At 31.1% G+C, this 144,179-nt stretch overlaps 1 protein-coding gene and 1 long non-coding RNA gene across 11 annotated transcripts in view; both read right to left on the bottom strand.

Moving 5' to 3' along the window:
• Window positions 1–41,481: 41,481 nt before the first annotated feature.
• Window positions 41,482–125,918, bottom strand: LOC134683182 (transcription factor egl-13-like). 10 transcript variants are annotated; one of them, XM_063542307.1, is made up of 9 exons: window positions 125,788–125,918; window positions 61,906–62,437; window positions 58,436–58,472; window positions 48,103–48,587; window positions 47,515–47,713; window positions 46,996–47,166; window positions 46,329–46,434; window positions 45,686–45,834; window positions 41,482–45,164 (listed from the first exon to the last, which is right to left on the bottom strand). In XM_063542307.1, exons 2-9 carry the CDS (start codon window positions 62,431–62,433, stop codon window positions 44,902–44,904), a joined length of 1,938 nt encoding a protein of 645 aa, XP_063398377.1. In that variant the 5' UTR covers window positions 62,434–62,437; window positions 125,788–125,918; the 3' UTR covers window positions 41,482–44,901. The 10 variants fall into 10 exon arrangements, with proteins under 10 accessions (XP_063398377.1, XP_063398376.1, XP_063398378.1 ...); XM_063542306.1 differs by lacking the exon at window positions 125,788–125,918 and adding an exon at window positions 121,509–121,685; XM_063542308.1 differs by lacking the exon at window positions 125,788–125,918 and adding an exon at window positions 121,513–121,683.
• A 9,178-nt stretch (window positions 125,919–135,096) lies between these two features.
• LOC134684076 (uncharacterized) overlaps window positions 135,097–144,179 on the bottom strand; it is a 10,997-nt gene continuing 1,914 nt past the window's right edge. The window contains exons 2-3 of the long non-coding RNA XR_010101160.1: window positions 136,090–136,226; window positions 135,097–135,162 (exon numbers count right to left, since the gene is read on the bottom strand). This is a non-coding gene — a long non-coding RNA (uncharacterized LOC134684076). The remainder of the gene's footprint in view (window positions 135,163–136,089; window positions 136,227–144,179) is intronic.

The raw sequence follows: 144,179 nt of genomic DNA, 5'->3' as shown, positions 1-144,179 counted from the left end.
AGACCTTCAATTGTTCTCTGAACAATTGGTTTTTAATTTATTACAATTTTACTTAATACTTAATGACAAGCGTAAACGCGGGATTGAATGACATCTTATGATAAATATAAAAATAAAGATATGTGGTACACTTTCAAAGGAGACAAGGATCAACAGAAATAACAAATTATAGGTTGAAAAAGACCCAAACCGTGTTGTCAGTTTTGAAAAATGTAAAACAATTCAAAGGAGAAAAAAATAACGGCATATTTATACAATGCAATTTACAAGGAAAATATATGACAACCCAAGAACAAACGTCAACTTATTAACGTATACAGTCTCCTGATTTGGAACAGGTACATAAAATATGCGACAGGAAGTGAACATGTTTGTGGACACTCAACCGTAACACCCTTACTCTTTACAGTGGTGTTACCGTTCATCAAAAGAACAAATTTTAAAAATCAGTTGTAAATCGCTTTTATAATAAATCGGTACAAAAATAATAAACCAACTATCATATAAGTGACAGACACAACACACATGAAAAAGTACTCATAATTACTGACTATATACATGTAATTTTGAAAATAACTTTTCAACCAGTGATGGCGTTGGATAAAAACTGTCATTTTTTAAATGTGTGTCTGCAAAACAAATACCCTGGTAGATGGGTGTAGATACAGCACAAACAACATTTTCTAAAAGACCAAAAAAGTCGCATTTGACTAGGAAGTCGAACTATGGATGTTGTGAAACACTGCTGAATGCCATGTCGATTGCCAACCACACGGATGACCAGTTGTAACCAAATAAATCTTAATTATTAATTTCATACCAAACAGAACATAATACACTTGTGGGGAAAATGGTTCACCGCAAACATGAGGTGCAAAAATAATTACACCATGCCTGGATTTCGACAATTAATGCCTCTTCAGTTAAGTTAGGAATCGACATGGTACTTGATAGGCCATATAATCTACCTCAATTAAGGAAGTTATCTTTAATTAAATAAAAATATATAAACATAGATATATTTAGTCACAATGGTTTTACAAAGATATTGATAGAATAAAAAGAAAGTGTATTTACAGATATTCGATGTCAGTTTCTGATCAGAATACGATCAGTTGTTTGTGTGTTAATATCGTGTACCAGTCAACTTGTTCTTCGTCAAATCAATAAAAAAAAATATGTAATTCGAATGTTGATTTTGTAAGAGACCAGTCTCTGTAATATGAACTATAGTTCTTGCAGTTTTCCTAAAACTCCGGAAAATTCATTTTTTAAGTATTTTAAAAAGTACAACTACAAATGTTTCACTTATTGTTATCAATTGATAGGAGCTGAACTAGTATATAGTTAAAATTTAAACAAAGAGTGTTTAATGGTTTTTTTTTCATATATTGATCAATAATACCAGAACAACTTTTATTGAATAAATATGATTATAATAATATTATGATTGATTTTTTTTGCCGATTTATATGAAAAAAACTCAACAATAAATCAATTAAAAAACATGGAAAAATTTAATAGTCCTTATGGAATATTTCATTTTCGGAGGGAGTGGGATTTTTTTTAAATATTTATCACCGGATAGTAGTACGGCTAATGTAAACAACAGAAAGTTAATCTCAACTTTTTGTTTACAATTATTTCATGCAAAGACCAGAATTTTCATACAGACTTTGATGAGATAATTGTTATTAGTTAGATCTATTCAAGGCTTTGCATTTCCAAATTACCCTTGGGTGTGTAGGAATTAGAAATATGGATAAATAGGTTTTCTTCATTCTTCCGATCGACCTGAAAACCTTTCAAATTTGTGTTTTGGTCGTACGGGATGTGGAAGTAGTCAGCCACGTCTGGTTAGAATATGGACATAAAATCCAATGCCTCGGGCAGATATAGTTACACGCTCTTTGAACATTGCAACAACTCCTTAATTGGTCCCCAGGTGGCCTGTTTCATGGTAAAATGTCTGTCGCAACCCAATATACTGTCATTTTTAAATGAAAGTCCAATTTTTTTTATCTCGGACTGCCTCTTTTACATAACATATACATTTATACTTATTTTCTGTGGAAAGACCTATTGTATTTGTTCTGATTATTATTTTTTTTCCTCCACAACATCTTGAAATTTTTGTTTCGCAATATGTCGGTTAAATATTTCTTATATAGTATCGTACAGTTTATGCGGTTTTAAATTTCACCCTGCTAAGACGAACAATTTTGTTTGTAAGAGTTATCTCCCTATTCACTGTTCATCTGATGTGTGCATCTCCTTCGTAATAAAAATGATATCAACTTAATTTCTTTTACAAATTATTCGTTACATCCTAAGGAATTTTTAGCTAATTTGGATCGAAGCGATTCGATGAAATTTTATAAGTTATCCCCATAGTTCATATCAAAACCATTTATTTATATCATTAATCTAAAGACACAAGCTTTTGAAAATTTCTTTGATGTGGAAAGACCTTCAATTGTTCTCTGAACAATTGGTTTTTAATTGTGAATTTATGTCCGTCCAGAACGAACATGAAATATTTGGCACTGGACATTAAGCACTCACCAATCAACAGAACAATTGATGTCCATCAGATAAAAAATGCTTTATTATTACTCAGTCTAAACAAAATATCGTCAATACGTTTTCTTTACTTTATTGCCAACACTTATGATATGTTTCGTGTGAATCAAATACTCATTCTCATGATACTGTTAAGCCGTTAAGCCTGTATTAATCAATAGAACGAATTGCTTCAGATATCGGCCATTCATCTTCGTGGAAAAAATAGGTTTTGTATAACATTAAGTTAAAATCAAAATCATTTATTTTTCAACATATTGAAACATTTTCCAAACTCAATGTTGCCCCTGACTCTTCTTTTTTTAAAGTGACACTAACTGTTAAATTTTGTTCCCCGATTTTAATTCTCATTTTTGATTATAACAATGTAAAACATAAATCCAAGTCATTAAATGTATAAAATACACAATTTTAAGACAAGGGCTCGAGAATATGTAGAATCGTTTCGTGTGTAATTTAGTCGTGACGCCATCTCATAAACTACCTAGTTAACTTCCAAAGACCTCTGATTGTCATTAAAGCGATACAAACATAAATTATGATATTAATGGAAACTGAACTCGTGCGATTGTCTTTGTCTAGGTCTGTTTCTTTTCATATTAAAAATTAAAAATATTTGTTAATTATCGTATTTACCTTTTGTTTCACTTAAAATGTTGACATTCTTTTCCTTTAGATTTCTCAACACATATTTGACTACGGGGTTTAATTGAATATATGTTTTCAATGAGGTCGAATAATTCACTTACAAGTGAATAATTCATCATCAATGTTTTAGCTTATTTTGACAAAATTGACCCATACTGGCAACTAACAGTAAAGTATCATTTCAGTATTTCACTTTCATTAATGATTGAACACATATAAATCTCGTAGCAAGTTTCCTTATAATGAAATCAAATGACTTCCCTTCTGAAACAAATATATATGTTTTCAAAAAAAAATGAAATTAAAGGGGTTGCTTTTAAACAAAACAATTTTTTTTTAAAACGTATTAGAACAATGGATAGGTTTTTGCCTATAGATGCAGTTTTATTCAAGTCTCTGTTTTGTATATTTTGATAAGGTGTACATTTTGTTTGCTGATGTGTATGTTCATGTACTGGTAAATATGACCGATATACAAATAAATGGATTTAATGTGAAAACAGTATTCATTACTGTAACATAAAAACAAAATGTTCAGAGGTTTACAGTACACTTTACAGTACACAACGTTTGATGTGAAAACGAATTTTTTTTGGGATAGGTTATAGTTTTATTGTTCATATGTGTTCGTTGCATTTGGTAATTTGGGGAATACAAACAAAATTTGATTATTTATATTTAAAGTATTAAAAAATAAAAGTATAACAATATACCTAGAAACTCAACTGGTTTTCGTGATTGATTCTCGTCTTGTTCAATTATTTGTACAATTTCTTTTTGGTTAACCGAAGATGTCTTTTTATCAAGAACAACAAGAGCTGCATCAATGCTGGTCTTATCTTTCTCGTCATACTCGAACAAATCATCTACCACATGTCCACAAACAAAGTGATCTTTCATGCCATTAAGATAACAATAAACATTAACTTCTTCCTTATGTTTGTTTCGTTTGCTTCCAGATAAAAGCACCTTTCTATCATATACAACATGAGAACATGTTATAAATGTATCTTGTCCTCGATGTTGGACAAACCCCCCTAATGTTCCCCATATTGTCTTATTTTTTGGTCCAACTGGAGACCCAACAAACATTTTATGCAAAAATGTCACATTTCCTTGCCTCACTGTGGTATTATTACTACATACATCATTGGGAAAATGTTCTTCACCTATAGGAATAATACCCTTAGCCTGGCAACAAAGCTGAACGCAGCATGGTTGATCAAATGATATGTAAACTAATGTCAACTTTGTGTGCTTCAAAAAAAGCTCTTGGGCCTTTTCACCTGAAATGGTTGGCATGGTTTCAAAATTTAGATCAGTAAAGCTTTCACTGTTCTTATTTGTCTTCCCTGTGGTAGGATAGAACGCGCTTTGTTTGACAGGAATACCAAAATATTCTTCAGGAAGATCTTCTAAATATTCGTCAGCATCAACAACTATTACTAGTTCTCTTGAACAAATAGCTGTACTGTCTTTTTTATTGCATCTACAAAAGAATCCAGGCCAAATGTCTTTTACTCGACCGAAAAATTGCGAAATATTAGTCTGCTTGATTATTCGTCTTAAAACATACCAACCGAAAGCTTTTGATAATTTGTGCAACTGATTTTCCATTGCCTTTTTTTGTAGGTTAAGTACATGAGACAAATGTAAATGTCTAGCTATAATAAAACGATACCATAGTTCATGATCGTCACACATGCTTATATCAGTGTATTCTGTCCTGCTAAAATGCTTTTCCTGAAACATTTTTTCAAATACTGATTTGGATGACTTCGAACGCTTCGGGTTTTTGTCCAATATAGAATTACCTATAAATTAAATAAACAGAAAGCACATATTTCTATTAAATAATTTAAAAAATGTATAAAACGGTTTACTCCAGGTTTGCTCACTTTTAATTCTACCAATTATCTAATAGCAAAGAAAACAAAAAAGGCAAAAGGTTAATTGACCATACATTTGTATAGTCTGTTTTAACTTATGTATATAGTTTAACAGTGTTTTCGTACTATATTTACGTATTTTTTATTGTGATTTTAAAAAAAATCAAAATCAAAGAGGTTTTCTCTCAATAATTTGATTTCAATTCAATATTATCAAATACTACACAACTTCCTGCTCAACAATAACAAATAAAAAAATGTTTGCACATTTTCATTGATTTAATTATTGCAGAATATTGTATCATTTATAAAGATTTACAGGTAAAATGAAAGGTAAAAATTTACAGGTAAAATGAAAGGTAAAAATTATGACTATCAATCAGAAATTAACTATAATTGTCAAAACAACAATTCCTACTGTGTTTATATATGCATGTAATTAAAAGTGGGCAAACCAGGATAACACCGTATAAAATTAATAAAAGGTGATATATGTATATGCTTGGTATACATCATTATTAAAAGTAAAAGATACATGTATATTAACCGTTATCAACACAAGTTTTAAACGAAACAATTACCAAAGAAATGCCGATATAGATTAGACATTATGCACATGATTAGCTATGCAATATGACAAACCAGACACCCCCCCTTGGAAGCGGCCTTTTTAAAACAATCACAAGAACTGTCTCGTCTCTCATAAAGATTTGTCATCATTACGATTAAAACAGTAAATCAAGATCACGTTTTTTTCAAAACTGTTTTTTCCATATCCATGACTTTTCCATACGTAAAGTCCCTAAACAAATGGCAAAATCAAAACTCAAACACATCAAACGAATGGATAATAACTGTCATCTGTTACGTTAAAAGCTTAAAAGTAGATAGGAAGAAGAATAGGAATTCAATTATTATACTCGCCAAATATCGGTAAATTGGTTTGATCTCATGACACATCACTCGAAATTACCTGATATTCTTTCAAAAAAGGTTCCGATTCATTCGAAGAAAACATTATCACACACGGACACTATTCCTACCGTGGCGCTATAACACTGATGTCCGATGTTAAAGAAAGGAGAGAATTATATCTTTTAATTCTGAGAAATAACTATATATTTATATTTTCATTTAAGCTTCGTATAATTTATTTTATCATAATTATGATCAATACAAATTCATACAAACAAGTTTTTGGCAGGTTTTTCTATGCGTACTACGGTCAGGCCAAAGAACTTTGAATATCGCTTTAAACTCGCTGTTAAATGTCAGTAATCCTGGCATCGTCTATCATTATTATGTCTCTAAATTATAATAGATTCGGTGATCATTAACATTTCGTATATCCAAGTGAACATGAAATTAAAGATACTACCGACACAGTTAATCTGCTTCATATTTAGACCTTTTTCTCGAAATGACTACTGATGGTAGGTTGAATACCAAAATTTATGACAAACGCTATGATTTTAATTTTCCTATAATCAACTTTCTTTTTCTGTGTAGCAACATCCCAGCGGGAACAGCATATGAAGTATATCTGTGTTTGTATATTAATTGATAGGTTACTCAAGAGCTAGCTCAAAATACGTTGATTTTGTTGAACGAGGAATACTGCTCTCTCAAAAGTTGTTTAGACAGGGCTATGGATCAATAATAGATATCAAAAGTACCAGGATTATAATTTTATACGCCAGACCCGCGTTTCGTCCACATAAAGACTCATCAGTGACGCTCAGATCAAAAGAGTTAAAAAGCCAAACAAAAACAAAGTTGAAGAGCATTGAGGACCGAAAATTCCAAAAATAAAATTGGATCATCACTCAAGTCATTTGGCGGTCGCCATCATTAGCTGATTGGCCATTTTGACAAAATTGTGTCAGAAATCATATATAATATTCTTCCTCAGTCAAATAACCTTTCATCATTACCGAACTGAACAAAGAAATAACACGACGACGGGTGTCGTATACGGCGCAGTAAATGTAGCACCTGATTTCACTCCAAGTTTTTAGTGGAGTTCGTGTTGTTTCTTATTTATTGTTTATAACTGTTGATGTAAATGTCCTTTGGTTTTTTTAGTCTTTGTTTACTCCTTAGTTTTGATTGTTATTGTCTTCTGAGTGAAGACCGTATATTAATCTTTAAATAAAACACAACTTTATCAGATTTCAATATAAGTCAGATGAATTGAATTGTGTGCATGTAGGGCCGTGTAATCAAAATTCGAAAAAATTGTTTTTTTGATTTAAAAAAATTTACGAAATGATTAAAAATTGAAACCTCAACAACAGGGTAAACCATGTCCTTTTGATTTACGTTTTATGAAATGTGGGATTATGTAAACAATCCATACACCATATTCATTCGCCTCAAGAAATCAAAGATGCATCGCTATCAGTATGATACTACTAGCAACAATAGATAAGATGTATTTGACTTAATATTACCTTCCAGTTTTTTGGGGTTTAACATTGCGTCAGGTGACTTCGCTTCATCTTCAAGCATTATGAAATATAAAAAATAAGTTACCATCGTCAGAATTAAAGTAACACCTGATATATTCTAAATGATAAAATGAGACATAAAGTACAAAAAACCAAATTGTTTCATTTCTTTATCTGTTCTTTGCACTGAGCCAAACCGCTTGATTTAAAAAATGTGGGATTTACCCCCGCAACAGTCCACAGGAAGACACAATATTCTGACGCTGGACTGACAAATCTGTCCTTTCTCTTAAACTTCTAAATGTCGCGTGTTGATCGGAGAATCAACTACAAGGCCTTTAATTTGTCTCGGCTTGTGATAGAACCCATGATAGATTGATTTGATATCTAAATAGATTTGTTTGATATCAAAAAGTAAGTTGATCAAGGCTAATAATATCAAAACTTGACATATGTAAGAAGGATTTATGCAACTTTTGTATTAACTAAGTATGTAATACTAGTATATATCGTCTGAATAATATTTAAATTGAAATCAAAGAAACATAAACTAATAACTTCAAGAGAATTGTATATACCTTCAAACTTCCGTTTGGTTCGCCGCTTTTCTTGACTCAGGACTAAAATTGATAAACAGATGGAATTAAAGATTATGAAATGAATTAATATAACTAAAATTGGACAAGTGACTTTGACTAGCAAAAATGAAGCATTCCACACTTATTTTTCATTTGTGATTTATTAATGCTATTTCAGAGTATAGCACCATAACTATAATAATTTACAAATTAAGGCAGCATCGCTCCTAAAAATTTCAAATTAATTTGATTTGAAAGCTGACCACAACACAATGACAAAAAAATTTGAATCACATGTCCATCAGATACATAATGAATTTTAACGTTTAAAATTGTAGGATTTTCTTATTAAAAAAATAGATAACCATGGCCGTATTTAGCACAACTTTTTGGAATTTCGGGTCCTAAATGCTCTTCAACTTTGTACTTGTTTGGTTTTATAACTTTTTTTATCTGAGCGTCACTGATGAGTCTTATGTAGACGAAATGGCGTCTGGCGTATTAAATTATAATCCTGGTACCCTGGATAACTATTAGTACAGAAAACAGTCTAGGGTTTATCCTGGTTTTAATTTTATCCAATCTCCCGCTTATATGGCAATGGTAATGGTAAAATTACAGCAAAATCGACATTACTACGTTACAGGAACACATTACAAATAAACGCCGGTACACCAAGGAAAGAGAAATACATATATAAATAATATAAAAGTACATTACAACATGTAAACCCAAGAACTACAACAGTCATTGTTTTACGACAGTACACAAATACACAACTGTATAATCATAAACGTGTCACACGAATGTATCATCACCTTCCAAAGAGACGTCACATGTAAATTTTAAAAAAAAGAATATAAAGTTTCAAGCTTCCCTTACATCATATTCAAATGAAAGGGTATATAATAATGATGTAATATTAATTCAACAAGACCGATAGTTTCAGTTTTAGACAGTTGCATGGTATTTGAAACATTCTCAATAGTGTATCCTTTAAAGTTTAACCTTGAAAGATCATAAATTGTTTATTTTTATGATTTTACATCAACCTGTATTTTTAAATATAGTTTCTAGTATATTTTTACAACCGTTTTTATGTCCTAGCCCGGGATATGATTAACGTTCGAAAACTGCTTACCTAAGATAAAATTAATAATATCATAGAGAAAGGTCATATTTATATCAAATATCCATATGTTGAGTCTGTACTTGATTGATACTTTTTTTCCAAAAATGAACAGAAGCTTATTTATAATATTAAAGCTTCGTGAAGATTTGTCGATGTTTATCCTTTATATTATAAATCTATTTCAAAATAAGTGCTTCCACCTGACTTGATATTTAAGTATATGTGCATGATAATAAAAGCTAATTTTGTAAGGCCAATGATATTAAAACTTAATATCTGTGAGAACTATTTATGTATTTTTTGTCTTTTGTGAATCTTGTCCACCTTAATACTATTTTCATTAAAAGGATCCCAACAATAAAAAAAAAGTAACGAATATTCTCTATCGTTATTACCTTTTATCTTCCTTTTAATTCCTCGCCTTTCTTGAACAATTCCTAAAAATGAGAAACAAATGGTTTTAAATAATGTATAAATTGTCTAAAGCAAGTTATCTGCTGGTCTAGAATAGCGATATAGAATTGATGAAAAGAGAATAATGAAGCTTTCTACACTAAAACAATTTAATTTTTTGATGATTTGTCGAGGCATAGCAACGTAAGATTGCAAAAAAATTCAGCATAGTTCTTTGAATACTTCTAACATCAATTAAAGTGATCATCGACATAAATGAGGATATTAAATTAATTTGAAAGCTATTTTTGCCATAACACAGTAATCAGACGAAATGTGCGTCTGGCGTACATACAAAATGTAATCCAGGTATCTATGATGAGCTAATTAACACCCACTGGATCGATGCAACTGTTGCTGAAGTTTTAATTCCCCGACGGTATCACAAGCCTTGAAGTCAGCACTTCTGTGTTGACATGAATTATCATTGATATGGTTATATTTATATAATAATAGTTTACAAAATTTTTGAAATACCAAGCATTTTCTTTTTGGCAATAACTGAAACTGTCTAACGATTTTTTGTGCATATTTCAACATATCTGTATGTTTGTAGCAATCTGGTTTCATATTTTGACCATATTTCACAAATGTAAACACAAAGCATTGAGAAAGGTATTTTAATTATATATTTAACATCCACATGTTGAGTCTGTCATCACCATCATGAACTTGTTTTAATTTATTTTTCCATACCAAAAAAATCGGATTGAAGCATCGTTTCGTTTTAGGTGAGAGCTTCCTTTGAATTTTCGTCCTTATCTAAACTTTGTGTTACAAATATATTTCCAAATATTTTCCTTATTTATATCTGCTTCCTTCTGCTATATATTTCGGTGAATATAGATAAAACAAAATAAATGCTTTAGGTCAATCAATGTCACAAAAGACAATTTTTCGGATACAATAGATGTCTTCTCAGATGAAAAGTAAGGAACACTTTATGTTACTGTGTATGACTTTTGAGCTATGTGAAAATACTATTTGTTACGAATACTTTAGGTTTTGCATATATAATAGCCTCAAAATTGTTCGGGGCAAAAAAAGAGGTTATTCGTTATTGTGCTCCGTTTCCAAATGATGTGACGTCATTGCGTACTTCACGACAGTTTTAAACACTTTTGTGATAAAAAAATTCAACATTTTACCAGTTAATGTTTCATTAAATTGTTATAATCGATTTGTTTTGATTTCAATTCTGCAGAACTTAAATATGTGATAAATAGATTATAACATGTCTTTTCCATATTTGCCCTGGTATCATCCCTTGAGGCCGATATGGCAGTCTCGGGATGATACCAGGGCCGATATGGAAAATGGCATGTTATAATCAATACGTACACGATAGTCTCATAGATCATTTGAAACTTAAACAAAAATTGTATACTTACTAAATTTTATAAAATAAGTTAAATCCTGTTTATATAAGATTATTTAGACACAATCGATATAAATGCGATAACGCACATGCTTGCTGAACCAACATTATGCCAATTTCTTTCAATGAAACGCGGGTCATTTGATAAAATCGATAACGGTAAAGATTCCGGAAAAGTATTGTATAAAAAAAGGAAAGACATTTTTTAACAAAGATCTGTATGTGTATTCACAATATTTATTTTATATATTTGTGAAATCAATTATACTATAGATACTAATATTATGAATAAGTTATATCTTACCAAATAGTGCTTCCCTAAACTAGTAGGTACACTAACATGAGAGATACTAAGTTACAAGCTATAACTTAGTAAATTGTTACAAAAAACATGCAACAATGATATTATTACGTTAAAAAAGAAAAGACTCGCTGGCCAAAACTCTGAATACTTCCAAAAAATAGTGTGACATATACCGGATTTCTAGAAAAATGAAGAGAACATATTTCCATTCTTTATATATTTGACGAGTTGTTTGTTCTTGCTCTTAGTCGCACATCATTATACTACATGGAGATGAAAATGTTTATTAAAGATATGCTAGTTTGTTTTTGGAATTTGTCATGGGCGTGTACATTTTTGTCACATATACACCACAATCTTTACTAGCCTAGGAGAACGATTATTCTAATAGTTTCAATTAAAGAAAAATATTTTAGAAGCTGCTTATATCGCGTTAATATTTGTATGTGTGCTTTATGTTATTACCAAGTCAGGAATATAACAGTAGCTATACATTCGTTTGATGCGTTTGTGCTTTTGATTTTGACATTTGCTTCGGGACTTTCCGTTCAGAATTTTACTACGATTTATTTGTTATTTAACTTTTGAGAAAATTGACTTCGAGCTAAACTTTACTTAATATTACCTCCATTTCTGGCGTAAATAACTTCTTCTGATTGTGTAGAATCGTCTCGATAATCTGAATGAAAATATTGTTCAATATTTAAAAAAAAAATATATATATATAAAAACATATATCTAAATTACAAAGTCAAGTCATCAAAGAGAATACAAACTAGATGTAGACTTTGTTTGATAACAATATTTGCAAGTATGTTGATAAAAGAGGGACGAAAGATACCAAAGAGACAGTCAAACTCATAAAACTAAAATAAACTGACAACGCTTTGGCTAAAAATGAAAAAGACAAACAGACATACAATAGTACACATAACACAACATAGAAAACTAAAGAATAAACAACACGAACCCCAATGTCGTTTTATTCCACGGTATATTGACTTGATATCTGAGTATATGTTCATGATAGTAACAGTTACTTATGTAACGCCAATAATATGAAAACTTAACATCTATAAGAACTATATGGGTATTTTTTGTCTTTTTTTAATCTTGACCACCGCAATACTATTTTCATTAAAAACAACTCAACAACAACAAAACTAACAAAAAGGTAACGAATATTCTCTGTCGTTATTTACCTTCAATCTTCCTTTTGGTTCCTCGCCTTACATGACTAATTTCTAAAAATGAGAAACAGTTAGTAAATAATATCGAAATCGTCTGAAGCAAGTTATCTGTTGGTCTAGAATATCGATAGACAATTGGTGAAAGGAGCAATAAAGTAGCATTATACACTAATATTTTTCTTTTTTTTCTATTTCGAGGCAAAGCATCATAAATTTAAGAATGCAATAAAAGCAGCATAGTTCTCAGCATACTTTCAACATCAATAAAAGTGGTCATCCTCTTTAATGAAAATTTTAATTAATTTGAAAGGTATACCGTAATCAGACTTGAACGTCTGTCGTACATACAAAATTTATTCCTGGTCTCAACGATGAGTTTATTTACAACCACTGGGTTGATGCCACCGCTGGTTGAGCTTTGATTCCCCGAGGGGTATCACCAGCCCAGAAGTCGGCAGGAATATGACAGTTGTTATACATTCGTATGATGTGTAAGTGCTTTTGATTTGGCCATTTACCATGAGACTTTCCGTTTAGAATTTTCATATGAGTTTTTTTTTTATTATTTTACTTTTGAAAAAATTGACTCAGAACTAAACTTTACTTAATATTACCTTCTTTTCTGGAGTAAAACACCTCTTCCAATGATGTAGAATCGTCTCGATAAACTGAATGGAAATTTTGTTTTATATTAAGCAAAATGTAAAAACATATATCAAAAATATAAAAACAAGTCTTCAAAGAAAATACAAACTAGACCCTGTTTAATAACTATATCTGTATTTTGATAAATCTCGTTTTATTCCGCAACAAAGAAACGAACTTAATGAAACGATAGTTTTAATCGAAATACAATCCAAAAACAATTCATGTCATTCAATCTACTTTTTTATTAACATTTTGATGAGAATGATTTTTTTCAAAAATGTCGTTTTATCTAGATTAAAGAAAACATTACATTACTATTAATTAATCGAAATTCATCTAAAAAGGAATGTATGTTCTGCCCGTGCCTAGTCTTTACATTGTGTTTATTAAATGTTTGTTACGAAAAAGTCGTTTTTTTTTTTTTTAAATACATCATTTAGTACAAAGAATGCATGATTAAAACTGGTACGTGATCTTTAGAAATTTGTTTTATTACTAAAATAGATTTAATATTACCTTTATTTTTTCTGGAGTAAATAAATTCTTCAAATAGTGTAGAAACTGTATGAAAATACTGTTTGATATTAGAATAATTGAATGATGACAAAACAGACTGAAAACTTGATATTATTAGTTTTATCCATGCTCCCTTACAATAAATTGTTCAGTGTAATTGTACATAGGTCATTTTTCAAAATCCGTTAAATTTCTTGTCCGGATGACCTGTTAGGAGAACAAGGTTGTATTTATACTTTTATGTTGTTATCCTGATGGTGCAACGTCAGTTCCACAACTTTCAAAAGAAAAATGTGGGGTATGTACAAAGATTGCCTTGAGAGCTATTCTCAACGCATCAAGATTATCCCATACAACATGTAACCATTTCCACAAAAAACAATATCAATAGACATCCTTTACCTACACATATCTTACATATAGTCTGTTTAAAGAACAAAAATGCAGTGTAGAGTGATTTGAAAAGGGCATAAAATAGTAACTGGCTATGATATCAGATTATTTTAATCTTCTAAAAAGTTCCGGATATTTGTCAACTAAATAACGTAAACGTTTTTGCTTGCTATAATTTAACCTCTGACGCCTCTTTTGGACAGAGAATGAGCCAAACATTGTAGCACTAACTCTAACAAAAACCCTTGCGCGATCTCAAGTGCTCCGGAAGGGTAAGTAGATCCTGCTCCACATGTGGCACCCGTTTTGTTCCTTATGATATTACAGGTCCGGTAAATAGTCTAATTCGGTAGACTAACTGTAAATGATATTAGCATTTTTTTCTATTTTAATTATTAAAGATTGTCCTTTATTTTTGTCCAATGGGGGTTATTTTCAAATGACGATGGAACTTGACATCGATATAAAAAGATGTAGTATGATGGCCAATGAGACAACTCTTTATCAAGGTCATAATGTATTAAAGTAAACTATTATAGGTTACATCAATTGCTATCTAAAATATAAACGGATCTTGAACACGATCTATATCATCCTTAACATCATTAAAATAGAAATACTAGACGAAAAACGTAATCTTGTCAAATCGAGAGCATCTTCAAAGATCTAACCCTATCATAGAAATATATCAGAAATCCATCAAATATTTCAGTTGGTTGCACAAAAACCATCAAAAATAAAAACTGCTGAAAAACTTAAAAACAGAATGATAGGGGCATCTATGTTTGTGTCTATAGCCTTTAACATTAACGCCAGTCGTTTGACTTTCACGTGGATTACAAAAAAAAAATAACCTTTCAATAGTAGGCTTATACACAAATGGTGTAATTGTTAAAATAACAAAATGTCATCATCGATGCTCTTGCATAGAACTTCATCATAGATTTGCAGTCATCGGTCATCAAACCAGTACATGCTCTTGGTATACCCGGTTAATTTCGTCCGTACAGATCGTATCAATTCGGGCTTCCATTGAGAAGATTTATTGTGGAATTTACAATTTAGTGTATCATATCCAAAGAACGTTAATAGAAATTGAATGAATGTTATCTACTTCTCTTGAACTGAATTTTAATGTTCGTTGAGTTATGCGCTTACTTTTCTGCCTAGGCTAGAGGTATAGGGGAGGGTTGAGCTCTCACAAACATATTTAGCCCCGCCGCAGTTTTGCGCTTGTCCCAAGTCAGGAGCCTCTGGCATTTGTTAGTCTTGTATTATTTTAACTTTTACTTTCTTGTGTAAAATTTGGAGTTTAGTATGGCGTTCATTATCACTGAACTAGTATATATTTATTTAGAGGCCAACTGAAGGACGCCTCCGGGTGCGGGAATTTTTCGTTGCATTGAAGACCTGTTGGTGACCTTCTGCTGTTGTCTGCTCTATGGTCGGGTTGTTGTCTCTTTGTCACATTCCCCATTTCCATTCTCAATTTTATCAAATTAATTTTCTCATTTATTTCAAAAACACTTTTTATGTTAACATGTTTTATGTATCAGAAAAAAATTGATAGAAAAACAATCATTCTTTTATAAAAATAATCCCTTCTACAGAAACTTTCTTTAGAATTAAAATTGAGAATAAAAATGGGGTATGTGGCAGTGAGGTAACAACGAAACCAAAGCAGAAAACAGCCAATGGCCTACAATGTTGTTTAAATATCATCTTACAATATGAATATATATATATAAGATATATTCTTCAGTTGGAATCCCGGTTAAACATCAGTCACTTTTTAATAGTATCTTCTTCATCAAATGTCTGTCCCCTTAGACAACGTATAAACAAATAATACATAAGGGAAAATAACGGAAGAATAATACTAAACGCATTTAATTACATACCTTTTTGTCTTACAGATTCTGCTAAGATTTTGTATTTTTTCTGTAGATTTCGGTCAATTATTAAATGCATTGCATACATATCACAGGATATCTTTAATTTGTAGAACCAATCTGAAATTGAAATTTCAATTCGTTTAAAAAAAATATAAACTAAAATATATATGTTTATGTTAAAGTCCTATCTTGTATTTTAAGATTATGAACATCGATTTTACATACATGTATTGTTTATAATATTCTATTATTTGATCTGATAAATGAAACAGTTTTCATATTAAAGAACCGGTCTAACTTTAGGAGTTTTATGCAAATTCGTACGTTTTGTTTGTTACTTTGATTTGTCTTTTCAATCGTTTCAAGAGATATGATTTTGTACAACTGTTGCCTAAGCTCATATAATTTGTTTATTGATACTTTCGTTTTGTCTTTTCTAGAAGACGTTGTGATATTTGCTGTTTAAATATTGCAGTTTCGTTATCCCACAAGTTCTCTTTAAATAAATTTAGGAGTATGTCCAGTGAGACCCCTTTTTGGCCCCAAAATAAAGCAGTTTTACAAAATTGTTAGAATGCAAACTTTCAGTTATTTATTAGAAAGTACAATGCTTCTGCTACATAAATAAGGACTGTTTTGACAATACAATGCACACATATCGAGTATTGGCATCATTTAGTCTTGCTAAATTACTGAAATCTTTACAATTTTAGCATTTCAGTTAAATTTTAGAAGGTTTCCGTCTCAAATGAAAGTGGTCGCATTGTGTTCATTCTTAATATTTAAATGTAAGTTGTATTTGATGATAATACATAAAATATATAAAGGTTGAGGATGAACACGGATGCGGCCACTTTCATTTTTGACAAAAACCATCTGAAAGTGACATTATTTGGCATATTTGATAGATTTTTCATATTTAAGCTTTAATCGGAGCGTTTTTAATGAGTAAATCAGTTAAAATCTGTCACATAAACTAATTGAAATAACTGAAATAGACACTTCAGTGTTTAAAAAGTGACCAAAATCTTTCGTCAAACGAATCTTAAGTTTAAGGCTAAAATCTGCCCTTACCGGACCTACTCCTTTGCTGTGTATCTTTTTTCGGTCATCCAAATATAAAAAAGAAGATGTGGTATAATAGCCAATGAGACAACTCTCCACAAGAGACCAAATGACACAGAAATTAACAACTATAGGTCACCGTACGGTCTTCAACAATGCCTATACCGCATATTCAGCTATGAAAGGCCCCGAAATGACAATGTAAAACAATTCAAACGAGAAAACTAACGGCGTAACTTATGTAGAAAAAAATGAACGAAAAACAAATATGTAACACATAAACAAACGACAACCACTGAATTACAGGCTCCTGGCTTGGAACAGGTACACACATAAATAATGTAGCGGGGTTAAACATGTTAGCGGGATCCAAACCATCCCCTCACTTGGAACAGTGGTGTTACAGTACAACATAAGAACGAACTATAAAAATCAGTTGGAAAAAGTTTTTATCCGTTTATCTAGTGTACCTATAATTCACCTACTTGCAACAAAGATTTTTCATCCTCAAACATGCCTTGCAAAAGGTTAACAATAAAGACAATGTTTAATACAATCCGAGTTTGCATTTATGTTAATCATTGCTGATCGTGCATGTATGTTAACTTACTTGTTTTAATATCTACAGTAATGCAATGTCAACTGTTATCATGATTACCATGAACTTTATGGCGTGTGTCTGCTTTTCGTTTTATCGGCTTGTGACACTTAATTTATTAAGTTAACTTCTATTGCCTATATTGTTATTTATGTTGGTCTCCTATTTTATAAAATTGTCATATAAATATTTGTATACCTTTTTCCTCTGTATTTTCCTGTTTTCTTGAAAGTAAAAATGGAACTGAATTTGATCGACATTTCTTGCTGAAATATTTACAAAATTTTACAGTTTTATAATTCTACATTTTAATTACTTTTTTATAAACTTGTGATTGTGTTTGATATCAATATGATTCTGACACCAGACTTAGACTTCTTTTAAACGAAATGTACTGTTCGTGTTGATGTGTGTTTTTGTTATTTCCTTATTGGCTAAAGGTAAAATGGAGGGTTCAGATCTTACAAAACATATTTAACTCTACTGCATTCTGTCGTCTGACCCAAGTCAGTACCCTCTGGCCTCTTGGTGGTCTTGTATATTATTTTTTAAATTGGTTCAAAGTTAAGTGTGACGTCCATTTTCATTAAACCAGTACACATTTGTGTCAAGGTTCAGCTGAAGCCCGCGTTTGAATGCTAGATTTTTTCGATTTGTTGGAGATCCATTAATGGTCTTGTTCTGTTTTCTGCTCTTTGGTCGTGTTATTGTCTCTTTGACACATCCCAATTTCCATTCTTAATTATAAATAAGACATGTCAGGTAAAATTTCGGTGAATTTTATTTAGTTTGGATCATTTTGAAATGTTTCCCATGATGTTGAACTGAATTTCAAAATGGCCACCGAAACGAGAACGTCATCCGCTATTGCTAGCTATTGCAATGCAAGTCAGTCTAGATCTTCGTTGATTTGTTACATTAAGTAAAAGTACAAGAGTTTACAAGTTGCAATGTCAACTTCTTATACCCCTCATAACCTTTTAGTAAGATTTTACATTTTGTTGAGTTTTTTAACAGGGATCTCCGTTAATTATAGATTAGATTGACAATACTTAAAAGATTGTGTCCCAGCTATAACAATTGGTTAAATGACCTTCAACAGTATCGTCTATAAAAATATATATACCGATTCAAAGATTGATATCGTTTTGTGTTGGAAGTAGCAACAGAAGTTATGGATTCAATTGGCATCTCGTCACTGGTTTGTAACTGAAACTAAAGAAATACATTTTTGACGTCCTTTTTTAAAATAAAATTTCCCTGATAATTCACTGATATTTAAAACAAAATACATGGTCAAAGTAATAACAGGCAATGATAGAGATGATCATAAATGAAATGTACGGAAATATTGCATTTTGATGTACTTTGCAAACTATTCAATGAAAATAAAACCGGAAGATTGTTCAAAACTGCATGTATCCCTTTACAATCATCTTTCTACTTGAGAAGATCAAAATATATTCAAATTCAAACATTTATTAGGAACGTCTTTCAATCGATAAATCTAGTTTTTCATCTTCCAGCAAACTATAATTGTGAGCACCATGCATCTAAACACGTCCAAATTCAACAACCAGTATTAAACAGCTGAACAAACAACACAAAAGAAGTTCGTCCAATTTAAGATTAAAAAGGTATGGTGTATATGCGTATTTACAATTCGATGGATAAAATGCAATTTTGTTAAAGTCAAGAAATAGGAACTTATTAAAATTCTAAAGCAAAAAAAATTTCGTATAACTATTGCCTCAATTTGATGTTGAAAGTTCGATAACGCAGAGAGCATATTTTTGAAAATCAAATTCACAGTAACAAATTGAAGTAAATGGACCCAAGCGTTTCCTGTTTTAACCTGTTAGGAAATTAAAGATTAAGAAATATGATATATCAAATCAGATGGAAAGTAATATCACCTTAACAATGTAAACATTAGAGTAAGTTTGATTGAGCAAAGCAATTTTGGCTTTGTTTATAACATTTAAAAAAAATCGATATATAACTGACAAAGTCTAATAACTGTGGAATGGCAAGTCATAACATATCATTAGAATACCTATCATTACCAATCTCAAATGCCTCTATAAAGAAGAAGCGGCAGATATCAAACGGATATTCAAACAGTTGACATGATTAAAACGAAAAATGACAAACAGACAAACACAAAAAACAAACACATAAAAAAAAAACACCAGTAAGGATGTGACGTAGTCAATAACAAAGAGATACGAAATATTTCTATGTACTGATATATTGGTCAGTTGTTTTATAAATGAGTTTGAAGTAACAAGTTGTTTGCACGAACATCAATTTGGAATTATAATATTGAACCTTAAACATGTTATACATGTACTATTATGTGAAGATCTATAAACTTTAAACTCGTGAACATTAAATATACTTAGTTATAGACAGTAGTGACATTACTGAGAAACATTGTAATGAAGCTGATTCCATATTTTAACAGGTAAAATATGGTCTATACAGATCCGAAAAATTACTATATATTACTCGATTTATTTCACTTGACTGGGCGGAGTTTAACCGATTAGCTCACAATAAACCAGTCCATCTATATGTAGGTGTTTTAGGATAAACTCATCAATGAAGTGTCCAGTCATTGTTTTGTAAATTCCTTTGATGACAATGATAGGTGATTTGAAATCAGTTGTAATTATAACGGTATTCATCCTTAACACACACATCTTCAAATAGACTGTCCTTATTCAAAATAAAACGGAAGCTCCGCCCGATCAGTTGAATTAACATTGGTAATACAAAACACAGAATAAACACCTAAAACACAATAAAAATATGATGACAAAGTTTTCATTTATATGAATTTCTCTAATTCTTCGACAATTTATCCTTTTCTGCGCCCATTGTAAAAAAATATCAACGTATGGTTCGTTTGATCTCAGTTCTTTTTAAGTTAAAATCCGATTATGACGTCGAATTGTCTTGCTTTCCTCTGAATTTACTATTGTGATGGCATGAAAAAAATGCGACAATGCTTGATGACGTCACATGAACAGAACACATCTTTTTGCAGATCATTCGAAAATCATAGAAAATTATAACAGAAAGAGATTCCATCAAAACATTTCGTTTAATACGAGATTTATCAACTCTCGAAAGATAAATTTCGCGTTTTAACTTTGAAAATTTAGGTGTCTCGAGTGGATATATATCGTATCACACTCAATGCAGTGGTAGAATATGTATTTACCTATCAATGTATCTACTGAGTACCGTCAAAGCTTAAAATCAATAGCACCATCTTATTTTCAGAAATATACTTTCGGTGAGTGCCTTCGTTTCTGAAAGAGAAAACAAATTAATGAAATGTTAATGCGTACAACCTGCTATAGTATATTGTGACCAAAGTTTTGAAATACAATATTAAAATATTTAAAATCATGAAAATCAAAGAGATCTGAAAAACATTTAAATCCTTGTATGTTCAGTGGACCGTGAAATTGGGATAAAAATTATAATTGGAATTGAAATTAAACACATCATATCATAGGGAACACGTGTACTAAATTTTACGAAATCACTATTCCGGAATTGATGGGTTAAATAAAGGCAACAATAGTATACCGCTGTCCAAAACTCATAAATCCATGGACAAAAAACAAAATCGGGGTAACAAACCAAAACCGAGCGAAACGCTTTAAATATAAGAGGAGAACAACGACACAACACCGAAACGCAACACACACAGAAACAGACCAATCATCAGACAAAACACCACGAGATTAACAAATGTAACATGAAAACAAAATACATGAATTTGGGATAGACAAGTACCGTGCCACATCATATCTCAATATCTCAAAAATAAGAGAAAACACAAACGACTCAACGTTAAAATGCAACACAAAGAGAAACGAACAATATTATAACAATGACCATCTTCCTGACTTGGTACAGGACACTTTTAAGGGGAATAAAAGTGGTGGGTGTTAAGTGTAGAATTTTATAGAACTTTTTGGGAACATCTTAAAGAGTTTGCAGTCAAAACTTTTAATCTTTCTTTAGATAAAGAGGAGTTAACAAATTCACAAAAATTAGGCGTCATTTCCCTTTAACATAAAAAAAAATGATCCTCTCAGTTTAGACAATTATTGACCAACAACATTATTGAATGTTGACACAAAATTAGTTGCTTATTCACTTGCTCAAAAGATAATCAAAATATTACCACAAATTATTCATGGAGACCAAACTGGGTATGTTAAAAACAGATATTTAGGTTATTAGACAAATTCAAGATGTATAGATCATATAGAGGGTGCCTGACTATTTTTAGATTTCTCAAAAACATTCGATTCATGAGAATGGGACTTTATGTTCTTTGCTTTCCAAAAGTTTAGATTTAAAAATTCTATGATGAGATGGATAAAACTTTTATATGATGACATTAAAAGTTCAGTTTTAAACAAGGGGTGGATCTCTAAACCCATGAGTATATATCGTTGTATACGTCAAGGCTACCCGTGCAGTGCGATAATTTTTGTTATTGCTGTTGAGATCCTTGCTTGTAAAATTAGGCAAGACCATAACCTTAAAGGATTTGAAATCAAGATAGATGAAAAAACCCACACTTTAAAAATAAGTAAATTAGCAGATGACACCACTCTTTTTCTCTAATCAAAACAAGACATTTCAAAAGCTCTTAACATAATTGAAAAGTTCAGGATTAAAACTTAACAGATCTAAAACAGAGGGTATTTGGCTAGGGAAGCAAAAACATTGTAAAGAAAAATACGAAAATATTAACTTTACAGAAAAAAAAAATTTAAAGTCTAGGGATGTATTTTGGGCATAATACAAAAGAGTGTCAAAAACTAAATTTTGATAAACAGCTAGAAAAAATAAATCAAACTGGAAAAAAAGAAACTTAACCATTATAGGAGGAATAATTATTGAAGTTACCAGGATTATAATTAAGTACGTCAGACGCGCGTTTCGTTTACATAAGACTCATCAGTGACGCTCAAATCAAAATATTTATAAAGCCAAACAAGTTTTTCAAAATATTCAAAGTTTTGTAAACAGGAAATTTATAAAAATGACCACATTATTGATATTCATGTCAACACCGAAGTGTTGACTACTGGACTGGTGATACCCTCCGGGACGAAACGTCCACCAGCTGTGGCATCGACCCAGTGGTATAAATAGTTATCAAAGGTACCAGGATTATAATTCAGTACGTCAGACGCGTGTTTCGTCTACATAAGACTCATCAGTGACGATCAAATCAAAATATTTATAAAGCCAAATAAGTACAAAGTTGAAGAGCATTGATGATCCAAAATTCCAAAAAGTTGTGCCAAATACGGCTAAGGTTATCTATGCCTGGGATAAGAAAATCCTTAGTTTTTAAAAATATTCAAAGTTTTGTAAACAGGAAATTTATACAAATTACCACATTATTGATATTCATGTCAACACCGAAGTGTTGACTACTTGGCTGGTGATACCCTCCTGGACGAAACGTCCACCAGCTGTGGCATCGACCCAGTGGTATAAATAGTTATCAAAGGTACCAGGATTATAATTTAGTACGTCAGACGCGAGTTTCGTCTACATAAGACTCATCAGTGACGCTCAAATCAAAATATTTATAAAGCCAAACAAGTACAAAGTTGAAGAGCATTGAGGATCTAAAATTCCAAAAAGTTGTGCCAAATACGGCTAAGGTAATCTATGCCTTGGATAAGAAAATCCTTAGTTTTTTCAAAAAAATCAAAGGTTTGTAAACAGGAAATTTATAAAAATGACCACATTATTGATATTCATGTCAAAATAACAGTTATTAAATCTTTAATTAATCCTATAATCACTTATTTGACTATAGTTTCAACTTTTGGCAAAGAATACTTGGACACATTTAAAAAAATCATATATGAATTTTTCTGGAACAATAAGACAGAAAAAGTTAAGCGCACTGTATTAAGCTATAACCAACTAGACGGTGGATTAAAAATGGTAAATATAGATAAATTATAGAATCTATAAAGATAGGTTGGATAAAAAGATTACCTGCTGATAAATTACTTAATTGGATGGTTATACCAAAATTGTATCTAAATAAATTTGATAGCAATCTACTTATCTTAAGAATGAACACTAAAAGTATATATTCTATACCAGGTACTAAAGAGCTACCATAATTTTATCTTGATATGATTAATGTATGGTTGAAAAATGAAAATAATAAAACCAAAAATCCAAATAATTACAGACTTATCCGCCAAGACGTTATTTGGGGAAATCAATTAATTAAATTTCAAAAGAAAACACTTCTTTTTCAAAATTAGATAGACAATAATATCATTCATATAAATGATATCATTGATAAAAATGGAGTCTTTTCAGAAAAAATTATAAGTTTAAAGTTAAACATGTTAAAGTTTAACTGGATATCTGAATTCTCAAGATTAAGAAAAGCAATTCCAAAAGAATGTTTAAAAATTCTAAATGAAGAATGTTCAATAAAAACTAGTATTTTAACAAATAACTCACTATATATAAGTGAAAAAAATAATTGCCAACATAAACTAGAAAAATTAGACTCGAAGAAAATTTATTCAATTTTGAATATAATATGATAAAGAAGTTCCAATTGGATATCATAAGTGGAATAGAATTTTAAAATGTGAAAACATACTAATTGAAGCTCAATATCTGCAAAAAATTATTCACAATTACTTAAAAGATAATAAACTGAAAATGTGCAGAAGGAAATTATTACACTTTATTCTCCAAACAAAGTCTTATTAAAACAATGGAAAAAAAGCCATAACTCTACTTCTAATTTTTGTAACGTTAAAGAAGACTATAAACATTTTTTTGTAAAATGCCACTTTTTAGATGAGTTTTGGGGGGAAATATACAAGATACTTGAACTAGTTAAGATTGGTATACACATCCCCCTGAAAAAAATTTAATCTGGGAATATAAAATAAATGATGAACATCATTATGAAACAAGTGAAACTGCGAGCTACTGCTCACTGATGATACCCCCTCCGCAAGTGGATAATATTAATAGTGTAAAAATATGCAAGTGTTCGGTAAACAGGAAGTTGTCGAGTGATGAATCTGAAAACGCATCACACGGTATAGCTGACTTATATAAATCCTGAAACCAAATTTTAGAAATCCATGTATTGAAGTTCTTGAGAAAAATGTGACGAAAATTTTCACCTTGGCTATCATGTGTAAAATCATACAAGTGTTCGGTAAACGAGAAGTTGTCGAGAGATCAATCTGAAAATGCATCACACGGTATAGCTGACTAAGATAAACCCTGAAATCAAATTTCAGAAATCCTCGTATTGTAGTTCCTGAGAAAAATGTGACGAAAATTTTCAACTTGGCTATCATGTGTAAAATCATACAAGTGTTCGGTAAACAGGAAGTTGTCGAGTGATCAATCTGAAAATGCATCACACGGTATGGCTGACATATATAAATGTTGATACCAAATTACAGAAAGGGTGGATGTGTAGTTCCTGAGAAAAATGTGACGAAAGTTTCATGGGACGGACTGACTGACTGACGGACGGACGGACTGACAGACGGACAGAGGTAAAACAGTATACCCCCCTTTTTTTTTTAAAGCGGGGGAATAATAAACTTTTTACTTACAGTTATTGTATTCGCTAACCACAAAATACATTATTTGTCAGAATATAGAACACAAAATATCTACAAATATAATGCTTTTAGGTCAGAATTTAAAATAGGATTATTATTACAAAAAAATATGTTGATATTGAAGGTAAAGGCCTAGGGATACTAGGAAAATATATATTCTTTTATTTGACAGCATTATTGTCAATATTGCAATATTATGTGTATTTTACAGAAATTGTACTTAAATTGTTCGATAGATGATTTTTTCAATGAGTTTTGAAAGTGAAAGTACAAATGTACTTTTCCTCCAAATTTACAGTGTACCTTGACCAAATGTTTTAACCTGAAGCGGGACAGACGAACAGACGGAAGGACGAACGAGCGGACGAACGGACCCACATATCAGAAAACATAATGTCTCTCTAACAAAAATACAATACTGGACTCCTATCAAGAACATTATACTTTGTTGTAAGTCCATTGCAACCTCAAGGTTTATACTTTTAAAACGTACGTGTAGGTCCGTACATGAAGTCTGACTGAGGCCCATCAAACTAAGTTGTGTTATATTTTCAAATGGATCTCATTTTTAGAAAAAATTTTGAATGGCTGCTCATGTCGGATTTGATATTAAATGTAGAATAACATATAATGTAGAATAATAACAGAAATTCTAAAGAATCGGTCGCTAACTCCCATATATCTTTATATCATTATAGAATAATTCAGCCCATTATCGTTTACATTGAAGTTAAATCATACTAGACTTAATAAACACAGCGAACAGAAAATACATATATCGATGTATATTAGTTTTCGTTAAACTTACCTCATAGTGTGTTTTACCCTAAAAGGTAAAGGTAAAGGTGTATGGATCGTCCATTGTTGTACACAAATTTCCTTCTCCGGATATCAATTCAAAGTCCAATACATCGAATATTAGATATTTTTATAACTTAACACTTTAATAAGTCACTTAAAATCAACTTGATAACACGGACATACATGTGACTAAAGGAAAGCGATTACAAATCTCCTCATAGTTCAACAATTTGTCTTTTGTAAACAAACAATTATCTAAAATATTTAAAGTTATTTAAATCGACAATAACACCGATCATGAAGAAAAGATTTTTTTGTGCACATATCAATTACAATATGTCATAACAACACAGAAGGTAGGTTGTTCAGACTTTAAAGTTAAATCATGGGTTTTGCTTACAGAGGAGAATTTCAATAATGAAATAAAATAGCAATAAAATAATTCTTAGATGATAGAGGTTCTAAAACCGCAGTCCCACTAGGCCACAATCGCACTACGATCTGTGAAAAAAATATTTGCCGATCGTTGTGCGATCGTTCAGGTCGCAGTAATTTCGTAGTACACACCTCCAGTTGAAAAGAAACCAATACCAGCTAAGAGAGCAAATGCACCAAGAAAAAGAACGAACTGGAGACTGTAGTTAAGCAATTGATGTCACAGATTGAACTTTTAGAGAAACGACAAAAACCAACACCAGCTAAGAGAGCAAATGCACCAAGAAAAAGAATAAGAACGACATGGAGACTGTAGTTAAGCAATTGATGTCACAGATTGGACTTTTAGAGAAACGAAAGAGCAATTGAGCAATTACAGTAAGCATAACAGGACAGATCTGATACACCAAACACCAGATGAAACTATAGCATATAGACCATTGGATATGAATAAGAGAAGAAAGAAACTTCAGAAAACATGTTGGAGATGGGTACAACTGGACCATATTGCCATTGGATGTAAAGTAAGACTGGATAACTCTAGGAAATTTGATCGAGTCATGAATTTTCAACTAGTCAAGAATGATTATCAACCAGCACCAACTACATACAACAAAGAAGATAGATTATGCGGACCAACAAATGAAGTTTAAAGCAGCATAAATGGAATAGACACAAAGGCCTTGCTGGGTACAGTATCATCGGTTTCAACAATCAGTAAGTCATTTTACAACAGTCACATGAGATCTACACCGATTGAATCACTTACCCGTATATTGAAGATAGAATGTGCAGACGGACTATCAATGCCTTATCTTGGTTACATCAAAGCAGACCTTCAACTACATCGAATATTTTCTATGAGATCATCATATCCAGGCATATTTCTAGAAATACCGGACAGCGAATACAACACAACCGTCCTATTATTGATAGGAACAAACATCATGTCAGTTGTAATGCAGGAGGTAGAACAGAACACTGGACCAAGGTATTTGCAAGAAGCTAACATACACACTTCATGGTATTTGGCATTCCGAAGCATGAATCTTAGAAACAAGGAATTGGAAATATGCCATAACCGATCAGCAGTTGTGAAATCCGCCTAAATACAACTGATTACGATACCAGCTAATATCGGCAGTAATGACAAGTGCGACTTCAATGTAAAATATGTGTTGCCTCCTAAGGAATCCAGAATATCTTCAATGCGGGGAAGTGCATATGAGTCTTTTATGGTCTTTAGGTTAAGCTGACGGTAGCCAACACACATTCTAAGCTTCCCGTCCTTCTTACTTACTAATACCACATTCGATGACCAGGGTGAATGGGATCTTCTCGTCACTCCTGCTGGTAAAAGTTGTTGCAAATGGTTACGTACTTCTTCTAGTATAGCATAGACGCTGCTTGAAGGGAACATCGTCTATCAAGTCGATACGTTGACGTACTGCCGAAGTGTGTCCAATATCGTAATCTCCTTTAGAAAAAATATCTTGGAAACTGTGTATGAGCTCTTTTCCTTTTTTATAGTCATCATCACTTAAATCATCCATCGGTAATTTAATGTCCTTCATGATATCTTTAAATTCTTTTTCCTCCGGTGTAACAATATCTTCAATGTCAACTGGTTCAATTTCGCAAATGAGAGCTCGTGGTTGTAGTGTAACGGTTCTTGTTGTGACATTTGATATGTGTATGGGTATACTAGCAGCATAAATGGAATAGACACAAAGGCCTTGCTGGGTACAGTATCATCGGTTTCAACAATCAGTAAGTCATTTTACAACAGTCACATGAGATCTACACCGATTGAATCACTTACCCGTATATTGAAGATAGAATGTGCAGACGGACTATCAATGCCTTATCTTGGTTACATCAAAGCAGACCTTCAACTACATCGAATATTTTCTATGAGATCATCATATCCAGGCATATTTCTAGAAATACCGGACAGCGAATACAACACAACCGTCCTATTATTGATAGGAACAAACATCATGTCAGTTGTAATGCAGGAGGTAGAACAGAACACTGGACCAAGGTATTTGCAAGAAGCTAACATACACACTTCATGGTATTTGGCATTCCGAAGCATGAATCTTAGAAACAAGGAATTGGAAATATGCCATAACCGATCAGCAGTTGTGAAATCCGCCTAAATACAACTGATTACGATACCAGCTAATATCGGCAGTAATGACAAGTGCGACTTCAATGTAAAATATGTGTTGCCTCCTAAGGAATCCAGAATATCTTCAATGCGGGGAAGTGCATATGATTCTTTTATGGTCTTTAGGTTAAGCTGACGGTAGCCAACACACATTCTAAGCTTCCCGTCCTTCTTACTTACTAATACCACATTCGATGACCAGGGTGAATGGGATCTTCTCGTCACTCCTGCTGGTAAAAGTTGTTGCAAATGGTTACGTACTTCTTCTAGTATAGCATAGACGCTGCTTGAAGGGAACATCGTCTATCAAGTCGATACGTTGACGTACTGCCGAAGTGTGTCCAATATCGTAATCTCCTTTAGAAAAAATATCTTGGAAACTGTGTATGAGCTCTTTTCCTTTTTTATAGTCATCATCACTTAAATCATCCATCGGTAATTTAATGTCCTTCATGATATCTTTAAATTCTTTTTCCTCCGGTGTAACAATATCTTCAATGTCAACTGGTTCAATTTCGCAAATGAGAGCTCGTGGTTGTAGTGTAACGGTTCTTGTTGTGACATTTGCTATGTGTATGGGTATACTAGCGCGTATGTACCCGTTCCAGCGCTCGGTAAATACCCTATTACTTATTCGTTACTTATTCGCTTAAAATACGTTTGTTATAGATTGCACCTTGTAGAAAAGGATACTTAATAAAATAGTATTCATGGTCTCTGGTGGTAATAATGTGTTCTTAGAGATTAAATAACCCTATTACCGCGTAGGTTATCGTTCCAGCGCTTGGTAAATACCCTGTTACCTATTCGTTATTTATTAGCTTATCATACGTTTGGTATACGTTGCACCTTTTAAAAAAGGATTTTCAATTGTGTCTTTGGTGGTAACAATGTGTTCCCAGAGTTGAAATAACCCTGTTACTTATGCGTTCCTTATTCGCTTTTAATATGCAGGGTTTACGTTGCACCTTGAAATAAAATGATTTTGAATTGTGTTGATGTCTCTGGTGGTAAAAAGGTTTTCTTATAGGTGAAATACCCCTGTTAGCGCGTATTTACCCGTTCCAGCGATCGGTCAATACCCTGTTACATGTTCGTTATTTATTCGATGTAAACGTTGCAACTTGATTTACATCGATTTTCACTTGTTTTCATGTCTCTGGTGGTAACAATGTGTTTTAAGAGGTGAAATACCCTATCAGCGCGTACATGTATGTACCCGTTCCAGCGCTCGGTTAATACCCTGTTACTTATTCGTTTCTTATTCGCTTTTAATGCGCGTGGTATACGTTTCACCTTGAAATAAATCGATTTTCAATTGTGTACATGTCTCTGGTGGTAACAAAATAATATGTTCTTCGAGATGAAATAACCATATGAGCGCGTATGTACTCGTTCCAGCGCTTAGTTAAGACCCGGTTACTTATCCGTTACTTATTCGCTTTTAATAAGCGAGGTATACGTTGCACCTCGAAATAAATCGTTTTTCAATTGTGTTCATGTCTCTAATGGTAACATGTGTTCTAAAAAATGAAATAACCCTGTTAGCGCGTATGTACCTGTACCAGCGCTCGGTAGATACCCTGTTACCTATCCGTTACTTACTCGCTTATAATACGTTTCATTATACGTTTCACCTTTTAGAAAAGGATTTTCAATTGTGCTCATTATCTGGTGGTAATCATGTGTTCTTTTAGTTGAAATGACCCTATAAGCGCGTATGTAACCGTTCCAGTTCTTGGATAATACCCTGTTACTTATTCGTTACTTATTCGCTTTTTATACGCGGGGTATATGTTGCACCTTGAAATAAATAATTTTTCAATTGTGTTCATGTCTCTAGCCGTAACAATGTGTTCTCAGAGATGAAATATCCCTGTTAGCGCGTATGTACCCGTCCCAGCGCTCGGTACGTAAATACCCTGTTACTTATTCGATTCTTATTCGCTTTTAATACGCGTGGTTTACGTTTTACTTTGATATACATCGATTTTCAATTGTGTACATGTCTCTTGTGGAAACAATGTGTTCTATGAGATGAAATAACCCTATTAGCGCGAATGTTCCAGTTCCAGCGCTCGGTAAATACCCTGTTACCTTAATATTCTTTACTTATTCGCTTATAATACGTTTGTTATACGTTGCACCTTTTAGAAAAAAGGATTTTTAATTGTATTCATGTCTTTGGTGGTAATAATGTGTCCTTAGAGATGAAATAACCCTGTTACTTATTCGTTCCTTATTCGCTCTTAATATGCAGGGTTTACGTTCCACCTTGATATACATCGATTTTTAATTGTTTTCATGTCTCCTGTGGTTACTATGTGTTCTAAGAGGTGAAATACCCTATTAGCGCGTATGTACCCGTTCCAGCGCTCGGTTAATATCCTGTTACTTATTCGCTGTTAATACGTGTTGTATACGTTGCACCTTGATATACATCGATTTTTAATTGTGTTCATGTCTCCTGTGGTTACTATGTGTTCTAAAAGACGAAATAACCATGTTAGCGCGTATGTACCCGTTCCAGCGCTCGGTAAATACCCTGTTACCTATTCGTTACTAATTCGCTTATAATACGTTTGTTATACGTTGCACCTTTTACAAAGGGATTTTCAATTGTGCTCATGTCTCTGGTGGTAATAATGTGTTCTTAGAGTTGAAATAACCCTTTAACACGATGGGTATGGTTGTCCTGCGAGAGAACGTTCTGTGTTGGTGATTTGGTCCTGTCAGGTGCTGGTGGGTCCTGATTCTGTGCTAGTGGGTTTGTTTACATTGTATCAGAACGGCAATAAAACGACTGTTATGTTGCTTAATTTTTCTCTGATGCGTCATTAGAACCATACAAAGTATATTACAACAATATTATATTGCAAAAGTCATGCAAGTTCGTTAAACGGAATTGTCCTGACGCTGTGCTGGTGATCAGAAAAACGGTCCTGGTTCTGTGCTCCTGTGTCCTGGTTCTGTGCCTTTATATTTTAGTTAAAAGCGGCATATATTAAAGATCATTGATGCTGTACTGTAATTGACTAATTAACTGTTGTCTGCTTTCTTAAAATTGACATTATTGTGAATCTGTTTACTGTTATTATGAGAGAAAAAATACCCCTATTTTTTATTTATTTTTTCTAAATTAACTGTAATCTTATTTATTGGCCTTTTAATGGTACCCTTCTTGTCCCCTTTTAAGATAAGAAAATATGTTTACGATTTTCGGGATTACGATCATTTTGCAAGATCACCAAAATACGTTGTAATTTATACAATACTTTTATAATGTAGATAAGTTAGAGTGAGGTTACAGTGAAAGTTTTAAGCTTGGAATAGTTTCTCGTATCAGGTATTTCTTTTCGAAATTTCAATAGAACACTAAAAATGAATCACTATTTTATGAAAGGGCAGACTAGAATATATCAGGAAATAAAGACGAGATAACCTTTGTACAGATATTTTTGTTATGTTTATAAAAAAGAAGATGTGGTATGATTGCCAATGAGACAACTATAGGTAACCGTACGACCTTCAACAATGAGTAAAGCCCATACAGCATAGTCAGCTATAAAAGGCCCCGATAAGACAATGCAAAACAATTCAAACGAGAAAACTAACGGCCTTATTTATGTAAAAAAAAATGAACGAAAAACAAATATGTAACACATAAACAAACGACAACCACTGAATTACAGGCTCCTGACTTGGGACAGGCACATACATAAATAATGTGGCGGGGTTAAACATGTTAGCGGGATCCCAACTCTAACCCTAACCCGGGACAGTGGTATAACAGTACAACATAAGAACGAACTATAAAAATCAGTTGAAAAAGGCTTGACTCATGAGATAGACTAAAAATAGAAGTGGACGTGGCCGGGTACTTATACATCCCGACACAAAAAGACACAATGAACAGATCTGAGAGTACTCGCAGTTATCTGACAGCTAGTTCAAAGCCACTAACAACTAATAAAATAAAATCATGCCTCTAAGACTAAACACTTAATTCGTACACATCCAACATACAATGGATTCAGTGTAAAGATTATTTTTTTAAGTGTTTAGCATGGGATCAACACAAGGGAACATTATCCTTAAAAATCTTTTAAAAAGTATTTGAAACTACCGTTTGCTTTGTTAATTGTGCATTCAATTTCAAAATACAAAAATACCAGTTGCAGTCTTTTGTTTATCTATTAATATATGTATACGGATAAAGTTATGAAAGGCAGCAGCTAGGGTCACCAGGGTGAGGATTCCATGTCATCTGAAATAAATGCTAAGCATAGATCTAGAAAGCGACAGATAATCATGACATTAAAGAAACTCTCTTCTTTTCGACTTTTTTCGAACAAATTGACACATACAATGAATTATATAGTATTGTGGAATTTTTAACTTGTGTTCAATTCATTGGTTACATAACAATCCTGTCAAGTATGAGCTGGGAAAAATATTTCAGAAAAGAAGATGAAATGTGAAAGTTTCCGTGCGTCAGGTGCAACAGCATACGAACAGCTAACATGCCTCGTCAGGGTGCATGGAAGCTAAAAAGTCCACGAAAATTTGATTTAAAACCTTTATTCGTTTGAACAAAGTTATTGAGATTTTGTTGAGGATTTAACCATCTACGACAACCAGAATTTTTTTTTTTTAGAATTTACAGCTCTTCTATAAATATATGCAAACCAAACCATTGATCAAATTGCTTGCTATGATTGTTTGGGTGTTTGTAAATGACAGGCAAGTAGTCTGTTTACTATATACTAGAATTTGTTTGGACAATAAATATTAACTTCAATTCCTGTCAGTTTGTGTTTGTCCAATCAAATCCAAGTATGTATTGAAACTCCGCCTACCTATTGTTTGAAAACATCCAAGCAAAGATACCAATCAAGTCAATCAAAGTTTTTTTGCATATAGTCAAAGAGGCATTTAAGTCTTTCGCCAAAAAATACTATCAATTTCTTTTTGTCCTATGTAAACTTCCGTACTATTTCCTTCCATTCAAGATCATTAAACTGTAAAATATTTCTTGGTATCTTCTTAATTCCTTTATAATTCTTATGTAAACATAATTATGACAATAACTGTTATCCAAAATCACCAGCGCGGTATCAGGACCCCCAGCACAATGACAGGACCCCCCAGCACAGTATCAGGACATGAATAAATTGAGAAAATGCTAAATTTTAATAAATTGCATTGTTTTTTCATAAAATAGTTTTGTCGTGTGGATTGCGGACTCTATGAGCATTTTTGTTTTATATTTTCAGTTCTAGATTTTCTGAAAATAAGCATTTTGTGTTACGCTTACTGAAACAGTTTAGAGGGTCAACTTTTTAATGGTTTACATATGAACCCATAAGAAACAAAATTGAAAAATCTCAACTGTTTTCTTCCATTTTTTATGAATGAAAACGTCAAAAATCATCATTTTCGTCTTTGTTTACATTTTTTCATTGATCAACAGCACACGTCAGGACCGAATCACCAGCACAGACCGTTCTCTCGCAGGACAACCATACCCACCGTGTATAAGCGCGTATGTAACCGTTCCAGTGCTTGGTAAATACCCTGTTTTCAATACGCGTGGTATACGTTTCACCTTGATATACATCGATTTTCAATTGTGTACATGTCTCTGGTGGTAACAATGTGTTCTAAGAGATGAAATAACCCTATTAGCGGGTATGTTCCCGTTCCAGCGCTCGGTAAATACCTTGTTACTTATTCGTTATTTATTCGCTTATAATACGTTTGTTATACGTTGCAACTTTTAGAAAAGGATTTTTTAATTGTATTCATGTCTCTGATGGTAATAATGAGTTCTTAGAGATGAAATAACCCTATTACCGCGTATGTTCCCGTTCGAACGCTCGGATAATACCCTGTTATTTTTTCGTTCCTTATTAGCTTTTAATACGCGGGGTTTACGTTGCACCTTGAAATAAAATGATTTTGAATAGTGTTGATGTCTCGGGTGCATGGTAACAGGTGTAATTCCACCTTATGTAATAATGCTGTATTTTGATTGGATGAGAGACATGGTATTTTTTACCAATTTCTATGTTTTGAGATTTTCTTTTCTCTACCGGGGTATTTGTCATTAGGGAATTCCATGTGCCGGGGTATTTGCTAGCAAATACCATGGCAGATGGGGAATACCCTAGCAAATACCATGGCAGATGGGGAATACCATGTCAAAAAATAACTCAATGAATTATTTATATTCTAATATGACAAATTCATGGTCATTTGAAATAAACAGTTTAAGATGAAATATTAAGGATAAAAAGCATCATTAATGAATGACGTAAAAATTCCGCGAAGCTGTTCTTTTAATGACGTCATAAATAAAATTCAACGGAAATGAATTATCAACTGGTCACATGAAACTAGAATCAACTTGTATTACGCCTCACTGAAACTGATGAATTAAGTGTAGTAGTCAGCCGAAAATCAGCAAATTATCACAAAAAGGTCAGCTAGTGACTGTACATAAAAACAAATGTATACGGTCAATGCAATTTGACTGCGCAAATAGCACAGCGGCAGTGTTTACAAAAATTATACATTCAAGTTGAACTTACATATGATACCTGATTATAATAAACCTACTGGGGTGGAACATTCGGTGGAATTAAACAATTATATCATGCTTACAAGGGGTATTTGCCAAAAATACCGGTTTCGAGGTAATCAAATTTCACTCGCCTATCGGCTCTGGAAATTTGAACCTCTCAACCGGTATTTTTGGCAAATGCCCCTTGTAAGCATGATATATTTGTATAAAATACCCTGTTAGTGCGTATTTACCCGTTCCTGCGCTTGGTCAATACCCTTTTACTTATTCGCTTATTATACGTTTGTTATACATTGCATCTTCTAGAAAAGGATTTTGAACTGTGTTCATGTCTCTGGTGGAAATTGTGTATTCTAAGAGATGAAATAACCCTATTAGCGCGTATGTACCCGTTCCAGCGCTCGGATAATAGCCTCTCACTTATTCGTTACTTATTCGCTTTAAATTCGCGTTGAGTATACGTTGCACCTTGATATACATCGATTTTCAATTGTTTTCATGTCTCTGGTGGTTACTATGTATTCTAAAAGATGAAATAACCCTGAAAGCGCGTATGTACCCCTCCAGCGCTCGGTAAATAACCTGTTACCTATTCGTTATACTTATTCGCTTATAATACGTTTGTTATACGTTGCACCTTTTACAAAAGGATTTTCAATTGTACTCATGTCTCTGGTGGTAATAATGTGTTCTTAGAGTTGAAATTATCCTATAAGCGCGCATGTAACCGTTCCAGTGCTCGGTAAATAACCTGTTACCTATTCGTTACTTATTCGCTTATAATACGTTTGTTATACGTTGCACCTTTTACAAAAGGATTTTCAATTGTACTCATGTCTCTGGTGGTAATAATGTGTTCTTAGAGTTGAAATTACCCTATAAGCGCGCATGTAACCGTTCCAGCGCTCGGTAAATAACCTGTTACTTATTCGTTCCTTATTCGCTTTTTATACGCGGGGTATACGTTGCACCTTAATATACATCGATCTTTACTTTGTCAAACTTTCTGCGACAAAAGTCGCAGGCTTGATAAAACTGCAAAAGGCAGATATCTATTCGAAATTTCAGAGAAATAATGTTAATCATTATTATTTTTTTCAAATTTCAAATACATAAACTATTTTTCTCTTAGAAATATCGTTCAATATTACTGTAATAGTTATTAAAGTTATTCTGATTCAGTTTATTCATAAACTTTACAAAAAATGGTAATATTTCTAAAAAAAAATATATTCGGATCGTGAAATATCGGGAACCGCATGATAACGAACCTTCCTTTATTATTATCGATTGTTTATGCCTGTAATCAGTCTATTGTGGACGGGCTTATATAGGCTATGCCTGTTGCCAAATACAATTCAATTTATTCGAATAAAATATTGTTTCAACAGATTGGATTAACATGACTTATTCCAATTAACTTTTGTTTGTGAATAGGGCTATAATGGTTCAATTGGTACCATTGGATTTGATTGTTTGATTATGCCACACTAAATCACACCGACTAGTTTCACTATAACAATATATTAAGGTGTCTGCTAGCTAGACATGTGCACCTCACAATCATTCCATACACCAGATATGGTAAACCTATTGCATACAGTATATGAAAAACAGACCTAAACACAAATAAAAACTGCGATTCGTCTCATCTGATGACCATTAGTTTTTATGCATTTTCATATCTATAAAACGAAAATCCTTGCTGATGTTTGTAAAATTTGATAAAAAGAAATTGTTTAAAACAAAAGTGTTATATTCCTGATTTGGCACAGGCATTTTTCTAAACAAATTGTGGATTAAATCTGGGTTTCTTTGGCTTGTGTACATGTCCACTTGTATCAGAATTGTTCAATATTTCATAATATTGTCAAATTGGGGAATCAACACTAAAATACTAAATTGTTTTTACGTATGAATATATGGAACCTAGCAGCATGCATCGCAGACATACACTCCAGCTTTTTTTAACGTTCAATAGATATTAGAAGATGTGGCATGAGTGCCAATGAGACAACTTTCCATCTTAGTCCAAATTCGTAAAAGTAAATCATTATAGGTCAAAGGTTGCATGGCCGTCAGCACGGAGTCTTGGCTCACACCGAACAAACATGCTAAACATCGATTCAAACAAATACGCAAGCCAAAAAAAATCCCAACGTGTATGTAGTTTATTATACAGCCAGTACAGTTAAGCATAACTAAGTAGCCCCTTGAGTGTCATGTGAATATAAATATGTTAGTTTGACGGCCATATTAAATCTTGTGCGCACCATGACCTATAGTTGTTAATTTCTGTGTCATTTTGGTCTATTGTGGGGAGTTGTCCCATTGGCAATCGTACCACATCTTCTTTTTTATACAAGCGCTAAAACGATGCCGATTTCACCCCTTCGAACCACGACCCATCTCCAAACATACGAATATAAAGCAGTTAAAAGGTAGAACGTATATAAATCAAATAAGGAACAAATAAGTATCGAACATAAAGTAACAGGATCGGTTGAGCAAAAACACATATAAATAGGTCATAAAAAGGTCATTTTACCTTAACAAATTTAAAACTATCACCAGAGCCGGATATGGCCCCAAAAAGGGAGGTTCCAACACCCGCCCCCCCCTCTGATCCGCCAATGATATCGCATATGTTCATATTGTCGTAATGACAATCCAATCCCCTGGCCTCCCCCAAATGTGATCGATTTAGACATATTACTGGGGTTTTACTAACATGAAAAACATGACGGTAGCCACATGTGGAACAGTATCTTATTACCCTTGCGGAGTACCTGAGTTCACCCCCAGTTTTTGATGGGGTTCGTGTTGCTGTGTCTTTAGTGCTCTATGTTGTGTTAATTGTATGTACTGTTGTTTCAATTGGTCTGTTGCTTTTTTTTAGCTACATGTATGTCATTGTCAGTTTGTTAGTTGACTTCAGTATGAGTTTGAATGTCCCTTTGGTATTTTACTCAGCAATCAATCTTGTCAAATTTTATTCAAATTAGTCCAGTAGTTTTATAGGAGATCTATATATATATATATGAAAAACTGAAAATAGAACTCAGACACCAAGATATAGCAAAAGATAAAAAATAGACAGCAAGCCAGGTGAGCTTAAAACTGGACTCCGCAATGTAAGTTGTGTGTCTGTCTTAAGGACCCTCGTCACTTATTGTCTTCTCTAAATCTGCATATTGTTTATTTTGTTATTCACAACTTTGTCTTTGGTGGTAGATCTTCGACATCTTCGTAAGTCTCTGTTTCTCCGTTTGTTTGCCATCAAAACTTGTTGAATTTGGGGTCATTTCGACACGGACATTCATAGACATTTATGCCAGTCGCTCCACTGCTGAAGGCAACATTGGTCTCTAGATGTCTTTCGCCTATTTGTATCATTGAGTTGTAGTCCCATTAATGTGAACCAACATTATTTTTTTTATCATTATAATTATACCACACGAAACTAAGTTGTGGAGGGTATAATGTTTTTGACCAATCCATCAGTCCTTCTGTCCGTCCGTCAGTCATGTTCTTGTCATCCCAACTCCTCTGAAAACACACACAAGAATTTCATGAAACTTTTTAAATAATTAGGACATACTATGTAGATGTGCTTATCGACAGGAATTTATGATTCATTTTTTTTCTCTAGGAGTTACACCACTTATTTTCGTCAATATACTACCCAGTCTACTGCAACAGTTTGTCATCGAAACTCATCTGAAACCATGATTTCATTGTAGATAATAAGGACATATTATGAAGATGTGCATATATCGACAGGAAATTATTATTCAAATTTTATTTTATTTTTCTTAAGAGTTATTTGATTTTTCCAGTGAAAATGTGGGGACATGGTAAAGACTGTTTATCACAACCATTTTAAGTCAATATGATATAATAAAGTAGTAATGAACATTAACTAAAAACAACTGAACTTTAACCACCGACCCATGAAAATGGGGTCAAGGTCAAATTAAAACTGCACGACTGACATATAGATCATAAAATATTTCAATACACCAAATATAGTTGACCTATTGCACATAGAATTAGAAAAAATGACAAAAACTCAATAACCTAACTACAAAAATGTATAACCATTGAACCATGAAAATGAGGTCATGGTCAGATAAAACCTGCCAGCTAGACATGTACACCTTACAATCATTCCATACACCAAATATAGTAGACCTATTGCATAAAGTATAAGAAAAACAGACCAAAACACAAAACTTGACTATAACCACTGAACCATGAAATTGAGGTCAAGGTCAGATGACACCTGCCAGTTGAACATGTACACCTTACAGTCCTTCCATACACCAAATATACTAGACCTATTGTTTATAGTATCTGAGATATGGACTTGACCACCAAAACTTAACCTTCTTCACTGATCCATGAAATGAGGTCGAGGTCAAGTGAAAACTGTCTGACGAGCATGAGGACCTTGCAAGGTATGCACATACCAAATATAGTTATCATATTACTTATAATAAGAGAGAATTTAACATTACAAAAAATATTAACTTTTTTTTCAAGTAGTCACTGAACCATGAAAATAAGGTCAAGGACATTAGACATGTGACTGACGGAAATTTGTAACATGAGGCATCTACATACAAAGTATGAAGCATCCAAGTCTTCTACCTTCTAAAAAATAAAGCTTTTTAAAAAGTTAGCTAATGCCGCCCCGGATCACTTTCCCTATGTTAAGCTTTCTGCAACTAGAGTAGCAGGCTCGACGAAAAAGGGCAAATTTTTCTTAATGGCCCAGTAATTTCAGAGAAGATTTTTGTAAAAGTTAACGACCACTGATGACGGACGACAGACGATGCCGAGTGATAAGAAAAGCTAAAAAATGTAAAATTGATTATTTGTGAATGAATTTTCTAGGTCCAAGGACCATAACTCTGTACCAAATCATCAGACCAGATCAAAATTTGAACTTGATCTGTAACTTGTCATGATGAAACTATACCAAATCTCAAATCCATTTCTTTAAGCATGATGAAAAAAGTGCTAAAAACTGATTATTAGAAGTCACTACTATAACACTGTTATAGTAGTCTCAGTTTGAGTGAATTTTCCAGGTCAAAGAACCATAACCCTGCACAAAATCTTGAGACTGGAACACAATTCAAACTTGATATGCAACTTGCTATTATAAAATAAAAACACCAAGTATCAAATCCATATCTTCAACCATGCAGAAAAAGTGTGGAAAACTGATTTGCTGGACTGATGGATGGACAGACGACTGCAATACTAAAGTCACCTTTGACTTCATCAGTAGGGGAACAATTACGATCATCAAACAGTGTTTTACTTCTATGTAATTAACACCTTTTGTAGCTAGTAATGATGAATAATTCAAGGAGTTTTGAAGTTGGCAGTCAGCACCTGAACCTATTTTTGTACTGATGCACAGGTATAGTTTTTTACGCATGACTGTTGGTGGTGAAAAATATTTAAAGTTTTTGGTAATTTTAAGGGATTTTAAAGTTGAATCAATGTTTGCACATACACAGGGTTTGGTATGTTGACCATGAATTTTAATTTTTGGAAAGTGTCATTGTACACTATACAACTTTGAGTGGTGGATAATGACCATGACAGGTTTTATAACTGAATTCCAAGGAAATTTAAGGTTTTAAAGTGTGACTGTTTGTGACAGAACGCATAATTATACATGTATGAACTTTATGATTGGGTTCATGTTGCTTATTCTTTAGTTTTCTACGTTGTTTCATGTGTACTAGTGTTTGTCTGTTGTCTTTTTCATTTTTAGCCATGGTGATGTCAGTTTATTTTTGATTTTATGAGTTTGACTGTCCCTCTGGTATCTTTCGTCCCTCTTTTAATGATATAAGTGGCAGATCCAGGGTGCTGATTTGAAAATTTCTCCCTTTTTTTGTTGCCTAAAATCATCTCAAACGTTGTTTACCTTTATCTACTAGGTCATATATATTCTTTTTTCTGATATAACACCCTTTTTCCAAAATCCTGGATCTGCATCTGACTATAAGCCTTGTACAATTGACTTGGCACGGACCATATTGAGAATATAATTATATGATAACACAGAAGTAAATTAAAAAAGTTTATTATTTAATTAATAATCTGATGTCACAAAAAAATTGAAATAACTGTTAACAATGTTTTGTTCAATAGCTATTTTGTAAACAAATAATTAGTATCAGCAATGGTTGTCAAGGTTATGTTAAAGAATTTGTTCAAAATGGCACCATAATGTCACATGACAAATAATCATCGAACTAATATAAGCAGTTATATAATTGTTTTACCTACAGAAGCCATCACATATTTTTGCCAATATTTTAAATCATGAGTTATCTCCCCTCAAATTCACCATTTCTGAATCTGATGTGTTCTGGGTAATATCTCAAATCATGAGTTATCTCCCCTAAAATTCAACATTTTTCTGTTTTGAGACCATAGCTTTGTCACCAAACAGAGTAATGTTTTTGTGATTGATAATGAAATACCAACAGATTTTAGATTCTAAAATGGAAAATAAACTATTTCCTTTAAATTCACTAGATTTATCGTTTTCAATTAATTTTAGGAATTGACTCAAATCTTTAAAAAATATATTCACAAAAATATTTGATGACCTAAGGTAATTGTCAGAAAGTTCTAGCTGATGAGCAAACATCCAGCTTGAATAGCCATAGAATTTGTAGTTCCAATATATAAATGCAAAAGGTCAAATTCAGAGCTGCTTCTAAATTTGCGTCCACTTGAAAGAACAGTTTGCATATGCATAACTTCAATAATAGCTTCAAGTAATGTAAGCATTCTATTTGAAATATATATGTTGCATGAACAAAAAATTTAAATGCATTTCATAAATAGCTGACTAGAAATATCTAAATATCAATCTAGTTTTCATTTTCTCTCCTCAGTTCAAATATTTAAGTACAAAATGCAACTTTAAGTTTAAATGCATGTTAAAAATACTACTAGCATCATACATGTTTGGACATTTTGTCATATATGTCCAATTAATATACTTTTTATTTGACAAAATAACAATTGCTGATATTTTACTGTTCTACACAAACAAATATGTTAACAAATAATAAATAACAAAAACAAAAGAAATGGATGTCATGGTTACTAAATGGTTGCTAAGATACTACATTGTATCTGAGTAGGAATTTGTGTTTGAAACATGGAATATATCAATCGTTATGAAAATGGAACTATTTTTCAACTGGTGGTATCTAAATTAAGATTTTTTCATGCAAGTCTCATAAGCACCTAAAATACAAAAAGTTAAAGAAAAGCAACGCAGAATTTCTAAAATGGTGAAAAAAATATTATATTTTTTTTCCCCCATCATGAATTTGTAGAAGACGATATCATCTAGCAGTTATTTGTTATGGCAGCTCTGAGCAAAAAAAGTTATAACATAAAATTAATATTTCTAACTTTAATATAATTATATATATATGTAACAAATTTAACAAAAAATAAATGCTAACAGCCTACATTTGTTCTGTACATAAGTTATCATGTTAGCTTCAGCAAATTCTTTGTATTTCTCTTTTACTGATTGTTATAAAGTTAAGGATTATACTAATTTGTATGGAGTTTAGGATTATCAACTTGTACCTAGTCGTAACTTTTAGGAAGAGCATCCGGAGAATATCAACTGGTACCAGTTCTAATGCATCTGATGGTTAATTGAACTAATAATATTTATCAATTACTTGGAAATGTAAAACAAAATTGATTACCCTAAATAACTAAAAGAATAAAAATATTAAAATCTTATCCACAATTAAATTAGAAAGATGTATAACAAGGGAAGACAACAAAATATTTCATCATTTCTTTTTTTTCAAGAAGAACATTTAAAATGTCTTATATAAACAACAGTGATAAACTTATCACAGATTTTGATAATTCGAAAATTATATGTATCTCAACAATTATGAGTTAATATCTTGTGCAAAAGTTTTAAACCTCATTTTTGAACTTATTTTTTTTAGATTTTTTTTTTTTTAAATTTTCAATTTTAATACATGTACCTATAAACCTTTAAAATAAAGCTGTTTCATTCTTATTGAGAAATACAAAGAAAATGCTAAAATAAACAATATGAAACTTGCATATTCACTAAAAATTGGTTTATTACAATGAGACAATGGTTTCTCCATTTAATCATCCAACATATATACACAATGGGACTTTTAGCAGGAGTCTGCCTGAGTTTAATACAAAATATATTTGCGTATTAACACAATAAAATTCATGCGTAATATTTTTCAAATATATATAAAAAATTGGACCCAATATAAGACTGGAAGGTTTCAACCAATCAAACGACAATGTCACTATGACTGCACCATACATTACATGAAAATTTGTCCCGTCAGTGGACATCGTCATGGCAACATAGCAAAAAATAACAACAGACACTCACCAAAACATATTCTTAAATTTTTCAATTTTTTAAATTAAGAATTTAACAAAGTTACAAAGTCTAAAGTTTCAATTCAAAGAACATTAAGATTTATTATATTTCTTTGTCATAATTTCTATTTTTTCAAACATTTTGGAAAATATTGTATAAAAAAACGTATTCAGTAAAAAAAAGAAAAAAAAAAGAGAAAAAAAATTAAATGTCAATTTAACAAAATTTCATAATTTATAAATTAATAATTCTGGTAAAGGACAAATGCCAAGTGAGTGTGCATATGGTCAACAGATTTGTAGTACTGTTAAAAAACATGGATGGATCATATTTATCGATTACATAAAAGCACTATCACAACTACATCACTAACATCTGAACAGACACACAAACATGTATACTTCTAGCACCAAAATAAAATAAACACCTAATTGAGTGTCTAAAAAAATCCACTCAGGCGAGTGTTTTACAAAAGTTAACAACTATGCAAAGTGTTCTAAATTCAGGTAAGTATTATAAACACTTACTTCAGAATTTCATTCTGCCGTTTATAACTGAATGAAAAAATAACTTCCAGTTCATTTTTATAAATAAATCACTTTAAAATCAAACTCCTAATGCAATTTCTATTCATAGTTATTATTCAAGATGGAAAATTAGTACTTTCTGTCACCAATGCAGTTATGCAAACAGCACTCTAATTTTTTACAATGCCCAAAATAATTTTAATATCTTAATATGAGATCATTTATGCAGAATAAAGTGAAATAAAAATTATTTCAACACATTTCTTTTCAAAACATATAAACATTTTAAGTTCTTATTATTTATAAATATAAACTGGATAATTTTAATCATTCAATATTTTTGTTCTCAAAGAACAACATATAAAATGCAAGTACTAACAACAGAACAATACACTATCCAATTTTTCCCATCTAACATTTTTTTTTAGTGTTCGGTCCTGTTACTCCGTCAAGCACTCTTTCGTACAATAAAATAAAGAAAAACAACAATATATGAGACCATGCTGCCATTTGTTCATACATAACATAACACGGTTACTATGACGTTGCAGCTTGTTGCAGACTACTGTTTCCATGGGAACTGTTTCTATTTATAGAATTTAATGAGGAGGATTCCCTACTAATGTCTGATGAAGCGTCAATATTGTCACTAAATTCACCATCACTACTATCCATAGGTTCGTTACCGTTCACCATGTTTTCGTCATTATGGTGGATACTATTGTGGAACGTGGATGGGGACCCATTCATTGTTGGGTTGCCATTGTCAAAAGGTGACCTTGATGCGTTTCCTCCTTCTCCTGTAGAAATAATAAAAGTTGATTACTTAAACATTTACAAGTAAATAATATTTCAATCAATACATTTTTTTTTTTTAATTCCCCATTTCATTAAATTATTTATCCCATCATATTAACTTAATAATATTAATTAAGCTTATAAAAAATATTAATAATAATATTTAAAGTTGTGAATTAAAGAAAAGAAGAAAGAATAGATCTGCTTTTCGAATTATTGATATGTAATGATAATATTCCAGCTTTATGGAAAGATGGTACATCAATTTTTATGAAATTATTTTCCAATCTATTTCTAAAAAGTATGAGTTATCTCCCATTGACAGAGAGAAGATAGAAGGTTTAAGTTACTTCTTAAAATACATTTTAATGCAAATGATCATAGAATAATTCACATGTATATTTTCCACACAATGATGAGAATTATTTTTTTATTATACTTGCATTTAAGATTGTGCAATCATTTTTTTCTTAAAAATATTTTATCAAAAATAAAATTCATCTTTCAAAAATTCTTTGCTTACCATTATTGAGTAATCCCTCCACATATGTGGTGCCAGAATCACCGTACCAAACACGTCTGATATCTTGACGTCGTGACCTCATTAACTGTTTGTATTCAGAAATACGTAATTTCTTCCCATCAACAATGCATGTTCGTTTGGGTCTAGGTCTGTAAAATTAAAAGAAAAGTTCTTTTTACATGAAATTCTAAAACACTGTTTTTTACCATAATGTAGTAATTATATTAACAAAAAACTCACATTTAGAAATCTTATGTTTGTATTTTGACATTGCAATAAAGATAAATTATTTTCTATATTAGTCTACTTAATTATTTCATTATGAAAAAACTCATTTGTGTATGTTGTCTATTTCATACAGACTTTTATTCCATGTAAAAATTATTTCAGTTACTTCCCCTTAACTGAAATTTAAAAAGTGCTTGTTTTTTTTTCAAATTCAAAGGGATAACGTGAAATTTTAGATGAAAGCATATGATTAAAAGCTTCCTTTAGTTGTGGTTTATATTTTGCACAATAGAAATGTTTAAGTGGCAGAGATTTTATTTTGAACAAAAAACGATTAATTAACTAATATTTATCATTCATCTTTTTATTGAGTGCTCCCTTATTTGGAGGAAATTACAAAGGAAGATGTTAATACCTGTATCTGTAATCAGGATGTGCCTCCATGTGTAATTTACTGAGTCGTGATTGTTCTTCATAGTAAGGTTGTTTATCTGCATTTGTCATAGCCTTCCATTTCGCTCCTAAATTATCAAAAATTAAAAAAATAAATAAAACATTTGCTCATTGAATGCCATTTAACTTAAAATTTACTGCACTATTAAACTAAAGTAATTGTTAATTGAAGGTAAAAATAACAATAACCGACCATCTGTTCCTTTTTAAAACATGGATTTCGCAATAATTCAAATTTCTTTTAACTGAAGAAATTTACATTTCCTTTATTTGTTTACATAATAACATATTCTTATCAGCTGTTTTGATGTTTGTTAATGACATCAAAGACGATATTTTCATTGATGTACGAACAATATTAATGAAAATTTCTGACGAACATATCCGAGATAACTTGTCAAAAATACTTCTTATAATCAATTACAACTAAAAGTACAAATTGTCTTTGAAATCAACGTAATATTTAATAGCATACAATAGTTTTCATTTTCAAAGCTAAGACGAAGAATATTTTTCGGACAGAAGATCCAGAAAAAAAGAAGAAAAAAAAAAAATTGAAGTGAGCGTTTTTGTAGTTTAACATAAAATGGCTGTTAAAATTAAAATTTATTAGAATGTAATATTCATACCTAAAATTTTACTAATGTTGGAATTATGCATATCTGGGCAGGCCTTGAGAATTTTCCTCCTTTCTTCTCTTGCCCATACCATGAAAGCATTCATTGGACGTTTAATGTGGGGCTTTGCAGGCTCTGGTTTATCTTTTGGTGAGCGAATGATTTTGGCTCCAAACATTTTACCTGAAATAAAAATTAAAAGCATGTTAAAACAATTGTCTTTATAGAGAAAAAATAATAGCATTGTTTATGATATCGTCTTTGAAAATAAGAGATATAACTAAACACATTTCGATTGATTAGGTATGTAGTTTATTTTTGTTCTTATAAGGAAAATGTAATTTCCAGTCGCTAATAACATTTTTATTGAACATTTATTGGGTGAAATTTATTACATGAATGGATATCAAATTACTTTACTGATGATCTTTTTTCAGAAATTCAATTGAAACTTTTTAACATAAGGACATTGCTCACACTTGGAAAACACCATTTAATACTTGAATGGTCAATCTGCTTATAAACACATACTTTGTAAATGTTGGACATAGCTACTGCTGTTTTGACTGTCTTCGTCTTGAGGATCCGACCTCTCCTTGACCCCTGGTAACTGTTGCATTTGTGGAAGATGTGCCCCAGCGAACATAGGCAATCCTGCAAACCCTGGAAAAACAGGCGTACTAGCGGACTGGGCGAGATGTTTAGCTAGTGCATCCTGAACCAGTGATTCCTAGAAAATTGAAAAAATATAGAGTTATTTCCCTTTATATACTTTTTCAAATTTATTTGATGTCACAAGGACATGACTGATATTGAACTGAAAAAGAGGAAAATTTTCACTTCCTCTGACGAATGATCATATTTTGTGTGCTGTCCATTGTAACCATATAAAAAATTTTGCATCAATTGTTTCTTATTTTTTGTGGAAAACTGAAAGGAGAATTTTTCAGCTAGAAAAAGTTTCATAACATCATGATGGACCAAAAAAAATAAATAAATATTAAAAGTTTCTATGAAATCAATTTGACAAAAATATATTTTCAGCATTTTCACCCCAAATAATCATGTTTTGAATACTGAAACCAAACATAATCAGTCAGAAAAATAACAATAATATACCTTGTCTAGATGTTTTCCGTTGAAGATAGGTGGACGTGCAGTGAAGTTGGTAAACACACTAGATGTCATAGGGTTCATCATGAAGGGGTGGTACTGAGGGAATCCAAATGGGTTTCCAACTCCCATGAAAGGAGGTGGAGTTTCGGGAGGAGGCGAGGAAGGTGTGGGTTGTCTCCTATGATGGTTGTTATGAGCAGGAGGAGGAGTCATGACATCGGACTTTCCACGGCTGTATGTTTCATAATCGTCCTTGACCTCTGTTTTGGGCTTTGAGAGATTGAGTGGTATTTCTTGTCTGGCTGGATCTGTCCACAAAGGTGAAGGACACGTCTGAGGACTTGGTTGTCTCATGCTTGGTGAGGTCTGTGGTGATACCTTATATGGTGGTGATGCAGTCAGAGGTGAAACGGAACGTCTCTTCGTATCTATGGTTACAGGGGATGAACTTTTGGAAGACACATGGGAGGAGGTCACTGAAGATGGAACTAAAATATAAAAGAATTAAAATTATTTGTTGTTGACAAAACAAATGCAAAATAGCAAAATGTACTTAGTTTTTTCGAAAGAATATGTCAATAGTTTTGAAAGAATAATGTAAATGTATATTTAAATGAAAGAACATGTTAAAAGTTTATTTCATTTTCTGTATTTAACTTTTTTTAAAGTTAGAGAGATACATATCATAAACAATTGCCTTAAATAGCTGATTGTTGTCACAAACAAACCATTTTTTTCTTTCATTAATCATAGCTTTACTAGAAATGTTATATAAACACATCCAGATCTATAACAATCCAATTATAAAAAAAAGTTCAGGATTATGCTTGGTCATTTATTGGAGTAAAATATTCTTTTTATTATTATAATGGAGCAATTCATTTTACACTCAATAACCACCCTCTTTTTTTATATATTCTCTACCATTCAACTTTTCTCAGATAACAATCTATCTAAATACACTGAAACAATAAATTTCATATTCCATCACTGTAGCAAAGAACAGTGGCAGAACAAAATCCCATCAAAACCATTTATTCATCTAAATCTCAGAATGAAATCTTCCAAATGGCAGTAGAAAGAGCGATGACAGGCAATTCAAAATGAACAGCATTAAAATTCTCAATAAAACCACAAGCAATTGATGTCTGACATGCAGACGATTATCTCCCCTTATCTCTACATGATCTGTGTGGTCTAAGTCTTATTTATGTTTAATTGATGCTTGTTTTAAGTTCAGTTTAGATGCTTTTATTAGTTCTGACAATGACCAATTCTTTGATAATTAGAAATTGCTACTGTTTTTCTTTCTGATAATTAAAGTTATAAACAAAGCTATGAACATTAAATGGATACGCCTGTCAGGGCAAATTTCTTGAATGGTGGCAAGAAATATTCCAATGTGTACACATCTGGTCCTTTCAAATAAATTTTGACACATATTAAATTTGAATTATTTTTTAAAATTTTGAAAGGTTCATTATATTCAATTGATTAATTGGTACCTTATAAATCTGAAACTGAAATTTTTCATAAAAATCTGATTTTCAACATATTGCTGTCTGTGTTCACATGATAAACTTGTGAAGACCCTCCCGCCCAGCCAGCGCACATAAATGTCTTAATACAAACAGGTCACCTTGTCAGGATCCTGGTTTTACTAGACAGGTTTTATTAAAATGAAGACAACCCATCCTTCAAATTGTCAGGTCGGAAATCGTGAAAACTGTAATCTGAAGTCATTTTTCCTAATTTATGTTCCTACTATCACTTGCCTTAGATAAATAAACCTATTTACGAGACAACCCCAAACTTAAGGAAACAAAGAAAAAAACTAATCTTCAAAACTTTTTGTCCCTTAAATCAACAGAAAAATAAAAGCTAGCGTGAACATAATTCATTTTTATCTTTTTGCAATGAATGAGTTATATGAAGGCTAAATTTATAAGGCTGTCCTGATAAGATATAAGTGGCTGAAATTTCTTGTTTATTCTACATAATAAACTATGATAGATACAGGGACTGATTCTTTTCTTCCTGGCATTAAATGAATAATATCAAAGCCGAGATTGAATAGCTATACGAATTATTATCGGTTATCCACGAAAACAACAGGCGCATTTTATCAACGCTTGGCACATCATTATTCAGCGGCTAAAACACAATTTCTAGGGGTTACCGAAAGACAGAGATTCCAAATGAATCTTCTTGACCTTGTATCAATGTTTCAAATTTTTCTTTGTCTCTCTCGTTTCTCATTGTCAGTTTAGAGACTAGTATTTGTAGTATAATCGTTAAATGAGTGATCGAAATGATTTAATCATTTACTATTGTGATATACCCCTTGATCAACAAAGTTGTCTTTTGTCCTCGTTTGTCACGTCAAATTCACTTCATTAAGTGAGTTAATTAAAGATAGTAAGTCATGAATCAACGTCATATTCAATTAATTGGACTCGATCGGTATCTAATTTTTTTCCGCTTCGATTGTTAATAACATTTTTTTCTTTCACTAATTAAATTTAATCCAATAAGGAGAAGATAACTCTATTATGACACCTTACTCAAATATTTGTCAACAAATGCAACAAAGATTGTAATCTGAGGGACAATGACGAATTATGTGTCCGCAGAAGACGCATGTATACAGTCAACTTTGTTAGTTTATCAAATCAATTGAAAACATAAGATATGACTAGTCGTCATAATCAATTACAAATCTGCCAAAGATGGTTGATTGATCATTTTCTTGGGTAAAAAATCTTGTTCAGTTGTGTGAAAAACAACAAATATATTTACTGTTTGTCTATAAAAAATCAATGTCGCTACTTAAATATCAATCAGTGCATTTGTTTGGTGCTAAATTGATTAATTTTATTGGAATAATTGTTATATAGCGACGATTAACGTCAAAACGTCGTGAATAATACCACATCAATTTTTTGTCAAAACAGACAGCGATTGAACTTAAAGTGCAATAATAGAGTATTTATATGACAAAAGACATCGGATAATTCAATTCTGTAAAGAGTAATTATATCTTGCATTGTGAAATCATTTTTTTAATTAAATCCCATCCTCTAATATTTATTTGTCGAATCCTGTCGAAAAGTTTTCAATAGTCAAGCAAAAAATTTATTTGTCATCTAGAAATTAAATATACAAAAGAATTGTTGTCAATTACATTGCACGTCATAAAATCAACAAATGCAATTAATTTATTTTTTAGTATTTTTTTTCGATTTTGTTAAAAAATTAAGTATACTTTACATTTGAATCCAAAAGAAAACTTGAAAAAGGTTTCGAGAAAACTAAAAATTAAAATCTGCATCGCAAAGCTTTTTAGAAAATATAAGAATTATGAAAAAAAAATGATGCAAATTTTCATAAATAATTACATTAATAAGTTAAATATTTATGACCTATCTCTCTAACATCATACACAATTACAAAAACGTGCAATTTTTCTGTGTTTCTTTTGCTAACAAATTATTTGTGAGACATAAACAGACATGGAAGCTTATTTACACAAGAAAGAATGCACTTTATCAAATCTCTCAGTGGTGACAGAGATAGGCCACCTGTTATCCCAGGGGTCAGATTATTGTGGCCCCAGGGGGCTTCTGTTCACAAGGATGTTTATCTAGGAACAAACAATAAGATTGGATTTCCAACACTTAATCAATCACAGAAGCAGTTAGAACTGACCAGGGGTCAACCTGAACTACTGAATACTCACTAGCAGTAGAAACAATAATCGTAATTTGATACAGAAAAATTGAAAAAAAAATCAAAATCATTTTTAATTCTAAGTTACATTTTAAGGTTAAGATTTAACTCAAATTTGAAAGTTATCATAACTTTACATTATACATGTACATGTTTGATTGAATAGTTTTTTATTTCAGAAAAAAAATGAGAGAAAAAAATCAAGTTCAATACAGGTCAAAGGGCAATAACTCCACCAAAACATTTCAGAAGAAATCTGTAGAATATCAAAGCCAGTCAGATATGATTAATAGGACACCAAATTCTACTACAAATAATGAAGGCACATAAAAAGCCTATCATGTTTTCCCCCAAACCATGGTGTTTCTACTGTGAGAGGCCTTCAAACTATTAGAACTGACCATGATATAATGAGTCAAACATTAACCCACAATAAAAACCTTCATTTGACTTCCATTATGTCAGAAACAATTCTTGTTGTCAGTTCCAGGAACGATGTTTTATAAGATCTGACAGGGTTAAACTCACTGATAATGCTTCAATGCCATTTTCTGACAGTTGAAGAACTCGCTTCTACATAACTTTGGGATTCTTGATCGTTTTATGTTGCAAGGTTGCTTTGAAAATATGTTCATACCAATTTTATCAGAAATCAAAACCGGAAAAATTATAAGTGTAGTAAATGGAGGTTGACATCTGAAATTTAATTATTGTAACAGAAGAAATATGTTTTTTTTAACATGTGGTTTTTATTTATTATTCTCATTACATAAAAAAGTTCTTTTATTCTTTAGAATGTGGTATTTATGAGCTACTGTAGCAAAAAAAACAAAAAAAACTGGGATCATAAAAAAAAGAGATTTGTTAACCTTTTCTGAGAGAAAATTATTAATTACTTTCATATTCTTAATGAACAATCTTTTGTCAGTTTTTATCTTGAAGAATAGATTAAAATTGAATATTTTCTTGTCAGCAATTACTACCATCTGTGATGAATAGAGAGTTAATCACTATGAAAATTAAAAGTTGAACATCTAAATAGGAAAAATCTACTCGTATTATTCTAAAAATACATACAAAAAATCATATTTATAAGATCTAGAAAACTTTCAAAGAGCTTTTAATAATAATTTGTTTTATTTCATAAGTTCTTATCAGCAAATATCCAGTCAAAATCTGCCATAAAAGTTACAAAGGACACAAAAAGTCTTGATTTCTTAAAGAAGCAGGAGTGTTTTAAAGATTACTTCATCGTAGAAAAGGAGTCATTTCTTAATCTATATGAATATAATCATGAGCTGAAAGAAAAGCAGGCATCCCATGGGTGAAGCTGACCCGTGAAATTAGCGAAAAAACATTTGCCGATATTATAATGAGTACATATTAAATCAAATCTCCCTAATTAAATATCCAAAAGCTACGGGCTTTGTGTAAACCGAAGAACAAAAAGCCTTGATAAGACTAGAATGGGGGAGAATATGTCTCGAATGACGAGTGAAACAAATGTTTGCACCGCTGGCACTGGGTGCAATTGGGTACTTAATCAGTTCATTGGCTAATTTCGGCTATAATTATAGATAATCTTAGATCAGTTGTGTTTTACTCGTGTTTTGACAAACATAAACACGGGGAGAGAGATAAAATAATAATTACAGAAGCAAACAGTGTGAAAGACATCATTGTTTATCGACAAAGATAACACATCATTATATTTTTGTTCTCACATTTGCTACGATTATTAATTCTTCGCTGTATACATTCAATACTCTTGTGTTGTATCATAATAAAATGCATCAAAAAACGTTATTAAGTCAGATTACAGCAATTTCGTAACAAAACTGGTGTAAATCTTTCAAATTATTTTTTTAAGATTGCAAAAAGTCTCTTTGATATGTTAAACCTTCAGATGATAAATCAGTTTCTAAAAATGTTTTTTGTTTTTGTTTTTACAACTACAATCTTTAATTTTAAAATTTAAAAATTAAAAAAAAAAAAATCATCATGAGAAAAATATCAAATGCCTATTTGTATACTTTTAATAATTATAATATTGAATTAAATTAAATTAATGTGTAACTATAGATTTACCGTAATAAGTTAATGTCATTTTCTTTAAGCTGGTCTCTGAACACTATGATATCACTTGAAATAATAGTCTCTATAATATGAGTGTTTTACTGGTATTTAAATCAAGAGAATCATGATTAACCAATCAGAAATGGACATTTCACCAGACAATAGAAAACTTTTTTTATATGACTATAGCTATCATTTTCATAAATCTACAGGAAACGATTTGGGTGTCATTAGCACTGAGCACATAAATATAGTAATGGCTATTGTCCCACAAACTGGGTACACACAAACAACACGCTTGTTTACTGTTTCACAGGTTTAAACAATAGTTTGTTTACTAGGGTGGGATTGGGGTATCTTTGATGTGTGAAGTCAGCATGTCACAAAATATGGTCATAAAACCAGTTTTACCATTACAATGCAGGATCTGGCTAAGGTGTGAAATCCATTTGTATTTTGTGTGATGCGACTTATTTAATTTTGTAAGACAGGATATTGAACCTTGTTTACTTTCTATAGGAGTGTATATTAAGAACTTTAAATAAAATAAATAAAACAAATTTGACATCGAGAAAAATCAAATTTGAAGTTTGCATAAGAATATGAAAAGTTTTGAGATTAAACTATTCAAATAGTGTTGTGGAAATTTTAAGAGCATTGTAAATAAACTGATGTTTTAAAAATGATTTCCCCCAAATTTATGATAATACTGTATGCTAATATCTTTTGTTTTTCCCCCTTTTGTCCTGAAAATCAAACTTTCAACTTCAAACCATGATGTTAAAAAGTTACACCTAATTATAGGTAGACAGAGACAGCGGTCACTGTGCGAGGGGTCCACACGTTTTTACAGCATTACTTTTCATTTTTTTTGACAGGTGAAATTGTGGGAGTACTTGAACAATATAATCGACAATGGAGGCGGTTTTCCCTAATTGCTCAGGTCAAGTTTCTGGTTGTCCCGCCATTGTTTGGTCCACACCCATGTTGTCGCACTTTAACTTTTAAGTAAGGAAATCTCATTGTTATCAGTTAAATATCGTTACCGGGATCTGTTTATGTACTAAACGACCCCAGACGGGTAGCGGTACGTCAATGTGCAGGTTATTGTATTTACGTGTATATATTGTTACGACCCGTTTCGATGATAAATAATGATTAAAGAAACAAACAAAACCAAAGTTTTCTGTGGCGTAAAAGGAAATTTCTCATCCAATTGCATCAAGTGGATTTTTAATTTGAAAATATTTGTATGGACTTGTTATAACAATTTCACAAAGAAATGCAAGATTTATATCATCCTATCGCCTTAATTAGATTTTAAATTGAGGATATTTAAAATATTCAAATTCAAATTATCTAAAATAACTATACAATGGTTGACTCTAACCAAATATAGTTAAAAAAGATATGGTCGGGAGAGGCTTACAAAAGAAAATGAAGAAACTGCTTAGCATAATAATGAAATTATATTTGTATGCTTATAGCAAGATTGGAATTAAATAACAAAATATCTAACAACACAAAACTGATCTGATTAAAAATAACAAATATATTTCTACATTTATTGAGTGACTTAGAATTAGTTATTGTAATCAAGTTATTGGAGAAAAATTATTTACTGCATTTTTATTTAGTGCTAACGAGACAATCTTTTTAAAAACTTGCATTTGATATTGATCATAGGTATGTCTTGCAAAGGGGAAAGGCTATTTTCTAGCCTCCCAAATGATGTTATGTTCAACTGCCTGCCCCACAAATGGATTGATTATTGTTTGCCTAACATACAGTTGTCTCCCCTAAAATGTTTAAATTCATCTGAGTAGCCTATGAATTCAATCTTCGCTGATTGAATATTTAGTCAAGCTAGTGATAAATACTGACCAAATAAGATGGAAAAGTGTTTAATTGGACCAGACTTGCAAAATTACATGCAATATTTCTCGAATCAGTTGAAAATTTGCACCCCAACAACAAAATTCAGTTTGTGGCATGTTAAGGCAGCAAACTTGCAAGTATTTTTGATTTTTGGCCTTAAAAATGAATGATGATTTTCCTCTTAATCAACAACAATTAAAATAAAAAAGAAAGTATGAATTATTTTTCAACATTCTGAATAACATTTACCCTTTTAAAATTCTTTTGTCAGTCCATATTGAATAAAAAACAAAGAGTTCATTTTAAAAATTACCATATTTCAATTGCATATGAAAATAACCAACTTTACCTTATAAACTGCATGCATCTAAATTGTAACAATATAATAACAAAAAATATGATATTTCCTCATTTCTTGAAATTCTTTGGTATTGTTTCAAAGTAAACAATGGAAATTAAGGAAATTAATTTCGTAGAATTTTTTTTTTTATTTTGATTTGACAACAGGGAAGATACTATACATAGTCATAACATAAATATAACAGATATCTAACGGAAGATGAAATTAGCACTTTTGATGTATAAAATTACATCATTTTAATTGTCAATACTATATACTTGTATATCTCTTAGTTTTAAGAGTTGAACTGTAGAAGCCGGAAAGAATAAACTTCAAATTCAGGAACAAAATTGGCCATTAAAATCTTCCAAGAAAGTCCCCTTTTTAGCTCATTTTTTTTTTTTTTAAAATAAGAAGATATTTTCTCACTTATTGACTTCAAAGATTTAATAGACGCACTTTTTTTAAATATTTAAGTATTAATTTACAAAAAAGTCCCTTGTCAACCATTTGAGAGTGTGTGGGTGTATATATATAAAAAAAAAGTAACATACATGTACTTAAAAAATTAAAAGAATTTTTGAAATGATTTTACTGACTTCAATGGGCTTTTTTTTGCTATATTTTTCAAACTTCCATTTAAAAATGTTTTTTTTTTTTTTTATTAAAAAATAATCTGATAAACACAGCATTTTAGAGAGCAATGCACTTTGACAAAGCCTCCTTCCTTACATACACCCCACTAAGCTAAAAACCTCATCAATGAAATCAACAACCCTGTTTACCTAATCAATTTCGTGTAATTGTTTTTGAAAGAGTCTGGGTACCACTTTTCTCACACACTCACACAATGACAATATGAAAAAAATATTGAAATGTCTTTCCCAAGACTTTTCTGCTTTTGTAATCATTAACCTCTAAACAATGCATGGATTTCAAATAAACACTCATTTAGTCTCTTAGCATGTAATCATTCTTAATTGTAGTTTGATGCTGTTAAAAGTCCTGACGATAAAACCAGGGATTTAAGCTCTCAACAAGTTTACCAAGAAATTTGTAGTTCAAGTAGGACTTCATTTTGTTTTATGGCAAATTAGTCAAACTAGTTAATTTTATATCTCAGAATGGGGTATTACTGTTCAAAGCTTTGTGGTATTTTTTTTTTGGCGTTGAAATTTGCAGCGGGAGTAAATAATAACACTTCGTTATTCATTTATTGTTTATGATGATGTGGGAAAATTTGCTTCTACTGTAATCTAGAAAAAAAGTTGTTATATCTTAAAAAAACAAGTGGGGATCTTCATTAGGATAAATAGACTTAAGTCTTTAAGTGTTTTTCTCAAGCTGTGCAAAACAGTGCAAATAAATGAGATTTTTGAAGAACAAAAGCAGATATTTCTTTGCACCAGTGCTGCATATTTGTAGCTCTCCCTGTAGTTTCTTATATCATTAGCTCACTTTTCTGTTAATGTCTGTTTAAAAGAAGAAACAAAAGCGCCAAAACGATAACAAATATCAAAATTCTCAGCAGACGTGTGCTCCTCATCTTAGGAGAGATCAAGAATAGTACAAAAAAATCATCCCATAACACTTGAAAGCATTGTCGAGAAAGTTCCTCACATTTCTTTGATAGAAAATAATTCTTGTAACTGGTAGAAAATCGTCGATATCAAAAGCTCTGTAACGATCATTCCACCACATTATTTGCTTTGTTTTGAAGAGAATTACTTGACATGAAAGACCCAGTACTAAACAAATGGAGGAGAAACAACTAGCCACGTCCAATCTATTATAAGTATAATATCTGCTTTTACATGTATTGTTACATATATACAAAGACTCCCATCATCATTAAACTTAAATTCGAAGCCTTTTTAATTTAAAGAAGTTTTGACAAACACATTTGAATATACAAGACTAATACTTAACAAATTTAACTTTGATCTTTTAAATTTCCAAATTCATGAGAAAAAGTAAAACTTTACTGAACAGCTGTAACGTAACAGCAAAGAAAATTTCATTAAAGACACCATTTTAATGAAAGACGGTCAAATGTACTTTAAGTATATTGATGACTCACAATTAAGTCATATAACATGTATATTGTGTCACTTTCATTGTCAGCTATTTTTTATTTGATAATTCTATATTTTCCGATCCCTCTTTCTCATATTACCACTTATGATGAAACTTAATACGTCTCTGCCTCAACTACATGTAGCTACCCAGCCTAGCAATAAATCAAAGTATTTGAGTCCACATGTACTGTGGTTCTATATTTTAACCTTTAAATTATTTAAATATATTTCTTACCATTCCTATTATCTGAACCATTAACTGTATAAGGATCCTGAAAAGACAAAACAATTAATACATTAATAATTACAATTCAGTAATTAATAACATTTATATTATTAAGTTTTTAATTACTTGCAATTGTCTATTTCAATGAAAAGACAGTCCTTAGTTAAATATTCCTTCAAATAGTATTAAAAAATCACTTGCTAAACCAAATTTGTCAGTCAATTTCTTGGTATCACAGGTCTAGCTGCTCTATCCTTTGCCAGTTATGTCCAATAGCCACTAGACAGTTTTTATCTAGTTAATGGTAGTCAATAAACATGAACATTATGACCAGGATTGGTTAAGAACCTTTCTACATAGACAACTCTTGCTTTTTTGTGTTTTTTGGTTGCTGCCTCATTGATGTCCACCCAACTTCTCCTTATATTTATGCAGAGAATAATCTACTGAATAGGCAATATTTAAGTCCAAAATTACTTTTAAATTATCATCTAAGTATTAAACTGGAAATATAAGAATTTTTAACTTGAATGTTACTTTTTCAAGAAATAAAATTTATGCTTTGTTTTTCCGTCATGTGAGTCGCGCCATAGGGACGATAAATCAAACAGTTAAATATAAATTCTTAAAACCTTTTTACTTAAATGATACAAATAATTGCTACGTTTTTTTCAATTTATAGTACAGAGGATTTCTTCTTACATTTAATACCAAAATTCCAGTCTCAAATTTATGACAAATAAAAACAGCAACGATCCTTTAGTACCATTAAGAAGACAATAAAGTCCAAATGCTCTTTGTTAATAGTTCCATTTTGAAAGCATTTGTGACCACTTAAAGACAATATACAACTTAATATAAATAGCTTCTGGATAATGATTGGCAATTTTTGAAAGTGAGGTGAATTAGGAAGCCAATATCTGCTAATTCGAGCCATTATCCGTTTCAATAATTTACCCTTTGTACATAGATCCCAGGAAGTTAAAGAACTCAAAGAGCATTTTAAAGTTTACGAAAACAGGAAACACAGTCGTTCTAAAGTATTTTAAACTTTTTTACTCAAACAATTAAATTTATTGGGATGATTTTTTACGAGATAATCATCTGAAGCTTGTTGAACGTCAGCGACTATTGTATTTAACATTATACAGAGTCGTAATTTGCTCTGCATGCCTCCTCACATGAGATCCAAATAAATGTCAAATTTCTCTTTGTCAGGGGATATTTGTATTAATTTCAATCTTATTCAATTTTCATTAAACTAATGACTTGGTTAAATTGTAACCCTAAGTGCATCTCTTTATAGAATAAAAGTCTTAAAGATTATAAAGAACCTGATTATAATTGAGAATAAAATGATTTTATTAGTTTTTACTTAAATCAAAGAAAGAAAGAGAGAAAGAAAGAAAGAGGGACAGAGAGACTTTTGAAAAAAAAAGATAAATGAAAAATAAAGAGCATATTTTCAATTTGTGGGAAGAAAAATAGTCAAGACAGAAAGATCAAAAAAGAGAGATTGACCAGACTAACAGGAAATTCAAAAGGACAAAAAAATGAGAGAAAGGATAAAACAGATTGAAAGAATTAATGTGAAAGATTGAGAAGGAGGAAAAAAGGAAACTTGAAGAGGAAGAACCTTAAATGAATACTGCAAATGAAAAAGAAAAGAAACAAGTATCAAAAAAGAGAAATCCGGATTTGATAATATGAGAGAAACAATTGCCAGCAAGATTATAAATTTCTGAGGGCCCTCATGTGGTTTTTGATTATGTGATTACTTGGCCGTTTTTTTAATGATTATTTGATTATTAAGCCAAATATTTCATGATTATTTGATTACCTAGGACAGTATTTTTAGTTTATGATTATTTGATTACTAAAGATAAGCAAATATTTAATGATTATGTGATTATATTGGCAAAACAATGGTGATTATGTGATTATTAGGACCCCCATGAGGGGCCTCATTTCTCTCAATAAACACTCTTTAAGAGTTTAATGAACACACCTCTTCATACAAAAAAGTTTGATATATTAATAAATTTTTTTACAATTTGTTAACCAAAAAAACAGTAGCTTTGTTTACCCTCCTTTCAAATGAAATCAAATCAGTCAATTTGATTTAAAGATAATAATGAAGAAACCTTTCTTTTTAATCTGTTTGACAAATTATCTCTTACGTAAGAAGTATAATTTCTACCCACATTATCTTTTATATTTAAAAAAAGAAATACTTTGATTTTACATAAAGGTTTGCCCGTATGTCATGAGTATCTAAAGATGCGTACCAGTTACTTGCAATTCTCAATACTGGAACAGGTTAGTTAAAATGTCATGATTAAAAAAAAAAATGATGGAAACGTGCAGTACCCTACCCAGCAATTGGTTAGAGACGCCATAAACAATGAGTAATTGAAAAAAAGATATTAGTCGTCAGGATGCACTTTTACAAAATATATCATCTTTCCCCATGTAATTAACTGCCATTTTCTTTATGGGAAATTAAACAGTGTTACTTAGGTGTTAAACCGGTGCCTGCACCGATTTTCACTTCACCGTATCTCAACAATGGAAAACACAATTATCACAGCGGAAAAGTAAATAATTAAACATTTACGTCTTTCAAAGCCTCAATTCTCTGTCGAATTATCTGCTCTAGTATCTATCCAAACAACTGTCTTGTTAAACGATAACAACATAGCCTTGCAATTTTCTTTGTTTTTGTTTTATGCCTCCAGATTGTCTTAGAGAACGGCCTTAGACAATGTAAATCTCTATTGAAGTTTCATTCTTGCTGATTTTTCATAAACGAAGATGAAACAAACCATACATGTCAAAATAATAAACAATTTTTTTTTGGCGGAAAATAATGGCCTGTTGTTATTGCTGATCAAAGGAAAGACAAATTCTGGTGAATAGATGAAAATGGCTACAATTATTGTCTTCTGTCTTTTTATATTCTGATTATTATCAGTTTTATTAGAGGTATTGTTGATAGTAAAATATACTAATGCTTTCATGGTATGCTTGTGAACTTTTCTTCACACCAAACAATTTTACAAACCAGACAAAACTACAATATAGTATACTTTACTCATTTATGTTAATTTTGCCAGAACTTATCATATTTCATTTTCAAGGCACTACTGCCTTACAATGCATACATATTTTTTTTTTTTGCATAAATCTTTCTTTTTTATTTTGATAATAGGAAAAACTCAATTATGTGCATTATGCCAGAACTTATCAAATTCATATATCAATTTCAAGGCAACTACCTAACCTTGCATACATTTTTTTTGCATAAACTTTTTTTATTTAGTTCAATTATATGAAAAACTCATTTATTTGCATTTTGACAGAGCTCGTCATATTTTGGGCCTTATAACATGCATACATATTTTGCATATAAATTTAATTGTTTTTCATTTCAAAAATAGAAAAAATTAACACACAAAATTCTTTAATTTTTTGCTTACCTGTTTTTTCCTTGAAATGGTATCTTTTAGAGATTGGAGTTGTTCAATCATTTCACTAAGTCTTTTTTCCTTGTCATTTAGACTGTCACCTCCACTGAGCAACACTTTCAAGCTCTCTTCTACTTTTCGGTCATGCTGCTGATCGTTCATGTTATTGTTCTCTAGGTCACATTCCGCCATTTCTGTCCGTGATGTCAGACGTCGTAAGACACTGTCCATTGATTTACGATGCAATCCTGAAGAGGACTTTGTTGTTGTATTATTACCACCGTTGGCGAGTTGCGATGTTTCCGATTCTGAGTCAGAGTCACGTTTGACACTTTCTAAAATTCTTTGCTTTTTACTTGTTGGTCTACTCTCTGAACAAGAGTCTGATTCGCTATCTGTTTTTGTCACTATTTGAAATCTTGATTCAAGTTCGTCTTCACTGACACTACAGTCACTATTTAGACTTTCTGTGATGGCTTCATTCACAACAAGACTGTCCTGAGACAATTTGGTTGGTGTGTTCTTTCGCTTTGATGACATACTCCTGAAAAGAAAAGTAAATTTTAAAATATTGTAAAGAAATTGTAAATCTGAATAAAATCAAGTATTTTGTTAAACAGGCAAGTAATCTGCTTTTTGCTTTGAATCCCATCGAAGTGTTTCAATAAACGGCTGTAAGAAAACTTTTTTTTAAATAAGACTTCAACTCTACCTTAACAAATATAACAGCTTTTAAGCTTTGAATCCCCTCGAAGTGTTTCAATAAACCTTTGCTACAAAAACTTTCTTTAAAAAAAACCAACTCTACCTAAAAAAATATAACAGCTTTTAAGCTTAAAATCCCTTCGAAGCATTTCAATAAACTGTTACAAGAAAACATTCTCTTAAATAAAAACTACAACTCTACCTAAACAAGTATAAGCTAACATACTGATCACTATATAGTATCATTTTATAACCTAGTGAATATGGTACGCAGTTTATAAAGGAAACTTTATCAAACTTTTTTTTATTGTAATTTTTCAAAATTTGTCAACTTTGTTTTTCAACACTATTCTTGAAAAATAGTTTTTATCTGATACAAAAGCCTGAGAATCATGCCGAGTTTTGTCTGGGTAAATAGCATCGCTTGTTAGTAAGTAAAATGTGCAATTCTTGATAACTTGACCTCTTGATGCAACACCTTACTTATCATTCTATAATTTTTAAAGTGCAGCAGTTGTCATTTTTAGGTGCATATTTTTTTTTCTGGTGCAAGACCTGACACAAAACTAAATTCAAGGCTAAAAATATCAAGGGCATCAACACATAGATGAAGTTTATTTATGAAATATAATTTTAATCTTGAAAAATCTATACTATGAAATGTATTTTTGTACACTTTTGAAAAATAATAAACAGAACTTCAGTTAGCATAAATTAAAAGGGCCCAACTTTCAACATTGTAATTTCCTAAAATTTATATTTAGTAGAAGTTTAAATGGTATTTTATTTATTATAAATTTGAAAAATCAATGATATTCATGTTATTAAGTGAAAATAATTCTTATAATATTTGTCATTTTATCAATAAAATATCAATTAAAAAAATAATCAAAAAAAATAATAAAATTTGAAAAATTAAAAAATACTGATTTTTTTTCATACCTCCTTTTCCTTTAACAAACAATCCACTGTCAATTGACAAAAGCAAATCCAATTTGTATAAATAAAACTAAGTAGGAAGTGATACTAACAAAAGGAAGGTTAACAGTAATGCACCTTGTCCAATTCCCTAACATTTATATTGCTTCCTATTAACCTAAGACTGAAGGCCTCGAGGCGATATCACAGAACATAAGAATCAATAATCTGTCATAATAGTGTAGATAACCTATACTCTGACAAATAATAACAAAGTGCCGAAGGTTTTTGTCGAAAAATTTACTACAAATCTATGTTGATCGATATGTAATACATTTTGATGGATAGGTCTACCCCAAACTAGTAAAAATATTTATTTCTCAAACAACAGAAAAATAAACAAAATAGGTGAGAATTGTCATGTGCCAGACTAAGGCATTAATGAATTAGTTGAAATGTTTTGAAAAAATAATTGTAATTCTAAACAAATATTTTTTTTCTTCAAAATTATGTAATGTATTGTTGTTTTATTTGCAAAAAAACTAAAAACAAAGAAGTGAAACCATATGACTTTGAATATTTTTTAGTTATTGTTATTCATAGGTTGAACTTTGTGCTTCTTTTTTGACTACTGTGGATTCATTATTATTCATGGATACTAATTTTCGTGGGTACAGATGAACCATAAATTCAAATGTTCAACGAATATCATATTTTCAATAGGCTTTGTATACAGATATTGGCAAAACCACGAAATCAAATATCCACAAATGTTAAAGTTTTCAGAAATCCACGAAAATTGATACCCATGAAAATAAATGAATCCACAGTATACACAATTTGCTTTCAGAAAAAAAAGATGACAGGGTTCTATATATGTTTTTAAAAATAAGTGACAAATAATAGTTTCATTCAATTAGTAATTATAAGGATTTCTATTTAAATCATTTTTAAAAACTTACATTTTCTTACCATTTTCATAGAGAATGTAATGAGATCTTTTAGAAAAACAACTTTAATTTCATCTAACATTTCTTTATAAGAACAGATAGAATTAATTTATTTGTTACAAAAAGACAACACTATCTATGTATGACTATTGATAAAAAAACACTTGGACGTTTACAAAGTGTCTTCAACAATAGAAGGGTGTGAAACAATATGTTCAGGTCTTCAATGTTCGTCTTTGAAACTTTAATTTCATTTCTAATCCCACTCCATTTAACCTACTATTCAGGCCTCCCTATATTTCTAAATAAGATGCTGTTAGTTCAATACTAATGACCCACTACATAAGATGTCATTAACATATAAAACAAATTAAGTTAAAATTAAAAATTCTAATTTAACTTTAAATCTGTTTTAATTATCGTTTTTTCTTTAAAAAGCTGCCTTTTGTTTTTGCATTAAAGTTCATTTAATATGAGTTTCATGCCCCTATGAAACTTAAACAAATATATTTGAACAGTATCGAACAAAACCCTTTAATAAGTCTACTATCATAATTATGTCAGTTTTAATCCAAGTCTATTCATGTGCAATAAAAAAACTTATGACGCAATATTATTTTACCTTAAGTGATATTTTTATTGGAAAGGAAATAATTACGACAATAATCATGTGATTATAACTGTACAAGATACCTGTAATTTTATGACGGATTGTCAAATTACAACAACAAATCAAATCTGACAACAGAGCTTGTACACGCAATGATCATGTACAGCATTTTTGTCATGTTAAATCACAACATATATTTGTAAAAATTCCTTTTGAAAAAAATTGTCAATTTTAAAATTGAAAACAGAAAATTTGACTTTTAAAATTTCTATACCTTTTTTTTTGACTAGCAACATTTTCTTATATGACTTCTTATGAATCAAAAAAAAAATAAGAATGCACACCTTCGAACCCCTCCCCCCATTTTTTTTTTTCAGAGGTTGACCTGAACTATTAAAACATCAATTTTAAAACTAAAACATCTCAAAACAGACATCCTATGTGTCTAAGCAGTGGTGGATCATGGGGGGGGGGGGGTTCTGGGGGTTGAAACCCCCCTTTTTTTTGCCGATCAATGCATTTGAATGGGAGCATATAGTTGGAACCCCCCCTTTACTCTGGGTTGGGAACCACCCCTTTTTAAAATGGCTGGATCCGCCACTGCTAAGTGCCATTTGAGTATCATACTGTCATGCTAATTCATATAATATTTAATAGATATCACTTATGGTATGTATAAGAGAATTGCATTAGGTTCCCTTGTACTTAAAAAAAAAACCTACCCCGATGGAGATTTTGTAAATTCAGCATGTAGGAAAATGCTTTATGTTCATTGACAAGTACTTTGTTTAGAAAAGACAAAAGACTTTTTACCTCTCACTACTTGTTAATTAATCTAAAATTAAGTGAAGACATAAAACCACCTGTACTTTCTTCTTTCTTTCTTTATAAATAACTTTCTTTTTGTAAATGTAGAAACAAAAGACTAAGACCACCCTTAGTACAAAGGCTCAAAAAGACAAAGGTGAAACTTTTAGCATTTGATGTGACATATTATCTCTTGGGGGTGTCCAGGAAAACATATTAACCTCCCCTTAATGGACCCTAGGGTGCTAATATGGTACATCATTTAGTCAGATTAGCCTTTATTTGTTGTTGGCATACATCAAAATGTGGACTGGTCAATATAATTTTTCATTTAGATATCATGGATTATTTTGTTAATTGTTTATTTATCAATTCAATGGTATACTCATTTAATATATAAGAAAGTTTAAATTGAATTCTGCAATAAATTCTGCTGAATAGAAAGACAATATAAATGCAATACCAACAAACACCATTATATAAGTAAAACTATTTTAAAATACTATTGTTTGTTACTGTAAAATATATTGTCCATACTAATAGAGAGGTATTTTAAAGAGTATGTAATTCAAATATCTAATAATAAATGAAGCATCAGGAACACCTTGAATGCTCCATTCCTTACGGTCAATCCACATTTTTCCATCTACCACCAGCTTTTGTTGCTTTTGTTTTAGTCTCCCATGAAATCAAGCAAGTCAACTGGGACACACATTCTACATTAAACTTTGATAAAGAAACAAATCACATAAACAGGACAGTGGGGTAAATGATTGCCACCATTTTTGATTGAAAAGCCATGAATAAATATTTAAACAGATCTGTGAGACCACTAGGTACAAATGGCTATCACTGTTTAGAAACCAGATGGTTAGCCAATACTAATGACACAACCAGAGCATTACAAACATTCTTCAATTTCTATTCAAAATAAACAAATGTATATGACCACACAAGTGACAACTAATGATTTCTATGAGGTGGTGGTCAAAAGAGAACTTTCTCTTGAGAGAAACCTGGGCCTTTTGCATCAACAAATCCTTAGGTCTTGGAATAACTCAGAAATCATTATGGACATTTTAAATTTATTTATTGAAGAGAGATAAAGATGAATATTAAGTATTGTATACTTTGAATTCAGAAATTATTGCGTGTATTTATTATTGCGATTTTTCTACCTTAGCATTGCCACTGAACGTTAAGCAGCTTACTATCAATCAATCTACCTTTTTGCACTTAAGAATTTAAATGGAACTTAAGAAGTGTATTTATAAACATGCATGTGACATGATATATAATATATAACCAACAAATATCCTAAAGCCTGATGGATGTAAACTTCAAATATGTGACCACAGTATCAAATCCAGTGTATGACAAACGAAACAATGCAAGCTAAAACAATGGGATTTAAGATGGTTTTGACACAGGTGTTATGAAGAACAATGCCCAGAACACCCATGAAAATCTCCGTAAATATATCTAATCTTCATTTTTTAACAATGATTTGAAAGGTGCCCTATATCGCTTTACAGAGTAACAATTCAGCATTGATACAACGTCAGCGAATGACAACAAAACCGATACAGTACTTATAACAATGCATTCTTGTCTTATTCGTAACAAAATGCTATTGTTACATTTTTCCATATCTGATTTTTACGCTTGGATGAAGTCAATCAATGCACGAAACGAGGGAGAAAATTACCAATTATTCTTTCAAAGTGCGAAATGCACTGGTCCTCGCATCAGCCTAACCAAAACAATCATCGGTAATAACAATGGTTTAAGAAGAAAAATGTCCAATTAGAGAAAAACAACTGAATCATTGACGATTGAGGAAAATGAAACAGAAAGCCTTTTGACTAAGAGCTTGTGGACAAATCTTTTCACAAATAACAATAGAATGTAGTCAGATGCACTTGTTTGAGGATAACTTTGAACTAAGAACTTGCGGACAAATCTTTTCACAAATAACTATAGAATGCAGTTAGATGCACTTGTAAGAGTTAAACTTTGAACTACGAACATGTGGACAAATCTTTTCACAAATAACAATAGAATGCAGTTAGATGCACTTGTAAGAGTTATACTTTGAACTACGAACGTGTGGACAAATCTTTTCACAAATAACTAAAGAATGCAGTTAGATGCACTTGTAAGAGTTAAACTTTGAACTACGAACATGTGGACAAATCTTTTCACAAATAACTATAGAATGCAGTTAGATGCACCTGTTTAGGGCTAATTTTGAACTCAGAACTTGTGGACATATCTTTTCACAAATAACTAGATTGCAGTTCCCAAGATGCACTTGTTGGAAGTGAACTCTGAAATTCCTCCTGGTCATAACAAAAGATACCACTGTCTTTGATAACAAGTGTGGTATGCAGTACAGAGGATAGGTCAAACTAACTCTTTTGTTTTTCATTTCACCGTTTAATTAACTTCCATCCTACTTTTTGTGGCTGCATTCAGAGAGTAAATTATCTGATAGGAATCTAATCTTGAACCTGCTCAAGATTTTTCAGCATGACTGATAAATTACGTAAATGCATTCTTTTTAAGCAGGCTGGTCAATAGTGCACATAAATTAAAGTCTTAACAAGAAGAAATGAATGAGAAATGCATTCTTTTTTGCAATATTGAATTAATTTTTTTTAGTTATACGAAATTAAAAAAAAAAAATACACAAGTTAGAGAAGAGGAAAATTGAAAAAAAAAAGGAATGAAAAACAGTAAAGAATATGAGGTCCACTTTGAAAGTTTGGAATGATTTGTCTTTAATATGGAACTCATGGGTGCAATAAGTTTCAAACTAATGCAGTTAGTTCAGCCACTACAATGTCTTCATTAAATCTTGTACATCATCCTTTTTGTCACAAAAATTTAAAAATAGACATAACATTTTTACCTTGTTTTCACTTCTCAGAAGAAATAATAAATTACCCTCCCCCAATCTTATTATTGTAAAAACAAAATTTGTACACAACACAAAAGGCTAACACACAAGGTAGTATATAACATCAAAGGTCTAAAACGACAGGTACCCCCTACAGGTAAGGACCACAATGATGACCTCTCGTTAAACTGTCACCGTCTTACGTCGTACATTACACCCTCCAACAATCAGACAAATGGCTTACCAGTGAAATTTGTCAACTTATCAACAAACAATTAACACGGAGAATAAGTTAGAAGCCCACAAGTAAAACGCTTGCATATACTTCCTGTGTACCATGGTATGACAAACAGCGCCAAACAATTGCTTAATCGAGAATTTATTTACATAGTTCTTAAAGTGAAAACGGCTAAATGACCAAATTGTTTGATATTTTTGTCTTGGGTCTAAAAACCTGATATTAAACTGATAAGAAAAAGTTAAATTTACCTTTTAAAGTTTTCAAATTCAATTTAAATTTCACTAAAGAAAGTGTATTGTCTTTTGACAGTCTCACGAACCAGCACTCAAATTTCTATTAAAAAGTAAATTTTCATCATTTGATATGCATAAATTTAAGTTATCCTAACTGATAAAAAGTTGAGTAAATATTTACACTTATATACAAATATTTAAAACAAAAACTTAGTTTTTCTCTTTTCTCTCATAAGCAAATATAAAAAAATTTATAAGGGCCTCAGGGAAGATTAACTGTATAAGCTAACCCTGTAACCCTCTTTAAATAAAGTAGTGAAAATAAAATTATTATTATTATTAAACAAAACTTACCATTCTTGTACGAAGTGTTGAACAAATAAGTTGTCATTTTGTCAGCGTCAGGAAATAGATTTAAAAAATAACAAATCCTCCCAAAAATATTTTTCAAACTAATGTGATATATACATCTGCAATCCTTTGTGTCTGAACACAAAACCTTGTCAAACTGATTGTAACGAAAAGATGTAAAGTTAACCTAAGGAAGTTAGAAACACTGACCCGCCATTAATAAATTCACCTATTGTTTTGTAAAACAAAGGAAATACAGCATATATACCATTTTGTTATCAGTAGCTAGTTTAATCATATTCTGTCGAACATTTTGTCTTTACTTTGATGCGAACGAGATAACACGACAAATACTATTGTCATAAAAACTACGACCCACTTTGAAGGGACGGTAAATGGCTTTGTCTACACCTCCCGCCTCAAGCAAGGTGAAATAGCTCAATACGCAGATAAAAATTTAATCAGGGAAAAATCGTAATACCTGTATCTCACCTTTGTTTAACATAGTAAAATATTTTTATGATACATTTTATTTCACTTCTATTGTGTTTCTCTGTCCAAAGTATCTCTTGAAAAAGTTTAATTTATATTTTTACAATGGGTTTTTCTGAAAACAATAGAAATGCTTCATCATTTAAATAAGGCTCAAATTTATTTATGATATAGCATTGTTTAAAGTACATTTGAAGATAGGATAAAATGAAATATATATGCTTTGAAAGAATTTATACCAGCAAGGGGAATAACTCTACATGTTGAGCTTTCAGAGGGTTAAGACCTTTAAAAAAGCTATATTTTATAAAGAAAATTGAATATATGAGTGAAGTGATTGATTTCTAATCTTTATATTATATTTTCAGTTTAAGTGAAAGTTAACTGAAGTTAAGTGACAGATATATAATAGTTTAACCCAAAACAACCATTATGTCGAATAAACTTAAAATACAAAATTTCAAGCAAACAATAGGGTCTTTAATTCTTGCATCCTTCACTGAGACTCATAATTAACACAACTTTGCAAACAATGGTTTATTAACAAATTATAGTTTGCACTCACAAAAAAATACCACCCCATAAAATATAAATTTAAATCCACAATCTTAAAACACCTTCAATCAATATTTCATCTAAAAAAGACCTTATTATAAAAAGACATAATACCAAATAGACAATTATCAATTAATTCCATTGAACAACTTCTTCCGATAACTCTATAATTCTGTACCCAAAAGTCCTTTCCAACCGTATTATTATCCGGAAAATGCCAACATTAAAGATAAAAATTGACAAAAAACATCTTTTCTAATTTTCAATGATTTGTCTCTATGAAGCTTTTTGTTTGTAACTTATGATTAAAAGACACCTAATCTGGCTATTTACTTCATTATATTGTCCTAACAGTTCTCTCGTCAATTCTTGTTAAGCAGGCTTTGTTCTTCATCGTTACAATAGAACTATCACCTGCGAGACTTAATTGATTTTTGATCATAAATCGCTCACAAGTGTTTGTAGATATTGGCTACGGAGAATGGTAGTTAAGGATATCATCAGCGACAAATGGTGACAAGGAACAGTCTAAATTGGAGTTAATCATCGTAATCAGCTTTCGTTACTAATACAAATGAAATATTGACCTGACACGGAATCAGAGACAAAAGCTCAATTCATCTCAATTCCTCCATACAGTCAATATATACTTTTTTTCAATATTTCTATGGAATTGATGAGCGCTGCAAGTAGGGTGACATGGGGTTGCTTTCTTTCTCAATTTATCATATTCATTGTCAAATCAGTTGCTTTTAAAGTTTAAAAGGACAGACACTACAATAGTATCCAAAACCATTGCATTTGAATCCTATTGGGATGTGACCAAACAAATTAGACATATCCCTGGAATTGTGCTTACATGGGCAACATGATGGGTGCCTTGTGAAGCAGGATCTGCTTACCCTTTTGAGCACCTAAGATTATCCCTATTTTTTTTGTGGGTTTCTTGTTGTTTTTGTGGTTTTTTTTCGATGGGGTTGCTTTCTTTCTCAATTTATCATTTGTATTGTCAAATCAGTTGCTTTTAAAGGACAGAAACTGTACAGGCGAGCAAAACCATTGCATAAGAATGCTGTGTCAAGGAAACAGCTTAGTTAGAACAAATTGGAATGTGACCTATCAAATTATTACACTTCATCTGGTTTGTACTCTTATGAGCAACATGACAGGTGCCACATGAAGAGCAGGATCTGCCTATCCTTTTACTCCCATTTAGAACCAGTTTAAAGTTCCAATTAATTTAGATCTTTGTTGAATTAGCATCCATAATTTCTGACATCTAAGGTCAGTTTTCTAGAAATTAACTTGTTTAATTATAAACAATGCTTTAGGGACGACATCAAAAGATCAATGTAAGATAAAAAACTTAATTCAAATAGTTTGGGGGTGGGGGGTTGAACTGCTGCAAGATTTGGTTATCCGACATTGATTTTTACATATATCCATATGGGTCAATCAATTTTTCCCTTATTAAGTTAAGAGGTGGGTAGGGGGGTCAGTGAAAAAACTATGTGAATTAAGTTTTTTATCCTTCATTGAACTTTTGATGTCGTCCCTTATTCTTGTTGTCTTTCAACTTTAAATGGCCACTCAGGGCTTCTTGAATCATGAACATTTACTATTTTTACAGAATAACTTTGAAAATGCTAAAAAAAATGTTTATATTAAACAATAAATAGTCAATATTGAACTCTACTTTACTTCTTTGAGATCAGTCAGCATCCCACTTAATTATTTATTGGAGAAAACATATCTGGTTCCGACTGTCAAAATTGTACTTACTCCATCAATGAAATGGACTCTTCAGTTCCAAAACAGTGCCATCGTTTAACATTAGAATTAAACACACATGGTAAACACCTGTCAAAACTTGGTTTACCAACTAGAATTTCTCTAATTTCAAAAATTTGAAGTTTAAGATGGCATAAAGTTCTTTGTTAGTGTGGGTAATTTGTAGTTATAGAATCCCCCAAACGTCAGACGCCTTGTAAATAACAATTTATATACAGCTGCGAGCATTCAAGTTTTTCTTGATAAAATTTGAATTATTGTTCTCAATCTGAATAAAAAATAGATCTTTCGGAAATCTTTGTCAGAAAAAAAATGTATTGTATTACATATGCCAAAAATTTATAACTTACTACGTGGTTCTGCTCAATTTCAGATTTGATAATTTTGACATTTTTTTCCTGAAAGTTGGGAGAAAGTGGACTAACAAGTTGTTTCTTTTTTATTGTTTTTTTCATGGTTTATTTAAAGCATACAATACCATGGACTTTAACAAATGATTTTCTTAATTACAGCATCCTTTCAAGCTTTCAAATCACTACACGTCAATTAGATGATATCTTATCTTTTTGATGAAGATTACCCTTAAGTGCCCCATTATCTTGAAGAAAATGCCTATTTTTTTTCTTGTCTCATACAATAATGCTTTACTTTTTAAAAAATCAACATGGAGTCTGACAAAGTTGGGAAATTACTTATCAATAGAACGAAAAGAATGAAAATGTGAAAATTGATGCAACAGGCTCCTAATCTGCCGAACAGAAGATAAATTTTTAAATCTATTTCCCAAACCATCATATTTTTTTTTCATCCACTTTAAAGATGATTTCTTACATGTTTCTTTCTGCTGTTGAACGTCTGCATGAGATACTTATCAATTAAAATTTTCATTTTGCAGAATTTCAACACTTCATGTTTTTGTTCTTGCTATCTTTGAAAATAATTGAAGAATGACTTTTATATCAATGAACTGAAAAACATCTTTGTTTCTGCAGTACTTTTAATGATTCATACATTCCCCATTTGTTTTGATCACAAAGTTTTAAACTTTTTTGGGTGAATGTTAACACAGATGAAAAAATAATCCTGTTTTCTTTTTGATTTCATCTGCTGTTATTTCTTGTAATACATATGTTCATTGTTGTATCAAGGATAGTACAGAGTTACCATAATTACTTCCTTTAACTATGGCATCTTTTTGCTGATTTGACAAAATACAGCTATTTTGCAAAAAAATCAAAAAGTGTTATGATTTGACATTATATATATTCAGTCTGATAAATTGCTGTTTGGTAGAACACTTGTTTCAAATGCTTAAAGTTATGTCTGAATTTTTGCTCTATTTAATGATTTGGTACTCTTCTAGTCTTTTTGTAACCTCTTTTGAGATCTTGATTCCTACTAAATTGTCCCCATCTGTTTTCAACCCATCTACTCAAAATCTAATGGCAAGCATTCAATAGAGTTTATAGTATTCCACTTTCATATATGTGATATATTGTGGATTCATTATAATTCGTTGGATACCAATTTTCGTGGGTTTCGTGGGAGCAGTTGAACCACGAAATTAAATGTTCAACGAATGACAAATTTTCTCATGGCTTGAATGCAGACTTCGGCAAAACCATGACATCAAATATCCACGAACATGTGAGTTTTCCTCAATCCACGAAAAATTGGTACCCACGAAAATAAATGAATCCACAGAATAAATGCCAATAAAACAACTATCTACCAGAGACCAAATGTGAGAAACTTATTTGTTATTAGTATATATCTTGTACCTCTGTGTTTGTGTGCCTTTAGGTCATCATGTAACTGAATGATTTATTAATAAACCTTTTATGCGGCTAATATTGTGGTTCATTTGCCAATTTGCCAGTTTAAATATAGGTAAAATTAGCCTAAATACAATTTGATTTCCCCTTACTATTATTTAAAAACGTGTGATATGAAACATATCATTTAAGTGTAAAACAGTTTGTTTGCTCTTTTTCAATCACCTCATTCAAATTTCATTTCTTAAATTCCTTTTTTATGCATTTAAATTATAATTCTTTTTTGCCATTTGTAACTCCTTAGTCCCCAAACTTAACTTAAACAGTAAAACATTAAGATATTATTAAGTTGATAAGATCTGACCTAAAGTGCTTTTACCATTAATAAAGTCATGTACAAGACTAATCTAACAGTACTTGAAAAACTTGTTGATGCTTCTAATTGACCACATCCGATGCTAAATAGCGCTGAAAATCAGCTTTGTACCACCGCATAGTAGAGAAAAATTGGAAAATTGGTAATTGATGCTTTGGCGTTGCTTCAGATTTTTCTTCACTTGTACTAATATTTAAGAGGCTAATTTTTCGGTATATATCTTTTCAGCTGTACTTAGTTTTTATTTGTAATTTATTTCTCTGTGATCAGGCGTAAGGGTTTTGAAGTGATAACAGGCTAAATGTTACACTAATTAACACGTAAAGGAACCTAATAATGCAACATCACTTAAACGTTGGCCAATAATGCAAAACACTGTATAATAGTCCCGTCACAAAGGATGTAATTACCGATGTAATTTTTATTATAATCAAATTTCCCGAACAAAACAAGACAAAAAGGTATAGCATGTGTTTGTTATGGAGAATAAAGATTATGTTCGTCTTTTAACTTGTTAAGTAATTTCTTTGATTTTTCGCTGCACCATGATATGATTTGTATTAATTATAACATCATGTTGAAGCTATAAATGATGCATATAAAAAAAAATTCATTAATGAAACTTGTACCTATCAAATATTATTTGATGTATCAAATATTTGATGTAAGATGTATAGGTTCCTAGTTTTTGGTACAAATGAAAAGTAAACCAATCAAATGAAATCAAATGCATACCAATATTTAGGAAATTGCAAACATTTGATTTGCTTTTTCTCTCATATTTACCGGGGAGTCTTTAAGCATTTAGGTAAATAGGAGATTTTTTTTTAATGCATTAACAACCTAATAGTTTAAAATTGATAATTTTGATTAAAAACTTTTTACCAAAATCTTTTTGACAAGATAAGAACCTGTTTCAGAATAGATTGTAAGTTAAAAACAATTTTGACAAAATTATAAAATTTCATTTTCAAAACATAGCTTAGTCACAGTGGCTGCAACTGGTAGTTGATTACAAGGAGGTTTGGAACTTTTTATAGAACATAGAATAAATACTGGTCACAAGTTTAATATTCCAAATAGGATTATTGAAAATCTTAATAAATCTATACCTTAAAGTCAATACTGTATTTTACAAAGCAGGCCCAAATTTCACACTATAGAAATGCTAAAGAGAGCTCTTCAAAGATAACTTGGTGTCAACCAAAATAAGCTATTTTGTACTGCCTATTGTGTTGGAAAGGACAGAAAGAGTTTAAGAAGTAAACTATTTTTGGTCAAATGTTTTTTATATTATGCATGCATAAATGTTGAAGTTTATTAAAAAAAAAAAGTTTTTCACACTTCCAAAACTAAAAATTTTAAACTCAAAGTTAAAATGTCTTTTGCGAAAAATTTATTAACAAAATTTCTGCATTTAAATATTGTAACATGTAAAATTAATATAGATCGAACAGTTAACTTTTCTTAGACTTTTATTGTTAGTTTTTTCCCATTGTGATACGTTCTTTGTAATTAATGCTGTTGTAAACTAAAAGTTTTTTTTTCATCCTAGTTCTTTATAAAATCAAAATTATGGTCATCATAATAATCACAACTAAAACTTTTTCAATTATTGAATATTAAATACTGAAGAAATAATTAATTTACCATGACATTGCAAGACAGCCATTTCAATTCCATCACAAGAAGCAGCTAAGCGACTACTGGATGAGACTTACTGTTGCACAATCAATAAAGCAACTTTTCTTAAGTTAAATAAATATTTATAAGACACATAAAAAACTATAAAAATTAGTTAAAAAGATATAATTACAAGCAAAAAACCCTACCTTAAGCTACCATTGTAGACGTCCAACATTTTAAAATTTTCCAAGAAACTTTGAAAACTATTGATAAAATTTCTTGTTGCTTGTTATTAACATAAAGACAAAAGCTGTGAATAGAATGTGTATTGTGTGATAAGACAATGCCCCCTCCCTGGCTGCCAGCCAATCAGAGCCCTCAGCTGTGTGAGTGATGGACAGCTACTGCTCTCAGCTTCTTATTGTTTATATATAATTCAAAATCATCAGCAAGGGGGCTTATCAAGGGGAAAACTGATAAGATAAACAAAAATAATGATGTGTTTTATCAATTCTTTTATTTATGTCTATTGAAGAATGTCGATAACATTGTTTATACAGTATTTCTATTTTACAGAATCATTGTTTCCTAGAGTTACCATGCCTGGTACCTAGATCAAGCCCCATACCAGGAAAAACTTGTGGAGACAAGGAATTTCACAACTACAAAGAAGTTACAGTGGTGCTTAAGATTTTTATGGACTTCAATTTTCTGCTATTTCCCCAGACAATTATTGACAATTAACAGTAGTCAAAATATTCAACAAGTTGGAAAAAAGTTATTGTTTTAGTAAAAAAAAATGAAATAAATTAATTGTTTTCGTTTTTTATAAACCATTTAAAATTTCTGTCAACTACTTGCAGTTTTATTTGGTTATAAGTTATTTATTCATTTATCAGAATGTTATATTAAATATTGAAAAAAAATAAAACATCTTTTTTAAATCACCCAAATATTTCATCTTTATTCTTTAAATTATACAAGTTTTTTTTTAGTGAATTTATAAAACTTCAAGAAAAACAGAAGGATAATATCAATAAATATAAATAATAATTAATACTATTTATCTTTCCAAAATGAGTATATGACACACCTTTTACAACTTTTCTGAAAATATGACTCGAAAACTAATAGTAAAATTGACTACATAAGGAAAGAATACCCGGAATTTCTAACAATCACGAAAATAACCAGAGGCCGTGGAACATATCTATATGATGTCTAGATTTGATTGATAATCTATCCACACTAATTATTCATTTGTACCTTTCGTTTTGTGATTCTTCACCTGTGAATCAGGAATATAGTCACACGATTAAAATCACAATAATTCATCTTATAAAATCGTCACTTTTACTCATAATTTTTTTTCCATAAAAGGGACAGGAATATCAGTTACATTCTGAATCAATTAAAATAAATGGTGTTAACAATATTTTAAAATTTTTAAAGGCCGTACAGTGACCTATAATGGTTAATGTTTGTGTCATTTTGGTCTTTTGTGGATAGTTGTCTCATTGGCAATCATAACCACATCTTCTTTTTTATATTTTAAAATATCTTGTAGCAGGACCATTTTTTAAAATTTTGATACAAAAATGGATAATTTTAAAATATTTATACAATAAATCTTTAATAGATAAATTAATCTATCTAAATCAATGTGAATCAACACTTATTGAAACAATTCGTCATAAATATTGACAAATAGTTGCGTTGGTGGAACTTAAGTTCCTGACTGACACTAAGACGGATGAGGCCTCTTTTGAATTTTCCATGTCCTAACTTAGATCAAAAGTGTTCGTAGAATTTCTACCGTCATATAGCTTCCTATTTCTTATTAGATCCTTAACTTACAAAGTATAAGTGGACGAGTTTTGATAGAAAACAATTGTCTCAGGCAAATACCGATACATGTAATTAAAAGTCAAGTGATTTGTGGTTTTTAGGTCTATCTTTAAAATACTTGTTTCCAGAGTCTATAAATATATGTTAGAATGATACTAGGAACTTTTATAATACTGAACAAATTTCTAAGAAATGTCATTGAAAAACACGTGAAAAAAGTTTATTTAGAAAAAAACAAAACTTAGTTTGTCCATGAGGAATAAAAAAAAAAGGGGGGGGGGACTCATTATGAATTAAGAAAAACAAAATGTTTGCATCAAAGCCTGTCCATGGAAATATAAGTTAGACAAGCTGAACTACATTAGGGGACATTTCTATTGCTAACCTGATACAGGCTTTACAGAAAGACAAGAAACAAAATGAAAGCAATTGAACCTCTGGCTTTTATATATAATAATTAACACCATTCTCTGTGAGAAACAATATCCCATCCCACTTAATGAATAACTATCAAACTATGGATGGAAAACAAAAATTCGTTTATTAAAACCAGAATGGTAGAGTATTATATCACAATTAAGCGAATATGTTAACTGAACGCTATATTTCAATTTAATGATGGGAACAAAGGATCTAGGGATATCTACTATAAGCAATACCAGATGATAAGGATTACGGAACTGAGAAAGTATATTTTGACCATCTTACATTAATTGTTATTTGTATTTTTTACCGTTTCTTCAAACAACTGCCCATAGTTTGATGGTGTTTTTACAAATTTGGTTTCTAATAGTTAGCAAATGTTTTGTGAAATTGATAGCTTGATGACAATAATGGAAGGTTTTCGGCCACTTTTGAGAATAAATCAATTCAAAATTATTATACTTTGGTGAGCACTGCTGTTAAAAGTTTGACTAAACTTGGAAATGTATGTACCAAACTACTGTGTTTAAATGTGTTTCAAATGAGGCAATGATCACATATAATTATTCGGACACACAGCTATTTAATAATACAACTTAATATTATAAAGCAAATGCAGTTTTAACAAGAAATAAGGCAAAAACACCTGTTTTTCTTCACTGTAATCATTAAGTTAAGAAATCCACAGGCAAAACGCACACATAGAATATAACAAATGAAGAAAATCCTCATATGTGAAAAAAAAACATTCTGAAAATGCATGAACTATTTGCCACTGGACAAAAAGCAACCAATAACCAATCACAAGTGAAAAACTACATTTGTATTATGATTGAAGATTGTGGACTACAATAGTTGCATTAAAGTGTGCCAAAGATGTTGAACTTATTAAATATGTTACTAAAAGTACTATATGAAGTAAATTAGTACATATAATATAATGTACTGCTACCAACTTACTTGACTATTGATAACAATGAAATAAATTTATATTGTTTAAAATGGGTTATATAACCTGTGAAAACAGTTCATTAGATAAAGTTTTAAAAAAAATCATGAAAATTGTACATTAAAAGAAAACACAACTCACTTCAATAAACATATGCTGAGTATTTCCTAAATTCCTTTTAAATTAGTCAAAAACTACTCACACCTCTATCAAAATGTCCTAATTTTACAATAGACTTGATTATACTTTCATCAACAAAAGAAAAGTGGGTACTTCACCCATGGGAGACAACTCTTGAACAAACCATAATAACAATGCATTAATTTATATGACAACTGTTCATATTTATTAATAACAATAACATAAGAGGCTAGAAGTAAAATTAACCACTTGAAATAAAGTGATATGTATTCAGTTCTTCTACTTATCTTTCTGGTGTTTTTATTTTAACCTATTTCTTAATCTTTTTGTTTTCCCGAAAATTCTGTTTGGACAATTGACGTTTACGAGACCAAACCTCAACCCTTTCCAGGGTTAGATAATGGGAATTGAAAGAAGGTGGCGCCCTCTTAAGACAATTGTTAAAGTGTTGAGATTAAATAACTCTCCTGATTCATGCTGAGTAGTTAATAAGACTAAATTCATATCTAAAGATTTTGTGTATTTTTCATGAAAGAAGCAAACATCATTCTTAGACTAATTCGTCCTAATGAGTAGTTTGCCGTGCGATACATTAACATGATTTTCACTACAAAGGCAAATCTCTTGTTAACATTATGATAAGAATTTTACTGAGACTAGAAGTACAATATATTCTCTAATTGAGTATATCTTTAGACCTACTTAGCACTTTTACCGGGATAACGAACTTGGTGCCGGCCCATGCAGTGTCTCAAATTCGACAATTGGCAAGTGGAAGTTTTCCAACTAAAATTTCAACAATTTTTGGATTATAATTTTAGCGATAATCATACTCTTAATGAAAAGAGGAACTGATTTCATTTTAATTAATTGAAAAGATTTGATTAGTAATTATAAAACGTACTTGTTAATCAACTATTAGGTTCTTTGAACAAACATCCAAATCTTAGATTTCCTGTCCTGCCTTAATTAACATATTTCACATGTTGATTTTCAAGAACTTAATACTATAATTTTAATTTTTTAAGCAATACTACATTTAGGTTGTCACAAAGTCTGGCTGTAATTCAGGTCTCTGACTCTTTTCGAAATTTATTAGAATACTGAACTGATTTAAAAATGATTGTACACCAAGTGCATAAAATTTAAAACGGCAGGTTAAACAAAAATAATTGAATTTTGTCAAATTTTTATGCATATACAACTGAAAATTTTATAAGCCGTTATCAATTTTGAAATCAACTTTGAATTATGTGAATTAATTAACTAAAGATCAGATAACTTGGTTCTTTGACATTCTGCCACGTTAAAAAAATGGAAAATTTCAGAACTTTACAGTAAACAGGTCAAATTTAAAGTAAATTAATGAAAGCTTTATGTGACAAGACAAGAAACGACTTTAACCGATTCCCATGCTTCTACAAGCCATTTATAACCTCCAGTTCACCGACAGATGCAAGACTTCGTCTCAGACTTCAACAAGTTTATCTTTTTCTAGCACCAGTTACTGATTGTCAAAAAAGTCACAAAGAGTCTTATCAATACATTTGTCTCTGTCTTTTTAGGGGGAAATCTTTAAGAAAATTGAAGATAAGGAGCAAAGGTTCCTGAATTTAACTAATGTTGAAGTGGCATAACACAGCAATGCTTGTCATTTTGATAATTTTATTTTGAGAATGTTTCGTTTATCAGATAAACTACTGATTTTTTTTGAAACTTTATGAACTGAGAGCTGAGTTCACTTAATACATATATCTGCCCCCTTTCAATAGGGAAGGACACTCTGCATGTAGGTCAATGAGGCGGCAACCCAATAACCCAAAGAACAAACATGTCCATTTCTATCAAGGGGTTTAAATTAGTGTGGGTAGAGGTCCGGGACCTGTCTTTTCTAGGAGAGGACTTTTATTTTTAAATTACAAAAGTCCAGGACAGTACCATACTTTCACTAGTATATATTTGTTTAGGGGCCAGCTGAAGGACGCCTCCGGGTGCGGGAATTTCTCGCTATATTGAAGACCTGTTGGTGACCTTCTGCTGTTGTTTTTTTATTTGGTCAGGTTGTTGTCTCTTTGGCACATTCCCCATTTCCATTCTCAATTTTATTTGAACCTATGCTTTTATACACAACCATTGATTTCTTATGGAGGACCTTTTGCTTAAAATTCTAAACGGTCCTGGACCTTTCATTATTTCAAGCAAATTTGAACCAATGCAAGCCTCTACTTCATAAATCTGAACACTGAAGAAATTAAACTGGAAAAAAAAAGGTGTGAGATTTATACTGAACAAACTCTTTATGTGGTTTACAAACAATCTTTCTTGAATACCAACCAACATTCTCCATGCAAGCATATGTTAAACTAGATGAATTATTTAATGTAAGCATTTTGAAAATTAGATTCAAGTTTTAATGTCAATTTATGATTAGTGAGATCGTTCCATCATATCAAAATTTGATAAAAGAATAGTCACAATTATTTGACTATAGCAGGATGCATTAACCTCTAAACTCATCCAATTTTCTCCTACGATTTTATGGGCTCCGCTAAATTGTTGGTTAATAAAGGGTGAATTACAACTGCCAGATGTTAATCTGCGTTTTTTGCAAACAAATTTGAAATATTGCATTTTTCAACCCATTATTGTTCATTGCATTGCACATTTTTTGAAATATTATGTGGTAAGAAGGGAGATCTTGCATGTTGTAAAATCTAATTGCTTATTTTTCACCTGTTGTTGCAATTTCCACTCGACTGATAAGAGAACAAAACTACTAAGAAAAACACAGTCTATTTTGATATCGAAAATTAGTTTAATTTCCAGCGAACAGGTGACTTATTCCAAATAATGTCGGGATCAAATTTGCCCATCAAGTATAAGCTCTAATACTTATCACAAAAGAACCGAGAGAGGGTAATCAAAAGAAATGAGGTATTTTGTTAAAACTTGATCCCGCCTTTGATCTCCGCAGAAGTAAACATTGACGATGATTCACTGACAATTTTTATAAACAAAGATGTGATTCTGATGAAATTTGGTTTGTTTCTGTGAAAATAAAATCATCATTGTCTGTCATATGTCACTCAGTTACCAGTATGACCTAGTTTTACCACGTGAAAAAAATGTAGAGCATGAATTTGAGGTATGGTTTCGATCTCTCCTGATGCACATCAAAGTGTGACAAGAACTTTGCACCCACAATTGATAGATATAAAAATAACTCATTATTTTTTAATGATTTGTGCTCAGTTATTTAGCATAATGCTGTATTCATACTTAAGGTGTTTTTTTTGGTACTAATATTAATACAATAGTGACATAGTATGGGAAGTGATGAATTGATTGTCAGAAGAAAAAAAATATGCCTGTGGTTTGAAGGGCAACAATAGACAAAAAAACTTGACAGTAATATCAAAATTAAATCAATTGTCAGAGAGAAAAAAATCTGGAACAAGAGGTTATTATACTTAAGTTAGTTTTCAAATACCTTTAAAAAAACACCCTCTGTCTATAGAATATTTTTTTAATATTTATTGTGGTTTATGGCCACATAATATTTATACAAAGATTTAATACAAACAGTTTTCCCAGACTTGGGTCCAGAGGGACCAAACCAGCCAAAACCCCCTCTTAAAGAATGAAAGAAAAAAAATCCCCCCCCAAATCTTCTGAGGGTCAATACAAGTACTTGTTGCAGAAATTATAAATACATAACAAGAATTATGTCCATTCTAAACACAGGGTTCAATACAAACATTATAAGTATCCCATTTCATAAATCCATTGCAGATTTTTTCAATAACCCCAAGTATTATAAAAAGTCACTTGGTGGCGCTGTTATCTGACAATGATCTGACAGGACCATGAATGTGATGTCACACTACAATAACACCCTGATGTCAGATAATCTACGCCATAATGTACAGATCTGATTCTAATCTGGGAGAGAGAGACAAGAAGAATGTAGCTTAATTGACAGGGGTTGTTGATTTCAATTAAAAGAAGTTGAAAAAGAGACCAGGATGACCTATGTTTTTGTTTTTTTAAACCCTGATATAATCTGTAAATAAGAAAAGCAGAATCTGAGACCACAGGAACAACTTTTATTCCACCATGTGGTTGGCACTCTAATAAGGGGATGCATTGACCAATATCCGAATTGTAAGAATGTGGTTGTTTTCTCTGAAGAGATTATTTCCTTGCAATGTGCTCACCATTTTTTAATTTTATATGCTAAAAGGTGTTGAAAGTTAAATTTCCCTATTCAATCAAAAAACTTATTTTTCAATTCATTGTAAATTCACTTTCATTTCAAATTATCACGTGTTCTATTAACCTTAGATTTTCTTTTTATTGGGAGATATCCTAACCCATTTAAGTTGTACAGACTACTCATCTACAAAATTAAGAATATGCAATATGATTGCCAATGAGACAACTACCGGTATCTAGATACTAGAGACCAAATAATGTTAAAATGAACAACTACAGGTCACTACAGGTCACTGTATGGCCTTCAACAATCTGTACTTTTTGGTGGTCCTTGCTTCAAGGTACTTTTTTACAGGTCTCAATCAAATGTCCAAGTACTAATAGAACATGTATTTTGACCTTTGGAATGTTCACCAACCTTTCAGAACTACGAAAAAAAACCAAAAATAAGACAAATGCCTTTTAGGTCTATACTAAGGTTCAAATCCTTAAAAACATACACACATGTGGCTGGTACTTCCTTACATCTATAAAAAGCTTTTTAGGGTCCATGTTTACTTTGAACTTGATCCTTTCAGATAAATTACCATTAGGCATATTTACCGGATATTTTTTTAAAGTTCCATGTACTTTTGGATTTTTAGATGAACGACAATTGAGGCATATGTACTTGATAATTTTTTAAGTTCCAGCTACATTGGGACATTTTAGAGGACTGTTGAGCACATGCACTTGGGGCATCCCTAAATCTTTAAAAGTAATGATCAAATTTTAATAAAGTCAGGTGTTGAAATCAGATTGCTCAAGTCAACATGCAAGTGGAATCTGTTAAATATTATGTAAAGCTGTTGCAGAACAATACTTATTTCTTTACCTAAATTATTTTTTTAATGACTCTTGATAAGATACCCCCCCCAAAATAGCCACCAAAAAAATGGAATACAGCTATACAATTTATGCTGTAATTAACACCATCAAAATGTAAATTAGAAATCAAGACAACATGGAAAGCCATAGTAGAAAGCTAAATAATAATAACAGAATACAGACGAATTGCAAACATTCAAAAAACAAAAATTCTCACATGAAGAAACGTGCATGCAGTCACACTGATTCTGGGACAAAACTTGAAGTTTATCATACAAAAAACACAGTTCAAAACTAAACAAAGAATCACCAAGTTCACACACAAAAACATATTAAGAAATCCGTTGTTTACAATTATTATCCTTATCTACGATTCTAGCAGACGTGAAGAATGTTGACTTATGTCAGATGTGACTGCATGGAATGGCTACATGACTGACAATGATGCCACGCTACATTTGACTCGCCATAATAAATGTATCAAAAACCTTTGTGGAATGACATTCCCATGAAATTTTCCCATTGTTCAAATTTGTAAGTTATTTAAGGTTTTTAGATTACTGTTGTGACAATATGTTTTTACATTCTATGAATTTGATATTTTCTTTCTACTTTTTGTCTTTTCCATTTTTTTACAAGTCCAAGAGATTGCCTTTATCTATTTAATGGAATAAAAATATTCTGACTTAAAAATTCAATTATTCTAATCATACATGGTCTTCATGCTTAACCGCAACCCTACCGGCAATGGGACAAAATAAATCAGAGAGCATCTTTCAAAATTATCATCAACTCATTTAAGAAATCTATCTCACTGTAGTACAAATGCCTAGAGACAAATATATTCAGAGACCAAAGGACGAGGATGTAAACAATTATAGGGCACTGACGAGCCTTCAACAATGAGAAAAACTCCTCCCTACATAAGTAATCAAAGGCCTGTAAGGTATAACAAATTCCAAAACAATTCAAAAGAGAAAACCAAAGCCTGATTTGCACCTTAGAACAAAAAAAATAAAAGTTTATTATAAACTTGGCACTGTAGTTATAATCTGCAGCCTTGATTTGTTTTGGGACTCTCACTTAATGGGCTTTCTTTATATCCTACAATGTCAGGGCAAAAAATCAAATGTGTAATTCTTGTTAAGTAATGTTTGAAAATAAATCTTCAAACAATACAATGTCAGCCTGCCTCTCCATCACAAATAATCGCTCATTAAAGATACATTTATCTCTGTACCTCTTGATTAAAAGACATGAGCAAAGACAAGCACTCTAATTTATTTTACATCAAAATTCACTCAGTTTGGCAGCAATTAATAATCAGTATGTAGATTTGGGTTGATAAAATAGCATGATAAAACACCCTGCCTCCTGTCTGGTCACAGCCCAGTAAGAAACAATGGAAAAATCTTATCTCCCAAATTCTCCTAATCACTTCACATGCAATCAAACTACAGCCAGTCGTGTGGTACCATGCACTGTTCTTTAATCAGATAGAGTACCATGTGAAGAATTAACAATCAAAAGAACCCACCATTTGACATGCAAGAAATCATTAATTGTCATATTTGTACATTTTTTTCCAATAATTCTATTGTATTATCAATTTTGCAGTAACTGTTTGTTCTAAGAGGCACCAGCTCGGACAACTCCATTGAAAAGCTATATAGAACAACTTGCTCAGAACTATATGGTTCATTGAATCCTTAGTCACAACAATAATAGAACATATTAAAAATATATAAAAATCACAGCTAAATGATCACACCCATAACCAACTAAAGAATACATTATGGTCAGTGATCATTTAATTGTAGATACTAAATACTGTTTATGTTTCTTTAAAAGAATAAATGGTTAAAACTTGCTGGTTATACAACAATCCCTTTTATTTTAAAGATCACATTCAATAATTAATCCCTTTAACCCAAACAAGATTTGTTGAAAAGCAGTACAGCACTTTTTCTTTACTATGAAATTGGTATAGATAACAGAGTACCATCACACACTTTATTTGGACAGGTTGTATATAATTTGTGTCAATTCAGTCTAGAATTGAAAAATGGCATTATCATCTGTTAAAAGTATAGATTTTGTATAAGTTCTATTATGGTTTTCTAAAAAGTGGTATGGACCAAATCAATATACATGTACATGTTTTGACATCAATGAAAACCTTCACATTTTCTGATTTAGACACTCTAAGAAAACTGGTTGTAGACATTAAATCCTGAACAAGTAACCTTTCAATAGACAAGATAAGTAAAGAATTATAGAATAAGTCAGGGACATTTTCAACCATTTTAAAATAAGGGGATTCCTAACGCAGGATAAAGGGAAGGGGGTTCCAACCATATATCCCCATTCAAAAGCATTGATCATCCAAAAAAGGGGGCTCCAACCCCAGAGCCCTTCCCCCTGGATCTGGCACTCAGGAATCATAGTTAATGGGAAGTTGTGAAACCCATAAGCCCTCACAATCAATGATTTAGACACTCAAAGTGAACTGGTTATAGACATCACAACCAATAATTAATCCTGCTACTGAAAATATTAGCCCTGACAAGATTAGTGTAGAAAAGATTTATATTTTAAATGAAATAGTTAAAGACCTCCCATTTTGTGATTAAAACACTCCAAGTTAACTGGTTGTAGAAATCACAACCAATAATTAATCCTGCTACTGAAAATATTAGCACTGACAAGATTAGTGTAGAAAAGATTTATATTTTAAATGAAATAGTTAAAGACCTCCCATTTTGTGATTAAAACACTCCAAGTTAACTGGTTGTAGAAATCACAACCAATAATTAATCCTGCTACTGAAAATATTAGCCCTGACAAGATTAGTGTAGAAAAGATTTATATTTTAAATGAAATAGTTAAAGACCTCCCATTTTGTGATTTAAACACTCCAAGTTAACTGGTTGAAGATATCACATCAAATAATTAATCCTGTTACAGAAAGTATTAGTCCTGACAAGATTAGTGTAGAATAGATTTATGTTTTAAGTGAAATAGTTAAAGACCTCCCATTTTGTGATTTAAACACTATAAGTGAACTGGTTGTAGAAATCACAACCAATAATTAATCCTGTTACAGAAACTATTAGCCCTGACAAGATTAGTGATTTAGACACTCTATGTGAACTGGTTGTAGACATCACATCAAAAAATTAATCCTGTTATTGAAAGTATTAGCCCTGACAAGATTAGTGTAGAATAGATTTATATTTTAAACAAATAGTTAAAGACCTCCCATTTTGTGATTTAAACACTCTAAGTGAACTGGTTGTAGAAATCACAACCAATAATTAATCCTGTTACAGAAACTATTAGCCCTGACAAGATTAGTGTAGAATCAACAGTAGGTTTTGACATGTATGGGAGAGAGGGTGATAAGTTGTACAGAACAATGATATTTGTTTATTTTCCGTCACTGCTTGTTTATTTTCTGATTAGAATAAGATTGTGGGAACTCTCCTAGGAATTGCAGCCATTACTGCTAGAAGATCAAAAGAAAAATGGTTATGAAAATCTGTAATTATGCATGTCATTAGCTAAAACTTGGGTCAAGGATGTCTAATGTTAAGTAAAAGAGTCAAATTTTCTCATGATGACATGAACTTTGTCTTGAATTTTAACATGGTTAGGGAAAACTAAAGGAATCACAACTGCAGCATTTGTATTGGGTATTTGATGTAACTAAAGGTGTCAATAATTAATTCCATATCATAAATCCTATGATATATTGTTAGAAATATTATAAAAAACATAATTTAATTTAAAGACAGATAGAATATCATTCACCCAAACTCTGTTTTTCTTTAAAAATTCATTCATAGTTATCTAAATAGTAAAATTAATGAAATAAATTAGAGTTATCTCCCCTCATCAACAATTAACCAATGCCCTTCAAAACATGCATGTACTGTTCTTTGTAGATTACAAGAAAAAGACTTGATTCTTTGTTTTTTGGTTGGGTTTTTAACATGAAAACAAAAGTTCTAAAGAGAACTCCACATTCCAACATGATGACTATACTTCTTACATTATAAATAATTGTTATTTATTTGATAAACCAGTCATCAGATGATGTTACAATAGAAGCAGAAGTCTGTCAGAATATGATAAGCTGAAACAGTAGAAGGAGGGCCACACTTCAATTTTATCATCCAAATGAATTCTTATCTACTGTTATTCCATTAGAGTATAATGATTTCAATATGAGGATGAAATTAATATTGAAGTAAGGGGGAAATGTTGTCCTGTTGTCTATGAAATATGAAAGATTTGAAGAAAAAATGAGATCAGATATGATCTTTGGATCTAGTTGGCTTAATTAACCTACATTTTGATAGAAATTGATCACAACAAAGATCTTGCATTCATTTAAAATTTTGGGGTCAAAATTTCTGTCAAACTTGAAGCTGACGAAAAGTAAAATTGATAAAGATTGTAATACTTGAAGACAAAAGGAGAAAATTTCATGATACATCTGCTATCAAAAAAGTCCCTCTTAACCAGAATATGAACTCAATTCTTTAAAATTCTTAGTCCAAATCTTTTTATTGAAAACTTTCTAATATCTATGAATTCAAACATTTTTTGTCTGGTATAATATATCATATCATCACCAAACGACCAACGGAATTCAATGATAGAACATTGACTATCTGTCAGTGAACAGACAAGCCCATTGACCAATTAGATTTAATGCTTGGTCATGCTGGGTATCTGTCAATAAAATACAGCTAATCTACTAAAATTACAAGCATTTCTCACTGTCTAGGAGCATTAAGTTGCTGTGTTAGATGGTAGACACCCCTTCTCACTCATGGCCTGTGTCCTCTCATACAATTCTTCAGTCTCATCGATGAAAGTTAAATTTCAGGCGTTAAAGCAAAAAAGAATGAAAAGAGCCTTGTTTTATTAATGTGGTTTAATGTATCCAGTCTTATTCTAAAATAAAATTGACAACAAAAAAAAATCAAGATTTTTTTATCTGCAGATATAAATTATGTAGGTCACTATTCAAATGCCATAAACCCTCTTAAAAAACAGAATTGAGCATTGTTTAGTTACCAATCAAATTCAGTTAAGAGTTAACACTTAGAATGGTATAAATAAAGATGCAGCAGCTTTTGAACAACAATTGGTAATTACAGAATTTATCTCTCTAAAACATTCTCCTCATTCTGCTAGTGACAACCATCCATCACAAATGCCATTACATGCCAGTAAACATATAGCACCTAAGTAGAGAACCCCATGGGGTGCCCCTTTCATGTCAATAGAAGCATTTGACTGCTGATTTTTGTTTGTTTAAACAATGCTTGAAGATGTAGCTAATCAAGTGCACCTAATAATCAACAATAGATTCCTTAATAATGTGTAACCTTTCAAACACAGCTAAGTTCCAAAAACATCAACGTAAAACAATGGGTCATAAAATGGCAAGTATGAAAAGGTCAGTAAAGCTACAACCAAAGCAAAAAAAAACTCAAAATCAACTAGAAAACAATAATTTTACAGTTGAGCACCAAAAAATAAACAGCAATGAAGTAAAGCAAAAAATACTAAACTTTTAAGGAAGGAAAAAATTGAACAATAAATTTCAATGTAAATTAGACTAAAATAACTGCATGTCTAAAAGTGTGAAATTTCATAACGACCTTTTTTCAAAAGCACACATTATTTTAATTGAAATAAGCATTTATTATTGAAGCAGGTGTGTAAGAAAAACAATGCATAGAATTTTGGATCTTCTGTTTCATGTCACCCTGTTTGGATTTGTTGATTGCCAAACTTCAAAATATAACTTTTGACACAAACTGCCAAGTATGAAAAATAAAAAGACACTGAAAGCAATTGTAAAGAAAAGTCTTAAGATTTTGGGTCCCCCTTTTTACTAATCAGGCTCTGTAATCACTTGAGCCTTTTGCAGTCCATTATTAAAGATACTTCTGAATTAACAGACACTATACAAGTGTCAGGACCAATTCTGCACTCCTCTATAGTTGATAACCATATCTAACTTTAATACTGAGCTCTGTGTTATAAAAACAAAGAGTGATTACCAGGAGCACTGATTATAATTGTGTTAAATTGGGGTTAATCGACTGTAGTTACATCTGTAACAGTTTAACTTGACAAAGGAACGTTAGTTATGTCAGAAAACCCTGTTTATCTCCCTTGGTTATCTGTTTAATGACATTCTGAAGTAGCTGTTGATTGGCGCTGAAATCTGCATTATAATATACAGACAATTATACTAATGGGATGGCTTCATAATTACTTAACCGCTTTAACTGTCATTGCTGCCATCCGTCTGCTTGATGACTTTTGGGGGCGTGGCCAAAAAATTAATGTGCAGTCATTGTGAAAAATTGAGGCTTAAGTTTTTGAATGATATAACACAGAGACAAATATTATAAAAAGAAATTAAAATCTTAAGGTAAAAAGTTCAGGTTTAATAGGATGCATGAACAAATATTTTTACATCATTTTTTTCTATATTTTATAACATCCAATCAAATAGTAGCACATTAGATTTGTCATTGCTGTTCTTATGTTAAAGAACAGATTTAGAATTTTAAGGACATCTTTTTTTGTAGAATGCATTACTGCATGATTAAAGAAAAAAGAATCCAATGAATAAGTATTTCCTCCTATTCTCAATGGTTACATAAATAATGTTGACATTATTTTTTTCAGTTTTGAATAGAAAATGATTATAACAAAATATTATCACAAATTTTCTGATAACAAACAAACCTCATCAATTTTTCATGCTGTTTAATAAAAAAAAATATACCAAAAAAAATAATGGACAATATAACTTGTCTGACATGAGATTTTCCTTTCATTATGAAGCACTTAATAAACACACAATTATCCTTAATCAAATTATCTTAGCTTATAAAACCAACAAAAATCTCTTATTAAAACTACACCACTGCTCCGTAGTACAAGGGCCTCCTGATGTTCACCGAAATTACTTGTAAACAGGCCATAAACCCAAAAGGACCTAATCACAACAAACACACACCACAAAGGGGTCATTAATTATACACCCATTAGATATAATTATATTATCGTAGACAAAAGGCATTCCTGTATCTTGTTCCTGCTGGGATGCACTAGCTCTGTAAACTTAAGTGCAGGTTGAATGAAAATAAACTTTGGCTTGTCCTGTGTTTACATCTCCCTCCTTGAAACAATAAGTCTGACAGCTGCTTGGTTCCACAATTCCCACAGTCCTTGTAATGAGGCCAGGTAGGGGGTAATGTCATTTAAGGACACTTACTTATGTTTTGTCTATCGCCCACTATTTTTTTAAGTTAGAGAATTATTAATTTTGGTTGTTTTGAACATTGTTGTGTTACGTTCGCCCACTATTTTTTAAGTAAGAGAATTGTTAAATTGGTTATTTTGATCAGTTTGCAAAAGCTTTTCTTTTGTGGTGTTAATTGAAATAAAATTTGAAATAAAATTTGAAAATTAATCTTTTAAAGGCACCAAAAAAAAGGGGGGGGGGGGGGGTAGAAACTAGCTTTAAACATTAGATAAAATACCAGATTCAAAGCATTTCCTAATATATGAAAGTAGTTCTACCATGGTCGACATGAACACATTTGCAATTAGAAATCATTATTTTTTTACAAAGATTTTTTTTTTCATATTCAATATACCATCATAATATAATTTTTTTTTTCATATTGAGAGATTTCCACAAAAAAGAAGAAAAATATAGTCTTTATTGTTGTGACTACAATAAAAAAAAGTGAAAGCCTGCAATTTAAGTTTTACAACAATTTCTATGCTTTCTTACGTCAAACACCTTTGGTTGACCCTTACCCATCCATAATTGTATGACAATTTCCAAATTTTAACAAAATGCATTCCTTCCCGTTTTACAATGTCCCATTTAATCATAACGTGTTGGTACACTCCTATTACCCAAACACAATAAGTATTATACAATCCGTATTGTTCCCCGACAGATCTCTCCCATATGTTTTATAAGAATACTAAACCTCTATTATGAAATACTATATTTACGTTTATAATAACATTTTTCGGTCTTTTGTTCGTTTTAGAAGCAGATGCACTTTTCAAGTCGATTAGATCTCAAAATATGATGAGGAAAAGAATAACTGAATTTAAGTTATTATTCTTTACCTACCTATTAAAAAATATGCAAATTTATTCAACTTTACAATACGCAATTTGATGTAAATGTTTAAAAAAGTAGACAAATGTGTTATTTATTTAAAATGTGTTCTTCTGTTTATTTGTTCTCTTCATTAATTAGAACTGCCATGCAATCAACATGAAAAAAGTTCTCTTTCACAGATTTTCAAAAGACAAATTTGTAAGGATCGAGTCTTTATTAAGCCTGGCCAAGATTTGCACAAAAAAAATTTTAAACAAGGAAAAATGATTGCAGATCTTGAGCAATTCAATAAACGTTGTTTCATACATAGTTTCAATTAAAGTTGGATGTTTTTTTGTGAAATGTAGCCCTTTGGTACAATCTCTGACATATTTGATATAGTAACTTTTCAAGCATAGGCTTGCAGAATAAGTGTGAAGACTGCTATGGAGTAGAATTAAGGACCATTGATGTTGATTCTGACTCTCAAATACTACTGTTGCATTTATTATTCCATTGTTGCAATGATGCATCATCATGATGGCCCTTTTTATGACTTGTTTGGGCCACAGAGGCAAAAGACATCCAAGTCTACAGTTAAATGTTTCTGGGATATTTCATTATTTTTGCTTATTAATTCTTGATAGTTTTACCCACATTTAAAAAAAAAGAAATGAATTTGAAAAAGGGGAGGTTACTGTTTCTTAAATTAAAACTTTCAGAATGCTAATTCAATGCATTAAGTATAATTTAACAAAATCTTCATTGTGATTATAGTATCTAGAAATAACTAAAACTCTTAGGGACAATAACTTGTGTCAATTACCGATGCCACATATATAGAAATTCTTGTCTTTGTGTGGGCTCTTAGAAAAAAAATAACAATTCATCGTTTTTATTGCAATAAATCTAAGTACTATTTCTAAGTGGAGGAATCCTTTCTTAATGATCTCTATCAAATAAGAATAATTATTTAAAAGCCTGTAATTAATACATAAAAAGCATAAAACAAGAGAACTTTGTACAATTAAGGCTGTTAGTTTATCCATTTATTCGTTTCTATTAGGCTAAATTGTTGCAAAGGGTTACAGAGGATTGTATTGAAAATGGAAGATATTAAAAGCCTATCGCAATCAAACTCGGCCATAAAACCTATAACAGTGACTATCTTGGTCCCAAATTAAAGTAAAACGCAATGAAACCGGCTTATTTATTGCTCATTGTCTGCTTGAAATTGTCTTATTGTTATTTTCCTTTTATCGTACAACATGCCATTACAAGAAAGCAACGTCTCGAGAAATGTCGAATTGAGACAAGCATTAATGTCGTCAATTTACAATTTGTGCAAATTGTTTTAAAACTGTAAATAAATTTATTTTTCAATTTGTATAATCGTTCGAAATAGAAGATTCCTCATTAAAGTAATAAAATTTTATTGCTCACAAAGACTTATCCGTAAAAATAATTCAAATTTAAAAACTTTTATCAAAGTTTGTTTTTAGAAAATTTCCAACATAAAAGAAAGTCAAACAGAATAGTCAAACTACAAAAGGAAAAGAAAACAATAAAAATGTTTTAAAGTAAACAATGTTATACAGTTTTATATAAGATACCCTTTGACTTTCAAGCATTTTGTTTTCCTTTGATATTTTACAATTTGAAGTCATATCATAGTTTTAAATGGCTATGAATGTAAAGTGAAAAAATACCATATAAAATACAGAAGCTAATATGATTATAAAACCTGCTTCAACAAGATATAATAACCTTCTATTCTGTTTACAAATGTTTAATCAAGTGATAAATACAAAAAGTGCCTCATGTTGAGTTCAGAACTAAACAGAAACCTGCCAATTCAATGTTTGGAAAATTAATCTCCAGTAGTCTCCCCTGATGATTGTGGCCCCCCAGAAGAAGTCCAACTTGTTGAGATCAGAATTTAACAGAAAACACCCAATTCAGTATTTGGAAAATTAATATCCAGTAGTCTTCCCTGATAAATTTGGCCCCACAGAAGAAGTCCAACATGTAGGGTTCAAAACTAAACAGAAACCTGCCAATTCAATCTTTGGAAAATTAATCTCCAGTAGTCTCCCCTGATGATTGTCATGGCCTCCTAGAAGAAGTCCAACTTGTAGAGTTCAGAATTTAATAGGAACCTGCCAATTCACCTTTGGAAAATTAGTACCTTACTGATGCCCTTGACAATTATGACCTCCCCGAAGACTAAGATTTTCAAAAAGATTTATTTCTTCCCTTCCCTCAAACATGGATAATTCTAGGAGCAGTATAGGATGTAAATGCCTATATTAATCCATGTTGATTATAGCCTAGGGACCTACTTTTTTGGGGTAAAATAATCTCCCCGCCCCCCTTTCCTCTTCAAAATATGAAACCCCTCAAAACAACAGTTTTACAGTGGATTAAAGCCAATATATTAGTTAATGACTTGTTTTAAAATTTTAATTGATTTAAAAAAACTACATAAAAAGCTTGTTACGCAAAAAAAAAGAAATTAATGCAAAATAGATATAGGAAGATGTGGTGTGAGTGCCAATGAGACAACTCTACATCCAAATAACAATTTAAAAAGAACCATTTTAAGTTAAAGTACGGCATTCAACACGGAGCCTTGGCTCACACCGAACAACAAGCTATAAAGGGCCCCAAAATTACTAGTGTAAAACCATTCAAACGGGAAAACCAACGGTCTAATCTATATATAAAAAACGAGAAACGAGAAACACTTATATATTACATAAACAAACGACAACTAAAAGAATGTATGTATACCTTTACTGGTCAGACAAGACCTAGTGTGGTACTCATCAAATGACAACTGAATGGATAAACTCAAAATCCTGTCTTTATTCTTATGAATGAATAAATGGAATTTTTCCTATTAACATTGTGAAATCTGCAGCTTCAAAAAAAGGGAAACCCCATTACTGTTTTTTGATATATGTTTAAAAGTGCATGGACAATAACCATACATTTAAATCTTCAAATTTTGATAACTTTTATATTTATTTATCATTAATATGCAATTTAAATATCATGACATGCAAAATCGTCACACAAACAAAAGTATATTTTTAGGCATTACAAATAAAACCAAAGACAACTCGAATGTGAAACCCTATCTGTCTTTCCAATAGTTAAAATAATGAAGAGAAAGATAGTGTCTCATCAGATCTTTATATTTTAATTTCTAGTTGAAAAAATTTGCATTTTTATGAACTCTTAAGTAAAAATGGTCAATTAGAATCACAATATTTCCATTTTTTTCAAATTTTCAAATTCTTCAGTTTTCAATTACTATTTTAACAATTAAATATTAAGTTAGAGTAAAAATTCCAGAACATTTTACAATTTCAACATTAAACTCCACACCTATATCTAAAAGCTACTTCAGTACTTACTCGACAATACGCTTAGTCTACCTCTCTATGTAATCTGACGCATGATGTGTTAAGGGAATAATATTTATTGAAATTCAAAAATAACAAATAACCAACAACAAAAGTTTTTTGAATTATCATAAAAATTGAAAATACAATAGTATGACATCTATATCAACTCAATGACGTGTAAAGTGTGGTTACAGTCCGCTGAATCTGAAGCCTTTTATGAATACGGTAGTTTTAACAAACTGTTAATTTTTTCTAACTGTGGGACTTGTACCGTAACGTTTCTCTGTATCTGTATTTACCTGGTGAAAGTTCTTCAATTTGTCCCCGTAGGTTCAAAGATGGAGGGATGGATATCTGATTAAAGAATGCCAGAGGGAGGGGTATTTGATGACAGATTGAGGGAATATACACGAGAACGGGTCAAGTGTGAAGGATACCTGAAAACTGTATCAAAAGTACAATTACACATTTGTGTGGGGTATTGTCCCATCAATGTGATGAAAGCATGATGACTAAATGTCTTTGCTTATTTTTTCATGGGGTACCATAATATGGTGATTTAAAAAAAACATGCAATTAAATACCAACATAATGCCTTTATTCCTTTGACTTTATGTTATTTGCAAAGTTAAAACCTTCCTTCTATAATCTAGGGACCACCAACAAAACTTTTGTTACTTGAAAAAAAAAATGAAAACAATTTCAAATAGAACATTATACCCACAACTCTGAAAACTGGACACATCAAACGGAAAAGAAATCAAAACACATACCTATACAAACGTCCATATTTCCGAAATCAGAACTTTAAAGTTCAGATAGTATAGTTAACCATTGTACACCTAAAGTCCTAGACTATATATTCTTTTTGATTTACAAAACAGTTGATCCTAAGTCCTAACTTTTAAATTCAAAACTAATATTTTAACTTTATATTATCTTTATAGAAAAGAATAATTTAAAGTATTTAACACTTCCATTCCTTAAAAAAACAACTGGAGGTGTAAATTAATTGTTTAAACTTTTCTTTTCTTCTAACAATTGAATTTAAATGTAACATTGAACAGAAGTCAAATACCGCTGTTTTGTTACAATAAAGATTACAATGGTCCAAATTCAACAGCCCGCCAAAAATTACTTATCCTAATATTGAAACACCGAAAATAAACGTTCCCGATTAAAGCTATTGTTGAAGGAACAGATTTTTATTTCTAATATAAGACTTTCACTCAACAACATTGAAATTATTTATTTTTCAATTTAAAATTCAATTGTGTCTGTATTTAACTTTGTAAGAAAAGTACATATGACTTAATGTGAACCATGATTTATTTTCAGCGGACCTACTTTGACTTTTTCTTAACTTTTGATAATTGACAGTACTTAACAAAAATTTTAACGATAAAAGTAAGAATTTCAAAATAACGTAATTATAAACGTGATTTATTAAAATTGTACATTATAAAATCTGGTTGCGTCGCAGTCTGAACAATCATTTAATCCTCGGCAAAAAACGGTATGTCATTCTCCTAATGTTTAAAATGCAACTACTTTTATCATTTTATTACAAAACGTATAAAAAAAGTTCTTATGCATTTGTAAAATGTTCTTTTGTGTAGTTAGAGAAGAAAAGCATATATTAAGCCAAGCTGAAAAATAGAAAGTAAATCAAACAGCACTAAAAGTTGATTTAAATACCGAACAATTTGAATTTAATGATGTACTATGACAAATCAATTCTACCCCCTTCTTTTGTAATCCCGTCAGAAATTTTATATTCTACTTTTCAAACGTTAAAGGGGCTCCTGTCTCTAATATTCCATATATAAAGACATAATATTTTTCAATAATAGTCCCGCTGTTTGTAAGAATAGAATTTTCTTTTATCATCAGTTTTATTTTCTTAAGTTTTCAGTACATCAAAGGCCGATATAGTCGTTAACTGCATTGTCATACACTATGGGTGAAACGAGGCATCAAAAGATGGGATGGTAAACAATTTTGTTTCTGATTTTAAAAGATGATGCGGGTTATAAATTATCCAAAGAACCTTCCAAAATGTTGTCCCTTAGAAGGCTTGAAAACACAATAGAAAATCCCACTATATTGGTATAAGGACAATCCATCATTGTCAAAGGCTCCATGAAAAATTTGAAATTTCCAATAAATTTATTTTAAATAGCAATTTCAAATTTCAAGTGACCATGTTGAAGTGTTATTTTATTTGTCTTCCAGTATTTTGTTTCGTAATGTTTTACTGTTACAGTGATGATGGTTGCTGTCTGTCATTTTTTTCTTCATCAATTTACCATATTGGATTATCATAAATAAACCTGTATTTTCCTCTCTCACTTTTTGTCAAGCAGGGTCTTTCATAGCTGAATTATACAGTACAAGTTTAGCTCATTGCCGCGATGGCCAAACAATTTACCATATTGGATTATCATAAATACTCCAAACCTGTATTTTTCTCTCTTTCTCTTTGTCAAGCAGGGTCTTTCATAGCTGAATTATTCAGTACGGGTTTAGCTCATTGCTGCGATGGCCAAACAGTGACCACAGGTCCGTAGCCAGGAATTTCCAAGGGGGGGGGGGGGGGGGGTTGGACTCACAAACTTGACTTTAACAGTGACAATTCGAACATAACATTGACTTTAATAGTGCTTATTTGTTTTCAAAGGGGGGGGGGGGGGGGGGGGGGTCGTCTGAAACCCCCCTGGCTACAGGTATGGACCATTATTTGTAGCATTAGTTCCATTGTTTCATGAATTAATAAAGTATTGGAATTATTCAGAACAATCAGTTCTAGCCAATATCTGCCAATCATTGCTTATCATGGTGATCAGTGATCAAACATGATTATCTGCTGATAATTAATTAGATTATCTCCCCTTGCCTCCTGCTGATTACTGACTGACAAGTCTGTCAGCATATGAACTAATTATTAACGATCTAGAAAACCAATAAAATTAAATAACATAATAAGTCTGATTATATAATGTATAAAGCAGTCACAATAGGAATCCTGGCTTTTGGAAGGTGCTAAAGATATGGTTATTTAAGCAGTCTTATAATACACAAACAGGCCAGATTCTGAGAACTCTGATTATTTGGATAAGGAAGGTTCCGCTTATTAAAATGGAAAGTTATGTAATATTTTGTATTACTTTCATAAAGGTTCAGATTCATAAACTAAAGGAGAATAGAATACTGTAACAAAATGTTGGTTTAATTGTGTTAAAGGTTTTTAAAAACTGAATTTGGGATCAACAAAATTTACTAATTTAGAGAAAATTGAGGGGAGGGGGGGGGTTATAGAAAACTTGATAAGAGTAGCATTAATGATTTGACAGCATCAAAGGCTCCTTCTACATAAAAAAATTAGCGTAACTGAACAGGACTGATATAAGAATAAAAAAGAACTCACTAAACCAAACAAAAAGTGGTGTAATATTGCTGAAAATAGACAAAATCTAAATCTAAAATCTTACAAAAACTAAATTCAACTTCAAAGTTTGGAATTCAATTGGCTTTTTTCACAAATGCAAAACATGCAAATATTAATCAAGCTAATAAAATAAAACTGGCAAAATAAATCTCTTGCTTACTTCAGCTGTCAAAAAATGCAGCTAAAAATATTTACAAATTAAAATAAGAAATGTAACAAATATGCCAATCTCTAAATGTCATCTCTTTCAAAAAACTAACACATTTTTCTTCTTACAAAAAGTGTCAAGAATTTTATGATAAAAATTATATAAAGTCAACAAGCAGCTAGGATAAAACAACAACATCTCTTATGTTATAGATAAAAGAATCATTTTAATTTTAAATCATGATTTTTTGATAGAGTTAGAAAGGTGTCCTGTTGTGTTGTAAATGGCCCAAGAATTTACCACAGAACTTTGTTCAGAGAGATGCTGAGATAACAGTATAAAGAGATAACAAACAGTAAATCAGTAGGGAGGGAACCAGAACAAACAGTAACCCAGTAGGGGAGTGCCAGAACATTTGTGTTAAAGACTTTATTCTGGTGGTTTTCCTCTATAGGCCATTTAATGTCAGAGTGGACATTTTTCATAAATCACAATTATGATCATATCATGACAAAACATAAAAGAGCCAAATGTCATTATATTTATTAATATTTAATATTTATAAAGATATAGATCTTTTTACATTTTATTTCGTCTTTTGATTTCTACAGATGGTTTGTTCATAAATTCAATTTTTATTATTTCGTTCTCACTTTTATTTATTAATTTATATGAACATTGCTCCCAGTCCAGTATCCAATGAAAATACAATAAGAATGGTTCACTCAAATCAGTTATGAATGGGAAAATATCAGTTAAAGATCAAACTGCACATATAATAACTGCACATATAATAAAAAGTGGCTAAAATATGACCACTGTCAACATGCTTTTTCTTAACTGTCAGAATTTCACTTTTGAAAAGTTTTTAAAATAATATAATTATAATAAGCTAATTCAATCAAAAATAAATTAAAAATTAACTTAAATTTTCATTTTAATTAAAGTTTTAGTCAGATAAGCAAAAAGATAAAATCAATATTAATAACTAAGAAATAGGTGCGATTGGTTGATTGTTTTTTACTTGCTAAATGTCCAGTGGCAAGTTTTTCATGAATCTCCAGGACGCAAAATGAATTCAGATCAATTCTTTAATACTGAAAGATTATGACTTCAATAAGCTATCAAACAAATCTTTAATTCTAATTTATCTTTTGAGAGAATTTGGAAATTTGTCACTGTTTGAGTTTGGTATTTCTATGTACATGAAAAAGACATGGAAAAACTATGTTTATTTGTCATTTTCAAGGCACATCATAAATTTTAAGCAAATGTGAAATAAGATGTCTATGCCATATTCTAACACAAATGAAATTCCAAACATTAAAGGGAGTTGGCAGTTGGAATAAACATTTCATTTAGAATAAAAACAATGCTTCAAAAAAGGGGGAATAACTCTCTGTCAATATGATAAGGTTCATAACAGAGAATACTATAAATAGTGAAGGTTTCAATCATAAGCCTTAATATTTAGTTCTCTTTTTCACTTACATTACCAAGATGAAATTTAAGAGCTTATATTGTTTCCTTTTAAAGTTTTTAAGCTGAGATCAGTAAAATATTTTAATTTTCCATATATAACTTTACAATGATTTAAAGTGTAAGCTACCACTATGAGTCTATGATACTATCATACCATGACAAATAAAAATCAAAGTCTAAGATTTTTATTTAATATAAATTTACTTTTATAAACTCCAGATTTATCTGAGAAAAAAATCTAAGGTACAATTGATACAATGTATAACAAAAATCTTCATTCTGCAAACATTAAAATTAAATTTACCATTTGTATTTCATATTTTTATGGAAAAGTCTTTTTTTATCTGATCTCACACTAAAAAGATTTCATTAATTCGGTCATCAAAAGTAAAATGATTTATAAACTTTTTTTCCATACATAGACTAAAATTGAAAGATTGATATCACTAACTGCATAAAAGCTTTTAACTTTGTATTCTGAAGTAGATTTAAACTATTTCTGTAAGTGTATTTAATAATAAGTATAATAACTTTATAAAAGTACAAATTTTGTAATGAAGAGTTTAACCAACAATTAATATGCTACAAAGTCTATTTATTTACATAATTGACATTAAAATTAAATCTCTATAAATATGCAAAGTGAAGTGCAAATTAAAACTGTCACTTAATAATTTCAAACCGAAAAGGGAAAATCTTTTAACGAGCAAAGGAAATACAAAAGATAATTTTTCCTACCAGTATTTTGACGTGTGATTATCATCGCAATGCCTTTACAGATAATAATATTGCATTTGAAAGAAGCGTAAGAAAAATATCAATTTTCTGGTCGTTCTCGATCAATTTTTAGTCCATGTATGTGGAATGCTAAATCCAAATCATTTACTTTAAATTAGTTTTATCACTTTATTCAATAAAATAAATTTGTAAGAAATGACTTGATAACAATGACTCTATTCTACATTGATATATTGACAAAAGTTAAACATCTGAATAGGCTTTCGAAGCTATACAGGGATTTAGAGATAAAGCATAGAACTGACGGAATCAATAAATGTGAACTGAACAATATCACATATTAATAATATTAAAGAAAAAAAAAGACCTACCCATGATTAAATGTAAATTCCACTTCATCTTTAAAGTCTAGAAGATCGCATCTCATTTTACGTTAAACTGGGACGTACATCGATAAACGTTACTAATTAAAGACCTCGGCTAAGTGTCATTTACAGAGTTTCTCCACTTCTCCGCCCCACAATCCTACTCCCGAAGAAATCGTCGTAAAATATATGTGGTACAATATTGTGTTGACACCCTGAGGTCATTGATAGAAGTGCGACCCTTTAAGTAAATACCAGTCTCTGTCTAAGTGAAGTTTTTCTCCTATCGTAATATCTATTGTTCTCGTATAACCGGTGGTCTTAATACAGCTGATATTTGATATAATTTTAATTGACCAGAAATTTTAACAGTTAGCTACTTAGAAATCATGTAAATAAATTAATACGTGAAAATGATTGGTTTTAAAAGGAACAACGTTTGCTTTGGCCCGTGTGAGTGGCCAATTTATTACGTTCAAACATTGAAATATTAAGAGATAACATTATACTCGAATGAATGAAATAAACGATATAATTTATTTCCAAGTTCATCGTCATAGATAACAATGTACACAAAACAATTCAAATATTTTTTTTTCCAATCTTGACGAAATAATATAAATGGAAAAATATAGCATGTGCGACCAGGGTTAAGGTAGTCTGAAACATCAATTATATTGTTCAATAAAGAAATGACAACTAATTATTCTAAATTATAGTTTTGTCGAAACTTTGGGACGTTTGTCTAACAATATAGCTGTTATAATGTCAAATGCTAAGGATTCTAACAAAAAGAACCCTCACAGTGAAGTATTGTTATTTTTTATGGACCGACAAAGTCATAATAGTAAATGGATCCTAAATCAACTCTAAATGATTCTACCAAGTGCTTGATCGTCATAGAAGTTAGATATCAAAAGAAATTAGATTATGCATCTAGCTAATGTATAGGTGTCTTATATCAACTTGCAGAATTATGAAGACTCATAAAAGAAGTAGAAAACTTTATATAGCATTTTGCTCATTTTGATTACAAAAATATTGAAATTTACATAATTTCCCCCTTTTTTTTTACAGGGATATGATCAGAATAAGGCAAGAAATCTTTATATATAGCGTTTTGCTTATTTTGACTATGAAAAATTTAAATTAACATGATTCCCCCTTTTTTTTACAGGGATATGATCAGAATAAGGCAAGAAATCTTTATATTGCATTTTGCACATTTTGACTATGAAAATATCGAAATTTACATGATTCCCCCTTTCTTTGACAGGGATATGATCAGAATAAGGGTAGAAACTATATATATATAGTATTTTGCTCATTTTTGAAATTTTTCATTTTCTTTTTTAATCTTAAAAGAGATATGATGCAATGTCTTTTTGAGCATACAAAAAGAAAATTGTACAAAAAACCCAAAGAGCAATTGGTGGCGACAAATCTCGGTGATAAATGTAAATGAAATTAGTAAATTGTCCGACAACAATACAAATAGATTGATTCATCACACTAACAAAATATCTTGAATTACGTTAAACATTCCGATGCTAAAAATTCCAATACACAAATCATTCATGCAAATATTCTGCATCGTTTTCCATTGTTTAGGAGCGTGATATCGCGTCTGATTTACAAGCATTGTATTTGATGCCAATTCGGGCAACAATATCATCAGTTTGAGTTTTACACTGGGATGAATTTATTGTTAGATCAGTCAAGCCACATTATACAATTTTGAAATAAACTAAATTACAAGACACGGTTTATGGGAGAATCTTTACCATTTTTATGCAATGATGTATGATGTAGCATAGATTAGTAAACTCGAGATAAATTTCATATCAAGTTATTTTTTCCCTCCCGTTCTTACTCAACAATGATATATTACAAGGAGTTGATATTACATAACATTAGCTACAGATGTGAGATTGTCTAAAATTTACTTGATTGTATTTTTTGGGGTTCTTCAAATCATTTTTTTTTTTCAATTTCAAGATTTTATTGGGGAAGTCAATTTCAGAAATTAACATATCAATCTTGCTCATCTATAATATGTTATGAATTATACTGTAATGGTGAATGAAGATATGGCGTAGCTTTTTGTACTTCACTTTTTTGCCATAACAGTAGTCCATTATAATACATATTTTCTAACTGCATAGGAACAATGTTATTATACTGTTAAGCCTAATAGCTATTCTACCCTACAGTACACAAATAGTGAAAAAGCTAGACAAATCACTTGTTTGCATCTTTTCCAACTATGTGTACTAGTCTTAATACAAATATTCAGACATTTTTTGTAATGTGTCCAAACAAATTTGTGCAAAAATTTACTAGTTCTAAAAATTTTACTAGTCGGGGGCATCAGACTAGCAGCTAACGGCGCTGGCTGGTTGAAACAGTAACAAACAATGCTTAAGGATGTACTTAGGTGAGGTTAGGTAAAAATCAATAAATTAAGAAGTTAAAATTTATACTATAAGCTGGTAGAGCATCAGTTAAGGATAGAAGTAAGCTAAATATATTGATTTGAGATTTAAAATATGGCGGGAATTAGGCTGAATCTTACTTATACTTTATATTTGCATTGGTATTATTCGGTCTCATGACAAAAGAAAAAAAATCAAGAATCTTCTAAAATTCTGGTAAATGACCTTTCATCAATGAGCTATTAAATCTTATATGAAAAAATAAATGGGTGTTATGGGGCAAAATATTTTACATTGTTTTGTATGGAAAAAACACCAAGGAGTCCGAACATTTGACACAAATTCCAAAACCTCACCTAAGTACATCCTTAAGGTGTAGAATTCTAACTTGTAGTTATCATGCTTGTTCCACAAGACAGAACAGCATATGAAGGATACAATGCTTAAGAGTTAAATAGAACTGCTCAAATGGCATTTTTTTTTGTATCAAGCAACTCACAAAAAGTCATTAAAATAAGCCTTCCATTAGATCAAACAAAAACAAAATATTTAAGCCTATCTAATGTCAGTCCCAAGGTTTTTTAGAATATAAATAACTTATATACAAATCAGACACCTGGGCAATATATTTAAAGCAACTAGTTCTAAAAGCTAACTCATTTAGCCTGATAAAGATAATGTCAATTTCTTAACTTTATGGCAGCTCCGGCAATTCTGAGTTGCCTAACCAGTAACTGAGTTTAGTATATATCTATCAAAAATTTCAAGACCAAACCCAGAAAACGACTTGCATAAAAGAGTGTCAAAAGATGCAGTTGTAATCCCGTTATGTAATTATATTTCTCTGATGTCATAAACATTCATTCTTTGACAGACATAAAGCAACGCCCCCTCGATGCATCCCTTGCGAAAATGGTGCAGGATATCACAAGATATCCCCAGGATATCTCAGGATAATCTTGAGAAAAGTCACAGGGCAATCTTGAGATATCCTGATCCTGAGATAGGGTTAAACATGGGACGGTATTGGAACAAGGATATTCCAGGGATATCCAGAGACAGTCCAGACCATAAATATCCTAGTAGAAAATCCTGTGATAATCCTGTGCTCAGGATTCCTCAGGTCCTGGTCTCAGGAAATTATCCTGATGTCAGGATTTACAGATTTGCTTGCATTGAGTAAGCCCTGAGATAATCCTGGTATATCCTGTGAATATCCTGACAATGTCCTTAGTTTGTCAGGATTAGATTTGCTTGCATTTAGTTGGTCCTGGTATATCCTGAGAATATCCTGTGAATATCCTTAGAATGTCCTTACTTCAGGACCAATAAATGTCTTGCATGAATTCTATTTATAAGAAATTACAAAATTTGAGTAAAATCCTTTTTTAATGCACATTTTTCTTCTATTGCAAATATTTTCTTAAATTAGTTTGAATCCATATTCCTTATTTAAACAAGGGCAGATCCAGCCATTTCAAAAAGGGGTGTTCCCAACCCTGGATAATAAAAGGGGGTTCAACTACAAATATATGTCCCTATTCAAATGTATAGATTGTCCAAAAAAAAAAAACAGAACCCTCCCCTGAATACACAACTGATAAGGTAGGTGTTTGCCCTGGTATCATTTTTCAATGCTCATTTTTTTCTATTGCAAATATTTTCTTAAATTATTTTAAATCCATATTTACTTATTCTAATCAAGGACAGATCCAGCCATTTCAAAAAGGGGGGGTTCAAAACCCATGATAAAGGGGAATCCAGCTATATGTCCCTATCCAAATGCATTGATTATCAAAAAAAAATAGAACCCTCCCCTGATTATGCCACTGATAAGATAGATGTTTGCCTTGGTACACAGGGGCTTGTTTAGTGAGTTGAACGAGGTTTTACTGTCAATGGCGGTCACTATCCTATTTAATGCAAGATATCAACCCCAATTGACTGTTTGAATTACGTTACATGTAGTAAATATCAATTTATTTATTTAAAGCAAGAATTGTAGTTGTATGAAAAATAAGTACAAATGAGTATTTGTATTGGCCATGTTAAATAGCTTATCTCAAAGGCTGTTGAAGTTCAGATTAAAAAAAAATGCCTTGTATTTAATGATTATTTAACTATTAAATTAGATTCAAGTACTAATAAGCAAACTTGTTGGTCATATTTAATTGCTTAATGCCCATATTGTTATCTTAAATTACCAATAACAAGAATGTGTCCAAAGTACATGGATGCCCCACTCGCGCTATCCTTTTGCATGTTCCATGGACCGTGAAATTGGGTAATAATCTAATTTGGCATTAAAATTAGAAAGATTATACTATAGGGAACATATGTACTAAGTTTCAAGTTGATTGGAATTCAATTTCATCAAAAACTACCTTGACCCAAAACTTTAACCTGAAACTTCCACTTTCATTTTATATGTTCAGTGAACCGTGAAATTGAAGTCAAAAGTCTTAGAAAGATCATATAATAAGTAACCTGTGTACTAAGTTTCAAGTTGATTGGACTTCAGCTTCATCAAAAACTACCTTGATCAAAAACTTTAACCTGAACGAACGGACGCACAGACGGACGAACGAACGGAGCCACAGACCAGAAAACATAATGCCCCTCTACTATCGTAGGTGGGGCATAAAAATGGTACGCCAGTGGAGGATCAAGGAGAGGATTCTGGGGGGGTTGGAACCCACCCTTTTTTAGCAAAATCAATGCATATGAAAGGGTTTATAGTACATAGTTTGAACCCCACCCCTTTTTTAAAATGGCTGGATCTGCACCTGTACCCACCCAATATTAAAACTAAAGTAACTATGCGTCAGATATAATAATATAAAAGGATACATGTAAAGTTTCTGCTTCTTTCTGTAATATTTTGTTGTCTCTGTTCTTCCAAGTAGAATCGCTGAATAAATGTAACTGAAATCTCCACGGAATCTGTTTTACTATCAAAACTGGCAGCTCCATTTTGATATTTAATCATTCAATCCCCTAAAAGTATAAAAAAAAAATCCACAAAGAATCAATTGTTCTTGATGTTTTAAAGCAATAAAATTCAATTGAAATGTTGTTGCCTGTTTATACACTACATCGGAAGCTGTTAAGGAATCAAATTCATTTCAAAACCCTCCCCCTTTTTATCCCCTGAAGATTAAAAAAACTGGCTACTTATTATTTTCACAAAAGAACAAGTCAAACAATTCAAAAACTATAAATTTTAGGTAACTACCAATAATCATATGTGGAAACAATTATGCATTTTGTTTATATAATTAAAAATAAGTTTTAAAATATGCTTTCAGACTTTCTGATGTTGCTTTGCTCAAAGAAACCATAAAAAAAAATCATAGTTCCTCAACAAATTATATTCTATAATAATATACACATGTATGTCATGTTAAATTAAATTTGTAATGCACTTATCTGAAATCTTTCTGCCTGGAAATGTCTTTTCCGTGTTTCAATCAGCGTAATCTCCATTTTGGTGACGTATTACCCAAGAGTGCACTTACGCTGACGTTGAGACTGTGACAATCTCGCCCCAGATAATATCGGCCAGAAGTTAATCTGTGCCGTAACGGAAGTATGAAAATTAATCAAGGGTGTCGCAAACAAATATTTATTAATATGCAGTTTTATTAAGTATAATAAAAAAATAATCTTTAGTTTAAACAGCACATGGTGCATGTGAATAAACAAGTGGACTCACTTGGAAGGTATTTTTAGGGCCGAACTGTTCAGTACGATTAAAACCACGAGGTCAAGGTTTGTTTACATTGACATTGTACATACGTTGAGAAACGTCTGTCGTTGGGCCTATCTATCATTGATCTGATATTTTTCTAAGTTATTTGTATGCCGGACGACAATTAATAGAAAGGCACATATGTGAACTTGGAGAAAATCAGAATTTACATCTTTAGGGAAGAAAGAGTAAAATAAAACTTCTTGCAGCAAACCAGTAACGGCAGTGACAGTCCCACACGCAGTGTTACCAGTTTTAAAACAATAAAATGTACCACCGGTATTGTAAATAAAACCAAACACTTTGCATATATACGGCAATGACTAAATTATGTGTTTTTCAACACTTCCAAAATAGTTCGGAATGTGATTTATTATTGATGTGTCATTTAAATTATAATCTTAACCTGCTTAGGCTAATAGACCAATGATTACTCTAAAGTAAATTGGCTGTTATGATAGACAAGCTTTGGAGTTTCTCGGACACCCTGCTGTTTTCATTGCTAAAATCTATTACTTTGGAATACTGTCCTCGTTATGCTTCCATGAACAGTAACTGTGTAAATAAGTTAACTGTCAAAATATGTTTAATATCTTTAATTAACACCAATAATCTTTGCACTATGCCATTAATAACTTGTGTATTTCAAAAATGTTTGACAAAATGGTTTTAGTTTCTTCCCACTAATGACTTTTCTCTAACCCTACACAAATCCTGGCTAAAACACTATTTTCATGTGAATATTTACTTTTTTTAACAAACAACACCCGATAATTTTAATCCCAAAGATTTTCTTTCTTATTTAGTTGAATTTGTGATATAGATTATATTATTTCGTAAGTCTCAATACCAGGAATCATCCAGGACTTTAAATTTTTTTTGCATTTGGAAAGAATTTGTAAAGTATCTGAAAGTTGGATGAATGTTGAAGGAAAAGTCCTGACATATCCTGGTCTATATTATATTTATTTTTTTAAGTCTTGAGATATCCTGAGAATTCTCCTAGTTTAAAGCTGCTTGATTTGAAAGTCCTGACATTTCCTGAAATTCTCCCATGATTTTTTTCCCTAGAAAAAGGGCTAAATGCTTTACAGGATATTTTCAGGATATCCCAGGATAATCTTGAGATATCCTGATTAAAAAAAATGTCAGGATTTATTTCTGCAAGGGATGTCCCCTGCACCTGCAGAATGTTCATATTTACAAATTATCTGATATTTTTTTATATTTTAACTATACTCAATGAGTCTGCACCTGTAAATTTTATTTGTCTCAGACTTAATTTTGTTATAATGCAACTATAAATTAAATAATCATTTCTGACGTAAAAACAGATGTCTTTTTCTGTTTGGAAATTACAAGACGTAGATTAACAAAAGACACAGCTTTTCAAAGAAATTGGGGTCAGATGAATAAGCTCTCCTTATGTTTTTAGCTTTTAACTTGATGTCTTTAAGATAAGGAAAGGGGTCATGAATAAAAAGTCATAAAATGTAAAAAAGAAGATGTGTTATAATGCGAATGAGACAACTCTCCACAAGAGTCCAAATGACACAGAAATTTTCAACTATAGGTCTCAGTACAGCCTTCAACAAAAGCAAACCCCAAACCACATAGTTAGATTTAAAAGGCCCAAAAATTACAAATGTGAAACAATTCAAGCATGAAAACTAATGGCTTAATACTGACACCATGGTTTAAAGCGAAAATAGAAGACAAACTTGAACAAACAAAGATGTTATGTGTGAATCAATGAGACAACCCAACAATAATGACATCAAAAAGACAACATATAAAAGTTTTAAACAATACACAAACATGATATGCCACTAGCACCATATCCCAAAGACTCCAGAAAAAAGTTGAGAACCAACTTGTTAGTTCGATAATAATATAACTGACCCTACTTTTATGAGTTTCATTTTGTGAGTTGATTCTTTCAGGAGCAGGGGCGGATGCAGGAATTTTCGAAAGGGGGGGTGCAAAACATATGTCCCGATACAAATGCATTGATCGGCAAAAATAAAGGGGGGGTGGGCACCCCCGGAACCCCCCCTCTGGATCCGCCACTCAGGAGAGACAGGAATAATTTCATCGACAATGAAAAGCTAGGGAAAAGAGCAAATGCATCTTGTATACCTATTGTATGTAATCTTCTAGATTTCAAATCCTTTAACTACATTAAATCTTTTGTTATGCTAGAAAAAAAAAATCATTCAGATTCAATGTGAAGCAAGTTGTCTCCCTTGAAAATAAAGAAGAAAATTTGATATTTTAGCCTGAAATATCAAGGTTCATTTGAAATTTAAGTTATTGTTTGTAAAAAGATATGAACAACAATTTGTAAGGTTAGACATTAAACTTCCTCTTTAAACATCCCTGTCTTCATCAACCAATAATAATATCATTAATAATTAATTTTGTTTAATTGATTTTAGGGTCAGTGATTTTCACGATTTTATTTGACCTTTGGGTCAGTGATTTTCATGTAAAGTTGAAAAATTGAAAGATTGTGATTTGTGTTATTTTCTTAATCATCTTAAAATTCTACTATTTTATCTAAAACAGATTAATGAAAATGAGAATCATACGTACCTCATTAATCAAGTATTTATCAACAACGCTAATTAAAACTTTTAAATATAATAAAAACACAAATAAAAATTAAAACTTACTTTTCTAGAAAAGCCTCGCATCTTATCATACTGCTTGACATTTCAATCCACTAACAAATTATTTCCTGACAACTTAAAAGTGAATTCAAATTAAGACAAGAGTTATGGTTCTTGCTTGGATGCTGCAAAGTGCAGACTGACAATGGTGTATTGTTTTGTTCAACAATTGAATAGTTATTGTCTGAGTAACAAAATGAATGGATTTATTCTTGTGAACAAAAACATCAGGCTACGTAAAATAGTTTTAAACAATTTCGTCTTTTGTTGAACAATTTTTTTCAATATATAACTACAGAGTAAGAAACCATTGTTGTTGAAAAAACGAACACGGTTTGAACCATTCATTTATATTTCCTCAACATTTTTTTTGCCAAACACAAGCATCTGTTGTTAAAAATTAAAAAGAAATTACAATACATAATTTATGTATTTGTTTTTATAGGTTCTTGAGAAGTTAAAACAATTATATACGAAATCTTGGGGTTATAAATGAGCTTCAAACAATCGAACAATCAGTTATAAAAACAAAACAAAGTAGTTTTTGTTCTTTTGTTCATGCCTTTGTTTCCAAAACAAAAGTTTGAGAAAGAACACTAAAGTTTAAAAAAAAAATACAATACCTAAAATGGATGGAAAACAATATAATTTTTTTTTTTTGCCCTTGTCATATCATTAACAATTTCTGGTTTATGAGACAAATGAAAAATAACAACTTTTAAACATTTAATATTCTAGCAAGAAAGAAAATTAGATCAATGAATTCAAAATTTATAAAATCAGCTGAATATTTTTGGCTTTCTTCAGTGTTTTATATTTCCCATCATTGCTATAATGCAAATACCTTTAAAACTAAGAAGAAATTTAGCAGTAAACAAGTCTTAAAAAGCTAACCTCAACAGAAGGACCAAAAAAAACATGTAGCCTAAAAATGGAGGCTGGAGTAAATTCAAGACAAAGATATACAGCCAATTGGAAAATAATCAACTGCATGATTATGTCTTTTTGTCATTATCCTTGTGACAGCTTATCCATAACTTTGGGCTGAGAAAAAACTGAACTTATAACTTCTCATCACAAACAGAAACCCTTGATAACTCCCCCCTTTTCAGCACCAGCACCTGCATGTTGAAAACTCATTTAAAAATTTCATCATCCTAACAAAATCTCCTCTCCAGCCTCAAGAATGGCAGTTTAAGTACCATTTACATAAGGAGCAAATTAAACGTGAATCAATTGTATATTGTCTTTCATTTCACCTACTTCACACAATGAATGAGTCTATAAGTGATTTCTTTCCCTGACATAACCCCTGGCTTAATCATTACATAAAATATTAACTGACATTACAATTACAGTTCAACCTGTCACAAATTCAATTATAGTAAAACCAAGATTTTACTTATAAATGATTAATATGTAAATTTAGTCATACAAACTTTTTTGTTACACATTATGGTATATAACTTTAGACATAATTTCACATTTTTGCTACTGAGAAAAATGTCAGTAAAAACAGATCAGTACATTTAACTGTCAGTAAAAAGTTGTCATTAGACTTAACTATCAGTATAGTATGGTAATTTGATTTAACTGTCAGTAGAATGAGACAAGAAATAACTGGTTGCTTGCTATGTCACTGTCATTTACAAATGGTATTGACTTGGTTATACTAGTCGTGACTCATGTTACTGACAGTATAAAATGGAATGATTGGTTGTAACATATGTAACTGTCAGTAACAGTGAGGATTGGTTGTAACACATGTAACTGTCAGTAAAGTAAAGATGGGTTGTTACACATGTAACTGTCAGTACAGTAAAGATGGGTTGTTACACATGTAACTGTCAGTAACTGTGAGGATGGGTTGTTACACATGTAACTGTCAGTACAGTACAGATGGGTTATAACACATGTAACTGTCAGTACAATAAGGACTGATTGTAACACATGTAACTGTCAGTACAGTAAGAATCCATTTTGATGCTTGCAAATCTCAAGGGTTGAAAGCAAATAGTGCATTTTTAATTCTTGCAGATTTCGCCTTCCCTGAAATAAATGATGAGTAACTGCCCTTTACAGAAAAAAACTTAAATGCCACAAGATTTAAGCTGTAATATTCTAATGAATTTTCTATCCTAACAAAGCACTCCTATGTAAATACTTCCAGAGTTTTTTTATAACTGTTCTAAGCATCAGTAAACTTTGCATTGTGTTTATCTCATACTATTAAAATTCCAATATTCAGTCTCTACTTGATCTGTATGTACTACGGTACACAATTATCTTTGTATAGAGATTACCATATTCGCCAATTGTTTCTACTCGGAACAATACCTTTTAATAAACGTTAATAATAGAATCGCATTATTACTGGTTTACATTAATTCTTACGATCTAGTGCACCACAATATTTGCTCACGTTTGAACAAACAGAGTGTCGGAGAACAATGAGCAGATAAAACAGAAAACTTGTAATATTTAGAAACAACCTAATCAACAAATTAATTTCTATTCGGCTTTATGATCGATAGATATTTTAATTTATCTTTCAGCTTACGATCAGATTTAGGAAGTATCTATGAAATACAGAAAACAATGCAATTGACGGCTATTAGATGGGGTTTTTGTATTGAAATTGTTTAACGGTGTTTGTTGGAATTTAATTAATATTTGGACGCTGTGCTTATGTGTTGATTAAAAATTATACCTGTGTTATTTGATAAAACCTTTTTCTTTTATTGTCTATTTAAGCTGAAGATCACAGAACACAAGAGTACGGGTCAATTAGGTTCGGCTTTTTGTCCACGCAAAAACAACAACAATATTTGGAACGTTATCAAATCTTATTGTTCATTGCAATCTAAATAGCAAAACCTAATGCATTCAACGGATAGGGACTTATTGTTTATTGCATTCTAAATAGCAAAACCAAATGCATTCAATGGATAGGGAAATAAATCTTTGATAAAAAAAAGCTTTAATAAAATCTGTTTTAATTTCTTGCAAATACGCCAATAGTACATGGACAATTTTGTCAACAATAAAACTTCTCAGTGGGCACAGCACAATGGCACAGCAAGTAAATAGAGTATTCATTTAACAGAGTTTAAGCTAAATTTAATTTGTAGAAATAAATGAGCATCAGTTCTCCCGTAACAATGTTCGTTTTTGACGAACATATTTCTAAAGTGTGAAAACAAATTAGAATCTTCCCTATTGTGATGCATTCAGTTATAAAGGATAAGCCATTTCTCTGACACTGCAACGTGAATATCAATGCCGTTTTAAAGAACTAGTCCCTTTCAATATATAAAATTGAAAAATAATCAGGTTTGTAAAACGTGGCATAATAAGAAAATGTAATAGACTCACTGTGCATTATATTTACAAAAATAAACAAATTGTCCTCATGCCAACTTGTGAAAATTTACACAACAAAAGTGAATTGTAATTGGGATTATGAATACAAATATATTTCGACAGGACCTCAGAATAACATCATCGGCATGCTTAGACATGGACACAAAAATCTAACACCCTGAAACGTTGATTGAAATGTAAATATGTGACAATAGGTTCCTTTTAATATCAAACATTTTGACATCCCTTATGAATTTTTTTCAATCTCATTTAATTTTTCGCACCAGCTGAAATCTCAATAGAGTATGTACCTCACACATTCAAAGAAAACTTGATCAATTTACATTTGTCTATAAGGATTTTTCATAAATTTTGGAAAATTTCATATTTGCAACAGCTGATAGACAATTGAATTCAGAACCTTTAAGATGACCTTTTTCATTCAAATGAATGGGGACATTAGATATTGTTCAGCAATAATACGGTACACCATTGGCGCTTAATATTTTCATCAATGACTCACATAAATTAGATGGAGGTTTTGTAAATTAAAATGTTGCTTTGGTGTACAGTTAAGGTGGTACCTAACACTATATGGAGATAACTCTGTAAAATCAGATAAATATTTTCATTAGGTTGTGTTGTTAAGGGAATATTAAGCTTCTCAATGATCAAAATAGGTGGTTGTCAAACTGCTATATAACCAGTGTAATTTTTTTGATAAAACCGTTAAATGTTTTTGAAATTTTTATATTTTTGTTGAAGGTTCAAAGTTAATACTTTGTCAAAATTTTATCCAAATTAAATGAGCCAAATTGATTTTAGTTAAAGTGTTGGGTACCACCTTAACAGTTCTGAATCTCTTATCTATCTATTTAATTGATTGATAGATGATTAGTGTTTAATGCCACATATAAGCAACACTCTCATGGTGGTGGAGGATTCTAGAGTACCTGTAGAAAACCAAGACCTTCAATAGGAAAACACAAGAAGGTCCTAACCCTGATGTGGTTTTGTATATGGTAACAAGACAGCAACCAAGCAAAAAAGAAAAAGATGTCTACAGGTTAAGATGTTTAGGCAAAAATCGTAATTTATTGTATCAAGCTGAATTCACTGAGCAATACTGGTTTTAATACCTCACAATTTCTGAAAAATTTTGAAATGTTGATTAAATCTATTCCAAATTTTATAGATTAGAGGTTTTTGTAAAAAAACAAAAGGTTAACAGATGTAATTCAAGTACTCAATGGTTTTAATTCTAATTTTGATATTTTGTCTTTATGAAACTAAGAAACAGCAGTGTAGTCTAATATAACTTGCAATCCAGAACTTTGATAATTCATTTTGACATTGGGAGAGAGATTAACTTTTTGTTAGTTTTAGATTTTATTACAAATCAAGAAAACTATGAGTGACTGTAATGGCCTTTTGTCTGCTTCAAACAAATTTGATTCTAATTATAATCACATACCTAACATTATATATAGTGCAAACACATCCATGGAAAAAATGCAATGACATTTTACATAAGGTTTCTTTGAAGTGCAGAGTTAACAGAGTGACAAATATTTACTTTCTCACAATGACTATGGTTTAAAAAAATGTAAAATTCTTCAGTCTAAAATAGGGATCAAGAACATAGGGTGGCCAACTTAGAGAGAGAGGGTAGGAGGGGGCCTGATCCCGAAATCCTGGGCTTTAAAAACATGTAATCACGAAAGCCCGGGCTTAAAAACACAAAATCACGAGGTCACGAAATTTAAAAAAAATTATTCCTGGATCCCGAAATGGTCAATCCCGAGGTTAAAAACACCCGATCCTGGAGTCCCGATAAAGGTCCTATCCTCCCTCAACTTACATGTATCAAACCTCCAAGGGAGATTTCTTAAGAACCATTACTGTTTTTCTTTTCAGGGACAGATTCAGCCATTTTCAAAACGGGAATTTCAACCTTGGAGAAAAGGTGGATCCAAAAATTTGTCAACCTATAAATACATTGATCATACAAAAGGGGAATTCTAACCCAGGAGAAAAGGTGGACCTAAATATTTGTCAACATATAAATGCATTGATCATACAAAAAAGGGGGATTCAAACCTTGCCGTGATTTACCAGAGTTACATGTTGGTAAATTTAGTTTTCTGCATTTCACATCTTTTAGTAAGAATATTATTAAAAGTGTAAAAAAACAACCAAAAAAACAAACAAAACACAAAGGCCCATCAACTGTATGTATCACTGGTTACATAGGCAAACTCAATCTAAGTTATTTTTTTAGAATCTCTGCACTTTTCTAGAAAACATGCCAATAAAAAGAAGAAGGAAACTGAAGCTGCTTCATATAGTTCTACACTTGCAAAGAAGACTCTTGAAGTTTATCGCTTCAATAAACAAGAACGCATTGTACTTCAAAATTCTAATTAAAAAACCTAACACTTTGATAACGTGTTGATCTTAAAAACAGTTTAATTTAAAACTGTTCATTGAATAAAAGATACAACACCTAGTATTTACTTTTTACTTTTTTATAAATTCACCTTCTACTAGTAATCAATAAAGATTTCATTGTTTTTCTAGGTGGTCCCAATATACAGGTTATTTACCTGTCGACAATAACAATTGCATTATCAGTTTTAATAAAGTGCAATTTCCTCCCATTAAAGATTAAAGTAAAGAGTTGTTGTACATACAAATATTGATGGGCATATTTCAAAATGATGTCTGGATAATTGGAATGGATTTGATTGAATTAGTAATTTGACTTTTGATCTTATTCATAGTTCCTCTTGTATTTAAATACCATTAATAAAACTGAGAATGGAAAAAGTAATGTGTCAAAGAGACTTAGCAAAATTTTGGATCGAGGATACAGACACACACATATTTTTAACCTGTTATTGTAACTGATTTGGACTATCCAACAAATAATAGCATCTTAAATCAATTGTCATAAATTTTTAACTATAAATTAAGGTTTAAATCTGCCTCCTATTTCATTTTGATTACTGATTTGAGATTAGTTTTTTAAAATGATAAAAACAATAGAAAAAAATTCAATGGACTTAATTTAACTCAATATACATAAACTTTCAATTATTTTGATTACTGAAAAAGAAGAGACAATTTATAAGCACTATAACCTGTTAATGATAGATAAAAGATCATCCTAGATAATCGTTGAAAAAACTTCAAACAAAAAAAAAGGAAATTTTAATTTGAATCTTGTGCATCTATTGAGCTAATAAATCCCTAGGTCACAAACATGAACATTTGTTCTCAACACATCACAACAGGTGCTGATCCAGCCATTTTAAAAAGGGGGGTCCCAATCCAGAGTAAAGGGGGTTCCAACTATAAGCTCCCATTCAAATGCATTGATCGTCCAAATAGGGTTCATACCCCAGAACCCCCCCCCCCCTTTGCAATTACTTTCAGAAGGTCAAGCAAAAATCTGTGTTTAAGTCACAATCTTATAATACTCCACTGACAAATGCTGTATGATCTCTTTGAACCATGATATTTCTGAACAATTTCTGTAGCAGATAAGATATACTATAAAGTTATCAGAATATAACAATAAACAATGAGCTCTGTTAAAATCCATGAATCAAGATAAACCAGAGATAATGAGGATGTTTAATTCAAATAATTGAAAATTCACATATAAACAATTTCAACTGTCTTAACTGCTTTACTTCTTGGTAATTACGTGAGAATGTTCACTGCTGCAAGACAGTTTACTATAATTCATGAAGAATTTAATATGAATGACTTTTTTTTTCAAAGGGAAATAATCAGACAGCATAAATAAAATAAAAAAAAATGGAAATAAGAATAATAATTAAAAAAGAAAAGACATCAAGCATGTCAAAAATATCAAAATATTTAAGTTAAAGGAGGAGAGAAAAATAAAATGTTCAAAAGAGAAAGAGATGACAAGACAAGCAATCGTTATTATATAAATCTGTAAATACAGCAATACGGTCTCCATCAAAAATAGCAGGAACCATACTGGACAAAGTACCATTTTTAAGTAGGAGGCTCTACCTTTTTTTTCTAAAAAACTAAATAAATAAATCTGTCACTTGTGGGGGAGGTTGCTCTTTAGATTAAAACAAATCACTGTATTTTTACCCTGCTGTAACATATTAGATTGAATTGTTTGATAGTGTTTTCTATGATTGATTTCCCCTGCATTTCAAATACAATGCTTTAAGGTGGTACCCAACACTTTAACTTAAATTAATTTGGCTCGTTTAATTTTCATAAAATTTTGACAAGGTAATTACTTTGACCCTTTGACAAAAATATAAAAATTTAAAAAAAAATTGAACCAACAGTTTCGTCAGAAAAAATACACTGGTTATATAGCAATTTGACAATCACCAATTTTGATCATTGAGAAGCTTAATATCCCTTTATCAACACAACGTAATTAAAACGTTTAGCTGATTTTACAGAGTTATCTCCCTGTAGTGTTAGGTACCACCTTAAATATTGCATGGTAAAAAGACATCCAAGGTTATTAAGAATATTTATTGTATATCATCACATCTTAAAATTTTGTGTTTAAAAGATTGTCATGCATAATTTTCCACATCTGAAGAGCTGGATAGAGGGAGATCAGACTAGCTCTCACTCTGTTATGCCAAAAACATTGGCAGTTATGAGGAACATATGAGCTCCAGAAGGGAAAGAAGTTCCTGCCTTTAAATACACCATTGGATTCAAGTCTTCATCCTTCTTTTGACAAATTATATATATTCTGTGGATTCAACAAGTCTAAAATGAACAGTGTGGATTCATTTATTCTCATGGGTACCAATTTTGTGAATTGTGGAAAAACATGTCTTTTCATGGATATGTGATTCCATGGTTTTGCCAAATTCTGCATACAACCTGATAGAAAATTTGTAATTACTTGAACTTTTCAATTCATGGTTCATCTGAAACCAACAAAAAAAACAGAAAAATTGGTATCTGATGAGTTATAATGAATCCACAGTATATCTATTTATGATGTCTTAAGCAACAAATTTAATTGTGACGTCAATAAATGGAAAATATCTGTAAATATATTTGACACAGACGTTGTGTAAAGGTCCAAACAAAAGTAATGCACTTCAATACCGACAGACTTGGCATAAGGGTCCAAACAAAAGTTGAATGTACTACAATACCTCTGCCTATCAAATTGTGTTGACCTTAGATTTGAGACAAAACCGACTAACAACAATCTCCTCTCCCGTAAACCATTCAATCAAACCGTTATCTAAAACAAATGTCACATTTTTGGACTGGTACTGTATTGATGGAGTACTGAAAACCTTTATACTTGCCAGCACACTTTTCAGAAAGTATTACAGTGAAACCTGACTAAACCGATTCCTGTATAAACCGAAAACCTGTCTTAACCAAACATGTTTGTAAGCACCGTCATATCAAATAACATGTGCGTTGTGAACCTGATAAAACCGAATATCAACCAAAACCGAACAAAATCTGAAGTCCCGGAGAAGTTCGGTTTAAAAAGGTTTCACTGTATATGGTAATTGCACGCATATTGCTCTTTGTAGATTTTTATACTGCATGAAATTGCAAGTGTATAATACAGATTTTATGAGGGTTGATATTCACCAATATTCATGCAATAACGCTTCTATTGTTTGACAAAGGTTGAAAATTGTTTAAAAATTTTCTGTCACTAATGATGCCACTACTAGGAATTTGAATCGTTATGTGCACTAGTACTATATGATATACATGAACTATTGAAAAATAACTTTTGGTCTTCATTGTTAAATAATTTGTTGCTGTACAATAAATTGAATTATCTTATTTGCTTTCATATTTCTTGTTAGCTCCTTGCTAATTTAAGTGGCATTGGTACTGCAATATATTCCTAAATTGACCCTGCATCTTGTTTTCTTTAATTTATTTTAAAAAAATAAATTCAGTAACTTTTAGAATTATGAACTTTTAAAATTAAAATTTTAAACAGTAGCAAAACACCACAGGATAAATGATGACTACTTAATGTACTGTTGACAGGGCTTATCACAGTTCTGTAATTGTGCTCCTGATAAGGAGCACCTCTTAATAACTCATCTTCAGATAAAACAAAGACTTCTGGTTTTTACCTCTTCACATTGTGCACTCTCAAGTAGAATGGGGCAAATATCTGCAGATAAAGGTACTTAAATACCCATGAACTCTTTCAAAAATGATACCTTTATATTTATAAGGGGGAGATAATTCTGTCCAATTATACAAAGTAATACTTGTTGGAATTTGACCTGCTGTGGTTTTTCTTTTTCTCTAGGTGCTATTCTTAATATACTGTTTATTCGAACATAAAAAATTGTGTCAATTACAAATTTTTGTCAAATGGTTATTAAATAATAACACAAGTTTTAACAGAAGACCATCCATTTTTGTATATACAACTTTCGGTAGCAGTTTAAAAAAGAAGCATCAGTGGTAAATAATTTGTAAAATTGTGAGTGTAGCTAGAAATTTTTATTAATGAAAAAACAAATGTGTTTTCAAATTTCATTCACACTGAGGTAAAAAATTCTAAGTCAACCCCTCTCCCTTCAAAGGAGAAGAAGTAAATCAGATGATTTTAAAACCTAATTAACCAAAACATTAAAACCCGAAAAACCCAAAAACATTTTTCACTTAAAAATCTTCCTCAGACACATATAAAAATAGAGTGCAAACATCCCCTACTTATAACGTACCTTGATCTTCCCCTAATTAAAATAGATACTACAAATATTTAACCGTTGTTCAAACAATGACTTATAAACCTGAGACAATGAATGACTTCCTCATTGTACGTTATCAAATACATTTTACCTACTGAATCCTGGGAAAAACTCAGCCTCCTACAAAACGTAAATCCGTCACGGAACAATATCCGAAAAACTTGTCAACTGAGACAAACTAAATCCTGCAGCACATCAAATTATACTGGAGACAAAAGTCATTTTCTAATCATACATCTCTGAGTCCCGTTATCTAACCCTTTGTTACCACTGATAACGCTACCCGACTTAATCCTTATTATTATCCCCAGTCTACAATACATCAACGATGACTCGTTATCTCAGCCCATTCTTCTAACAATCATGTTTGTTAACAGTAAACACTTTCATTTGTAAACCATTGTCGAGAACTCTCCCAAACTTGTACAATACTAGGATAGATTAGGGGCTTAGAAACACGGCTATGCTTGTTGTTTGAGTGTAGGCATTATTTGGAGAATAAGAAAGGTAGCGGGGTAAACAAGAACCTGGTCTGTTTGGATTTCGTGCTATTCACCCTCTATTAACAAAGGTTTATCATAATTCTTATGTTTGTCGTTGGCAGATAACAATGGCCTTTAAAACATTTACTTAATCATAGTACAGCGATCAAAACGTGATCGGGACTTAACTCCTGACAGCGATAACAAAAAATGTCACTTTATCTATTTCCATTGATTTTGGTGGTAAATCTTTTGAGAGCCCCAACTGATTGTCGTTGAGCTATCGTAGAGAGTAGTCCATTGTTATTTGTAATGATTCCGAGACCTTGTCCATATTTTTCTAAATTGTCCCTATCACTGCTGTAATCATTTAACTGACACATTCTAATGTCTCTTAAGAAAATCACAACAATAAAAACATATAGTGAGTGTTCTTGCAGACGTCATTCTTCCCATTTAATGTCCAAGAAAAACATGGCGAAAGTTTGCGGGGAGAATTTATTGTCATGGCTGTGAGTCAGAAACAATAAGAAATTGCTACGATAAACAAACCGAAAACCGAAACTGTCCATCACATTTCACTATAAATGAAACAATTTAAAAGAAAATCTGTCAAGATGTGATTGTCTAAAACAAATTGTGTGCCAGTATAATTTACATATAAATGAAATAATCGTTTTTTTTTTATTTCGTAGAACTAAATATGATCAAGACAGCTTTTCTTCTGTTTGACTGAACAATGCTGATAGTGAAACCTCTTTTCATCAGTAAAACATTAGATTTTCTTATGGGAGTTTGAAAAATGCGTTTTTCCTTAAGATGGATTTTTGACATTGCAATCTTTTGACCTTTTGAGTATTAAAGCATTACTTTTTTTAACCCCTTGAATTTGAAAATCTACACCGTCATAAATCTATCATATAATATCCTGCAGATGTTTAGAAGCAAATGTCTGCTAGATATCTGCATTTCAAAATTTTTCAATTTATAATCTATTTTTTTCAATATTTGTTAGAACTTCAATAAGTTTAAACTGCCTCATATAAGCTCAAGCCTTATTGAAACTTGAAATTTTGCTGCAACAAGTCTTTTATTAAGTTTACATTAATAAGGTATATTTTTGGTTAAGGTTATCTTATATCAAGACTATATCCAATTTTCATAAAAGCTCTGAAAATTGGCAATTAAGGTCATGAAATACAAAAGTCCATTTTGAATTTCCACAAGTTGATGATGTCATTGTTACATCATAATTGACATTTCTGGTCAAAATTTACTAATGTACATATGATTAAAATTGCAGTAACTTCGAAAAGACTAAATAGTGTTATATTTTATTTCTCAGGGGCCAACTACCGATAATCATACTTCCCCCTCAGGGGCCAACTACCGATAATCATACTTCCCCCTTTAAACAGAAGCTAACTCAACACCTGGAAAGGTCTTGGACAAGTTTTATAATCTGGCAGCTGTCTTTAAAAAGATGGATAAGAGACCAGTAAATAACCTAGATACCAGATTAGCAAGATCTATCTATTATAAGTCCAATTCTAATAAGAGAACATTTGTTCATATTCAAAAGGTGGATGAAATTGGTCCTCTCAATAGTTACACCAGGATACTGGCTCACTTCTTGCATTCAAGCAAAATGTTTAGGGATGTAAGAATGGTGCATTGTGGTAAAGATTAATTATTTAAAAAAAAATACATGGTGGGATACATTACAATTCATATAATTTGTTGACAAATTTTTCTCATCTTAAATCTTTGAAAAAGAAGGATAAACTTAAGAGAAACATATTCCACTGCAATAACTCATTAATAACCATATTTCTCCAGTTGCAAACAGTTGAATCTTAATTATTTTAAATTCAACTTACTGTAGTTGAAAAATATGTAATACACTTGATACAGTGGTGGAATCTATATATATTTTATTTATAAATTATCAAACATCAAAGGCTGATCTAACCATTTTCAATTGGGTCTCAACCCAGGATAAAGCGGGTGGGGGTTCCAACGATATGTCCCCATTCAAATGCATTGATCGTCCAAAAAGACAGAGGGTACCAACCCCCGGCACCCCCTCCTGGATCAGCCATTGATGTATGTATTCACCCAAAAGCCAATAGGATCGCTTTTCTGATATCCAATGGTCATGTAAACTGTAAAGCTTTATGTTGTCTTCAATTCACTGAGTTTGTTTCCAGAAAAGACCAGAAAAGGTTTCACATTCTTAATCAAAGGTTACCAGATGTGCTGGACATTTGTTCACTAAACAAAATTTCAATGAAAAAATCAACAATCATTTATCTAACTTAAAGGTGGTACCTAACACTACAGGGAGATAACTCTGTAAAGTCAGCTAAACGTTTTAATTAGGTTGTGTTGTAAAAGGAATATTAAGCTTCTCAATGATCAAAATTGTTGTTTGTCAAACTGCTAAATAACCAGTGTAATTTTTCTGACAAAACGGTTGGTTCAAAATTTTTGAAATTTTTATATTTTTGTTAAAATTTTATAAAAATTAAACGAGCCAAATTAATTTTAGTGCAAGTGATTTTTTTCTGTGAAATTTGGATCAGTCAAAACTACCAGAGACCACAAAAATCCTTAAGACCAATTAGATTGATTGTGTGATTGTATTTAACACCACTTTCAATACCCTTGGCTTTATAGTGGTAGCCAAATATGAAAAATGGAGTAGGTTGGAGTATTGAAGAGAGCCATAACCCTCGATAGAAAAGTGTCTATCATTGATAATTGAGATATGAGTCAAACATCGTCACAAGTAGTGGGGTTTGAACTCACAAGTATTGAAGAGAGCCATAGCCCTCGACAGAAAAGTGTTTATCCTTGATAATCTAGATATGAGTCAAACATCGTCACAAGTAGTGGGGTTTGAACTAACAACCTTAAGTGTTGACTGGCTAGTGATAACTGTAGACCTACACATACTTAAGACCACTTGGTCACCGAGGCCCCAAAATCACTTAGATATATTAAGTATAAAATTTTAAAAGACTGAGTGACTTAGAGTCTCTAAGTCTTGAATTTAGTCCATTTTTCTTCCAAATGAAGTGCACCATATTGATATAAAATCAAAATATGTTAAACAAGAATGTGTCCATAGTACACAGATGCCCCACTCGCACTATAATTTTCCATGTTCAGTGGACCGTGAAATTGGGGTCAAAACTTTAATTTGGAATTAAAATAAGAAAGATCATATCATAAGGAACATGTATACTAAGTTACAAGTTGATTGGACTTCAACTTCATCAAAAACTACCTTGACCAAAAACTTTAACCTGAAGTGTAACAGATGGACGAACAAACGGAAGAACGAACAAACGAATGCACAGACCAGAAAACATAATGCCCCTCTACTATCGTAGGTGGGACATAAAAATGGAAGTGAGGTACATTGTACATTTTTCCTAGTGATAAAAAGACCATCTTATGGTGTTGTAGAAAGTGTGGAATTTATGGGGGGAGTGGGGTAGTTGGAAAATGAATGGGGAAATCTCTTTATGATGTATTTTTCAATATTTCAATTTTCATATACATGTATTATTCTATAATTTATTTTACTACTTTTACGAATACTTATAAGACAATTAAGCTTTTCTAAGATTACTACCATTCATACTCCATTAAAGAGACCACAAACAGTCTTATAAAATTAACTCCCTTCCCAATGCCATTGATTCCAATTATCAAATTATAACCCCTCCATTCCTAAACCAAATTCTCCTAGACGTACCACTGTGAGAACCATGCTAAAATGACATTTCCCTCCCCTCCCCCTTTAATTCCCCTCAACCAATTAACACCTGTGACAACTTTAACAGGTAAATTGTTATCAGTAATGAAGTATCTCCTTACCTTGTTTAAATGGACTCTTTATTTTCTGTAAACCAGTTGATGTCAGCAATCACATCTGTACCTGTTGATAAACAATATATCTCAATTACATAATTGTGTAATTAAAATAATCAATTTCTGATAATCACTTATCAAGTGTGTCAATTTCTCTAAGAGTGAAATGTACACTTGTAACCGAATGCTGATGAATATTAAAAATTGATAAATTTACGACTTGCTTCCGTTGAAAAAAAAATAAAATTTACAATTCAAATTATTACATTTGTTCAAAAAAAAAGAATGAAAAAAATTTGAAATAAATACATGAATAAGAGCTACTGATTATATGTAATATATCTATTTAAAAAACAGGTGTTGATTTTGAATAAAAAAATGTGTCTCACCGAAAGAATCAGTGCTGAGACGGCAGCGACGTGGATTAATAACCATAACAAAAACCACAAATGAACAATTCTTAAGCTTTTCTCGTTAGTCATCAAGAAATTCAACAATGCCAATTGATGTTTAGGAATTTCATCAACTTATTGATCCAGCATTTTGGGGAGCAAAAAAATTAACAAAAACCAACATTGATTTTTAAGACCCATCGGAGGCAATGATTTTTTCATACTGCAAATAATGCAACGGCCGCTCAATGTAAAAGATATTAATTTTGCCATTATTATAACAAACCCTCGTTGGAACAGTTCGCTGAGCTTTGTTATAGTAATGAAAATGTGATGTTCTCCTCAAAGGCGGTGATGAATTTGTGAACCTATTCAAGTATGCTAAATGAAGACTAAATATCATTACAGAATACAATAGCCAGGCCTATTGATCCCCGTTAAGTCAGATAATATACAACTCGGTGTCTTTCTAAATTGTATACAATATCATGGAATTGTACTCGCTTCGGGAACAAAGGCATACATTGCAAACAAAATTTCGTAACAATAGAGAACTGATTAACAAAGAACCAAATCCATTAAGTTTCGTCTTAACAAAAATACTTTTCATTAGTGTAAATCATCTTGGCATTCGATTTACGAAGAATATAAAATGAAATTGTTGGCGAACAATGCAAGATGAAATAACCGTATCATAATTTTATTTTATTTTCCATTTCCTTAGTTGTTTTCTAAACTAATACAATTGCAGACACACATTAGACAATGTTTTTTGTTCTTTTGTAAAAATCAAGGGCTATAACTGGAAATAGATAATTCTCTCTGACAATCAAACACATGCAATAGGATTTGACACAAAGAGTTTGTTCTGTAAACAGGATCTTGTCATCATTGTGTCTAGACTGGTTGCCTGCCCTTTTTCTGTTTAAACAGATATATTAGGGACAGGTAAATTTTACATTCTTTTTTTAGACTAGTTGCCAGTCCTTTTCCTGTTTGAACAGATATATAAGGGACAGGTAATTTCTACATTTTTTTTTAGACTGGTTGTCTGTCCTTTTACTGTTTTACTACAATCTACCTTCAGAGTTTCTATTACTGTGGATGATTTCTGTATATAGAGATAATGTTAACTTATTTTGTATCTTTGAGCAATATGTTAGAACCAAATCAAGATTAAACAAAAATTAAGAAATTGTTCCAAATGAGACAACTATCTCTCAGAGACAAAATTAAGGTATCTCCAAAAAACACCTACTGGGACATATATATTTTCTGCTTTAGGTTTTACAATTCATTACTTAATGAATTTCCTTGGTCTAAGGGGTAACCTCAGTATAAAAGAAGAAATTTCAAGAACAACAAAAAGGGAGAGACTATAAGTAGTGAGGAGAAAAGAAGGAAGAGGGAAGAATTTCAGACGACCTATCCACATTAAAAATTTCTGTAAACAATGGGAAGAGGAAGTTAATATGTGCCACTTCTGTTCTAACTCTTCATTTTCTCATTTCTACTTTCCTTTTCATACATATTTGAAAGATGACTTTTGTCCAAAATATACATAGGTTGTGATGTTACACTATTGTTTCAGATAAAGGTGAAGGTTTGGTACCATTAAAACCTTTAAACAGGAATCTAATGTTCAGTAGTTGTCGTTTATTGATGTGGTTCATAAGTGTTTCTTGTTTCTCGTTCTTTTAATATAGATTAGACCTATGGTTTTCCTGTTTGAATAGTTTTACACTAGTAAATTTTTGGGGTTCTTTATAGCTTGCTGTTCGGTGTGAAGGCTCTGTGTTAAAGACAGTACCTTGACCTATAATGGTTTACTTTTATAAATTGTGACTTGGATAAATAAATATTGCTCCCTCTTACTGCTTTATAAACTAGAGCTACTTCAGAACAGGCAAATTGTTCAAACACATAAATTGAAAGCAAATTACTACAAAGAGAAGAAGCATTCAAATTCATTAAATAATGTGCTCCTAAATTCATGTAAACGAGGATGAAAAACTCTATATTCATTACACTTACAATAAAGCCAGCTAGCTTTGCCTATTAAAAATCTTGTCAATTGTTTAAGTCAGATATTTTAAAAATCAATCTTTTATCAAATAGGAAGTTGATTAGGTGCAAATGTCCATCAAAATGACTGCCAATTAGTGAAACAATTAAGAGGGGAAAATAATTCTAGCCATCACTTAAAACAATTACCCTGAGAAAAAACTTTTCAGACACTTTCATTTCTACGGCTTCGTATAGGAAGCTATTAGCAATCTATATAAAAAATCTTTTAGTCCTGGCTAAAATCCAAAAACAATTAGTTAATTTTATGTTTTGTTTACGTTTACAACTGTCGACTTCATTCTTTCGGCTAAATATTGTAATGACCACAAAGCAACGCAATGAGGAAAAAAACAAGGGTTTCCCGCCCATAATTAAAGTGCCTGAAGTGACAAAATAGTGTAATAAGTCGTTAAGATATCCAAAAACAGAGGAAAGCGTCTCGCCTTTTGTGACATGTCGGATCTATATTATTTTGGCAGCCTATTAAATGAATTATGGGAAAAAAGTTTTTTTCGTTATCGAGTAGTCACGATAAGAGCTCCTTTACAAAGGCACTTAAACCTCTTTATATTGACCACATTATAGTGTTCAATAGTTTCCGCTATAACTGTGCATTGCCTTTACAATGTGTACAAATAAAAATTCTTAAGTACTTGTTTTATTCCTACTTCAATTATGTTTCTATTCTTATACATTGTACTTACAAAAACATATTGTGTTTTTGCAATGTGCATTTTCGTAAAATACAGTCCAATGGTAGGGGAATTCCAGAAGAAAAAAGTTAACATGGTAAAGGACGTCCTTGTAGGTCTAGGGTCACTGGGAAAATCAGGGAACATGCACTTATGCTTATTTTTTTGGTCAAACCTCACTGTGTTTGGCTCAAAGATCTCTAAAAAAATTTAAACATTTTTGAGAAATATTTTGATTTTTTTTTTTTTTTTTTTAAATATTTATATTCTGCTGGATGTTTAATGGTTCAATTGACTTTCTGAGCGTTTTTTTTAAGGGTCAACTGATATGTTTTTTTTTGTTTTTTTTTAAGAGTCAACTGTAAGAGTCAACTGATATGGGATTTTTTTTAAAAGTCAACTGATATGGGTTTTTTAAGAGTCAACTGATATGGGATTTTTTTTAAAAGTCAACTGATATGGGTTTTTTAAGAGTCAACTGATATGGGTTTTTTTTAAGAGTCAACTGATATGGGTTTTTTTTCAGAGTCAACTGAAATGGGTTTTTTTTAAGAGTCAACTGATATGGGTTTTGTATCATTCTCTACTTTGTTATGTCCACATCCTTCACACATGTATGGCAAGTGAATTATAGGAGACAGCTTTTTGTTTCACTTTCTCAAATTTTGTCAACATATGTTTAATGACAAAGTTTTTCATAGGTCAAGAAAGAATTACAGAAAACTTATTTCAGTTAAATGCATTCTAAATTTTACTAGAAAAACTCCTTTTCCTCCAAAACATAATTACTGACCATGTTCTTAATTTTATAAGAAACAAATTGACAGACACTAGCTCAAGGATTTCTTGAAAAATCTGGATTGATATCATAGTGAAAAAATACATTGAGAAGTTTTGGGGAAGGACATGTGCATCTAATTTTGACAATGATTAGCTTAAATTAATTATAAAGACAATTTATAATCTTGGGTCTATTTTTTATAATTTGTTCTATTTATCAATTGGTAAGTTTCTTTCCATTTTGATAGGTTAGTATCAATATATGTGACAATTACTGAAACTGAAAAATCCAAAAACTGAAGATGACCATGCATCTCTCTCTACATAATTCTTGAAATTTTGGTTGTTATATAACGGTACTTAAGAAATAAAATATGATTGCAACTATCAAATACCAAACTGATATTGGAACCTTTTTTAATAGTCCCTGAAATTATAGAGATATATTAAGTTTCTACAGATCAAAATCTTCAAAAAACTTCTACCACAACTGCAGGTGGATATTCAAACACTCAAATGTCCATTTCATGAACCTGTTGTCCAATCAAATTACAATTGATGTCATATCAGATGCAGCATCATTAAAAATATTCTCTAAACCATAAAAATATTCTCTAAACCAAAATTTTATGTTTTAAAAGGGAACAAGAATTCTTGTATTCCTCAACAGGAATATTTCTTACAGAAAATATTTGAGCATTAATTTTGAGATTATTTCTTATTAAAAATATCCTCCGAACAAAAAATTTATCTATTTAAAAGGGAACAAGATTGCTTCTATTCCTTAACATTGATATTTGTAACAGAAAATATTTGAGCATTAATTTTGAGATAATTTCTTATTATAAATTACAATTTATAAGAAGCTGCAGTCATTTCCTAAATGCAGATCCCACACTGAGAAGGTGACTGCACAGTAATCTTTTTTAATGCACATTTTAATATTTTAATACTTATACTAAACCACATGGATCTGATAAGAAATTGACACTGACTTGTCTGAAAAGTTTTTTGTTGGGAGTCAGGTTGTCTGCCCTTACATCTTTATACTTATTTAAAATAATGAAAAAATCATAATCTCAAGACATTTATTTTGTGATATCCATTAGCTTATCAGTGTAACTAAAGGATATTAAGAATGGCATATGTTTTGTATCATTGTTTTCTGCTAATGGGTGATAAGTGCTTGCAAACAAAGCCAAATTGTTTAAGTCTTTCAGGGAACAAATCCTAGATTAATGCTTTAACGCTCGCACTCAGTTTTATTAACTCTGAATACCAGTGTTTTATTAAAAACCTATATTGAATTTACAAAAGGCACGTTTTGATTAAATGTTTTATCATTTGCATCGGTTGGGCTAATTTAATTGTGATGTAATGAGCTATTTGGCGGACACGGCTGGAATGAGGAGAGACGCTGGGTCACGCTGAGGTCTGCCCTTTGTTGTTTCGTAGTCAGTTTATTAAACAACTTCTATATTGAAAATTCAATGGTGGGAAAAGACGGAAGCTTTGTTACTCACTGATATGTAAAAACTTACACAAATAGTCATTTAGTTCACTTTTATTTCTAATAATTAACTTTTCCCCTATTCACCAATTTTCTTACTGATTTGTTGTGTCTTTCGAGTACAATATTCTGTGACAACGCTTTTTCTATAAATTGAACATAGCATGAAATAACCAATGAACTGGAATTTAACTGTGAAAAACTTCAATTAAGAAAGTTAATACACTGAAGCATTAATTTCATAATTGTAAAAAAATAAAAACTATCGTAGAGAAATATATTAGTACAAATGAATAGAAGTAGCAATATCAAAGAAGAATAAGCCAAAGTTCAGTTTACTTATACCTTAAATACAAAAGTTTAATATTTCACATTTCTGATTTAAAACATAAAAGTGAAAGTGAAACTGGAATACTAGTTCATAATTCATATTTCATAATTCATATATAAAATCTTACTATTTTAAGAACAAACTATTTTGTTACGTTACATAACACTCCAAATTAAGCCTACACATTTTCAAGAACTGTAGATTTAAAACCTGTAACAAACTGTCTCTTCAATAATATATATTTTCATATGATAAATATCTAAATTGACAAAAATGAACAAATCATTACATATTTGAATGCAAAATGATAAAAATAAACTGCTTACAAAACATATTCTAGCTAATACAAAATATATGTGTTTCCATTTTTTTGTAATCCCCCATTGGGAGTAGAACTCTCATTAATATTCAATTATTATTATTCTTTTTATGGATTTTGCAAGTAAAATCTAACCACAAATTTCAGTTTTCAAAATCATTCAAATCTTCCATTGATATTTATTCATCATTGTCAAAATTTTGAAATCAAATATACATGATAATACAATTTTCCATAAATCTAACTCTAAGGAAATTGGTGCCAAAGAAAATGAATGAATGTGCATTCCCCCTAAAATATGTCATACACATTTCCAAGCCATTATTATACAAAAAGTATCCACCCATTAAACAAACCCATTTGTATTTCAACTTTTACTGGGAGATTATGAAAATTAAAGTATTTTACTTTTGCATCTTACTGTGAAAAAAACAAGACAGACGTGAGAAAAGCGAGAAAATGAGATGCGACATTTATAATTTATTACGAGTTTATGAAAAGGCTACTTACAGTTTGGTGATGAAGTTGTCAAGAAATATGGATATAGAAAATGAAGTATATAATATTGTTAAGTATATTACAATAAACTTTATGTGTCAAGCACTAATGAACGGTGACCAAAAAAAAGGTTTGTATTGTGTTAAAATGGAAAGTGTTGTGAGAAAATATGGGTGCATTGAGGGGTAGATTGGAAATCAGTCAACCATAGCAAAACCAGCCACTGTGAAATTCAAAATGAGGTATTCCCCAGAGCGATGTTTTATGTACTGAACAATAGCATTACGAAGGTGATTTCTTTCTTTTAATTTATTTAATAAAAGTCTTATCAATTATAAGTTAATGGGTAAAAAGTCTATTAAATAGAAAAACGGAAATTTATTGTTCAACCATGAAAATCAGAACGTAAAATCAGTATTTATTAATATTCATTCTATTAATGACTAAATTATGAAGTCAAGTTTATTTAGGGGTAAACAACCCACCAAACAATACCATTAGAAGAGACTTTACATTAAGAAAAAATAAAATTTGATATCTCAGTTTAAATTTTGATCGTTTATCTTAATCCTTAACCATTCGAAAATCCAACTAAGTACTGTACCTAATTGTTTGCAAAGCAAACACAGATTGCCAAGGACATGATTTTAAGTATGTTTTTTTCACGTCTAAGTAGTATGGTACATTGTTTGCAAATTAAACAATCACTAACGTTGTCCCAAAATAATTACGGTAAATATTTAACAAAAGTATTGTCTGACAAAATTTATTAAAAGACCAAATTACTAATGAGGAAACTTTCCACCCTATTCAAGTCGAGAGGAAAATCCAATAGTCGACCACACACCCAAATATTAAATCTTTGTGCTTTTTACCTACAGTTCAAACAGGACGTAAAACAAGCGTAAAACATGTTAATATACTTCAATTAAATATTATCACTCTTATCTTATGTTGTTTATATCTTGGGGAAAATACAATCATTTTCAGGAGTAAACAATAACTGATAATCTAAAGCCATCTTGATAAAACAAACGATTGTGTTTATAGGGTGTAAATAGTAACCTATCTGACTCCTATTGTCTGATACTACACAAAATTAACTTCTTACATGGCACTGAGCCAACATTTTAAAATCTGTTCTCATAACAAAAATTTATTTCAGCGAGTCTCTATTCTATCTTAAAACTTGTTGTCACTTCAAAGTTTTCTTTCATCTTTTATCTCTTTTTGTGAAAGATTTTGAAATATTTTCAAAGCATCAATGGTTGAAGAAAACTTCATTTTTTACATAAATAAGGCCGTTAGTTTTCTCCTTTGAATTGTTTTACATTGTCTTATCGGGGCCTTTTATAGCTGACTATGCGGTAAGGGCTTTGCTCATTGTTGAAGGCCATACAGTGACCTAAAGTTGTTAATGTCTGTGTCATTTCGGTCTTTTGTGGATAGTTGTCTCATTGGGAATCATACCACATCTTCTTTTTTATATTTAATATATTTTGAAGGGATACTCACATCCTTTTTTTTAACACTTTGTAAATTTCTTGCATCCAAAGTGCTTTTCTGGATAGACATTTGTCAGGAACACACAAATAGCTGATCATTTGAAAGCCAATGATGGGTAAGGATCCAAACAGTTGAAGAGCTATATGACCAAAAGGATATTAAAGTACTGATTACTGAGATGATAATACCATAAGAGATAGTCTATCACAAGGATCTGGAAATTTTTCCAAGTCATTTCAGTATTTTTTTTTGTGGTGTAATATTATCATGATGCACAATAATGCATATTTTTCTGAGGGTGATAAGTCTTACACAGGGACAAGTAAAAAGTCCTTTTTGTGAATTATTAGGTAAAACAAGTGTATCTGTACTTTGAACTAACAGTAACAGTGATGTCTCGGAGTTAGAAATCCTGATCTCAATGAAATGACCAAAATAATTTCTGCAAGAAAAAAAACCCAACCTAAATGCCAATAAATCTTTCGAAATTGGTTATTTCTGGCATAAATAACAGTTTCCGGACCGTTGGTCCACCAGTAGAAATATTGACTCATTGCTTCAACAAATGAAAAGAACAAAGATAAGATTTGGATTAACCAGAGACTACATGTACCATTAAAACTTCTGAAATTTTTTATGGACAAATATATGATAGAGGAAGCTATGTAATGATATATTGGTACTTTTTAGCATACCCAACTTCAAGTTAGACAACCACTAATATCACAAGCAAAAGGTAAAAAAAATTAAGACCTCAGGTCACTTCTTTAGAATCAATAATAAATTTGGTCTTTTATACAAAATCACAAGCGAACTTATACATCTATAGATCTTTCTTAACTTGAAGATGGCGATTAAAATCCATTCAATTATTTCTTGAGTATGTTTTCAATATATTAGCATACAATTACAAATTTGGGGCATTGACCTGAAATGTTTGATGACTTAATGGAATAAGTTGATGCCTACATTGTAATATGTTTAAAAAGTAGGAGACAACAAAGGGATGATAAATATCATAAGTCAAAAAAAATCCCAAAATATTAGGACAAAAAGTTTAAATATGATAATCAAGAAAATGATTTAGATACCTATCCAAAATCAGGCTCTTAAAAGCAATTTCATTTGCCATGAAATCATCTTTAGAATTATTTTAAAGAATAAGTAACATGTCCTAAAAAGCAGTTTTGGACTACAAGGAATACAATCTTTCATCACCTGTCTTTAATTTCCAGGCAAAAGCAGGTCCAGACAATTTCCATGTAACAATCTTCATTACCATTAACCTGAAATTAAAATGAATAAATCTTTATCAATAGTTATCAAAGGTACCACAAATATAATTTAGTACGTCAGAAACACATTTCATTTACATAAGACTCATCATGGACGCTCATAGTATAAAAATTATTCCTACCACAGCTACACAAATTGTTTTAGCATCACTGCTCTTAAAAGTTGTAAAGTAAAATTGCAATAAATGGAAAATGAACTATATGAAAATACTCTAAATGGGAGATAACTCTAAATCAACTTTCTACATTAAAATAAAGAAGAACCAAACTTGTAAAATAATTATAAACGAATATATTGGTCTATTCTTCTTAAACTGGTGATACAGACTGTCTTAGTCCGAGTTAAGTTTGAGATTTTGCTTTGTGTTTGATGGCCTTACTGTGAGTTCGAGATGAAGACAGCAATCAAAGTTCTGATCTTTTTTGCTTTGGTTTTAAGTCAAGTGCATTCAATGATTTTTTGTCATGAATCTTTACCCCATATTCCTTCTTTTTGATAGAGAAATACACATAATTTTTAATACAATAGTCTTACACTAGTCATGTTTGGGGTCCCTTATAACTTACTGTTTGGTCTGAGCCAAGGCTCTGTGTTGACGATTGTACTTTGACCTATAATGGTTTACGTTCACAAATTGTGACTTTAATGGAGAGTTGTTTCATTGGCATTCATACCACATATTGTTATATCTATAATTATCAAATCTTAAATAAATTTCAATCACAGACATAAAGGAAAAAGAACAGCTGACGAAAGTTCAAAGACTATAATACCTCACAAGTTAAAACAATTATTTAATGCCATCATTTTTTTTTTGGACAAGAATAAATCTGATACATGAAAAATTGATATATATGCTGTTTTATTATTAATGGAAAAATAAATTAATATAACATTAAAACAAATATTTGACTTACAACGTCTTTCTCATTCTAATTTTACTGCTAAAACAATTTACTTAAATTAGATAAAAGATGAAGATAAGGCAAAAAACTCTGTTCCTTAATAATGACAATTCTCTTTGATAAGGGTTTGATCTGTTAATGTTGTAAATCTGAAAGCAGGAAAATAAAAATTAATTGTTTATATCAAAAACATGAAGACCGCAGAGCAGTTCCTTGTCAGTTGTTCCGTATGCAGAAACTGATGATCAGAGATTTCAGATTGTTATGATAATGCGATCTTGAAAAGCCGACACAAAAGACTGATTGATATTTGATTGAGAAATACCCACTGTTTGCTGAAATTAACAACAACTTCAAAGAGAGGACAGGTGCTCCGATGATGTAGATTTCGTTTCTTGTACTCTTGTATACTCTGTGTATGTAAAAGAATAAAAACAAAGATTTACATAAAGATTCCTGGTACAAAACAATAAAGATTTGATCTGCAAGGAGGATATATGGAAAAGGATGCCTCTGTCCTTCTGTACTGAGTCAGCCGAGAGGAAAAATAGCATAACATAACCTCTCGACATTAATGGTAATACATTCAAGTGCTCATAAGCGAACGATTTCAGCAAAAAATTGCCACCCTTTTTCAACATATGTTTTTTATTACTTGAAAGAAAAGTAATTTTTTTGTTTGTTATAGAGTTAATTGCCATTTTACACCAGAATTCCAAAGTAATTTTTGTTTTATTTTTTATTTTTTGGTAGATAATAGACCCATTATATTTGATGTGACAATTTATAGCTATTTCATGAGTGCTGACTTGTAAGGTACTAGACATCAGTAAGGTGTCAAGAGCTTATTAATTAATGTCTATGAGGAGGTTAATGATCAAATATTTCAATTCACTAGAAACTGAATCTTTGAGTTCACAACTTTCTCAACTTTGATTTTCATTGGTAACATCTAAAAATATCTTGTATTTTCCATTCATAAATAGCTAGCACTACAAAAATTTCTGTGGTTTTAAAAAAAAAAATTAAATAGAGGTTCAACATATAGAACAAAGAAAAACCCATGAATCTTGTTATTAACAAGTTTAAACATTTACTTCCCATCTGCATTAGTTTTAACTCGTCCAATAAACCTTTTTTTTTATTTTCACTTTTAAATTAGATCTATATATTGTTCACAACAATACACTGAAATTGTAAAATTGTAAAATTTATTAAACAATATTCTATATTGTCTAAATTTTAGATAAGTCGTAAATAAATTTTATAGAAATGGAAATTACATACAACAACAGAATAAGAGGCATCAACAACTGACAGGGGCTGAACCAGGTTTACAGGAAAGGGGCCATAAGTGTTTGTAATGGTACAACTATTTTTTTAGCTAAATTTGGCTATTTCAAATTAACAATTTTTTATTTTTTTTCAATCAAAAAGGTGACTTACCATCTACACTCTTACTTTGACTGATGTCAGTGTACCTTACTTTTATTCTTCTACATGTGGTATGAAAGTTAAATATTGATTTTTTTTAATTGTTCAGAGTGAAAATTAGTGCAAGTGGGTAGAAAACTACATGTATGATTGTGAATTTAACTAATTAATATCTATAGAAACTTTTATACGTCACATTATGCAATCTAATAAACAAACACCCAAGTGTATTTGCACTAAAAAATCTTTTTATGGGTAATTATCATGTTTATAACCTCATTATCTTCATAAAAGAGTATTAAAATCATTTGCTTTTATATGCGATGGAACTGAACTTAAAATAAAAAAATAATTCATCCGTCTTTTTCAAATAGAACAATTGTATATACCATAACAGAAACAGAATCAAACATAAAATATAAAAATAATTTATGGTCTTTTTTTTATAGAATCGGTGTATACCATAACAGAAACTTAACAATCATATTCTTCAAATGAAATGAACATTTAAATTGTGTAAAGTATAACTGACGATAATTAATCTATTAATGAGAAATAAAACACAAAGGACATTGACAACTGTTCCGATATAATACTACTATCAAAGCACGGGGCCTCTCAATTTAAAATCTTCAACAACTTTTCTTTTTTAATGACGACCAAGAATTGTCACCTAGAAGACATATTAATATCCCTCTTTATGACAATACCGTTTAATTTTGCCGATTCTTAAACCGTATCCAGTACCATGTACCATTTTCCGATTGTCAAAAAAATAAAATGATCTTGAACAACTTTCTTTTTTAATGACGACCAAGAATTGTCACCTAAAAGACATATTAATATCCCTCTTCATGACAATATTATTTAATTTTGCCGATTCTTAAACCGTATCCAATACCATATACCATCTTCCGATTGTCAAAAAATAAAATGATCTTCAACAACTTTCTTTTTTAATGACGACCAAGAATTGTCACCTAAAAGACATATTAATATCCCTCTTCATGACAATACTGTTTAATTTTTCTGATTCTTAAACCGTATCCTTTACCAAGTACCATTTTCCGATTGTCAAAAAATAAAATGATCTTGAACAACTTTCTTTTTATAATGACGACCAAGAATTGTCACCTAGAAGACATATTAATATCCCTCTTCATGACAATACCGTTTAATTTTGCCGATTCTTAAACCGTATCCAGTACCATGTACCATTTTCCGATTGTCAAAAAATAAAATGATCTTGAACAACTTTCTTTTTTAATGACGACCAAGAATTGTCACCTAGAACTTCTAGAAGACATATTAATATCCCTCTGCATGACAATACTGTTTAATTTTGCCGATTCTTAAACCGTATCCTTTACCAAGTACCATTTTCCGATTGTCAAAAAATAAAATGATCTTCAACAACTTTTCTTTTATAATGATGACCAAGAATTGTCACCTAGAAGACATATCAATATCCCTCTTCATGACAATACTATTTAATTTTACCGATTCTTAAACCGTATTCAGTACCATGTACCATTTTCCGATTGTCAAAAAAATAAAATGATCTTGAACAACTTTCTTTTTTAATGACGACCAAGAATTGTCACCTAGAAGACATATTAATATCCCTCTTCATGACAATACCGCTTAATTTTGCTGATTCTTAAACCGTATCCTGTACCATGTACCATTTTCGGATTGTCAAAATATAAAATGATCTTGAACAACTTTCTTTTTTAATGACGACCAAGAATTGTCACCTAGAAGACATATCAATATCCCTCTTCATGACAATACTATTTAATTTTACCGATTCTTAAACCGTATTCAGTACCATGTACCATCTTTCGATTGTCAAAAAATAAAATGACCTTGAATAACTTTCTTTTTTAATGACGACCAAGAATTGTCACCTAGAAGACATACCCTCTTCATGACAATACCGCTTAATTTTGCCGATTCTTAAACCGTATCCAGTACCATGTACCATTTTCCGATTGTCAAAAAATAAAATGATCTTGAACAACTTTCTTTTTATAATGATGACCAAGAATTGTCACCTAGAAGACATATTAATATACCTCTTCATGACAATACCGTTTAATTTTGCCGTTTCTTAAACCGTATCCAGTACCATGTACCTTTTTCCGATTGTCAAAAAATAAAATGATCTTGAACAACTTTCTTTTTATAATGACGACCAAGAATTGTCACCTAGAAAACATATTAATATCCCTCTTCATGACAATACCGTTTTAATCTCGTCAATTCTTTAGTAACATGTACCATCTTCCGATTGTCAAAAAAAAAAAATTGTCTTAATTAAAAGGAAAAATTAGAAGATTAATTTAATATCAAATTACAAGACATAAAACATCGTCAGGACACTGCTCTGTTATAGATTCCTTTGTGCCGAATGTTTATCTATGATGTTTAATGTACAGATCAGTTACCCCATGTTGACATAGTCTATTTTTTGTATAGATAGATCAACATTTCGACACAATACACATTGTGTTAAAAGATAACCTTTAATGTATGGATTACTTTCAGATTTAATTTTAGACTTTTCCTGCCGTGACATTTTTTTAACACCTACGATATGTTATGCACGGTCATGGAGTGGTTCCAAGGCTGGAGTCATTCTAACAACACTCGGAGATATCATCAAACCATTGCCAATAACCAAATAATGACATTAAATCTTTGTAGTGTCAGTTTTAAAGTTTTCATCTTAAATTTTCCGTCCTGATTTACGTATTACGTTACATGATTAATTTTAAGAAAAGGACAATGTGTATATTTACATGTAATTGAACAAACAGCCCATGTGAGGTTTAGTTTTAAACAAGGGGTAATTTAAAATATTGACATTGAACCTCCAATCTTATGTAAAGATTTATCTTAAACAAGGTGAAATTGTTACTATTTCGATCATTATTTTATAGTCTTTAGTTCTTTGTCGAAGGACTCCATGAGACATAGGAATCTTTTGTTGTTAGTTTGATTGTAATTTTTGACATACAATGTCACCGATTGTCAATAATGGTTCCACAGATTAAGATAGGCTTGTCTACAAATTTGCTCAATTTAATAATTTAAAATAATTCTGAAAGAATTTTAATTCTATTTTACGTCTTCGGATATTGTTAGTATATACAATAATGATCCAATTCGATTATATATCTTAATTTTTTAAATTGTTCTGTCGTCAGCAAGTTTGTTTTTCGATAATAATATGAATAGCATTAATTATGAACACAACAATTTTCGAACAAACGAATCAACAAAATTTTCTACTTTTATGAATATATATATCATTTGGTTACCGATTTGTACTTTTAAGATTGAAATCTTTATTATAAAATTTGCAACTTTAACAAAAAAATTGCAGGAAACTTGCCTAATTTGAAAGATGTTTATTACAGATTAAGAGAGTTACCCTATTGTTGAAGAATAAGTTAAAAACACATAGAGACAGACATTTGACATAAAAGTCTGCATGAGATTTGGCTCTTTGAAGATAAAACTTTTCTCCCAAAAGATAAAAGAGAATTTTAACAATAACTAAAACTAATTCTTTCATATCATTGAGGTTTAAATTGGTGATAACAATTTTACAATCTATGAAGTTTGAAACATCAAGTCCAAACAATTTAAAAAATTGAAACTTTTTTCATATTATAATATAATAAAGGGGAAAACTCATCAATCTTTCCCCGGTAAAATTATAAAGTTAATGAATTCATTTACGCTTTATTACAGTTAACTGATCAAGTTAAGAATAATTTGACAAAACCCTTATATAATAGCATAACGAATATTCATTATATAATACCAATTTTTCACAAGGTATTACAGCTGATTTCCTAATGCTTGCAAAGTAAAACTTTGTTTGGCTTGCTTGCTTTGTTTGTATAATTGTTAATACAAGCTTTGTAAATAAGATTGACATCTTTAAACAATATATATAGGCATTGTTTAACCTGAATATATTATATTTAAATTTAATTGGGTGTTATATCCTATGGATTGTACAATATAAAAAACAAGCAAGCAAGCTAACCAAAGTTTTGTTCTACATGCATTAGGAAATTAGCTGTAGCCATAACAGGTGGTTTGTTGCTGTGTTACATATTTGTGCTTTTTGGTTCATTTTTTGTACATAAATGAGGCCTTTAATTTTTCTCAATTGAATTGTCATTTTGAGGCCTTTTATAGCTGACTATGCAGTATGGGCTTTGCTCATTGTTGAAGGTTGTAAGGTGACCTATTGTTGTTAATCTCTGTGTAATTTAGTCTCTAGTGAAGAATGGCTCATTGACAATCACAACTATTTACATGACTTTCCATATATTTTACTTCGTAAGTTTGTGAGGATATGACTAAAACTTTCAATAAAAAGCTATGTCTGGAGCGTATGGTACACTCATCAAAAATGGTTGAAAAAAATGAATAGATCAAAAGTCATTAAATTAAAATGGCCCTGTAAAAAAGTAGCATGAAGATTTTTAGAGATTCACAAATATTGCCTGAAATATGAATGTTAAAAGGCCAATAACTCTGGAACATCAGACCCCAAGGGAACCTACTGTCACAAGCTCCAACAAAAGAGTAAAGATTGTAGCAATTTGATCTAAGCATGCTAGAACTAGTGCAGACAGTTGCTAAGTGATGACAAGATTCTCTCCGACATTTGAACTGTATGAGCTTAAAATAAAGATATCTTGAAATGCAAAAAATAAGTACCGGTAGTTTTTTTTTTTATTAAAGCAGCAACTTAACTAAATATATCAGGTGCTCAATTAGAAATTCAACCTTCTGACAATATAAAGATAGACAGTATTGTGTAATACTACAACCAACTAATAGTTGATAAAATAAACAGGCTTATCATTATTATCTGGTTTATCTCCCTTGATTATGCATCAAGATCTGACAGGGGAGATAATAAAATGACAGGACAAGATATTTGAAGGCCAAAACAAGCTAATATTATTTAACAATATCAAAAACTCACAAGATGCTTTGCTTGTTATAGATTGTGTCAAATGCCAACATTCTTGACTACTATTCTTACGAAAATATACAATGCCAATTTGTTTTATCACTGAATTTTTTTCTTTTTTTTAAAAGTTAAGATTAAAAAATATGATTATGATGATTTTTCTTTCATAGATCAGAGCAATGTTTAAATATTGCAAATATTGATATCTTATAATACTTGCGAAAGATATATTTTTGACAGTCTCCCCCCTATTTCTGCATATTTGAAAATATGACAATAATTTTTAATAAAATGCTTCCCTGAGTGCAGCCTGATATGACCGCAGAGGTCGAACCCTGAACAGATTGAGAAAATTCAGACACAATATTCAAGCCTGATATCGTCTCAATTTGGATTGTGATCAAATTTTTGACACAATATAGCTTTCAGAAATTCAGACACAAAATAAATGTGGTCAAAGATTCTACAAATCTATTGTGCAATACTGCACGTAATTGAAGATTTCTTCTTGAATCTTTTAAACAATATGAAATTTGAAAAAATTGAAAAAAAAATATGAATCCCCTAAAAAAATTTGGAAAAGAAATCTTTTTGAAACCTCACTTGGGGCAGTAACCCCAATACTCAATCCCAGCCTTTCCTTTGTAGAATGGCATCTTGTAGTACAATATCAATGAGATTCATACACTAAAACACAAGTTATAGTCTGGAAACTGGAATTATGCTTGTTTTAAGCCCCTTTTAGGCCCTTAATTCCTAAATTGTTGGCACCATAACCCCTCAAATGAATCTCAACCTTCTGCCTGGGGTATTAAACATTGTGGTACAATTTTAGAGCAATGGAAATACTTATACACAAGTTATTATCCTGCAACTAGAAAAATGATTATTTTGGGCCCATTTTGAGCTCGTAATTCCTTAATTAATAATCATCCCCCAAATCAATCCCAACCTTCCTTTTGTGGTATTGAACCTTCTTAAAAAAATGCATAGAGATCCATCCTTTTAGACTAAAGTTATTGTCCAGAAACCAATGTGTCTTTGGACGACGACACAGATGATTACCACATCATACGATCCAAACAAATTTTTTGATGGCTGTGTAAAATGATGTAAAATTTATTTTGTTCACTTTGACAGTCTCTCCCCATTTTTCAGAATATTTGAAAGTATGACTTGCAGATGTCAATCAGGTTTTCAACAAATGTAAGTTTAGGTAGGCCCACCTTGCATAATATCTCCCCCTTTTTCTGCATGTTTGAAAGTATGACTTCAAGATGTCACTGATTTTTTAAGCAAATGTCAGTTTTGCTATGCCTTCTTTGAGGAAGTTTTCCCCTTTTTTTTTAGCATATTTAAAAGCATGACTTCAAGATGTTGATCTTATTAATAGCTAAATAGGCTATAATCAACACTGAATCAAGCACAAAAAATAAAACAAATCCACTCTCCCAGGAAAGTTAGACTTCTTTGACAATTCAAGGGAGATAATTGATAGAATCTTTCAATGTGATTTTGATAACATTTGGATTGATTTCAAATTAGTTAAGACATTTTTTTAGGAAAAAAAACCCATCCCACTTCCTCTAAGAAGTTTGTTATCTAAATTTGACATTTCAAAGAAACTAATAAAGATTATAAACCAGATATATATTTTTAATTA

The sequence above is a fragment of the Mytilus trossulus genome, chromosome 9, assembly GCF_036588685.1.
Source record: "Mytilus trossulus isolate FHL-02 chromosome 9, PNRI_Mtr1.1.1.hap1, whole genome shotgun sequence".
In the NCBI taxonomy this organism is placed as follows: Eukaryota; Metazoa; Mollusca; class Bivalvia; order Mytilida; family Mytilidae; genus Mytilus; species Mytilus trossulus.
Note: the sequence above shows the minus strand (reverse complement) of the source record. Positions and strands in the feature narration are given on the sequence as shown.

Excerpts from the sequence above, each read along its gene's own strand:
- LOC134683182 (XM_063542301.1), bottom strand. The coding sequence starts at position 102,485 with ATGAGATGCGATCTTCTAGACTTTAAAGATGAAGTGGAATTTACATTT. Across the intron at positions 58,473-61,905 it reads CCATTTCAAGGAAAAAACAG|GATCCTTATACAGTTAATGG; the intron begins GTAAGCAAAAAA and ends TTGTCTTTTCAG. Across the intron at positions 45,835-46,328 it reads CATCCTGATTACAGATACAG|ACCTAGACCCAAACGAACAT; the intron begins GTATTAACATCT and ends TTAATTTTACAG.